The sequence below is a fragment of the Epinephelus moara genome, chromosome 10 (genome assembly GCF_006386435.1).
Source record: "Epinephelus moara isolate mb chromosome 10, YSFRI_EMoa_1.0, whole genome shotgun sequence".
NCBI lineage: Eukaryota > Metazoa > Chordata > Actinopteri > Perciformes > Serranidae > Epinephelus > Epinephelus moara.
Window position 1 is genome coordinate 33,239,454 of NC_065515.1, and position 122,615 is coordinate 33,362,068.

At 40.6% G+C, this 122,615-nt stretch overlaps 6 protein-coding genes and 1 long non-coding RNA gene across 12 annotated transcripts in view; 6 read left to right on the plus strand and 1 right to left on the minus strand.

Annotated features, from left to right (window-relative positions):
* slc5a5 (solute carrier family 5 member 5) overlaps positions 1-14,406 on the plus strand; it is a 19,998-nt gene extending 5,592 nt beyond the window's left edge. The window contains exons 5-17 of the mRNA XM_050055676.1: positions 185-252; positions 827-981; positions 2,039-2,179; positions 5,513-5,642; positions 6,079-6,167; positions 8,180-8,292; positions 8,579-8,649; positions 8,797-8,883; positions 10,115-10,317; positions 10,556-10,653; positions 11,580-11,665; positions 12,028-12,120; positions 12,370-14,406. Coding sequence (XP_049911633.1) covers positions 185-252; positions 827-981; positions 2,039-2,179; positions 5,513-5,642; positions 6,079-6,167; positions 8,180-8,292; positions 8,579-8,649; positions 8,797-8,883; positions 10,115-10,317; positions 10,556-10,653; positions 11,580-11,665; positions 12,028-12,120; positions 12,370-12,495 — 1,460 coding nt within the window. The 3' untranslated portion in view covers positions 12,496-14,406. The remainder of the gene's footprint in view (positions 1-184; positions 253-826; positions 982-2,038; positions 2,180-5,512; positions 5,643-6,078; positions 6,168-8,179; positions 8,293-8,578; positions 8,650-8,796; positions 8,884-10,114; positions 10,318-10,555; positions 10,654-11,579; positions 11,666-12,027; positions 12,121-12,369) is intronic.
* Positions 14,407-19,095: 4,689 nt separating this feature from the next.
* On the plus strand, positions 19,096-24,559 carry cluap1 (clusterin associated protein 1). 3 transcript variants are annotated; one of them, XM_050055679.1, is made up of 14 exons: positions 19,096-19,185; positions 19,663-19,730; positions 19,831-19,942; positions 20,131-20,215; positions 20,320-20,499; positions 20,966-21,061; positions 21,248-21,331; positions 21,438-21,571; positions 21,791-21,932; positions 22,739-22,814; positions 22,924-23,034; positions 23,207-23,256; positions 23,542-23,601; positions 24,273-24,559. In XM_050055679.1, the coding sequence occupies exons 2-14, from the start codon at positions 19,709-19,711 to the stop codon at positions 24,447-24,449; spliced, it is 1,329 nt and encodes a 442-aa protein (XP_049911636.1). In that variant the 5' UTR covers positions 19,096-19,185; positions 19,663-19,708; the 3' UTR covers positions 24,450-24,559. The 3 variants fall into 3 exon arrangements, with proteins under 3 accessions (XP_049911636.1, XP_049911639.1, XP_049911637.1); XM_050055682.1 differs by lacking the exon at positions 23,542-23,601; XM_050055680.1 differs by lacking the exon at positions 19,096-19,185 and having other exon boundaries at positions 19,668-19,740.
* A 1,709-nt stretch (positions 24,560-26,268) lies between these two features.
* ccdc124 (coiled-coil domain containing 124) lies at positions 26,269-29,519 on the plus strand. Its single transcript, XM_050055691.1, has 5 exons — positions 26,269-26,376; positions 26,988-27,165; positions 28,192-28,408; positions 28,691-28,796; positions 28,943-29,519. The coding sequence occupies exons 2-5, from the start codon at positions 27,007-27,009 to the stop codon at positions 29,145-29,147; spliced, it is 687 nt and encodes a 228-aa protein (XP_049911648.1). The 5' UTR covers positions 26,269-26,376; positions 26,988-27,006; the 3' UTR covers positions 29,148-29,519.
* Positions 29,520-29,654: 135 nt separating this feature from the next.
* kcnn1b (potassium intermediate/small conductance calcium-activated channel, subfamily N, member 1b) lies at positions 29,655-44,912 on the plus strand. Of its 2 annotated transcripts, XM_050055669.1 has the most exons (10): positions 29,655-32,077; positions 33,431-34,564; positions 34,683-35,120; positions 35,385-35,480; positions 36,877-37,295; positions 39,163-39,304; positions 40,106-40,216; positions 40,522-40,649; positions 40,789-40,858; positions 43,064-44,912. In XM_050055669.1, exons 2-10 carry the CDS (start codon positions 33,446-33,448, stop codon positions 43,349-43,351), a joined length of 2,811 nt encoding a protein of 936 aa, XP_049911626.1. In that variant the 5' UTR covers positions 29,655-32,077; positions 33,431-33,445; the 3' UTR covers positions 43,352-44,912. The 2 variants fall into 2 exon arrangements, with proteins under 2 accessions (XP_049911626.1, XP_049911627.1); XM_050055670.1 differs by lacking the exon at positions 40,106-40,216 and having other exon boundaries at positions 29,655-34,564.
* LOC126397149 (uncharacterized) lies at positions 37,223-43,195 on the minus strand. The gene is made up of 3 exons (XR_007570618.1): positions 42,988-43,195; positions 39,193-39,286; positions 37,223-37,339 (listed from the first exon to the last, which is right to left on the minus strand). It is a non-coding gene; the product is annotated as an uncharacterized LOC126397149 (long non-coding RNA).
* Positions 44,913-46,210: 1,298 nt separating the features above from the next.
* On the plus strand, positions 46,211-63,141 carry uhrf1 (ubiquitin-like with PHD and ring finger domains 1). Its single transcript, XM_050055671.1, has 17 exons — positions 46,211-46,363; positions 49,948-50,110; positions 50,233-50,496; positions 51,245-51,399; positions 53,449-53,664; positions 54,148-54,263; positions 54,437-54,623; positions 54,760-54,883; positions 55,186-55,293; positions 55,431-55,535; positions 55,651-55,757; positions 55,869-56,031; positions 56,185-56,322; positions 58,766-58,868; positions 59,091-59,239; positions 59,876-59,974; positions 61,168-63,141. The coding sequence occupies exons 1-17, from the start codon at positions 46,218-46,220 to the stop codon at positions 61,312-61,314; spliced, it is 2,490 nt and encodes an 829-aa protein (XP_049911628.1). The 5' UTR covers positions 46,211-46,217; the 3' UTR covers positions 61,315-63,141.
* A 556-nt stretch (positions 63,142-63,697) lies between these two features.
* kdm4b (lysine (K)-specific demethylase 4B) lies at positions 63,698-121,496 on the plus strand. Of its 3 annotated transcripts, none has more exons than XM_050055649.1 (22): positions 63,698-63,852; positions 71,810-72,240; positions 72,384-72,559; positions 74,240-74,354; positions 74,761-74,954; positions 86,524-86,573; positions 92,754-92,857; positions 94,811-94,948; positions 103,602-103,798; positions 103,898-104,145; positions 104,993-105,243; positions 105,672-105,828; positions 107,124-107,284; positions 107,558-107,753; positions 109,503-109,579; positions 109,869-109,924; positions 110,310-110,418; positions 114,807-114,995; positions 115,474-115,650; positions 116,179-116,298; positions 117,977-118,069; positions 119,393-121,496. In XM_050055649.1, the coding sequence occupies exons 2-22, from the start codon at positions 71,836-71,838 to the stop codon at positions 119,834-119,836; spliced, it is 3,657 nt and encodes a 1,218-aa protein (XP_049911606.1). In that variant the 5' UTR covers positions 63,698-63,852; positions 71,810-71,835; the 3' UTR covers positions 119,837-121,496. The 3 variants fall into 3 exon arrangements, with proteins under 3 accessions (XP_049911606.1, XP_049911608.1, XP_049911607.1); XM_050055651.1 differs by having other exon boundaries at positions 104,993-105,228; XM_050055650.1 differs by having other exon boundaries at positions 63,699-63,852; positions 104,996-105,243.
* The last annotated feature ends 1,119 nt before the right edge of the window (positions 121,497-122,615 follow it).

Sequence of the window (122,615 nt, forward strand, 5' to 3'; positions counted from 1 at the left end):
CTGCTGTAGAGAGTACTTGCAGAACTTTAAAACTCAGTGTGTTTAATTTTTTTAACACATTTTAAAATCAAAATCATTGAGAGTCATCACAGTTTGGTGAACGCTTTTTAAACACTAATAATGACAAGTAAAAGGAAGGTGGTAAATTAAACACTGATCATTAACACCGATGATGTTTTTTCAGCAACTGGTCTCAACATGTGGGTGTCTCTGTTTTCTACTGGGATCATTTGTACCCTGTACACCACACTGGTAAGGATTTCCTTACATCTCATCAAATCGGCATGGCACATTGAGTCAGTCTTAAACAGGCCGGACTGGTTTCTGTTGATTTTTTAAGGTGCATCCAGAATGCGAATTGAAAGAAGTCCAATCCTTTTAGAAAAGGCTACACATTTGCAGTAATGTCGTCACTCTAGCTATTAAAGATTTAGCATTGTATGTCAGCAGTTTGGTCAATGTTACTGCGTCCTCTTAGCAGTGCCACAGTTAGAGGAGGCAGTTAAATTTTTATACATCTGTTGTTTTGGAGGCATTGGTTCCTAGAGCTGGTTTTGTGTAAGATATCAATATGTTTCATCTGAAGTGCTTGTTGGATGAACCCCCTTCCAATTTTATGAACTTTTCAAAAACACTAAGACAAGCATGCCCTCTTTAATTGGTGAGCATGAAAAACTAGTCTCTCTCAAGTTTGTAACACCCACTGAAACTGGTGGAATAGCATAAGTGAAGAACACACCTTACCTTTCATTTGTTTTTATTGAAGAAGTCACAGATGTTGTGGTATGTTTTCCTGCCTGTCTCTTCCATCGTCTGTCTGTAACAGGGTGGCATGAAAGCTGTGATCTGGACTGATGTGTTCCAGATCATTGTCATGTTTGCGGGCTTTGTTGCCATTTACATCTATGGCACAGTTCTTGTTGGTGGCCCCGCAGTGGTACTGGAGATCGCCAAAAACGGATCACGTATTAATTTTGATGAGTAAAAATGCTTTTTTTTCTCCTTTCACTTCAACACATAAATGACTGGATAACTCCACATTAGTGCACAATGAAATGCTCACACACTAAAATCTTGTCACAGTCCTATTATAGTTCCTTTGCAGTAGTATCAAGAAACCTTTTGATGATGATGCATCAATTGAAAGTTCTAGGGTGATATTAAAAAAATACAACTTGTATTGTATTGTATTACTTACTTTCTTAGTTTTTTCCTTCATTTTGGCAAACAAACAAACAAAACAAAACAAAAAAATAGAAAATAAAAAACTATACAGTTAGGCACAAAAGCACATTCCTTACCTGGGTAACACAAGTTTGACCAAAACAGTCTTAATTCCTGGTCCACTTTCCAGCTTTTTCTTGAGCTTTCATCCCAACCGAATCACCACGCTAAATGTTGATACTTTACATTTTTACATTATTATGTTGTGGATATGATGAAACTTAACATTTTAACAATGCTGTGATTAACTTGTGGTTAAGTTTAGGGACAAAAACCCCTTGGTTATGGTTAGAAAAATATGTTTTGGCCTAAATTATTCACTTCTAGTTGTGCTATCTTGGCAGGAAATGCCAAGATAGTAAAAAACAACCGCTTTTCACGGCACTCTGCCGGGAGGAAACACAGCGATGTTTGGTTATGTTGTTTGCTGGTCTCAGACAGTTGTCAGAAGAAGTTTGCAGTTTGGCAGGCATTTTGCCTACTAATTTAGAAATGTTGATATAATACATATGAAAAAAATTAATAAACTGCCAACATTTTCATCTGGCAGTTGGGCTGTTCAGCCACGTCTCATTGTTTGCTCAGTTGTCATTACTGGACCTTTGCATGGAACTTCAGTCATGTGATATCAGGTGGTTGTATATGGGATGAAATTGTAAATTGTAAATGAAGTCTTTGCATCCATGAGGAAGCTAGTAAGTGGACCTAAAGAAAAGATGTTTTTGTCAACTATACTTAAAGTCCAGTCATTAAAATGGAAAGAGGCTGTAAAAAGTGGAGCGTCACTGATTTCTTCAATATTGTTTTTCACCAGTTTTAGTGTTGACCCACGGCAGCGCTATACTTTCTGGAGCCTGACTGTTGGGGGTGCATTGGTGTGGCTGTCAATGTACGGGGTAAACCAAGCTCAAGTCCAGCGCTACATCTCCTGCAGAACAGAAAGAGATGCCCAGTGGTGAGTGGGGACCTGTTTGTCATTCACATAAAGATCTATTGTATCGAGTATTTAAAACAGTTATTTGAATTGAATTTGGGTTGAGTTCATGGACTGTAGAAACACAGCAATGTAGCGTCTGTGAGGTCACCTGCAGGTTTCTAAAGAGACATTTTCAGGCTTGGTGTCAGAACAGGAAAATAAACAGTGCACAACAGGCTAAGACACTAATCAAGCAAACACAGCCTAAAACAAATACATCAATAACTAAACATGCTGTGCAAGTGTATTTTTGGTATTAGCATTTTTCACTTTCACACTTTCACAAAACGACATCCACTTCATCAAACATTGTGTGTTGTATCCCTGTTCAGTCTGAGAATTCTTCTGCTGCACCTTTTTGTGCTGACTCCAACTTTGTCTCAATGGACATCCCTATTCAAGTACTAACGAGAGACATGGACATAGATTGTCCTGGTCAATACAGAGACAGTTAAATCATGATTCTTGTTGTGTGTGTTATGTTCATTCTTGTGAGGACACATCTACCTGATCAATCAACTGGCTACTTTCTATTCTCCCTGAACCCTGGGTATGCAATCAACAGAGCAGCAACTCTGGAGCTGGTAGAGATTCAGTGACTGATTGGAATTTAAAAGTTGGATGGATAGTCATGACATTTTGTGCAGACATTCATGGTCCCCAGAGTACGAATACTACTGACTTTGGTGATCCTGGCTTTTTCTCTAGCTCACTGGCACCCCCAGAATTTTTTTCACAGGGGTGGCCAGATGGAGCCGCTCAAAAGCCATAACTGAATTTCAGGATTTAGATTATGCTTTTGTAGTATAGCTATAGGCTAGTTGAAAACTATGCCAATGTGAAACCTAAGGAATAGCATCTTCTTTGGTTTCTTATTTCAAAGTTATTATTGATTGAATTATCTAATGCATGGACTAATATTAGGACAGTTAACATTTTAAGTTCCACAACATTCCTGTTGTAATGTGTGATGTATCTATACATGTTAGGCAATTCATTGTTCCTCAAAGGCTGGTGGTCTTTTCCTTTGAAAGACAAATATACAGCTTTCATTTGAAGTACACTGATTGTAAAGAACAAAACATTTACTTTTAACAAGCCTTCTCGAGTTTAGGGGATACTCATGGGTACCCATTGAGCCTATTTGCATTTAGATATCTTAAGTTGGGAGTTCAAGTGACCCTTAGCCTAGGGCAGATTTAGGGCCCATTACGAATACCCCCCCTTAGCCCTACCCCTTGGCCCTACCCCTACATTTGCGAGGGGTAGGGGTGTCCCAATTCCTTTTTGCGTGTAGGGGTCGGGGGCATAACGAGGAGTAGTGGGTATGAAACTAGCCCTTCAGAGCGAGGGATTTCAGATGCTGACTTGCCAGCGAGGGGTAGAGGTCGCCATGGCTACCACTGAGCAAGAGACGGGGAAAAAGTTCATACATAGCTAATGTTACCGTCATCAAGTTGCTTGTTAGCTAGCTAGCTAGCTCGCACTAGCTGGCGTCTGTCATCTGTCCTGTTCTGCAAAATTATTGGATTTTTTACATTACGATAACATGCCAGCTAGTATAACTATGCTGCCTCGTATTGTTAGCTGGTTAGCTAGCTATCTAGCTAGCAGAAGTCCCCTGTCGTCTGTCGTTCGTCAAACGAAGCATGATGAATAATGCAAACGCAATCGGTAAGATGAACTCAACTGGAGACTCCATTGTAGATGCTGATTGGAAATGTAGATGGCTCGCAGCTTCCTGTTTAAAATAGTTACGTATGCGTGAACGTAACCAACGCAGTGACGTAGTGAGTGGTGTCCCAATTCCTAGGGAAAAAATTCAACCCCTACCCCTCGTTGCTTCATTTCGAGGGCCAAGGGGTAGTGGGCAAGGGCTAGGGGTAGGGCCAAGGGCTAAGGGGTAGTGGACAAGGGGGGAGTTTGGGATTGGGCCTTATGCGTCAGCTCGATGCAGAACCTACGCCATAGCATACGCATGTGGCCTATGCCGTTGTGAGCATTTATACTTGTGCCTGGTTTGTCTGTGTCACTCTGCAATTACACCTCCAAACCACCATTTGGCTGCGGCACACACATTACACGCGGCACAATAGCAACAATTTCAAACGCAAGTACACAAATGGGCTTAATTATAACTTGCAGGATTCACAGACAAAGCTTGTTTTTTTTTTTTGTTTTTTTTTGCTGGACACGTTTTTCCCCACAAATACAACGTGCTAATGTTATTTGTACGAGCCTATGGCATTTTACATTGTATCAGTTAGCTTAGCAGCTAGTGTATATTTCCTCTACTCATATGATGCCAGTGACAACAGCAACATTTAACCAAGGTAACGGCACAAAGTTCGGCTCCATAACTGCTCACAAGGTTCACTGACAAAACAACTGTCTTATACTAAACACATTTTCCAAACAAATGTAAAATGCTAACATTATTAGCACAAGCTTCACAGAGCAGCTAGCATGGCCACAGTCACTGGCCACATTACATTGTCTCTGATACATCCTTTTATTCTAGCCTTTGCCCTCAAGTTTCGATGTCTTAGCAAATATTAGTTTAGTCCGATGTTATGCTATGGACCCACCATTAATCGATGGTGCTGTTGACAATTAGGCTAATATTAATGCTAAAACAGCTTCAGGTGAGGACTAATGTGATGTCAAGAAGTTGACATATTCAAACATGCATTATAGCCACAGTGACAGGTCTAGACAACACCCTTTCTTAGAATAACAGTGAGAGTCATGTTCTTTTAATCCCCAGTGTGTTTGGATAGAAGGTGGAAAAATAATAGCCGATTTGCAGAGCAGTTTCATTATTTACCAAGGCGTCTACATACCAGCAAGTTGTTTGTTTTAGGTCGACATAATTTTGTGAAGTGAAATGTAATAGTTTCGTTCCTTGTGAAACAAGAGTTGTATTCAATAGGCTGTTTATATTGTCAGATAGCCCATTGTTTCTTTGCAATTAGTCATCAGGCATTTGATATCTTATTTTTAGTAGGTATACTTCCTGAAATTTCCATGACGATATTCCCCTGTAAGATAAAAATATCTTGTTGAAGCTGACAACTTTTCATGTTGACAGTCAAGCCTTTACTTTACATGAAGAATGACGTTAAAAGATACCACAGCCCTTTAGATTTCACCACAGTGCTCGAAATTAAAGTTTTTTAATCCCAGAAGCATGATCAGGCAAACCTGAAGGTGTATTTTTCCCACACTCTCACAGAAGTAAGTCAATAGTGGAAATGCAGAATTCCAACAATAAACCGGGGTCACTACAATCATGTTTGCTTTTGATTGCAGGGCGCTGTTTGTGAATCAAGTGGGTCTGTGCCTCATTGTGAGCAGTGCAGCAACCTGCGGCATCGTCATGTTTGCTTATTACATCAGCTGTGATCCACTGAAGTCTGGGAGGATTTCTGCCCCAGATCTGGTACACAAGACACTCATATTGATCCATGACCAGAAAATGATGCTCTGGAGGGTTCATATTATACCGAGGTTTCAAAATCTGCACCTCTAAGATTTTCTTTGCCAAATGCTCCTTCCACCCTCCATATTTTAAATTATAAAGTTTGGCTTGGCTACATAATGTAAAACTTAAAACCTCAAATATTTGCTTTAGCTGTTTACCACCCTGGTGCTTTGATGTGATAAAGGTCAAACAGTGCTGAAAGTCAAAGTGTGTTTTATAGATTGTAAAAAGGATAAAAAAAGTTACCTATTATTGGCTGGTGACTCAACACAATGAGAAAATAATTCATTTACCAAATGAATTTGGTTTTATTTGATGAAGAACAATTGGAAAAGTATATTTTTCTAACACAGATATTTACTTTGTCACCATTTCCCCCTATCGTCTGATGAAGTACATGCCATACTTCGTGTTGGACATATTCAAAAACCACCCTGGATTTCCAGGTCTTTTCCTTGCCTGTGCATACAGCGGGACTCTGAGGTATTCAAACTTGGTTTCTGTAAACGAAGCTTATTACAGGCCTTCTCCTAACATGGGAACCAGTTGTGGAAAGTAACTAAGTACATTTATTTGAGTACTGCACAGTACTGTATTTCATTTTTAGGTACTTGTATTGTAATATTCTGCCGTTTTATACTTCAGTACATTTTAGAGGAAAATACTTTTTACTCAATTACAAGTAAAAACCTTCTTTCTTATTTGCTGAAATTGTCACTATATTCACATGCACTAAATGAGACACATTATCTGTGAAAAAAAATCTTATTGGACATTTCTTGCCTCAAATGTTTCAGAGACACATTTTAGTGTACTGTTTAGCTGTAAAGTGAGAAAGTTTGTGACCTGGCCATCATGTTGGCTACAGTAAAATGGGAGTACCAAGCACCGCCCACCAGCCGGACGAACAGTACACTAAAACATGTTTCAGAGAACCTTTGTAGCAACAAATATGCAATACAGTAAGAAAATCTTGATTCATATTTGATCAACGCTGCCTAGTTTGACGGTTTGACCGCAGTTCACGGAGCGATTGACATGACTGACAGCTGCATTAGAGACTACTCAGCTGTGTTAGAGCCTGTATCCACATAGTGTGTTTTGTCTCAGTGCTAGTGTCTTTCTTTAATTGTTCTCTATGAGGAGAGAGCATATGCAGTGGCTTAGACAAAAAGTGCTGCGTCTTTTTGCAGAGTGCTCTGCTTTTTTAGTGCAGCCGCCCCAAGCATTTTGGGTTGAAAACTTTTTAGAAAGGAGCTAGTGATGTTGCCAATATTTAAAGAAAAGTTTGTGGATGTAGTACTTCTCAGGCAAGCACAACCAGCCGGAGCCCACAGGAATGATGCTCCATGATGCTTTTTTTTTCTCCAAACGAGGATTAGAATATATTGAGTTCGCATAATCTGGTTGAAATTAATATATATATTTTTAAACATTTGAAGATCCACTCATTACTAAAAGTGTATGCCATCCAAACAGACAGAAAAAAACAACTAAGGTAATGGTCAAACTTGTCACATTGAAATTTAAGGTGTGCTGATGGTTTCACGTCGTCAAGTCATGCATTGAGTAACATTACAAGTAAATGTTCCACCTTAAAAGTTGCCGGTTACAAAAACAGACACAATTTGTCCCTGATCAGAGTGACCGTCCTCTATCGACCAATCAACGGACTGCAGTGTTCACAGCTCCACCTTTTAGTACCAGATCTGTGTGCTAGGTACCCCAACAGAGGGGTGACCGAAAATAGGGACGGTACGGAACGGTTCCATTGGTACCATCCACAACTTTTCACAGTGGAAACGGAAAAAAAGCTGAACCGAACTGAAACGTACCGTATTGCTTGATGGAAACAGGGCATATGTGGACCCTCAGAGACTCCTGGGCCTGGCTGGTTGTTGCTGCTGATTCTAGTGAATACCATTAGAGGCAGTAGGAGGGGAGGATTCATGTCTCTCCTGTACTTCTTTCAAAATATTTAGACAGTTTCAGCAAATATGACACAAGGTTATCTTCATTAAAGTCACCACCTGTAGCTTTAAGTACTTCTTTCTGCTGATAGTTGTTTACTTTCCCTCAGTATGATTTTAAATGAATGACTCTTACCTGTGATAGAGGATGTTTTTGTTGTATTACTTAAGTAAACAATATGAGTACTTTTCCTACCACTGCAGGGAACTAATTCAGCCTATTAAAGCCTTAGTGTGTTAGGTTTTGAATTTTTTACATTTGGCGGTCTCTTGTGGTTCTACCAAAATACTGTGGCTCTCATAGGTACAGGATCACAAGTTCATTTACTAAGATAAATACATTTCTAGAATTTTTAAAGTAAAACGTTGTGTAGTTTTATGATAGTAACAAACCTTAAAGACACACATTTGAGCACTCTGCCCTTCTTTTGTATCTGTGATTATCACAAGAAAGAGTATTAGTATGTAAGCACTGTCGGTGAGCAGCTGATGTAGTATAACTTGTGCCCACGTTTTTTTTCACAGTACGGCCTCCACAAGTATCAATGCAATGGCTGCAGTAACCATGGAGGATCTGCTGCGACCTCACCTGCGCCACTTGACCCAGAAGAAACTGATCCTCATTTCCAAAGGACTGTGTAGGTTGATTCTCACCACGAACGTCCACATAATGAGTTGTTCTATACTCTTGTATGTATTCTTAAAAATCTCTTTTGTTTTACACAGAAACATTAAGAAAACTTGATTTTCACTGGCACCACCTTTCACATTTTGGAGTAGAAATCATGTTTTATCATCATTTCCTCATATTTCTCATTGACTCAGTAGTAAATGATACCACCTCCTGTTGTTATATTTTGGAGCCAAGTTGAATGCAAACATAACATTTTGCACAGCCACAATTTATTCTCTTGTCTCTCTTAGCATTCTTGTACGGAGTCGGCTGTATCACCGTAGCTGCTTTGTCCGCCTTCCTGGACTGGGGTGTTCTTCAGGTATAGCTTCCGTCATCTACCCTGAATCCATTGTAAAAATGTAACATGAACACAATGTACAGAGATATACGTTGCATTTAATGTCATAAAATCTCAGTGGTGCGTTTGGTGGTTTTTTCCAGAAATGCCTTTGTCTTGTCTACTCAGGGATCGTTCACAGTCATGGGTGTGGTCAGCGGTCCATTACTGGGCGTATTCATTTTGGGGATGTTTGTCCCAGCAGCAAACAGGCTGGTGAGTGGCTTGATTTGTCCGGTGTTATAGACTGCAGTTCATTTCTTGCTTTTCTTATTCAGGGAAACTGGAATAAGAGAAAATCCCTGGGTGTGGTAAAAATTATTCAAATTATGTACAGATCAAAAAAATCAACTATTACCTGTAGTATCCAAAAATGAGAGACAGTTTACATGATTTGTAAATAACATGTTATAACATATTAAGATAACATGTTATGTTGCATTTAAACTAATCCAGTATCTAAAACAATCAGGAATTAATGTCAGCTATTGTAAGAAAAAAAAAAAAATTCAAACGCTTGGCCACTGGTCAGTGTCACATTCCTTTCTTAAGGAGTTTGTTTCTTGTCTTTGTGGCTTAAGAAGCGCTAAAACAATGTATGCTGGTAGCCATGTTGTAGCCACATCATAAATGTAAGTAAGTGGACTTAGCAGAACAGTAGAAGAGATGTGGCGTCTTGTTTAGTTTCATTTAAAATAAAGCTCTTACAGAGAGAATCACAAAAGATTTAACTGATTTTATTTTATTTCAAACAGACAAAGAAAATTAAAATTAAGAATATAAGTAGGAAAACAAAACCATAATACCCAGCAGACATATTCAGTTAACAACATAAGTATTTCATGTCCGAAAAGGAGCAGGAGGAAATGAATAATTATTAAGTCCTCCTACCACTTTTTTATTTATTTATTTATTTATTTTACCATCAATAAACTTAATATAAATGTAAATATTCACACTTTCTGCCTCAGTGTTAACCATACACACCTCAACTAGATCAAACAAAAATTTAACATTCAAGACAAAACAAGAACAGATCAATCTGAATACACACACACACACACACACACACACACACACACATACATACATACACCTTTCTCTCTGCAGCTGTATGTTGTTACACAACCAGACCGTTTTTATGGAAATCAGTCCATCAGTCAGTCATCAGCAACAAGTAATTTTATGACAGCTTTCACTGACGTTAGGTGTTACTGATTTACAGTGCAAAGCAGTGAACTGAACTACATGTAATTAAACTAGCAGTTTAACTGTAAAATGTCTCATGTTGAACATTTCTTTACAGTGCTTTAAGAGCTAAGATTTTGCTTCTTTTGGAGCCCTGTCACCCAACGAAGGAACACAGACGAAGACCGGCTCTGTGTCGCCTCACGTTTGCCTCAAGTTCCCTAACATCTGCCATTAAAAGCTGTACTTGTTCTTTCAGGGGGCGTTCGCGGGAATATCAGTGGGCTTCTGTGTCTCTCTGTGGCTGGCTGTTGGTTCAACTCTTTACCCACCCAGTGAGGAGATCATGGGTGTCCTGCCCAGCTACGCAGGCGAGTGTGGAGCCAGCAACGTCACCCTGAACAGCACCCACCACCAGGACCAACACTCCATCTCCACCCGGCTTCACCCTTATGACCAGGGGTCAGTGAGTTCACCAAGGCCTGCACTGATACACAACTGTTTTTTCTCAGGTGGTTTACATTTGTTAAAGATGAAGCAATTTATTAGAAATAATACAAGTAAAAATAAGATAAGATGACTACATTCCTAAATGGATGTGGTGTGTCAGATGGTGTAAGTCCTGACATAGAACTATGTACTTCACATGCTACAGCATTACAACTGAAAAATATTTTAAAACTTTTTTTTATAATCACAGAGGCCTGCTTAACTTCTACTACATGTCCTACCTCTACTTCGGTGCCATGGCGACTAGTTCGGTCGTGCTAGTGGGGCTGATAGTGAGCTACGCAACAGGTAAGAAGATAAAAAAAGACACAAGTGAAAACTGCTGACACACGATGACACAGCAGTCAGAGCTACTGTTTTAATTAAAGCCAATAAACTACACTGAGCTGCCTGTATTCTCCACATAGTAACTTTCACCCAGTGCAATCTGACATAACCGCCGTGCAATAAAAGCTCATAATGTTCCATTTTTGATGATACAGTACAGAGAGGTGTGAACTTTGCCGTCATTTCATGCCTCTATGTCAGTGACAGCCGTGTCAAGAAGGCATTTTGTTATATGGATATCCATCCCAAGAATTTGGCACAAATGTCCACTTAGACTCAAGGATGAACTGATTAGATTTTGGCGGTGAAAGGTCACTGTGACCTTGCAAAACATGTTTTTGGCCATAACTTAAGAATTCATACTCTTATTTTGACAAAATTCACACAAATGTCTAAAATGATGAAAGGTCAACTTCAAAGGTCAACTTCACTGTGACATCGTAATGTTTGGTTAGAAGATGTGTGTCTACTGTCATGGCTACAGCTTTGTCTTATATCCTGCTCCCCTGGTGGCCCATAAGGTCATTAGTTTTGCTGATTTTGAGTTTCAGATGATTGTAGTTGCACCATGGCACGAAGCTCTCCATCATTCCTCTGTACTCTGCACTTTGTAAAAATAGTCTCGAAGTGAAGACAGTATGTGTCTCGCTGGAAATTATCCACTGGAATCATACATGTCAATATTGCAATGCCAAAAAATACACCTTTTATTAAAGTCCTTCAAAGTCTTCACTACATGTATTATATGAGTCCGATCAAAAATGGATGAAAACTGCAACCTGACCACAAAGCAGTAATTCTAGCTGCTTGTTAATCGTGGCGTCGTTAATCGTTAATCTCATTACATTACATTGAAAACTGAATAAATTCTGTTGTTTCTCTCAAAGGACCAACAAAGAGGAGTCAGATCAAAGAGGGTTTGTTATGGTGGGATCTGAAGAAAAAGCACGTGGAGGTCCCATCAGAGCGCAGAGTAAGTATTACAGTGTATCATGAGCTTATTACTTTGTTAGCCGTCGTTTTATCTGAGGTGGCGGAATAAAAGAATGGGGATAGGAAGTGAGGAAATAGAAGAGAATGAATAAAACCTTGTAAAGATTTCTGTGCATTATGTATTGTCTTGGGCTGGGTAACACTCTGGTTCACATTTCATGTTTTCACCGGAGACTCCAGATTTGATTTTGTTCCAGAAAGTTGTATACATACATTTTGTAAATAATTTAACAAAATGAATCCCTGTTAAGCCTAAAACTACTTTATTATTATTACTAGTCATATTGGACTGACACTGCATGTACAAGTGTGAATGTGTTGGCTGTCTGTGTTTGTTTTAAGACTGGAACAATGTCCAGGATGTGTCCCTGCCTTCTGCACAATACATGCGGGGATATGCTGAAGCTACCTGTGAGCCTACATAGCAATAACCAGGTAAAAAAAATGATTCAATAAGTTATTGCTTAACAAAATAACTTAAACACAGTTATGGCAGATAAGGTGGATAAGATGTGTAGCATCACAGCTCCACAACTTGTAGAAGGCTTTGCTTGACAACTGCTACAGTCGTTTAAAAATCAATATCATGTTCAAGGAGTGTGCGCCTGAGTTTTATTGCTCAGTGTGTGTGTTTGTATAATCTTGGTGTCCATCAGTTTTTGTTTCTTATTGTTTTGAAACCAGAATCTTGGAGACAAGGCGACACATAATCCACAGCTTGTGCCTTTGACGGATCTGCAGAAAGAAGACGCAAATGAAAAAGAAGGACCAGCAGATGTTGGGAATATTAAATCACCACTCAGAGTTTAGGAATTGGAAACGTAACTTTTTTATACTGTACCAATTAGCAATAATGGCTGTGGCATTTCCTCTCTATGGGCAATGAGAATTTTTCATATTTGTGTATTTTTCTTTGTTTGGAGATACATGTAGGTAGAAGAAAAACAATTTTTTTTTTTTTTTTTTTTTTAAAACCTCCTTAAAATGTGTTTGGATAATGAAGGGATTTATTGTTGTGCCAGTAAATGTATAGCTTGTAATCAAATACTCTCAGGTGTTATTTGAATTCCTTTAATGTTGAAAGGCTCTGTCGTCAGGTCATTAATTCTGGTATGTCCCATATCTGTAGCAATGCACACCTGCACTTCGACCAGTGTTAGTGGACGTGTGACAGGCGGCCTGAGGTTAACTGTGTGTGTGTGCAGTAATGGTAATTCAGCTCTTGTTTCATTTTCAAGGTTATGTTTATACATTATGTTACCCACAGCACCTGGCCAGCTAAGGAAGAGTCTTTTTTTAGTTTTATTTTTTATACAGAAAGTGATATGACTCTCAGTAGTTTCATGTACAACTCCTATAAATAGAAGATCTCCTTGTGTCTCTTTTTACATAAATATGAACTGCAGAAAACACTGTAATGCTATAAGAACCATTTTCAGCCACAATAGATATTTAAAAAAAAAGAGTTCATAGGTCATTACTCATCCAGTCTACACACAGCCATCATTTTCTTTAGCCTCTTTCACACAAAGTTAATGGTAAATTATTGAGATAATCTTTTACGCAACACTGTTTTTAACATTCACACATGCACTGCATTTAGCTTTTCACACATCCCATGGCAATGCTGGAATAAATGATGCAAGGGACACTCATTTAATGGATGCCGGCTGACAAAACAGGAAGAGAAGACGGGCAAGGCTGGATGTACTTTGTATACACTTATTATTATGCTTATTAATTCCTTATAATTGTCTGGAACATGGCAGGTGAGGAGCTGTTTTTATCTGGTACCAATGTTCTTGTAGTGTATTTAATATTCAACAAGTTTGGATACAAGTAATGCGAACAAATCTTGGATTTTTAATCATCAGCTGAGTGTTGTGATTGGTTTAATTGCTCCTCATGAATGCATTTTTGGTCTGACAGACGTCACCTTTTACATGCTTGTCCCTGCAGTGTTACTGACGAAAAGGATGTGACGTCCTCTGTTGGGAATAGTTTGTTGAAATTACTTTGTGGATAAAAGATGTTTCCTTTAGCTTGATTCCAATTGCTACTGTTCACTGTCTGGCAAGCCACTGCTTAGCTCCAGCATCAATGGAAGAACATTAAAGCATCACAGTTTTCCTCCTACAAATAAAAAGGATTCATAAGCAATAAAATACACTGTGCTATCTTCAATAAACTAACCTGACTTTATGGCTCTTCTCCACTTGAGCTACTGTTTTGCAATGATTTAGCACTTAACCCGTATTTTCTGCTTGTTGCCACAGTTGTCTCTGTTCAGAAAAAGTCACACAGTTCGGCTTTAACTAATGCACATTCCTCAGCACAATGCCAGTGGTATTAGAAGTTTTCAACACCTATACTACAGTATAGGCCTATGATTGATGTACACCTTTTGTAACAACTAAAAATAAAACTTATTCAAGTTTTTCTGTGACCATGTATCAAGACCCCAGTGTGCTGGAAATTGTCTCATGCGAGGAATACACTGAGTCATGAAGCATTTCCTGTGAGTGTCTGGTAAGGTAGTGGTGGCTACTGAGAGAATGATAGCCAGTCGAAACTTCACTGTCTGACCTTCAAAGGCCTGTGGAGGCTTCATGGACACTTTCACAGGTAGACGACTCATCAGGATGACTGATAAGTGTTAGTTCAGGTTAGTTATCAGTGGGGGAGGTTACAGTTTTTGTGAATTTGTAATGCATGCCACAATACTTTAATTTAGGTCACAAATGTCCTGGTTTTATAAACAAGATCCTGTTTTTAAGATATAAATTCCAGTTTGCAGCATAAAGTGGGGACCGATCATGTATATTTAGGCTACTTGGTGATTTAACTCTATATGACAATTGCTTCATGGATCCTTCTGCGTCATTTACGCTCCAATGTCATTTAATTAAGCCTTTATGTTAAGTTTTTAGGTTTTTTCCCCCATGTATATGTGGTACCTTATAGATTTTAACGGGACAGTTCACCCCAAGATCAAAAATGCATGTTTCCTCTTATGTCTAGTGCTATTTAACAGTCTAGATAGTTGCCAAGTTTTGGAGATATCGGCCATAAAGATGTCTGCCTTGTCTCCAATATAATGGACCTAGATGGCACTCGGCTTGTGGTGCTCAAAGCAGCAAAAAAAAAACTTCAAAAAACTTCACAGCGATGTCTGTTTCCAGAGATCATGACCCAGTTACTGAAGATAATCCACAGGCATTGTTGTGAGCAGTTTCATATAGGAACTATTTCCTTTCTACCGAACTACACTCGCCAGTTGTACAACTGCACAAAAGGAAGCGTGCATCTACTCATGAATGAGAGAGGTAAACATCCCTTGCATCCTCCTCAGTTGGGCTGTAATGTTATAGTTCAGTGATGCTCGGTAAGTTAGCAGTAAGACAAGGCAAGTTTATTTACATAGCACATTTCATTAACAAAAGTGCTCTTCATAAAATACCAAAAGCATCAGTAGATGCACGCTTCCTTCTGCGCAGTGGTGGCTGTAGTTTGGTAGAAAGAAAATAGTTCCTAGATGAAACTGCTCACAACAAGGCCTGTGGATTATCTTTAGTAACCTGGTCCTGATTTCTGGAAAGAGACATTGCTGTTGAGTTTTTCAAATGTATTTTTTTGGGTGCTTTGAGCACCACAAGGTGAATGCAAATGAGTTGTGTTATTTTCAAGAGAAGGCAGACATCTCTACAGCCAATACCTCAAAGACTCGACAACTCACACTGAAACAATCTAGATGGATAAACTGCTCAACAGGTATGAAGGAAAATGTATATTTTTAATTTTGGGATGAACTAAGCTAAATTTTGAGCTAGGGATTTTTAGGTGAATAGGAGCAAATATACAGTAGGGGATGTACTGGGTACATCAAATTGAAATAGGTGAAGACTATTAGACTGCTATTAATATATAGCTTTTTCTTGTGGTTTTATGAGTATGTTATCGACAATTTGATTTAGTAACCATTTACTTTAAACATTGTACTTATTTTATCTGTTTTGTCTCTTTCCTTTTAGAGTTGTGATAGCTAGACTCTTTCAGACGATGAAAAGATGGTCACAAATTTAGAGATCATAACTTACTTAATTTATGTTAAAAGGTTATGACCACTGATTTTTTTTAAAAAAATAGGATTTAAAACAGTATATTTAACCTAGTGGTACTTTATATACAAGTTTATTTACTTCATCTTGTGTAGGAAAATAGACATACTTTTACTAGAGTAGTACAGTGTCTTTTTTTTTAGCACTCCTGTATTCAGTTTTCATTTCAAGTCCCACAATAATTAGAACTGATAATAAAACACTGTGTGGTAATATCCAGCTATTAATGTGGATATTGTTTAGGTGTATACTGACACCTACTGATGACTGAATGTCACTTCAGAATTCAGACCTACACACATGGCTGCCACAGATCCATTATGGCTGCCAGATACATGTTAACTAATGAGTACAAAAGCACTTCATATAGCATGTTGGTCATTTATTGCATTTTCTTAATCTTTCACCCATTCTCACTATACAAAAGTAAGCATAACATTTCCAGACACTCCATCCTCCAGAATAAATTGGTAGGCCTAACTGAGAGTCTTTCTTTACTGTTGTGGGATTGTGCTTCCGTGCACGTTGGTCCTGAATCCCTCAACCACCTCCATGTTGCTGCTGCTCGTCTTCAGCCCGCTGCTTCACCACTCATCCGCGGCCCTGTTAGAGTCCTCGTCCGCTACAGCACAGTCCAGGCGCTGAACACCGGGAAGCGCCAGGTCCCTTTCGTTAAGCTTCTCCAGAAACGAGGAGAGCAGCCTTTTGTTTAAATGGTCCGTCAGGGTCCTTTCCTCTTCGACCCGCTCCTTGGCGACATTTCCATCCGACTCCGCTTCTTCCGCCTCGGTGTCCGCGCTGAGCTGCGGAGGGGCCGACCGGTGGTTCAAGGGCAAGCCGTTCGACTGCTCGTCCTCCCCGGGCTGCTGCTCCGTCCAGCTCCCGGCGTCCGCCCCGGATTCCGTCTCCATCCGTGATATTAAAGTGGTCTGCAGGGCGGCATTCTCCAGCTCTTTGAGGCGTTTGCTGTGGAGGCCGCAGGCAGGAGGTTCATTTCCAGTCGCGTTGTTGTTGTTGTGAGGTGGCTCACCAGTTTGCTCCATCATGCTCTGCGTCAGTAGTGCAGCCCACAGATATGAAAGGCTTCTGCGGCGCAGACTGAGAAGTGTCGCCTCCCTGTGGCCACTGGTATTACTGCAGCATGCACACTGCAGCTCTAGGCCAGAGGAAGACAGTGGTTGGAAAGTATTCAGTGAAGATGTATGGTCTGACTGATGTCAGAACAGTTTGTTCGCCATTGTAAATGCCAGACTTGGATTGGTCAACTACATCATGAGTGCTATACTGTAGGCAACTGGCCTTGCTTGCATTTCTTGACGACGTTTCGCCTCTCATCCAAGAGGCTTCTTCAGTTCTAAATGACTTGTATGGAGTTGCAGGCTTTAAACCCTGTGGACCCTTGCAGAGTCGTTGGGGTCACATGTGAGTTGTTGACCCACCTGGCCATCATGTGAGTCGTTAGGGTCAGGTGGGGCCAGATGTGAATGGGTGTGAAGTCGTCTAGGGGGGGGATCCCAAGACTGCATTGTAGGTGGATGATGAGTGGTGTCATAGGCCACGTCCTCTGTTTAACGTTGGTCGTTCCAGTTTGACGTAGATGGCTTCTTTTATGCCTCTTTCAAACCATCCTTCTTCCCTGGCCAAGATGTGGACATTGCTGTCCTCAAAGGAATGTCCCTTCTCCTTTAGATGCAAGCGGACAGCTGAGTCTTGACCTCTCCTGTGCTGTGCCATGCGCTTGTGGAGTGGTTGTTTTGTTTCCCCAAATGTACAAATCTGTGCATTCCTGGCTGCACTGAACTGCATACACTACACTACTCTGCTCATGCCTGTGCCTGGGTGTTTTGTCCTTGGGGTGGACAAGTTTCTGTCTCAGTGTGTTACTAGGTTAAAAGATGTGACTCCAACCACTCTGCAAGGGTCCACAGACAGGGTTTAAAGCCTGCAACTCTGTACCAGTCATTTAGAACCGAAGAAGCTTCTTGGATGAGAGGCGAAACGTCTCAAGAAACGCAAGCAAGTCCAGTTTTTTTTTAAAATTTATTTAGAGGACAGTGCACATTAATGAACATTGCTGTAAATGTGCTGCTGTTAGCCAAAGGCTAATTTTCAACTGCAGTCCTCCGGTATGATGTTAAAAAGACCTCAGGCAGTTGCCTACAATATAGCACTTATGACTACCATGACCTTGATGACTGAGAATCTTCACTGACATTGGTCAACTACAATTTTCTCCATGTATGTAACCCCTTAAAAGTTACACCACTATAATCCTACAATTTCAAATATATGTTTCAGATGTAAGGACAGTATGCTACACTGCACATGGCACTGCATGAAAGTTACATTTTGCTAGCCTATGGTTTATGTGACACACTCACTAAAATTATGGACACACCCATTCCATTAGATCTAATATAGATTAGATATAATATGATATGTATTATTCTGAGTTGTGACCATTCTGCACAATTTCTCCAGTACTTAAAAGTAGAAGTACTCATTATACAGCTGACTGAGTGACTAATATAAATGTAGCCTATTTGTAAGTATAAAAGAACCTTCAAATGAAACAACTAAACTACAAGTACATCAAACTTAAGCACAGTACTTGATACTAAATGTACTAATACTAAATCATACTAAATGTATGTAGTCATCCTCCAACACTGTCTATATTATTATTATTGATACTAATATTAATAATAATAATAATAATAATAATAATAATAATAATAATGTTATTTTATTTATTTATTTATTCAACCCATATTTAACCAGGCTTTGAGACTGACAATCTATTTTGCAAGAGAGACCTGGCCAAGACATCAGCATGCAAAAAAAAAGTTACAGCCAATTAACAACATAATAAAAGAACATAAAGGATATACAGATGAACATTATTACAATTAAATACGCCTTTTAATGCTTGGGGAAATCATTTAAGTCATATATCCAAATCATTATCAGATGTTACATTCAGTGTTCCTGATGCACTGTATTAAAAAAGGTTTTAGTTCGGTTTTTAAGTGTATTTTTATTAGTTTTAGGAAATAGTATTATTGTTTTTATTATCTCCCCTTTTTTGGGAATAATACCTTCTTATTTTTTTTGTTTTTATCATGTCCTGCTAGTTTTTATATATGTTATACTTTATTATTTTATTTGATATTTTATGTTTGTTATGTATGATGTATCTTAAGCACACTGAGTTTACGCTTGTCGTATGAAATGTACTATATAAATAAAGTTGACTTGAGTTAAAAAGATCCGCGCTAGTCTTTTTGACTGCATAGAGCTTCCGTAGGACAAGACTGTGTTTCCATAGAGACCATCTATGGTGGAGGCGAACGAGCACCTAGCTCAGCCACAACAACGACAGGTAAAGAAACATTATCAGGCCTGTAAACACGATGTGCTACGTTTGGTAGCAGCGAATCAGATGGTTAGAAAAATAATATCTTGTCGCAGGTTGAACTGCCGTTAATAACCGGAAACACCAAGCGTTAGCGTTAGCTTCTTGCTAACTAGCTAAGCACTGCCACAAACTAGCTAGGCTAATGAACTCTGCTAACGCAATAGTTATCATTTAATATTGATAATCCAATAAGCGTAAAATCATTAAAGACTCTGTCATATTTTTAGTTTCCACACGCCTAAAATGGTGATGGAGGTTAGGATTTATAGTATAGTCAAGTCAAATGTATTCAAATAACGGTATGCCCAAATCATATTTATTTCTCAGAGGACTTTACAGTCTGGTCAACATAATTTCAAGCGCCTTTTCTGTAAACAAACTGATGCGCAGAGTTAAGTAGTTTGGTTGTCTATAAATACATCCTGTCTCCTTTGCTGCCAGAGGAGGAACCAGAACATCCTCTGCTGCTCAGTGCTGGCAGGTCAAAATGTCCTTCAGAGACTTAAGAAGTAAGTGACTGTATGTGATTAACATTATATGACTTAACCAAAAGTCGGTGTTTTGTGTCTATATATGTGTTGGTAATTTGAGTTGCATTTCATTTGACAGATTTCACAGAAATGATGAGGGCCTTGGGCTATCCTCGGTTGATATCTATGGAGAACTTCAGAACACCAAACTTCTCTTTAGTGGCAGAAATCCTAATATGGCTCGTAAAGAGGTATGCTCAAGATCACAAATGACACATGCTTCATGCTTAAAGAATATTTACAAACTCTGGGAGCATTATAACCTCTGCCTACCAAAACTATTTATTGACATCATGTGCAGTATGCGATGGAGGATACTGCAACATAATTTTCTCTTTGCCTTTTGCTCCCTATCCCTCTCTTCCTCCATTACATGTAGATACGAGCCTCAGATGGATATTCCTACTGATGTAGATACAGAATCAGACAGAATATTCTTCATCAAGGCCGTGGCCCAGTTTATGGTGACCTAATCTCTTAAATTGATACAGAATATACATGTTACTCCTGGCCATTGAAGGCCTGCTGTTATTCAGTCCATCCTAACCAATGTTTCACTCGGTTGTAGGCAACTAAGGCACACATCAAGTTGAACACCAAACGTCTCTACCAAGCCGATGGTTACGCAGTGAAAGAGATGCTGAAAATCACGTCAGTGCTGTACAGCGCTATGAAGACCAAGCAGATGGCCCTGGGAGACCGAACGGAGGAGGACAACAACAAGTTCAAGTTTGACTTAGGCTCACGGGTGAGATGCAAGTTTTATACTGAGAAATGTTAGTCATTTCTACACTTAATAACTAAGATATCCGCTCCAAGATGTTTGAGTGGGAAAAAAAATCCATTGAGTGACATTTAAGTGTTGGAAACTAAGACAGATAAAATGAAGCAGTGCCATATATTGTGCAATTTAGCAGATGTGAATGTGCCCTGCATTTAGATTTGTTGCATTACTTAACTTGACTGTAAGTCTGACTCACTTGCATGTTGAATCTCAGATAATGGTGAATGCAATATGTTTGACTTAACATCCCATGATATTTAATATCTTTGTATCTTTTCCTTTTTATAAAACTTTTATATAATTAGATGTTTTGCAGATGTCTATTCCTTCTCCTGTTTGCTCCTTCCTTTCTTTTAAATCTATCTTTTCTCAGACTGGAAGTACAAAAAAAAACTGTTGCTGATTAGGTCTCACTCTGTCTTCACTTTAGATTTCAGATCTTAAAACAGCTCGACAGCTGGCGTCTGAGGTCACAGCTAAAGGAGCATCTCTGTATGATTTACTGGGAAAAGAAGTGGACTTAAGGGTGAGGGAAAACACACATTAACAGACAGACAGACATGCACATTGGTTTCGATTTTCCTTAATCTTGAGTGCTCATAATCCTTGAAGGTGAAAAAAAATCTCTGCATACACTAGATCCAGATTAGACAGAATGTTTTACTGTTTGAAGGTGATCACTCTGCTGTCTTTGCTTTCAATATCCCCACAGGAAATGAGAACTGCTGCCATTGCCAGACCTCTGGAGATCAATGAGACTGAAAAGGCCCTGAGAGCTGCCATCAAGGAGGTTTTGGTATGTATTCATCCTGGCGATCCTCATTTTCAAAAGTCCCACAGGACTTGTTTTTATCTGTGAAATGCCTCTGAATCTGCCACCATGTCTTTGTGTTCACTTGAAGGAAAGTGTGGAGAAGACCAAAGACATGCTGAGTAACGTTGTTTCGGATGAAACCAGTCTGGACGCTAAGATAGAAAAGAAGAAGCAGGAGCTGGAGAGGAATCGGAAAAGGCTCCAGACACTGCAGAGTGTCAGGTCAGTTCACAACCTGACAGGTAACAGACAGGCTAAATGACAGGAATGGTTCCCCAGTGCTCGAGTAAATTAAAACAAAGCACAGGGTGAATGAGAGGGACCTTCATTTTGAGTTAAATTACTTGCTCAGAACTTTTTGTCTTTGACTTACACTGAGTCTTTAAGCAAAACTGACCCTTTTCTAAATGCTTATCTTTTTGTTCCTCTCTCATTTTTTAGGCCAGCCTTCATGGATGAATATGAAAAGATTGAGGAAGATCTACAGAAGCAATATGAAACCTTTGTGGAGAAGTTCAGGAACCTCTGCTTCCTAGAGTCTCAGCTGGATGAATACCATAGACTGGAACAAGAGAGATTTGAGGTGTGTGTATATGAAACATAGCTTTTTTAAATGTCTTTTACACATACCTCCTACGGATCTGTTGTATAAAATGCTGCATTGATGTGTTCTTCGGATGGTCCCGTTTCCCAAGTTGAGAAGTCGTTCTGCTGATTTTGTTCATGAGCCTTAAGTCGTAATGTGGAAACAACATGGAAGATGTGTTGTATTTGATTGCTTAGAGCATTTAAGCAACATGTTTACGTATTACAAAGTAATAAAGTGTTGTCCCAGACTGCAACAGTACATCCCTAAAACTACTAAAAAATTGCTTATCTTGACTGCTTATAAACTTTTCTAACTAATCTAGGTCACTCTACATGGACAGCAACTAATGGTTACAACCTCATATATTAAAAGTTTATTACCATCAGCTGAACATTTACTTTCTCTGCCGTGTTCAGGCTCTAGGACGTCAACTTGACAACTTGTGCCAAAATCTTTGCAGACTTTTTGAGTTGTTCCGACTTAAGGGGAACATTCACGTGCATTTGCCACAGTTATACTACCACACTAAGGCATCTCTAGACATTCAGTACACACCCAACAAACCACATGAGCATAATTGAAAGGAGAGTAACCTCTTGTAAGAGTTCGACACAAGGGATAAATGAGAGTCCTTCCTTTCTGTGTAAAAATATAATTTGCTGGCCTGTGATGGTGGTTAGTAAGACAATACTGTTACCAAACATAAATGGGAGTAACTCACACTCTGACTGCAGTGGGTAGAGGAGAATACGCTCTTCATGCTGGCTATAATGTTCCTTGTTCTTTTCTTTCCACTGCAGGAGGCTGAAAACACAATGAGGATGATGCAGAATGTATTGAGGGAGGAGGAGGAGAGGGATCTGACGAGGAGTTCTTGTGAGACAACCAATCACATGCTGTGAAAGCAAAGCAATAGTCACATACTGTAATCTCAACCCCCTTTCATGATCTCACACGCTTGTTTTACGAAATATGTTTCCTGCAGTGAAAGATGAGGATTCTGACATGGATGTTCCAGAGGACGAAGGTTCAGACAGCGACATGGAAGAGTGTCGACCCTCTAAGCCACGGCCCACACGGAACGGCATCATGGCAGGTACACAGACGAGGGATAAAATTGGTTCATTATAGATAAAATGATCTCCTCAGTTACTTTCTATGATTCTGATTGGTTTTATATCTGTGGTTCTCACAAATAAATGTTTAACCCAATAAAAATTAGCATTGAATTTCACATAAATTGAGCGTTGCCTTTTTTTGCACGACAGGAAGAGGAGCTCGATTTATCGGGAACATGCAGGGTGGTGATAGTGATGAGGTTAGTACTGTCATAGCTACATCAATTTAAAATTATTTCCTTTAAGCATCTCTTCATTTTGTGTGTTACAATTCGGATTAAAGACTTTTTTTTGCTGATTTTGCTTCCAGTGGCCTCAGATGGTGCTCTGTGTGCTTTCTCTCACCACAGAATAACATCATGCTCTTTACTTTTTTGTCATTTACAGCTGTAGTATCCCATGCACCAGTTCTGATCAGTTTCACCAGTTTCACACCCCTTTGGGTTTCCATTTTGTACTCTTACCTTTCACTTGCATTTCAAAAGCCCCCTTTAGCTGCTTCCAGAAGGTCATTGCCTCGTGCCAAAAAACAACGGAAAGGAAAGGTTTGTGCAGGACCAGGATCTAGTTCACTCTCTGTTCCTAAGTGTATTTAAAGGAAAAATCCATTCTTAAATTCTCTGACAGAGTCGAGGTTTGTCTCCCAGTCCAAGGAACGGGACCTCATCATTTGCACAGCATAGCCTGTATCAGTGTTTGTACAAGTAACAAAGTGAAGGAGATGTACATCCACGTTTTGGCACACTGTCTAACTCTCAGAGAACATTTACTGTTTTTTAAATCACACTACTACTGAAGTACATAGGTAATATAAACCTCACCACCTGTGTTAGTGTTGCTGAGAGGTATGGAAAGAGGAAGACAGCGTTGAAGTGAAGTGTATAGAATGGATTTTTCCTTTAAATTAGGTATATGGTTTTACTGGTCCCCATAGTGATCCGGCTCAAGGTGAACATGTCCCTGTTAAATCAGCTCTGTACTGGACTTGTTTTCATAACAGCCAAAGAGGTGATTCAGTGGTTAGATCTGTCTGATTGAAGTGTTTGTGAGACATTAGCTGGTTCAGTGTTTAGTTAGAATGATAACATGTCCATCCCTGTTGTAGTTTAACATCGTGTGTTAAATAATTGTCCATGAATCATGTTACTGGACTCTGCAAACTGAGCTTTTTGTAATTGTGTAGTTATTACGTGTCTCTGCTCGCCTGCTGTTTCAGAGTGAAGACAGTGAGATCGATGTGGATGAGGACGATGAGGAAGACGATGAAGGCGAGGAGGAGGAGAGCAAGGATTTGGAGGATGACAGTCTGGAGGGCCCAGTGTCCAGGGGAGCTCACCCTTCCAAGGGAGGCATGAGACAGCCTCTGCTGGAGGAGAGCGACAATGACTTCTAAATGAATACAGACGAGCTCATGATGTTGTTTTTACATAATAAAGAATTCATATAGTTCCTATTTTTAATATCTGTACACTGTTTACCTTAATAAAATATTAATGTAATGTTTCTTCCGTGTCTGACAGCAGTATGAAATGTTACTGTGCTATGAGTCATTCAGTCATATATTAAGGCTGAGTATTTAGTATTATATGCAATTTTATAGTTCATACCAGTAGTGGAGGAAATATTTAGATCTTTTATTTAAGTAAAAGTACTAACACCACACTGTAAACATACTCTGTTACAAGTAAAAGTCCTGAATTTAAAATGTTACTCAAGTAAGCAAATAAGTATAATCATGTACTTCAAGTATAAAGTGTAAAAAAAATACCCAATCCAGAAAAATCTAAGAATAAAAGCCAAACAGAAGAGAAACCTAAAAAATATTTAAAATGACTTAATATGACTTAAATGTTTATTAAAAATAGTTGCTAACTGATTTATTGACCAGTTGTTTCCACTGTACTTGTATTAACTGTCGGGTAGTTTAATTTATAACAAAACATACTTCATAAACTTATGTTTTTTATGCAAATATTTTCATTTGTAAAATAACTAGTAACTAAAGCTTTCAGACAAATGTAGTAGAGTAAAAAGTGCAATATCTCCCTCTGAAATGTAGCTCAAATTTGTTCTTACGTACAGTACTTGAGTAAATGCACTTAGTTACATTCTACTACTGGTTTATACACCCCATTTTAGAGGACAACACCATACTTTAAAATCTGTTGTAACCTTAAGATAAATACTGCTTTGTTGGATTTTTACATTTGTATCTAAACGAGATATTTTCTTTGATACTTAAGAAAAAAAAATACATTTGAAATGGAAAAACATGAAGAAACTTATAAGACACTTCAGTTTCAATTTGGAAGATTTGAAGCAATATCTGTTCTTAATAGTAGAACATAAGGTTCATTAAACTGGTTTTCTGTGAAATCAAGGGACTGTTCTTTGTTTATCAGGGGGATGTAAGTTTTTTTTGTTTTTATCTTGACCCTCCCAGAAGCTACAAATATTTTGTCTTGAGACCCTGAATGACTGGGGAAGATGCATGACCCTCCCTCTACAGTTCATTTTTTGCAAAATTTAAATAAGGTAAGGAGGACAAAGTGATTAGGGTGAAACATCACTAATTTAAACTTAGGTTATGATTTTTTTTCCTGGCAGAAGCATTTATTGCACATGATATGTTTATGGACTGTCTGAAATTTGAAAATCCAATGATAATTTCTGTTTTTAAACAGTTTCTGGATATGACAAATGGCATTATTTTAGCAATTTTAAAGAAAACATACCTTTAAAACCTGCTGGCAGGTTTTAAAAGGTATTTAAAATAGGATATTTAGAATAAATTTCAAATACAACCATTTAAAGATGTATATCCCTCCGCTAAGCCAAAAATGAAAAACATAAGTCCCTCCCCAGTCATTTGACATGCCTCCCTCGTTTTGCACCACCCCTCCCTCATGATAAATAAGGAACAGTCCCTAATCAACTTAATCATTTAGGACAATGAGGCAAAATGTATTCACAAATAGGAAGATGGATTTTAAATGCATGTTCACAATTTTCTGTAGGATAGATACACTTGAAAACTAAGAAGTATTTATCCAAAAGATATAGTTGAGTTAAAAGCCTATTTGTTATTATTTATTCTATTTTATTTTAACTTTAGTATGAAACCAACAGTACGTGAAATACCTGCTACTTTTAAATATGCGATAAAAGTACACATGAAAGATTTCATCCGGTCTTGTAACCATAGGAGACCCACGTCATCAGTGTGCGCGGTGGTTCCACGGAGGAGGTGGCAGACAGATGCCTCTTCGAAACAACACTCAACAGTCGTTTGCTTACGACCTGTTTTCCCTCTCATACTGGTATGAAACCATAGTTTTGCTTTGTGTGTTGTGCTTATTATCATCTTAGCTAAATGTAGGTTAAATTAAAATAAGGAATGACCGACTCGTTAACGAGCAATCCAGTCTTGTTTATCAGACTAGCATCAGCTAGCTGTAGCTAACTAGCTAACGTTACACTGACAAGCAAAACTGCAGCCGTTTGTTTAACTTAGAGGCTTCAGTTATGGCGCAGTTAACCTCCTTATCTGCCAACAACTGATTTTTGTGTTTGCTAATCCACATTTTATAAGTAATGCTTAATTATGGTAGCCACCTAATAAGGATAACAGTCTTCTGTTACTTTATTTACAGGTTACATGATATTAATTAAGAAAACGTTTGATACTTTCTCATCTAACGCTGCTGCTGAGCATTACTTACAATGTTAAACAATCATAGCTTGAACAATACTTAGGTGATAAACACCAACAGGGAATGCCATCACCACCTTGACATAAGTACACATTTAGGTAGGGTTTTGAGTCATTGTAGGTATAACTGGTTATATCAGTGTTTAGCTTTAGCCTTGAAAACTCTCCTGTCAGTCAGACTCTTCTGAATGATCCCATGTTCTCTGTCTCTTGTCTCAGCTGAAAAGCAGCTGTTGGGATGCCAAAGAAGTTCCAGGGCGAGAACTCCAAGGCGGCCACAGCCAGAGCCCGCAAGGCCGAGGCCAAGGCAGTGGCAGACGCCATGAAGAAGCAGCAGGAAGAGGATGCTCTGTGGCAGGAAACCGACAAACATGTACTCAAAAAAGAGCAGAGAAAGGTGAGATGCCTCTTCACTGTGATGCTCAATACTGGGGGAAGTTACAGTTGTGCTGCTGCTAAATTTGACTTAACTGGTTTGCTGTTTCTTTTGCTTTTTTGTGGATGATGTGTGTACAGTCATTTTACTTTAAGTTGAAATAATAAAAACATGAACAAAAAAGGGAAATAAATACATATAAGCTCATGCTGGCAGAGCTGTTATTTATTTTTTACTCAGTGTTTTTATCTGGATAGGAACCTTGCTTGTAGCCTCTTATTACACACACTTACACACACACACACACACACACACACACACACACACACACACACACACACACAGGTCCAAAGTCTAGATGGGATTAAAAGTTAATTATCCCTAGTGGGACATGTTGTATAGGCAAGTAGTCACAGAACAAACAACAATGAGAATGGAGCAGCTGAGGGAGACATACCATAATCAGCATAAAAGTTAACTTTACGTCTTATCAATTACACACAGAAGTTAATTGACCACAGCAGACAGTCTTATGGAGACTCGATAGGGGAACTATTCTAGCATTTCTTTGGTACCGACTGCTGTAAGTATTTGATTGCACCATACTTTTTCCTTTGTGACACCAAGGAAATATCGGTGAAGCTTGTTGTTGCAGTGATTGCATTTGTCATGATATATCTAATGGTCAAACTTATTTAAACCAACATTATTACATTTTTAAAGGGATACTCTGCTGATTTTCAACCAGCTTTGTATAATAACAGTGTGGGTAGTATGTGTAAATGTACTGTGACAAACTTCCCTCCATCTAACAAGTGCCTACATCTCCCTTTCTTCACCCACCAGCAGTAACGTTTATTGGTCAGGTGTGGCGCAGTGCATTCTGGTCGTTGTAGGCCATAGCCCTTTGTCTTGTGTACTTGTTTCTGGTCATGTAGCAGCAATTTCAAAAGTATCTCTGTATTTCTACTGCATAGACCTTCTAGTTTTATTAAAAAGCCATCTTTCCACACAAAAATCTGACAAGACTGTTTTTTTCTTTTGCAGGATGACAAGGAGAAGAAGAGGCTTGAGCTCCTTGAGAGGAAAAAGGAAAACCAACGACTTCTGGATGAGGAGAGCTCGGGCATAAAAGGCAAATCTCAGAGGGAGGCTGGACCTGGGGGAAAAGTGACTCGTGCCCAGATCGAGGAGGTGCTTCAGAACGAGCTACAGCAGCAGCAGCAGCAGCAGCAGCAGCAGCAGCAACAGCTCAAGCCAAAAGGTAAATTTCAGGTTAAAGGTGACGACACAAGTGTCAAAATAAAGATGACTCATGAGTGTAGATACAATCCAGCAGCATTGGCTGTTTTTGGGATCAAACAAGACATTTGAGGATGTTGTCCTAGGCTCTGGGAAACACTGATCAGCATTTTTCACCATTTTCTGACCAAAGAACTAATTGATTGATTGAAAAAAAATTGACAGATTAATTTACAATGACAATAATAATTACGTGCAGCCACAGAGCAAACCAGTTACCATCAAATAAAATTTCTTCTCACAGAAAAGAGCCACCTGGAGACTCCACTGGAGGAAAACGTGAACAGAATTATCCCTGAGGAAGGAACCGTGGAAGCCAGAACAATAGAAGATGCCATCGCGGTGCTCAGGTACCATCTGTACTGTGTGTGACATCCGATTGTCCCTGTGATTACTCTGATATTGATCTGAATTAAGTTTCTTAGCCTAATGAAACAGCGCTGATGATATGTGGATGTCACCAATTCCTCATTACATCCACTCTTCCTGTTTCCAGCACCGGACCTGAGGACGTGGACCATCACCCGGAGCGGAGGATGAAAGCAGCGTTCGCTGCCTACGAGGAGGCCAACATGCCTCGCCTAAAAAACGAGAACCCCAACATGAGGCTGTCGCAGCTGAAGCAACAGTTGAAGAAGGAGTGGATGAAGTCGCCAGAGAACCCCCTGAACCAACGCTTTGCCGCGTACAATACGAAGTGATCGCACTCTTCCCCCCCGCAACTCCATTTAAAAACTGTCTGCCTGTGCACACGGGAGACTTCCATTGAAAAAAATTAAATAATTTCATTTAAAAACGAGAAAAGTTGCTGATGAGAGCTTCACGACTTCCCGCCCAGAAACGATCTCTCCAGTGCCACATGACTCAGCTTGGTTGTTCCATTCACTAGCAAGGAGAAGCTCATTTTCCCCAACAAGGTCACGAGCGATCACGATGTCTGTGCACGTGGCCTCTAATGTGGCACTTAAGCGTCTAATGAATTTAATTACATGATTTTTTTCTAGCACATCTGGGTAGGTGGGAAGCCAGATGTTTTGAGAGTAACTTATTAAAGTTCACCACTCGATCATCAACATGTCTTTTTGCTTTTAAATGTGAGACGTCTCCTTCTTTGACGTTAGGGGGCACATAAATCAAGTCACACACTGAAGTCAAGCATTTTTGCCTCCTGCTGCTGTCATGTGTTGGTTCCTCCCAAAAGATGATGGAGTTCAAACTTAAGTGGATACAGTTTTCAAGTCCAGGGTAAAGAACGCTCACCATTCACCAGCTGAAATGGTACTTTAAAACTTGAAAATAACTTTTTTTCTCCTGTTCCTTTAGTTACTTTGACAATTGACTAACCAGTTTCATCAAAGGAGCCATTTGTTTGCTTTAATAGCCGAACAGTTGGCATTGAATATTGAAGTCACTGTTGCTAGAGGATTAAGAGTCTTGCCCTAAATATAAACACATGCAAAGTGGGTTTTATACCAGGATATCTTCACTGGGTGTTCTAGGCATACGACAACAATGCTAAACCCTTTCACATTTATTTTATCATATGGTTGGAATGGTTACACAGATAAATTGTACTTGTGGAGGTTAACTGCTCCGTTCAATGCAGCAAATGTAAAACGTGAATTAATTGAATCGTTACTCCTGACTGTACTCAAGCTCGAGCATTTGCTTTTGGTAGGATTCTTTCACAGGCCATTCAGCCTTGTGAATGTCTGATATAATAGTTGGCCTCCAATATCCCTCCGGTATCTTAAAGTGTCATTGTCAGGGGAGTTTGCTGAGCGCAGACTTGGTTACATAGTTTCTATTAAAACCCAAATGTGATACATCTTTCAACACCAGAGTGAGAAGTTAACATCAAATCTTGTCATAGGCCTGGTATAACTGTCACTTCATTGCCTTATTTCTCAGCTACAGAGAGAGAACACTACTTCAGCCATGTTTACGAGGTGACAGATGCTCTGTAATATTTCATCATTACAGAAAAGCCTTTACACAACAGATACGGCTCTGTAAAGTCAACAAAATTATTAAGATGTTTTTTTCTCATCCTAACCATCTCCACGCGTCAAACTGTAGCTGAATTTGGCCTCTCTTATCTTCTCGAGCAGACCTTTTGGCCTTTTGCCAGCAGCGACTACAAGGTCCTATTATCCTATCCTAGCACCAAGGTTATGATCCAAACACACAGAGCTGTATTGGTTTTGTGTTTTAAGTTGGACTCATGCTGCAGTGTGCATGGATGCAACAATCCCTTTTTTAAAACAAGTCACATGCTCTGATATTTGGAAGAACTGCACTGGTAATCTAAACAAAATGTGAATCCAGATAACTGCAACAACAAAGTTTAAATTAGGGATCTACTTCCTGTTTTTTTTTTTCACATCCTGACTTTCAGAATTATAGCATTTTGATTTAACACAACTGTGGTAGTAGTTCTAACTATTAAATTAGTTTTGCAGTCATTTATTTAGCCAGCAACGGCGTCCAGTGCTGCCGTCTGTCACAAAGGTTTTCTCCAGCACAGCAACATTCACATACTGAGCTGCTGAGGCAGCACGCTGTCGGCTTTGTAGGTTTGTCTGATGCCAGGTGGAGAGACAGAAAGCAGGAATAGAAAGTGAGCTTTGGCAGCCTTAAATGTTAGTAACATATAGGTAAAACAAGATCAACTATTTAAAATATCTGCAGCGTTTTTTGGGAAATGGGGTTGGCTCTTCCACGGGTTTGAAAATAAAGGGAAATATACAGTGTGAGTGTTGCCATTTATAGAGATTTTAAATGCATAGGGAATGCAAAAATAGTTTTTGGGCCGATATTCAAGAAAAGCAAATTACATTTCTGGGAATACTTTGTTTTTTAAATTGCATGTACTTCACATTAAGAGGCATCAGGCCGAAATGACAACAACAACAAAGTACTTGGTTGAAAGAAAAAAAAACACTCCTGCTGACTGAATCTAGATTTTAAACATGTGGGGGGGCTTTTAAACAGGAGTATTTCTTTAATATTCAAAGTATTATCAGAAAGTTGTTGTTGTTAGATTTGTAAGAAGACATCTGAGGAGACTCGATCCATTCAGAACCAGATTTAAAAACAGGCCACTTTTGTCCAGCCAGGCTGTTGTGGCGGAGGAGATAAGAGCCTGTGTGAAGGCCTTTGAACCACAGAGCTTCAATGACAACTTCGGCTGACCTTTTGTTTTCCTTTCTGCATTGAAAGCAACCGGTCCCCTTTCCCCCCCCCATAGCAACCAATCAGTCCACTCCCAATTTATTGGGATTTCTTTGAGCTTGTGCGTGTGATGTTCCGCCCTAAACACTCTGGTCTGATGTTACAGGTTTTTGTTTCTCTGCACACTCCCACTCCCTGTCCATTTGCATGGCAACCCTTTACCAGGCCAGCTGCTGCTGCCCTTTTCTTTCTTCATGTTGAATCCTAATCATTACTTTCAAAGGAGAGCGTCTCCAAAGCTCCTTTATCAAGTGTTTGTACTGGGAGGAGGCAAGCCGCTGTCCAGCACCCACTCAGGCTGCTCCTCTTCTTAACTCTCTGTTCTGCAAGCCGTGCGCATTTCCTATTAGTAACCTGCTTCTTCAAGTTTGGAGAAGATAACATATGGAAGAAGAAGGTAAGGAACACCAGTATAGTGGGGATTTGTTCATATATTATTTTCATTTATGAAGAAAACATTATTAAAACAGTTTTTAAGGGGTTAACTTTTGACATTTGAAGGGTTAAAGTCTAAATTGAGACAGCCGCAATTTAAATTTAATTAGGTTTGCACTCTTAGAAAATGATTAGCACCCATGGAAAATGATGCGTAACTTGCAAAGCACATTAAGATCAACTAGCTCACAGTCAAATGCTGTTATCTTTGAGTGTTTATATTTACTCTGGGATTTATTTTCTCAAGCTAATTTATGACTGAACACAAAGATGCTGTTGGCTCACTTTTTTTTTTAATTTTCAGGATGTTTTTTTTTTATCTACCCACTGTTTTACCCATGACAATTTAAGCTTTTCAGCTGAGCTTTAGGAGTTAAAAATTTAGCATAAAGCCTGTGGTGCATCATGTTTGTTATGTACGTCACACCAGGATGACATGTTTTATGAAAATAAAAGGATAAATCAGCACTTTTCTATAAAAAAAAACGACAATTTTGTGGGTTTCAGTGATTCAGTTATGATCACTGACTAGAGGTCTTAGTTTCTGAACCTTTTTCACTGCTCTGTTTTATCACAGTAAAAAACAAAAGCAGATTACATTGAATTGCATCCACTTTTTAAACCTTTGTAGATAAAAATTTATGACTTAATTATTCTAATCTATTGATTTCTCTCCCCCCAAATAGTTAAATATTGTGTGAAATTGGCATAATTCTCTGAGCTTTTCCGATTTCTTTGTCCAGTAAACTAACAGAGGAGGGGGGTCACAGCTGCCTTTGACAGAGTGTTTCATATTCACAACCAGCTGAACACACAATTTGAGATTTTAACAAACCGCTGCTTTTACAACATGACAAGGTTTTTGCCTTGAACAGATACTCTATGTCACTGTGTTAAATAACGACTGTTTAAGGATTAAGCTTTTTCCCAGACTATTTAACACTGAGCGAAGGCCATTACTAAGGCAAAAGAGACAAAAGTCAGAGATAAAAATGCTCCTCCAGATAGTGAGAATATTTTATTTTTAAAGCAGAATAACATTTGTTTCTATGTGAGGACTATGTTTAACTTCAGAGTTAAGAAAATTTGTTCACACTTTTTTGTATGTTTCTATTCTGCTTGGGTCATTTGAGGATCTGAAAGTTCATGCTTTATACCTTCTGCTCTTTCATGGGCTGTGTATGAAGCAAAAAAGGAGCAAAACTACGAAAACAATGTGCATACCATTCAGCTGTAACATCCTGAATTCAAATATATTTCAGGATCGTTATCGTAAGCCATCCTCTTTCTTAAATGATCTGTGATCTCATTTCAGCTCTGCACTGATGCCATGAGGTTGATTCTGGTCAAACCCACCAACGCAACGCGACGTCTTGACTCAACAGGTGAGGTCTTCCATGATGGGGACCATGAGCATTGTACCTCAGGAGGTCCATCCTCAAAAACTCCAGAGGGCATGCGGGATCGATACTCGGGTGCCTCCGTGGAAGCGTCTTCTTCCCCGCAGGAGATGAGTCTCTGCTGTGTTTCATCTTCGCCCCATGAAAGATCTAATGGAATCAGCCCACCGAGAGATTCAGCCCAGATGTCGCCACTGAAAACCCAAAACCTAAACTTATCACATTTGAGTGACCAGGACTGGCTGTTGCTTTGTGGCCAGGTTAGCAGCGTGGGAGATGAATCACCCTCAGCGGAAAGAGCAGGAACCAGCGTGGGACATCCAAACCCCAGTGACAGATGTGGTTGTTCCTGTCCTGATGCACACCAACATCCAGAGGCTTCTACTTTTCATCAGGGCCCAGTCCAGCAAGGCTGCCTCTCCAGGGTTTCAAACAGGAGAAGCCTTTCATCTTCACCACACACCCAGCCTTTCTCCCAGTGCACCCAAGCTCCAACCCCTTGCCAGGTTTTACCACAGCAAACAAACCAAAGGAATCTTTTGAAACCTGCAACAAACCATCCACAGGATAATTTCACGCTCCAGCGCGGTGACCAAGACGGTCGAAAGGAGTTACTGCAGCAGCAGCAGCCCTGCAATCATTTTAAACTTAAAGACAGCAGCAACGCAACTTTATTCAACATTCCCCTGACCTCCATCGAGTGTGCTGAGACAAATCAGAAGCTCCACCAACACCCTCAGCCTGCCGTCACCGCAAACCTCAACTGGAGAGAGCTCTTTGGCAACGAACCACTGTTAGTTCAGCAACGTCAAAGGAAAGACTCTCAGTGCTCGATGAGTGGTGATCAGAGCTGCAAGTCATCTGGAGATCCCTCCATTGTCCTCAAGTGCCGTCATCTCCCGTACAAGCCTTTGACCAGCACTCCGCGGGTGCAGAGATCGTCTACGCCAGCCAGTAACAAAAGTGTCCAGTCCTTCTCCACCAGCCAGTATAGCTCACTTGAGAACCAGGATCTAGTGGAGGAGAGAGCTAGACAGCGGCAAAGTCAGGTACATGGATTTTCTTTAAATGGTGTAGCTTCCTGACCTGGTGTGGGAGGTAATTCCCCCCTAATTTATTTTGCTAAAATGGCAGCATTGTAACTGAACTTCTTACTTTCTTTTGCAGACCAACTCTCAACACCTCAGTAGATCAAGACTCTCCCTCCTTAAACACACTCCTCCACCATCCTCCACCTTCCAGTCTGGTGGCACAGTCAATGGGGATGCAGTGCGACCGCTGAGCAGCCAGGGCACTCTTAGATCCAGTCTTGCAGATCTCCCCTCAGGCCAACAGCCTCTTCAGCTTCTCCACAGTGCCATCCTGGAGGATGCCTTCTCTAAAGTCATCAGAGAAGATTCCAGTAAAGCCAACAGCGAGAACCTGACCAGAGAGGAAGGCAGCGTACCACAGAAGAAGACCAAGGACATTAGCTACCGGCTGGGTCAGAGAAAAGTGCTCTTTGGGAAGCGTAAACAGTTGAGCGACTATGCGTTGGTCTGTGGGATGTTTGGCATCATCGTCATGGTGATTGAGACGGAGCTGTCGAGGGGGTTTTATGGCAAGGTACTCTAGTCCTTTTGAGTCTGACTTTATTCATGGAGTGTAACAGATATACACAAAAGTGCACTGTAGAGCAGGAAAAAGTTTCATGGACTGTTCACACTTTAAGGGCCACATAAGTAACTTTATTAAAAAATAAGAGCCTTAGTAACAACTTCCTTAACTTTTAGGACAGACATATCCTCATTTATTTGTTTTGGTCAGTCAGTATGTCTTCACAATGGGCCACAATCATCATGTTCATGTTTCTTCCTCCATTATTTACAGGAATCTATATATTCATATGTACTGAAAGGCCTGATCAGCCTCTCGACTGCTATTCTTCTTGGACTCATTGTGATGTACCATGCAAGGGAGATCCAGGTGTGTGGATAAATTAAGATGTCTTCATTTATACGTTTTAGTTCCCTTGGTAAATCTAATTATCATAATTGAGAATGCAATATTTAAGTTAGCACTCTTACTGGGAAAGAAAACTTGCCAAGTCAACTATGTGGTTCATCTGATTTGTGGCACATCATCCTGGCGCTCAAAAGTCGTCAGGAAATTGTTTTATTTTTACAAAATATTGTTTCACAGTATACAGTGGATGATCTATTGGCTCAGTTAGGTGAAATGCCAAACATGCCAAAAAGGGGCAATCAACACTTAAAGGAGCAATGTGTAGAATTTAGGAGGATTTAGTGGCATCTAGTGGTGAGGACTGCATATTGCAACCAGCTGAAACTTCTCCCGGTTTGAATTTCTTTAGCAGTCATTGTTCAGGAGGTTTTTACCAGAGCCGAATTATCCACAGATGTCTCTTACTCTCCAAAACAAACAGACCAGGTGATTAAACTGATAAAAATGCCGAAGTAGTTTTGGGGTTACAAATCGCTGTTTCTCTGATATTGTTCAGCTCGTTGGAGATCCAGACATTTGGGAGGTTTTTAGCAGGAGCTGAATTATCCACAGAATTTTCTTCCTCTCCATAACAAATGGATTCGGCAATTTAAATTGATAAAAACACTGAGTAAAGCAGTTTTACAATAAAAAAATAAATCCATATTTTTCCAACACTCGTTGCAGAGAGGCTGCTAACTACGTTGGCTGATGCGAAAACATGAATGACCCATTCGAGAGCCAGTGTTTGGTTTCTCTGTTCTGGGATACTGTAGAAACATGGCGGTGCAACATGGCGATCTCCATGGACAAGCTCCCTATGTAGATATAAACGGCTCATTCTAAGGCAACGAAAACACAATTCTTATTTTATCCACTAAAGAAAACATACTTATTTTATATTCCATTTTTGCCAAAAGAGCCCCCTAAATCCTACACACTGGACCTTTAACTTGTCACTTCACCACTTAGTCCAGTAGGTCAATGGAATATAACATTACATGTTTGCCTTGCATGTCCTTGTCCATGGAGTACGCCATGCTGCACTGCCTTGTTTCCACAGTAGCTCAGAATGGACAAATCAAACACTGGCTCTAGAGAAGGCCTTTAGTGTTTTAACATTACCTGAAGGCCAATGCAGGTTCCCCCACACACTTAGAACCGCTGGGGTGAGGGAAGGGGCATTCAGTTGGTTGCAATCTGCAACCTCACCACTAGATGCCACCTCTAAATCCTACACACTGCTCGTTTAATAATACGTTAAATTAAAACAGTCCAAACAAATGCTGTGTGTTTATCATTAATATTTCTCTGCTTTTGTGGTTAGTTGGGTCATTTAATATGCAAAGTTCCTCACGCTAAATTCTCCTCTCTGCAGCTCTTCATGGTGGACAACGGAGCGGACGACTGGAGGATAGCTATGACCTTTGAGCGGATTTTCTTCGTTGCGTTCGAGCTGCTCATCTGTGCCATCCACCCAATCCCTGGCCAGTATGTGTTCACCTGGACGGCTCGACTGGCCTTCAGCTACACAGCATCAGTGGCGGATGCTGATGTTGACATCATCCTCTCTGTGCCCATGTTCCTGCGCCTCTACCTGATTGGTCGGGTCATGCTGCTCCACAGTAAGCTGTTCACGGACGCCTCCTCCCGCAGCATCGGGGCGCTCAACAAGATCAGCTTTGACACTCGTTTTGTCATGAAGACTCTGATGACCATCTGCCCCGGCACGGTCCTGCTGGTCTTCAGCGTGTCCTGCTGGATCATCGCAGCGTGGACTGTGCGCGTATGTGAGAGGTATTAACTCAAAACTTTTGAATCTCTCACTCTTCCTTTTCTTCCTGTAGTAAACAATAATGGTGGAATGTAACTAAGTACATTTACTCAAGTACAATTTTGAGTTACTTGTACTTTACTTTAGTATTGAGTATTTCCATTTCTGCTTCTTAATACTTCTACTGCACTTCAACTTATCTTTAGGTACTAGATACTTTTTAGATTCAGATTAATAACGAAAAAAGTAATCAACAAATACACAATTTCAATACCCATCAGCTATGGTCTGACAACAATATCAGATTATACAGAGCTTAACAAATACATGATGATATTATTATAATGAGATATTATTATGTAAGACTTAAGTGATCCACAGGAGGAAATTCACAAGCTACCCTGCCCTATATAAACTAATATTCTGTGTGTAGAATATAATTTTTTTACCAGCTGTAATATTAAAGTTATGTACACATTGATGCATCAATTAAACAATAATCATAATCCAATAATATAATTTAAATTATATATAAATATGCTATCTGCATAATGAGTTCTTATGTTGATGCTAATGCTTTTGTACAAGTCTTTTACTTGTAACAGAGTATTTCTGCACTGTGGTATTACTACTTTTGCTCAAAATATACTTTATGTACTACCATTTGAATGTCAGTTACTTGATTACTTCGATTAATTTGTGAAGAAAATGCCTCCACGGTGAACAGAGAATCCAAAAAAAGGCCAACATTCTTTGTGAATTTAAGTCATTGGGGACCACATTTAAAGCTTTACTGTGCAGGATTCTCAGTCGCTGTTTGTAATCATGCTCGCCAGGGCAAGTAAAACTAAAAGCCAACCCCAGATTCACTATCGTTTCCTGTTTCACTTCGCTAAATATGCGTTTTTTCGGTGCTGTGTCTCTTAGATACCTGAGCACTGTGGGGGTACCGGCCTATAAACGTCCCAAACACAGAAAATAAGAATAAATTAAGAAAATACAGGCAGGGGGGCAGAGTCTCTGCAGAAAAATACACCACCACACACCTACATTGGGTCCTAAGTGATAATTAAGAAGGATTATTTCAGTGTGGTCTGTACATTGTTTTGAGGAAAATCCTGCATACTATGTCTTTAACAACAGCAAAAGTATACCAAAACACCTGTTTACAATCTCTCACACAACTTGTGCAGTATAATCTAAATCTTTATCCAGACATATGCTCACTTCTGCCCAGACACATGCATTGTACCTAAAAGATTATGATAATAAAAACAAAAAAACTCTGCCTTCAAGTAGTGCACTCTGTGTGTTCCTACTTGCTCCCCTTGAGCAGAGTTCAAAAGGATGCATGTGCACAGGCGTGCTACTCAGCCTTCCATGAGACTGTTTATACTTATGTGTTTAAAGTAGTTAGGTTTTAGCGATAATGCATGTGTTTGGGGAGCACTGAGCTCACGAGTGGATAAATGAGACTTGTATTATACTGCACAAGTTGTGCGAGAGTTTGTGAACCGATGTTTTGAAATAGTTTTGCTGGTCCCTGTTTACTTCAATTCATTAAGAATGTTTGCCTTTTTTGGATTCTCCGCTCTTTGTGAAGGCATTAGTAAAAAACAAAGAATTCAAGGTAATGCGGGGTGATTCACTGACGTAGAAATGGTCACTTTACAGGTGCAGTATTTCTTTAAGTAAAGATCTAAGCACTAGTAACCAACTACATTACTTTAGTATCACAGGTTTGTGTGTTTCCATGTTGTTCAAATGATGAATATCATTTTGAAAAAACAAAATCTGTGCTAGTCTAACTGTAAAAACATTTTCCTTAGCATATCTCAACAAACACACATTGTCTCTCAGCCTTTACGTCCAGGTGCCATGTCTCTACAGGTATCACGATGCACAGGAGGTGACCAGTACCTTCCTTGGAGCAATGTGGCTGATCTCCATCACCTTCCTGTCCATCGGCTACGGCGACATGGTCCCTCACACCTACTGTGGGAAGGGGGTTTGCCTGCTGACAGGAATCATGGTGAGATTTGTACAGACACAGTACAACCAGACTCAGCATTCCCACTATAGCCAAGTTACATACTGCCATATGGCAACACTTATTTGTCCTTAAATTTTATAGTAAACCTCATAATTTGATAAACTTATAAAGCAATATACACGTAACTAGGCATGCACAATATTGGATTTTTGTCGATATCTCTGCTGATATTACGACATTGCTGCTAAAATATATGCTGATATTTTCCAACTCATTTTTGCTGATTGCCAATGAGGATACATGCACATATATTTTTCCACCTAAATGCAGAGAATATGAAATCTCTCCTGTAGCGAAATTAACATATCATTAATCCCACTCTTATTATTAATAATGACCTTAGGTTAAATATAACCTGACCCATTCGGACAAATTAAAGTTGCATAATTTAGTCGTCATCTTATTGATCTGTCAACCCAGCAAGGATTTGTTCTGTCTGGCAGTTAAAGATATTTAATTTTTAAGGCTTTTTGCTGCTGATAACGATGACATAAATATATTATCCTGCATCCCTACACTTAACAATACTTTTCTTAATATGCAATACATTATTACATGACTGAATGTGTTTACATGGGTTTGCTGTATTTTTAATACACTTTACCTAAAACCTCTCTATTATACATGATTATTGTAGTTGCAAAGTTTCCTTCATTTCTGCTTGTATAACAACTTTTATAATAATGTCACTTAAATACCAGTATAGTGCGGACTGTAAAATTGGTAAGGCTGTAGATGATAGTAATGTTCTGAGCCACTAACCACTGCTCTTCTCCTCAGGGAGCGGGCTGTACAGCCTTAGTGGTCGCCGTTGTTGCACGAAAGTCAGAACTCACCCGAGCTGAGAAGCACGTTCATAACTTCATGATGGATACTCAGCTGTATAAAAAGGTCTCATATGCACATAGGCATGCACATTTGTTGTACACAATCATTACTATTCACAGTAAAAGTGTCTGAACACGACTACAATAATTACTTTATTGACCAACTTGGGTCAGTTTATGTTTTGTTTGATTTATGTCTCAAAGAGTTTGCAGAGGAACCTAATCAGCAACATGATATGATACAGTACACCAGCAAAATAAAATAAAGAAAACGGAATAAAAAGCTCATGATACAAACATTACTTAATGTAAATGTTCATTACATTCCTATACTGCTGTTTCATCTGCATGATATTCTATCCCTGCCAGGTAAAAAACACAGCAGCGAATGTGTTGAGGGAGACGTGGCTCATCTACAAAAACACCAAGCTGGTCAAAAAGATCGACCGTGCCAGAGTGCGCCACCATCAGCGCAAATTCCTGCAAGCCATCCACCAGTAGGTATTAAATATGTCATCACCACAGAGTGCAGAGTTTAGACAACAGAGGGGTCTCCAGTAGTTATCAAGACACACTGAACTCTGCATTTATTTCACTTGGTACAAACTTGACATTGCTTCTGATTTTTGATTTCAGACTGCGAACAGTCAAAATGGAGCAAAGGAAACTCACCGATCAGGCCAACACAGTCGCTGACCTTGCCAAGGTTTGTAAAAGCTGCACCTTTCATAAAATTTGCAGATCATCAAAAAATCAAACCCTCCTCAGAAAAAGTGTTTTCTCATTGTTACATCACTTGGATGTTAAAGGTATGTTCAGTGTTACACTAGAAGGCTGTTTTCATATTCCCCTGCTGATGGGAGAATGTGTCTCTGTGCTCTGTTCAACTGAAATCTGAGTTGAACATGTGTGTGCATGGTGGGATTTTCTGATATCACAACTAAGTCAATCATGGTCCAGTATGCAACTCACAGAAGCGTGGGAACTTGTAACCTCCTGTGCTCATATACTGAAAATGGATTTTGCAGTAATTTAGAGAACATCGCTTGTTTCACTGAATGTGATGACATGCACAAGTTTATGAAACAACATTGGTTCTTTTTTCAAAATCAAAAACATAATTCAACAGTGATTCAGCCTTGGTTTATGACGTTAATACAACAGGGAATATAATGTACATTAGAATGCAAGCTAGGAGGTTATTCATATTTCCTGTATACATCCCAGTTTCTTTCAGAGTATTCCAGCTCGCATTTCCAGGTTGCTAATTAATGGAATATAGTGCTTCAATGCTCAAACACATAAACGGGATACTTCAAAAACACATTCATTTACGGGTTATTCCTGTCCATGTTAACGCACTCAATGAAAGTTGTCTTTTGTAGAATTTGAATACTGTTTATCTTTTCTTGCAGAAAACAAACATACAAACAAAAAAAGTCACTTATTATTCAAAACATGTGGTCTGTAGGGGATCTTTAAGTTCCATAGAAATTAAAATACCTCACCTTGTTAGCGCATTATGTCTTATTGCCTTTTAACCTCTATCGTAAACACACAACCACAAAACATTATTTTTGTATATTTTTAGATCAAATCCCCATTACTTTATGTCCTGGAAAACTGTTTATCTTTAGCAGTTACTCTCTACTGCCGTGGTTCCCAACTGGTCCAGTCACAGGGTCCAGATTTCTCCTTAGTCATTAGTTCAGGGTCCACACAGTTTAATATGTTCAGTATCATACTTTCGTTTGGCCATGTCATGGAGCTAGTTTACTGTCTCAGTTAAGTAGCTGTCCGTTATTCATTCACTGTAGAGTGTGGATGCCCGACCCGAGCATGATGGGACCCGCTGGGCTGGGTTCGGATAACAAATCAGATATTTTGCTCGGGTTTGGCGCACTTGGGGCGGCAGTAGCTCAGTCCTTCGGGACTTGGGTTGGGAACCGGAGGGTCGCCTGTTCGAGTCCCCGTCCGGCTGGAGAGGTGCCAGTTCACCTCCTGGGCACTGCCGAGGTGCCCTTGAGCAAGGCACTGAACCCCCCCAACCGCTCGGGGCGCCTGACCAAAGGGCAGCCCCCTCACTCTGACATCTCTCCACTTTGTGCATGTATAGGTCCAGTTTGTGCATGTGTGTGTCTTTCAGACCTGTGTGTAATTGACAAGCAAGAGTGAAAACATTGAATTGAAATGGAGCACGCTAGACAAAACTTGCTATCAGAAAAGTTTAAAATTGCCGAAACCGGTGTGTAATATGTGTGAGTGTAGTGTGTGAGTGAGATTGCGTAAAAGGTTAGGCCACAGCGTGTCTATTAACTCTGCTCCAAACTACGTCAGGTAACAAACTGCGTGGGGCTCAGGTCGGGTTCAGACTTAAAAATCAGACAGTCTGTCGGGGTCGGGCCGGGCTTGGTTGTAACTGTCTCAGATCTGGGTCGGGTGCAGTCAGGAAAATGTGACCCGAGCCGCGCTCTAACTCATTGTACAGCAGGAAACGTCACTTGTGGTCCATTCAGAATGTACCCGTGACTTATGTTTGGACCATGACCCACCTGTTTGGAACCACTGCTCTACTATATTAACATGCTTAGCAACACGTTTTTTTTGCAGTCCGTTTGAGGATACTGTGGACCATTCACTTAATTTCACATATGGAATGGGCCCACAGCTTTACTACTGTAAATACACCATATTAAGTAGAACTTCATTAAACCTTTATACAAAAGTTGTAGTATTTTTAGCAACCAGCAGATAAAATGGCAACTTTTTCCGCATTTATAATCTGTATGTAAAACTATATCCTAATGTGGGAGAGAGGTTCCCCGCGCCACTTACCCTGCTGTCTCTTCAAATGCACCACAACATGCTGTAAAGTCAGATGTATGAACTGTGCTCCCCTGTTGGTTTCCAGACTCAGAACATGATGTATGATCTGGTGTTGGAGCTGCAGCATCGCAGCGAGGAGCTGGACAGGAGGATCGCAGCTCTGGAAGAGAAACTGGACTCCATCCTTCTCAGCGTGCAGTCGCTGCCCGTTGTGCTTTCTCAAGCAATAACAAAGCTGCAAAAGGATTTCCTGGACGACTTGGCCTGTCGTGTCCACTTCCTGTCATCCTCCCTGAGCTCTGAGTGCTGTTCGGTCCCTGCCAGGCAGCTCTGTCAAGGACCCGCCACACCAGAGACACCGTACAGCTCATAGGCCTCACTCAGTGGTTTTCCTTTTAGTCTGTGACCTTTTTTTTTCACACTGGGAAGGATTTTCTCAACATGCACACTTTTTTAAAAAGTTTTGCTCTGCTACACATTCATACAGTTACACACATTCACCCCTGGGAGTTACAGCTTCCGCTCCAGGGAGAAGGGAAGTCCCTCAGTCTTGGAGGGGAAGGGAAAAGCATTACTCCTTCATTTCCTCTTCTCAAAGTTTCACACATAACCCAGCAGCTGGGTTTTCAGATACAAACACCCAAACATCAGTCCATAGAGCCTATTTTTATCTCACTCCAGAGATCCATATTACTGTCATGGTGAATAAAATCCATGATTAGTACAGTGTATCTTCTACAGCCTAACAGAGTTCACTCCTAAGCAATTAAATGAATAAGGGATTCCTAATTTTTTTGAGCTCAAAGACCTCATCTTGTTAAGCCTGTCTTGTTTTTGCTCACCAGTCCACTATGTTGCTGTATTTATTTCTGAAAAATCTAACATTATGGAACTGGAAAAAGTTCTTTGTTTACTAATTATTAATGATCATCTCAGGGGTGGGCTCGTCGTTGCTGCCTAACTGGCAGTGAAGATGATGAAGGCTGTGCTCCCATACATCCAAGAGTTGTTGTTTTTCCTCTTCCATCAGGTCCCCCATTAGAGAAGGGTGGTTAGGCATAGACAGGGAAGACTTTCTGATGTTTACCAATTGCTTCAAAGCAATAACGGTCTGGTGCCAGCTGAGATTTCAGAGCTGTTAAAGGCTTGTGAGAAGTGTGGTCTCAGATGGTCAGACCAAACTGTTATGATTGTGCTAAATGCCAGACTAAAGCCTAAAGGGGAAGAAACGTTGCACTGAGGGAGCCTAGACTTTAGAACATCGCATTTATTTAACGTGGCGATTGTTTCAGAGCCACCTGAATGCTCTTGTTCATTTTCTTCACTCACATCCTTGTTTTTCTTATTGTTTGTATGGTGATTTGCTGCTTCTTGCAACGTTTTCCTGTGTAGCAGTATCCTATTAAAGGCCCAGTGTGTAAGATTTAGTGGCATCATAGCAGTGAAGTTGCATAACTGAAACGTCTCCTGTGTGCCAACTGTGTTTGAGAACTATGCTGGCTGACACACAAACACAAATGGCTCTATCTAGAGCCAACGTTTGATTTGTCCGTTCTGGGCTACTGTTGAAACATGACATACTCCGTGGAAGAGGACCTGCTCCATATGTAGATATGAATTGTTCATTCAAAGGCAACAGAAGCAATGATTCTTAGTTTACAGAGATTTTAAACTGACTTAAATATATTTGTGAATATCATATACCATTTTTGCCAGTAGATGCCTCTAAATCCACACTGGACCTTTAAGTTGTACACATAAAAATCTTAAGAAATGTGCCATAGAAATAAAGTTTAGTTATATTTAATGAATTGTGAATATTATTTACTTCCTTTGTTTCACTGGCCTTACACAACATTAATACGGTGTATTGTTTGCTATATTTAAAAAGTTTTAACTTTTGTAGTTTTTTTTAAAGACAGTCACTAATAAAGACCCCCCCCCCCCCCCCCCCCCCCCAAAAATGTCATAGGTCTTTTTGTGTTTGGCTTGGCAGGACTTGTGAGTAAGGCCACTTCTCTTGGAAAGTAGGCTAACATTACACAAAATAAATTGTTTATAACAGAGAGATCTAAGTGTTAAGAAATTAATTTGTTAGGTTAAAAAAAGCTGTGTCTCAGGAGATCAGATGGCTGTGACAATTGTGCACCAACAGCAAATTGACAAGTTTGAATTGATATTTTTCCTGGTTGCAGAATTTGAACTTCACCTGTGGGCCAAGCGTCTAGGAGAACTATGGTGGCTGACGTGAAAACATGAAAACAAGAATAGCCCTCTCTGTAGCCAGTGTTTAATTTGTCTGTTCTGGGCTACTGTACAACAAATGGACCTGCTCCACATGTAGATATAAACGTCTTATTCTAAGGGAATGAAAACACAACGCTTCTTATCTTATCTGAGCATAAACTAATAGAAACATGAATATTGTATACTATTCCTGCCAATAGGGGCCACTAAATCACACACACACTGGACCTTTAAGTTAATAGTGACACAATAGAATGACAGGAAACACTGGAAGACCAGACTTGAGCTGGGGATGCTGTGGTCACATGCATTAGTGGTACACCCCTTCCACAAGTTCACCATATAACCTAGTACAGTACTCACTAAGCAAATAGAAACAGAGATAGGCTGTATCAGAAGCACATGACACATGCAGCGTGTTGCACTGTGTGGATGTAGTATTTTCCGAGCCAACACACACCCACACGCAGTTTCTCCCATTCACCCAAATACAGATCCTCTCTCACACATCCTACACCTGCTTCTTATTTCCACTGCTCTAGTTTGAAATGAGTTGGCCTCATTCACTTTTCAGCTCCCGCCAAACTGAACCGGAGGTAATTGCACATAATTAATTAACAGCATCATGAATGAATCAATCGAGGGGCTCCACGTTAAAGTTTATCATATTTAGACGGTCAGTTTAAAGCGGAAGCTCGCTGCGGAGCCAAACAACGAAGCAGTCACGCTTCAGACATGATAAACAGCTCTACCAGCGGGATTGTTTACCAGAGCCACCATCTGTCTTTTCAGGTTGCCGGTTTACTCGGGCGCTTCGTAATCTCGCGATAAATGTCGAGGTAATGGCGAGCTGCACCCACGAGAATGTCGTTTCGCGCGCTGAAGCTAAGCTCCAGTCACATTCCAGATTGACAGCTCTGCCAGCCAATAGAATCGAGTTGCTTAGAGGAAGCCAGCCAATGGCGAAGCTGAGTTTTTAGAGCAGGCGGGGTATGAAAGTCTTGAAGAATAACTCATTGATCAATCTCCAACAAGGCAAGAGTTGGTCGTGCAAACCGTACACAAAAGTTATTTGCGGAAAACGTGCGCGTTACTCCGTTAACGTCAATTTCTTGGTTTCACTTGGACGAACAAACAGGTAAAGCGGTTTTTTTCTCATGTTGTGATAACTTTTAAAATTGTGCTCATTGATATGTTCACTCAGAAGCTAGCTCACTATGGTTAGCTAACTTGACTTTAGTCCAGCCTCGTTTCTGTTTGGCTAAGCTCACCAAGTTCCCCAGCCAGCTAAATGTTAAACTCAAAATAATTGAAATAATAAGTTACCGGGACTGTTTTCATGCTGCTGAATGTACTCTGACTCCTAATTGCTAAGATTCAGTTACCAGTTGAGAGCTCTAACAATAAGTTGTAACGTGGGTTGCTTTATGCATTGATGGGTGGTGATGAACTTGACTACCACGAGCTGTTATCTTGTGGTGTTTATCTGTAGTAAAGCCACACAATGTGTAACACATGGCATTATTAAAACTAGCTTTGCCCCCTAACTGCTTCCCATGAAGCAACAACAAACACGCTAACCTCAAACAACATGCTTATTTTCCTCTTTTTCCGTGTTGGCTCTTGATGAATTAGCTCGTGTTTTTCGTCTGTATTTTGAATTAAATGAATGGTTTTGGTGAAACCGTGCGTTGAAGGTGGTAGCAAGGAGTTTGTTTTCGATGTTACCACTCGTGTTTTGTTCACTGGTGTTGGTTTATTTCGAGCCAGCAGAGCGAACAACACCTCAGCTGAGACCGTAAAAGTAAAAGACAAGCAGCCGTCGAGCCCGCAGCTCACCGCTCAGTAGGAACAAAGCACGGTCTGTGTGGAGAAATGAGTTGTTTATTATTGTGAAAATCGCCTACAAACTGCATATGATGTAGTATTTCGGTGTGTTTTATTGTCAGAGACCGAAGGCACATTGTTTGCTAGCGCTCCCTCCCGTCCGGATGTGCCTGCTTTTAAAAGAACTGGGAGTGGCCTACAGCTCAGTTTCCCGCACTGTATTTAAATCAGCTTGTTCCCTCCCTTTCTGATATTCTGTTGAAGTGACAGCCCAGTGCTGACAGCAGCACAATACACCCACCAAGGACTGGCATAATCTAACTATTGCTGCTGAGAAACTTGTAAATCATCCTTTTAAAAATAATTTCATTTAGACCAAAAAGAATGCACCATTTCAGTGAATGGATTAACTTAATTCATGCACAGAATGCAACACAAAGTGCTTTACAGTTCAGCAGCAGGTAGATGCGGCAAAAAGGTAAATTTAAACTATTAGACAACACTCATGCAATGAGAAATGAGAGAAAATCACACAATATTAAATCAGACTACTGCTAGTTATAGGCAATATTGAAAATGTATGTTTTGAGCTGTCATGTCAACCACCAAGTCTAATAATAATACTAAACTTTATTTATATAGCACATTTCATACAAGAGATGCAGCACAAATTGCTTTACAATAAAAGCATTATAAGCACTGAGGGCTTCGCATAAAAATAGACATAACGGACATTAATCAGGCAAGGCAATTCAATATAAAATGACATTCAAAACAATGAAAACATGGATTAATTGATTCATACAGTCATAGAGTTGTAAAACTACAAATCATAAAATCAAGTATGATTTTTTAAAAGTGCTGTGGCAGCGTGAAGCGTAAACAGAAAGTAAAAGCGTAAAAGGAAAGAGTTTCAGACCTGCAGGAAAGTCAGAGCGAGTTAAAAGCTAAGGTCAACGGATATGTTTTAGCTTTCTTTTATATAGAAGAATATTTAGGAAGCTAGCTTCCCTCATATCTGTAGGTAGTGCGTTCCATAGATTTGGGGTGTAACTGACAAAGGCTGCATCCCCCAGTATTAAAAGGCAGGGTGTTGTAATCTTCTCTGGATCATCTCCAAAGTTTTTGGTCATGACTTAGAAAGTAGAAACAGTTAAAAAAACAATCGTGGAGGATCTCAGGGTTCATGTAGGGACATGCTATGAGAGAGAGTGAAGCCATTAAGTGCTTTTTTGAAGATATTTTTTGCCTTTAATTGATAGGATAGTGAAGTGAGAAAGGGGGAGAGAGAGAGGGAGAGACATGCAGCAAAGGGCCACAGGCTGGAGTCGAGCCCGGGCTGCTGCGGCAACAGCCTTGTACATGGGGCGCTTCCTCTACCACTAAACCACCGACGCCCCAGCCATTAAGTGCTTTTAAGAAGTAAAAAGACTTTAAAATCTATTCTAAATGATTGAGTTTGCAGGAACTTTATGCTTTCACAATGTCTACAAAGTGCTTTCAATAAGCAACAAACCAGAGTGTTAAAGTGCTGGATTTGTGTGGATTGAAAGCTTAAGGGTGGAGGGAAAGACTTACTTAAAATTTGGCCAGCTCAGTGTGGACATGGGCTAAATAGTCACAGTTGCGCGTTCAGAATCAGCAAATCTTTATTGACCATAACAAGGAAATGTGTGTATGAAATGGCTCACAAGAAAACAAAAACCACAACACATAGTAAGGTACAAAGAAATATAATAGTGCATCAAGCATGCAAGTATATTCATAGCACGTATTTATATGCAAATACATGCTGTGGAATTTGGTTAAAATTGAGAACAACAGTAGTCATTGAATAGAGGAATATTAATACACACAAACAGCACTTGGTAACTTTTTAAAAAATGTTTTATATTTGCTGAAACTGTCCAAATATTCAACCAGCGCTAAATGAGACAGATTGTGAAAAAAAATCCTCTGCTGACTATTGCCTTGAGGCATTTCTAATAACCCTACTGCATGCGAACGAAAACATCCAGTCAGAGCCAAGGAGTCTCGGCTCTCAATTAAGTATCCGGAAGTGCGGTCAAACTGTTAAACTAGCCAGTGCTTATCAAATATGAATCAAGATTCTTTTACTGCTTTGCCCATTCTGTGCCTTTTAAATGCTTCCAGAAATGTATCATGGTGTCCTGTTAAGCTGTAAAATTTTTAAATTTTTTGACCCGTCCGCCATGTTGGATGCAGTTAAAATGGAGTGCAGCTGCGTTAGCAATTCCTCTGCTCTGATTGGTTGCTGTCGTGAGGCAGTCTGATTTTGGCACATCCGTTTAGAGGCAGTAGGAAGAGGAGGAGGTGCATCTTTTTTTCCCACAGACTATTTGTCTCATGCACGTCTTTCAGAATATAGTGTCAGTTTCTACAAATAGGACACAAAATTACTTTCATAAAAAATGTTAACTGTAGCTTCAATTAATGCAGTGAGCAGAGGAAACCAATGCTCATTTATTTGCAAAACAAACTGACCTTTAAAAACCTCTTCATTACAGTGTTGCCTCTAGAGGAAAATGTTAAAAACAAAATTTAGGATTGATGCACAGACCAAATCATATTTTATCAGACAAGGCCATAGTGGCGTTCATTGGGCTTGATCTACATGTTTTATTTCAGGTATTACTTTGGTTTAAAATGTTTTTTTGCAGTGGAAACAGATGCAAACAAACACAAATGAATAGCAAACGATGCCCATGCAAGTGATAGAAATTTACCAAAACTGGCTCGCTTCTGATCACTGTGCTGGAGTTGAAGGTGTAAACAATCAGTCAATCCATCAAACAAGACTGATTACAGTATCTAGTGAAGTAATTGCAATGATTATTATTGCTATAACGGATCATGGTGTGGCTGTTGACACAGGGCAGCTGCAATGTGGATTCAAGTTCGCACAATGGATGGGAAGGAAACCCACCGGGTGGATTCCCTGTCCAAACTCACCAAGGTGGATGAGCTGCGTCTCAAAATCAGCGAGATCTTCAAGGTGGAGCCAGAGAGGCAGAGGCTGTTCTACCGCGGCAAGCAGGTGAGGCAGCATGGTTAAAATTTTGCTCAGAGACGTGTCTTTGATGATGTTTATGGGGGTATTTGTGTCCTAGTAAGTTATTAAAACTTCCTTAAAATTCATGTATTTCTGTCTTTCATCAGATGGAGGATGGCCATACTATATTCGACTACAACGTGGGTCTTAACGACATAGTGCAGCTGCTTGTTAGGCAGAAGATGCAGCCCATCAATGTCGTCAAAAGCAAGGACAAAGAAGCCGAGCTCTCGGACTCCGATTCTGGTTGTGGCTCAACCCAGAGCGAGTCTGACAAGAGCTCAACTCACGGTGAGGTAGAGGGTCAGACCGCCGGCACCTCTGCCCAGACGACCCCAGAGCTCATCGACCCAGGGTTTGGATTTTACAAGGTACGTGTTTAAAGCTGGTAGTTGGGATTAAATTGGATGTTTATACTGAAAGTCTTCACAAGTTATTTCTGCCTTGTGGGGAGGTGGAAATCGATTATTTCTGTAGGGATAAGTGGTTAAAAGCTGTGGTGTATGACCTGCATTTAGCTGTGGTTAGAGGAAGTCATCAAGCGTGTTCAACTAATACGTTGACCCAATTGGATCAATCACCACTGTTGATTTAATGGAGCTGGACTGCAACGTGGATATTTCTTCTACTTTTTTACATGTTTCATTTTGGGGTGATTGGAATACATTCTTTTTTTCTTGCTGCCTCTAACAACAGCTGTTGGCCAGTGACACCTCCTGATAATTGTGTTCATCTCAATAAAATGCATGTTTCTCAACATGAAATCATGCTGACAGTTGTGTGGGCCACTTTCTATAAGAGGGAGGGTGTAAATAAATGGGAATGCTGCAGGGGGCACTGGCCACCCTCCACTATAAGCAGGAGACATTCACCAATATGAAAACTTCAGCTTCTAGTATATTTCTTCAGAGCTGCATGTCGGATGGTCGAATAGCTTCAGAAACCCCTCCCATACATTTTAAAATGCTGACTAGCAGGCTTTGAATCTTGTTTTTTTGAACATTCACATGATGCATTTTTTAAGTTATTACTTGTTGCGCTGAAAACAATCGCTACAGTTTTTAAAATGTCTCTGCTCTGAATATCTGGCTAACCTTTTCTTTTCTGTGTGTCTTTAAGATCAATGAGCTGGTTGATGCAAGGGATTTGAACATGGGGGCGTGGTTTGAGGCCCAGATTGTGAATGTTACGAAGACAGAAAAGACGCCTAAAGAAGAGGGTGCTGAGGCGCAGCCCGCGGGGGAGGAGATACTGTACCATGTTAAATATGAAGAGTAAGAATCCTTTTCTATTACGCATGCTTATCACTGTTTTTTCCCCCAAAGACATGTGTTGAGCCCAACTAACACCACTCTGTGAGCTATCTTTGTATTAACATAAAAGTTTTGTTAATAGGCAGCCACCTGCAATGTAGATGTTATTTTATAGTTGTAGAAGGAGAAACAAATTGCTGTTTAAAGCACACAACTGATAGAAGCAGTAGAATTGACGATAAATGGCGGTGGGATTATGTTGACTATCTGTAAAGTACAGGAAGGAGATGGAGCACTATAATACACTATATTTTTAAAATCAAAAGTATTAAACAAACGGTGAACCAAAGACAATCGCTCATCAAAGATGATTTCAGAAATGTCCAGGTCTGGATAAGTATGGAAAAAAATTGCATTTCCAGACTACTGGTATTGCCCCAATTCTGTTTTCTAAAATATTAAAGGCAGAATTTCTAAAAAGTGAATTAATCTTATAAGTGGAGTGTTGTTCATGGGGCTTAGAGCAGGCAGGCAACGCAGTATGTAAGAGTGCAGGCCAAGGCGAGCTTGATGTTGTCAAAAGCAAAGAAAGAAGTATGGCATGGGACTGAATGCCCGCTCCTATGCAGAGCCGCCTCTATGCCTGTATGTCAGAGTCTGCAAAGCAGCTCTGGACCAAATCTGTTGATCCGTGAGCAGATTAGTTTAAAAGAAAATTAGGAAATTTGTTTCAAATGCATGTATACATAGCACCACAAATAACCAAATATTAAACTTAACATTTAATTTTAATGACTGAACATTTGAATTATGCAGTAATTTAATGATCAGAAAAGTAAACAGTATCTTATCTGTGCAAGGAAACCATACCTTTATGCTGCGTTCATGGGGAATCAGGCAGACGGAACAGTCAAATGACAGGACAGTAAAATGAAACATGCATGTTGATGTGTTGCGATGGTGTTGCCATATTGTTTACAAAGAATTTAATAAAATACATGAAATAGTTTTTTTTTTTTTTTTTAACATAATTTTTCTAGTAATGTCCAGTGATTATCCAGACCTCATGTGTTTACCTTGTGTGACGGTGCTATGTAACTTCCGGTTTTAAATTCCGCCTTGAAGGACGGCAAAAGTTAAAATATTTTAGCTTTAAATGGCAGTGCTGTTCACAGTTACTGTTGTTGGCCTCATTCAATTTACCCGTCCTGCTCTCCTTCACTAAAATGACGTCTTCTGTGATTCAGACAGTGAGTGATATTTTTTGTTCAATATGTGAACTTCATAGTCTGTCAGAGCTGCAGTGATGGAAAGTCAATGTATTTGATATTCAACCTTTAAGTGGTAAAATAATGTCAGTTCCAGATAGTCCAATGCAGATGAGATATCTTTTACATAAAGACATCATAACTACATTAATCTGGTCTGGAGGTCCCCATGTTGACTGCAGAGGCAGTGTTAAGTCCAAGGGTAGTTAGTCTGCTGTAGTACTAATCTTTCTCAGTGAGACATGACACTTTACAATGAAACGGTTTTCTCTCCTGTCATAAAATGTGTAAATATTTGAAGAAAGACATTGCTGGATAGAAGCACAGTAGATTTGAAGGCACGACACTAATTTAAACCATCCAACCCTATCACCAGTTAGTCAACATAACGTGTGCTTTTATTGGCTAATTGAAATAAAGTGCTGTTAATCTACGACTGCTGTAAAATGGATCACTTCCTGCTGCAGCTTCACCTCAAGGGCATCTGACAGATCCTCATGAAATGGCACAGTTTCAAATTAAGAGAATTGGATGATTTGAAAGACAATGGCATTGCAATGTAAATCCTTGTGAGAAAGGAATTAACATTGAACTAAAAATTTAAGTTTGGAGGAGTTTGCAGTACTAACAGCTGATGCATTCAACAATTGTTGTACCTGTGCTGCACCAGTAGACAATCCTCACCATTTAAACATACTTTTATACATTCAGCTACACTCCGCACTGTGAAGGAAGCACCTGTGGTGGTGTGTGGCTTGCCCCCAAACTGCAAACTGATGTGATATCACATTTACCATCCCAGCTACCCAGAAAACGGAGTGATTCAGTTACTGGCCAAGGATGTTCGTCCGCGAGCCCGTACAGTGTACCAGTGGCACCAGCTGGAGCCACAAATGGTCGTTATGGTCAACTACAATCCAGATGACCCCAAGGAGCGTGGCTACTGGTATGATGCTGAGATCCAGAGGAAGAGGGAGACACGCACCGTGCGAGAGATCTACGCCAAGATTATCCTCGGGTAAGGACTGCCATAAGTCAAATATTTTTTTAAACAAGTGGCAGGTGATCATCTTGTGGTCCCATTTTTATCTATATATTAAAGTTGTTGGGTTTTGGGAAGCCACAGAAGCAGGTGGGAAGAGGTTTCCTGCTGTGCTATCAGAGTAGATTTCATATCATAGTAATTTGTGTTGGTAATGCTCTAAGAGATTTGGGTATTAATCCCTATGTGGATATGGATCTCATTACCACCTTGAGAAAAAGAATTGCATTTGGCTCCTGATAATCGTTTGATAGCAGAAAAAGTGTATCGACATATTTTTGTATATATTACACGCACACAGCTGTGTTTGTCTGCAGGTTTTCATTGTCCCTGCTAGGTTTCATGTGTTCGCTGTTCTAAACTTTCCAAGTGTTTCATATGAAATATTATAAGCGGGAGAATGTACTACTTTATTTCTACCATGACAGACACTCTGACAGTTTGTGTCTTTGCTTACAGTGATGCTGGTGACTCTCTTAATGACTGCCGGATCATGTTCCTGACTGAAATCTACAAAATCGAGGAGCCTGGTTCCCTGGGTGACGCCCCGGCTGGATCTGAGAGTCCACTAAAAAGTAGGTTTAAAAATATTCTTCTCAGATATATTCTATATTTCAGAATTCTGTGCCTGTAAATGTAGTCATTGTGAAAAAAAAAATGTGGCGTGTGAATCATCCATGTGAACAGTTGATGTTAATTGGTACAGATGAAACTCGCCCCACCTCACTGAAATGTCTGTATTCTCCAGGGTCAAATGGACCTGAATGCAAGCACTGTAAGGACGATCCCAAGAAAAACTGTCAGTGGTGTAACTGCCATATCTGCGGCATCAAGCAGGATCCTGACAAACAGCTGCTGTGCGATGAATGTGACATGGCCTATCACACTTACTGCCTGAACCCTCCACTCACCTCCATCCCTGACGACGAGGACTGGTCAGTAGGATCATGTGCAGAACTCAACAATCCATTGAATCGCACAGATACCATGACATCTCTGTAACATGGAGTCGTAACTTGAGTTATTGATACATTGTGCTATAATTGACCTCTGCATGTCATACTGTCTCAGGTATTGCCCAGGTTGCCGTAATGACGCCAGTGAGGTTGTGTTGGCTGGAGAGAAGCTGAAGGAGAGCAAGAAGAAAGCCAAGATGGCGTCTGCCAGCTCCTCCAGCCAGAGGGACTGGGGCAAGGTGAGTGCTGCTGATACAGACAGCAATTATTATTCAGATTTTGATCATTTTTAGACATTTAAAATTATGGTTTTGATATGTCACTAGTTAGGGTTGTTATCACAGTTGAAATGAACAACAATTAACATTTTATACCAACTGATTTGTCAAAAATATTGGCACTGGTGACAGTACGTACAGTATGTTGTGAGAAATAAGAATACAGATGACATGCTCAGTGTCCTGTAGAAAAATAGCTGTGTTACTATACTTGGTGATTAACACCAAAGTTTTCAAATATAAATTACTCCTCCCCCCTCCAGGGAATGGCTTGCGTTGGTCGAACCAAGCAGTGCACCATCGTCCCGTCCAACCACTACGGCCCAATCCCCAGCATCCCTGTTGGCTCCCTGTGGAAGTTCAGAGTGCAGGTCAGCCCACGCAACTCAAGAGTTTAATTAATGCTGTTGAACTGTTGCAACATATGTTGATTATAAAAAGTACTATGGTTTTTTTGTGCTTTGTCCCACTGGTCTCCAATAATGTTGAATTTCTTTGGCTTATCTAGGTTAGTGAATCTGGCGTCCACAGGCCTCATGTAGCTGGCATTCATGGCAGGAGCAACGATGGTGCCTACTCTCTGGTCCTGGCAGGAGGATATGAGGATGACGTGGTATGCTGTTTTTCTTTTTTCCCCTTTTGTCTTCAGTCCCTTTATTTATAATATTTTAAGTAATGTTATCAGACAGGGTGTGTCATTTTAATATTTGATGTGTCTTGCATTGTAGGATGATGGTAATGAGTTCACTTACACTGGGTCTGGAGGGCGAGATCTTTCTGGAAACAAGAGGACCGCTGAGCAGTCGTGTGATCAGACACTTACCCACATGAACAGGTATGACGCTAATGGCCCTAACACATTATAACTTGCTCTAAATTTTTGAATTGTTACTTTTTGCTTCATTTTATTTTGCACGTACAAATTACTTTCTCTGGTTCTCACCAGGGCGCTGGCTCTAAACTGCAACGTGCCTGTCAATGACAAAAATGGAGCTGAGGCCAAGAACTGGAAAGAAGGCAAACCCGTTAGAGTTGTGCGCAGCTGCAAAGGTCGCAAGCACAGTAAATACTCCCCTGAGGAAGGAAACAGATATGATGGGATATATAAGGTAAGGACAAGTTTCTGTATGTCCTGTTGTGAGGTGTGACAATGAACTCATCAAGTCCAGTAAGCCAGCAACTACTGCTTATTTGAATAACTCGTGTGTGACTTGAAGCATCTATCAGTAGTTTTACTTGACTTTGTCATTGATTTCCTTCAGGTGGTGAAGTACTGGCCAGCCAAAGGCAAGTCTGGCTTCTTGGTCTGGCGTTATCTGCTCAAGCGTGATGATGATGAGCCAGCACCGTGGACCAGAGACGGCAAGGAACGCATCAAGAAGCTTGGTCTCACCATGCAGGTAGAGATTATCACTCAGACTACTTCACATCAAGAGGGTTTTTCTATACAAAAAGTCCCAGTTCTTAGGACTGCAGTGGTGTTGAGGCCCAGACACATCAAACAGACATCAAAGAACTAGTTGCGTGGGAGTGGAGTGTTGTGTCGCCTTATGTCAACTGTCTCTCGGTCAAAAAGTTGCACCTAAACATACTGCAAAGAAGAAATGTGAGAAGAAATAACTCTGGACAGTAGCAGGCGGCAGTAGTCTGTATTCATCATACAAAAAGGGAAACATGAAGTCTGACAGGATGTATTCAAGACACTAGCCAGTTAGCACGTGAACACAACCTTGGGGGTACTCCAGAAAGCGGGTTATGTGAAAACTCAGTGTAAGTTAACCCTGAGATGAGGGAAACTCTGAGTTATCCGTTCCAGAAAGAGAGGTAACTGAAACTCTGAGTCAGTCACAGTCACAGTAACAGACTCTGTGAACATAACCTGATCGCTGACAGGTTTTCTTCAATAAACCCTGAGTTTTTCTCTGTCTCCTCCCTCTTACACGCTGTTTAATTTCCTCATTCATTCAGTCCATGTCAAAGCTTGTATCAAAGCGCATTCATTAGCGGAGATTTACCGTCTGTCACAGTGTAAATCCTGCTGGATATTAGTTTGTTACTCAGGACTGTCTTAAGTTACTGAATTTATACACATCAATCATTTCTTTGGACATCAGTTTTTGTCTTTACATTCAAATATTACACAGCGAGAATTCATCCTCAGCTCAGAATCAAACCTCTGTCCTTTTTATATTAATTATTTTTTACAACACTGTGCACAAGGATCAGACTGTCAGTCTGTTAGAGCAGCTCCCAAATGTTTATTGCGCACATGTGTAGGTCTAATTATTTAAATTTTAAAAATCGGTATGAAGCTTTAGACACGTAGTATTCATGACTAATGATCTCTATCACTGATGTCATTGGTCGCACTGATGGAACATAATTCCTATAGCCTAATATTGGGGATTACATGTTCATATTTCTGAGTGAGCAATGGTGCAGCATTTCACAGTCTTTAAATTTACTACATTTGTAGCTGAAATAAAGTCACTGAATGCTGTTGAGTCAAGATACAAATAGATGTCCAACATTTTAAAATCTACTGTATTTTAACCTCAACGTCTTTTTAAGTGCAAATCACCAAACATATTATTACTGGGTCAGACTGTGAGTTTACAGTCATGTCTTTATGTCTTTGATCTATAGCCTAGCCTATATGTTTTAAATCTTCCTATGTTTCAGTTGCTGCCTCCTGTGTTTTTCCCCATCAGATTAAATATGAACAAATATATTTTTATATATTATTAATATAATGTAATGTATCTACAGCCTGATACACAGTCAGATTCCACCACTTTATCTTCATTAAGGAAATGTAAGTCTGATAAATGATGAATAAACGGACAACACTGAATAAAACGTTTTTATTAACTTTATGGTTAACTTATTTACACTTTCCTCACTCTGACTCAGGCTCTTCTTTTAAAGATAAACGTGCACCGTCTGCTACACATGCATTAATATCTCTACATCCACTGGATTAAAATGCAGGCGCTGAGTCGGAGCTCCATTGATGATGGCTTTTTATTGTCGGCTTAACTCAGAGTGAACATACTCAGAGTTGACTGAACTAACTCAAATCAGCTGTTCTGGAACCGGTAACTCAGAGTTTCCCATCTCAGGGTAAATCAACTCAGAGTTCGGGGTTAGACTCAGAGTTTGCTGAACCTCCTACCTGGAATACCCCTCTGATGTTGAAAGAACAAAGGATATTTACCGTGTGCCAGTGCACAGTAACCCACACCATTATGAATTGTGTCTGCCAAGAGCTCAGTGGCTGAAAAAAATAATTTTGCCTCACAAGTTTGCTTCGATCTCACTCCCTCTTGACTTTTGTCATTTGTTTGCTTTCCTCGCTTCTGTTTCTCTTCTTGTTCACAGAGTTAAACTGCCAAACAGAGTAATTTTAGTCACTGATGGGCTCCGCTGGGTCCGACGCAGATTAAACACGCTGAATCGTCTGAAAAACAGGCAATTAGGGCCAACGGTGCAGGACACCCAGCCAAAACTAGAGCAACAGATGCTCACCAATGGCCCAACATTGACCAATGGCCAACTGTCTGCTTGGTGTGTCAGGGTCCCTAAGATGGGGTCAGAGCCTGGATTAAAATGTTTCAATGAAGATGTGTAACAAATGCTTAAACTCGCATTCTAGCATGCTAATGTTAGCATGTTTTGTCACCATTACATTAAACACTTACAGTCATTATAGCATGTTAAAGTACGAGCAGGTGCATATTTAATTGTTGCATAGTAAATGTTAAGATGCAGACATTAGCTTTGCTTTGAGCTGATTGGTAGCGATAGCGTAACTTCAATTAAATGGTCTCAATGTTGTTTCAGTATCCTGCTGGCTATCAGAAAGAGAAAGAGAACAAAAATGAAGTGGAGGAGGAGGCGGCAACACCCAACAAGTCAAAGAGGAAGAGAAAATCTCAGGCCAGTGGTAAGTTCTCTGTGTGTATGTGGGTGTGAGTTTTTTTTGTTGTTGTTGTTTTTTAACCTTTCTCCCGTATTCAACTGCTGTGAATCACCCCTGAACTGTGTGTTGGGTTGTTGTGGTGTACTGTATCACTGACGGGAGATTGAATTGTTTGTTTCTGTGTAGAAACTCAAGTATAATCTGCCACCAACTCTGTAGTGAAATTAAAATGTTTCTTTCCGCCAGAATCCCCCAAGACCCCACCAGCAAAGACTCCCAAGAAAATAAAGGTAGAAGTGTACAAGCTCACCCAGGAGCAGAAAGGTCTCATCAAGAGTGATGCACCAAACAAGAAGCTGTGGGATGAAGCCATGGAGTCACTGTCACTTGGACCGGTAAGCATGGCCGTGTATTTGGTGATGTCACCAGCCGGGTTTCTAAATGATTAAGCTAATGTTTTGGAGAAAGTGTGGCTCTGTTTGTTATGCATGTGAATGAGAGCAACAAAGCGGTAAATCGAGCTTAAATTTCGAAACCACTTTAACACCTTCATTCAGTGAGCCTGAAGCAGTAGTGCTTTTTGGTGATTAATTAATGGCACAATCACATTGGTGTGATTAAATTAAAAAAGCTAAGTTTGTCCAACACCCTATACCTTGGAAGCTCTATTGACAAGAAGTATGTACCTACAGTGGATTTATTTCCTAACTTAAAATGCCCTCTATGAATGAAAAGTTTGGTTTGTGTGACTTGGATCTTTGTCAGTGCTGCATTTTTCTGTGGCTTCGTGAAACCACAGTGTGAACCAGTTATCGCTACATGGGTGTTGAGTTCAGGCACAACAGAAGCTTGTTGGTGTACATTTTTGCACGTGATGACCTTTAGGTGCCTAAAAAGCCTCTTGCACATATGAAAAACAGAAGTCTGAGTAAAAAAAAAAACAACTAACGAGACCTGCTTTAAACCTCCTTCTCTGAATAGTGATACGACTGTGTGTAATCTCTTCTCACACGTTTGATTTGTTTCTGCAGAAATTCTTGAACAAAGTCGAAGAAGTTTTCCTCTGCATTTGCTGCCAAGAAGTGGTCTATATGCCCATAACCACAGAGTGCCAACACAATGTCTGCAGGGTAAGAAACTATCTTAATCACAAACTTTGGGATCCAGAGTGACAGCTTGATTGCAGGTGCAAAAAGAGCAGTAAACAAGACTCCATGAACACACTGTTGTTCACCAAAATAGATGAGCTTTCAGTAGGGATGTTGTTACCGTAACACAGTACAGTTACTGATCAACACATTCGACTATTTTTGTTTCCGGAAAAAAAGATGGAGAGTAACATCCATCCAACACTGCCAACCAGCAAGTTTTAAGAAAACAAAATGTAAAAGGCCTTTACTTTTAGTCCGGTGCTCCAGTGACTCAGTGAGCTTTAGTGCTGCATTTTAGAGAGGGTCACACTTCACTGCTTGGTTTGGGTGGGAGCTACCTAGCGGTGCTGCTCATTCTGCAATTACTGCTGTTAATACTGTCCTAGTGGCGGTACTGCAAACGTACAGGCCACCCTCCAGTGTTCCCCCAGGTAGCCCTGGTGAGTAACTGCTTAATTTTAAGCTGCAAACGCCCTTTAGCAAGGTTAACTTTGTTAGCACCACTAGCCACACTGTCACTGCTAACTGCGCAAACAAATCTGCAGCCAGTGGAGGTTTGCGGTTAAAAATAGAGCCACTTACTCACTGGGGGGAGACTGCAGGCGCAGCTGCTAACTTGTTTCCACCAAACCTGGTTGGTGCACAGTGCAGGAAACTGAAGAGTAGCAAAGTTAGCCTGTAGAACAAAATGCGTAACCGGTCAAAAATATTGTCAGCGGCTAACTGTTGACATCCCTAGCTTTTGGCTTACACATGCACATCTTTGAAATTCAGGGAGCAGGAAAAACATTGGAAAATCATTCTTTTTAAATATGACTTGATTGTATGCAGTTACTCAATCATACCTCTTTAACAGATGAAGGAGGTTTTTGATAAACGATATGACCTAAAACATTAAATTATTTCATTGTGTTGCAGGAGTGTTGGGGTTAGAATGGTTATCTTAAACATCAGGGTAGCTGTAGTAGCTTTTGATCTTCTGACACATCCCAACCTTACATCGACCCTGTGACAGAAATGTTTCTGAAACTGTCATATAGCATTCTAACTTAACGCTATCTTAAATTTACAAATTGATATCTAACAGAACATGAGTGACCTGTTACACAGTGACATGTTGATTTTAAAAAGTAGTAGTTCCTGAAATTGAAAGTTGTTTCTTTTTACCTCAGGAATGCCTGCAGCGGTCCTTCAAAGCAGACGTGTACACCTGCCCGGCCTGCAGGCACGACCTGGGCAAAAACTACTCCATGACCGTCAACAAATCCCTGCAAGATATTCTAAATCAGTTTTTCCCAGGGTACAGCAGCGGGCGATGATCATTGGCTCTGTCTGCTCAGCCCTCGAGGAAACGCGATGTAAACTGTAAGGGGAATTTTCAGTAGAGGCAATAAAGAATCAGTTTCTCTTAATATATTTTTATGATTTATAAAACTACAATTTTTGTGGACTTCAATGCTGCCATTTTTCACCTTGGATCTGCCATGACGTGTAGTTAAAGATAAATTGAAAATTCCTTTTTGTAATTGTACCATTACTCCGTTAATACTTTACACCGTGATTTTACTCCCAGCGTTTTCATTTTGTACCATTAACTAATGCTAATGTTATCCATATTGTTAAATGTTTGTTACCTTTAACTAAATCCCTCCATTTTTAGCACTCCTTAAGAGAATGTTGAGTCAAAAGTGGTTTAGCCATTTGCCCAAGTTGTTTGGAGGTTATTTTGTACGAGGCTTTTATTAGAATCCGGATCGTATCTGGTGTGCCGTTAGTTTGGCTGTGGTTAGTCATCATTTTGGTGCAATTTTTTAACATCTGTCAATGTTGGGGGAGTTAACTGTCTGACCATCATCTGACCTGGAAGGCTCCGTTATGTGACTCCTGTAGCTCTGTACTTGTCTTTACTTTAATTTTTAAATACCTGGTTTAGGGTTCAGTTGACCAACTAGATAAAAGTAGACAAACCATCAACATAGTCAGGGTTTGAAATATGCACCAGCCACCGGCCAAATGCTGGTAAAATATGCAAGTGGCTGCCAGAAACAAACAATAGTGGCCAGTAGATTCTGGAATCCATCAGCCACAGTTGCAGGTGGACATAAACTGCATAATATAATCTTGACAGGCTTCCAAATGTGACGCTTTGCGTTTGTGCTGACTTGGATCAGATGATTTCAATTGCAGTAACATGACAAGTGATCAGAGCTCCATAACATGTAGATGCGACCCTGAGATACAAGCACAAACTGAACCACTTACATTTTTTTGGTTTGTTTTTCTGCTGGACAGTCTGAGAGGAAGTGTCGTGTCAGGGAATGGTGTCATCAAATGTGGTTGGACAGTTTGTGTATTGGTTCCTTAAATATTGTCATACCCTAATGTTATATTTGTATGTGAAGCTTGTGAGATTTGGTTTAAAAGTTACTATGAATTTGATACAACCAGCTAAACATTATAGATTCTTAAGCCCATTATATACTGCGGTGAAGATTTGAATTTCCCCAGTTCACTTTTAATAAAGTCCAAAGAAACGAAACTACTTAACCAAGAGTGTAATGTAGGTCTCCCATATATCTAGCTCTTTAGACTTTGCCCTCACTCAAACCTAATTAAGTCTAGAAACCTTATTTGTATTTTTTGCTAAAATTAAAATTTGTACTTTTTCATCTTTTATAATCTATTACTGCCATCTGTGGGGGGGGGAGGGGGGGGGGGTGTGTATGTTGTTCAGTCAGATTTTTGTGTCTCCTGTGGTCACTTGTTCTACCTGACCACACTGAAATAAACAGAAAATGCTTGCATTAAGATGAAATGTTAAATTTCACACACTGCTCCTGAAATTTGATACTGAATCCGCTATCTGAGTTTGTTATCGACTACTTCATACCGTTGCCTTTGTCATTGATGAATATTTGGTGTTGACATAACCAGCAGTGTGTGACAGTGTCCATCCACATGCCAGCACTTTGAGTTTTGATGGAGAGACAAAGATTTGCATAGACTGGGAAATGTATATTTTCTGAAATTGTATAATTTTTAGTTCATTTTAGTTTTGATATGTAGTTTTAGAATGGCTTGCACAAGTTTGGTGCAAAAAATTGTCAATACATTTTCAGTGTTATTCAATAAAAAGTGAAAATGAGTGATTTTGCTCTGTTTATTTATTATATATTTATTTTTGGGAGGGGGGCTTTGTATTGATTAAAATTGACTTGTAATCTTGAAGGTTTTTATCACCTTGAATGAACTGGTAGAGCCTTTAGCTCTTACAAGGATAACAAGGTTTACAGTGATGCATTTTAAGTAATTTAAGCTGTATTCTTATTAAAGGTAGAAAGACACTTAAACACCAAGGTTCAGAGAAACTAGATGGGAGGGAACTTTGACCAAAAGAACATGGAGTTCAGGGTTTTGGGACAAACTCTTAGCCTACAAGGGTCATACAAATACAGGTTAAACAAAGCGTTTATTTGCAGTGAGGGTATTTTATTTTTCTCACGGTCAACGAAGCATGGAAGCCTTTGCTTATGGCGACCCGGCAGTGTCGACTACGTGCGTGACGTGCACATACGAGCAAGGAGGAGGGGCAGGAGTAAGTGTCAGTTCTCATTGGTTGACATGTATGTCAATAACAGAATGAGCCAATCACATTATCAGGCTTCTGAATTAGGAGTTCTGTCATCCGGATGATACAACCAATCGCAATGCGTAGTTTCTGAGGTGGGCGTGACCCCGTAATAGCCTCAGCTAGCTAACCCCTAACGCTAGAGGAAAATCCATCCAAGGAATTTTTACAAAACGAAACCAAATCGATTAAAATAAAACACGGAGAGGACTATACTTCGCTGCAGGAGGTAATATTCATCAAATGGTATTAATTTTATCAAATCACGAAGGCTTTATTCTCGTGTAATGGTGCTGTGTAGCGTCAGCCGTCGCGGTGTTTTGTTTTTTCTAAATGCAGATATGGAAGTAGCTACCCTAGCTAGAAGCTAGCGTTAGCTAAAAATACATAAACGTCAGGACACGGTGAAGAGTGGTTAAATATAAGGGTTGTATTTGCGCACATGCACAAGTTAAGTACACTGCATTGAAGGTTAATGCGATTTCCACATGTAACTCATTTTGAAGCGCTTCGGCAACGTTTTTTTGTTCGCTGCTTTCTCAAGATAATGCTAACATGTAATGTTAGTTGTGCAGAGCCATCGTCGCCCTTAGCAGCAGCAGCAGCAGCAGCAGCCTGTAACTGCCTTTACCTGTTAACAAATTACACACCGTCGTCTTACCCTCTTCGAGTCGGAGATAATGAATTCACTTACAGGGGGAAATACTGTTTATGAGTAACGTTATTAGCATGGCAGCTCTCAGTAAAGGGGGCAGTATGCTGCAATATTAAGACAAGTTTCGGGCCCAGATAGGGTTAAAGGGGCTGTGTAGGCCCCTTTTTGTTGTGGTTAGACAGCTGGGGGTCATGTGGCCTGTCGTGATCCATTGAATGGGTCAGTCCCGGTTAAAAAGAAGGCCCATGCTTATGAGACAGCGTTAAAAAATTGGGATGAGTAAGTATTAATTGTGAAAATGAAACATGTAGTAAATTGTCGGGTTATGAGCAGCCAGTTATCTGTATCATCTGCCTTTATCAGTCACTGTGCAGGAAAGCTTGCTGTGTTGAAGATTTATTTATAAATACTATATGTTTAATTCATCAAAGATATCTATCTTGCTTGAGGCCAATGTCGTTTCAAGCTCACGCCATGTTTCCGGGTGTATTGGGTGTTTTTGCTTGATGCAAATGACTTGTTGAATTGTCTTTATTTGCCTTGCTTGTAGCATGAACTGGTGTGTGAGGTTGGGCACGAGAAGCTGCACGTAGTCCATTTTTATGGCTGTAATTATGTGCTGTTTTGTGTGTGTATGTTTGATTTGAGGTCAGAAATACTATATGGCACTATCCAAACTATTTTATTACTTTTTTTTAATTTTAAATTCTGTTTTGGCATGGTAAACCTAAAGTCAAAAGCTTTTAATAAATGTATTTGTCATAATATATTATCAAATGTGATGAAACACTAAAAGTGGCATGTTTCTTGCAGTTGGGGACAGTCAGTGAGAAAATGTTTTTGTTATTTGTGCATGGCACAAATGTGGTTTACAGGGTCTGTGCATTCATTTTCAAACAGATAACTTAATTGTATGCCAGTGCTTGTTTGGTGATGGGAAAATTTCTGTCAAATGTCTTTAATTTGCTCATCTTAATTAAGCTCTACATGCACGTCCGGAGTACATATCTTACACAGTCAGCAGTCATTGTATTTTTTAATCTGGTATGTCAAGTTTTTTTTCTATCCTGAGCAGAAACCAGAAAACAGAGCCTGCAGCAGGCTAAGTTGGGATTTTTTATAGACTAATTTTTGATTTCATGAAATAGAATGGAAGCCAGATGAGGACCCTAGTATCTATGTGTCATACGAAAAAAGAAAATATCTCGGCAATATTGATCTCAGAGGAGAAATTGTGATTTATTGCAGATGCTCCGATGTAAAGAACAGAGAATTATAAAAAGTAATAATAAGAGTATGAAATAGAAATATGTAAATATAAAGCAATTAAATAAAATGGCAATGAAATTGTGCATTAAAAATAAAAATAAAATGTGTATTGTGCAACAGTGTTTCACACAAGTACTCAAGATATTAAAACTATTTAAATAAAATATATATTCAGAAAGAACAAAAATAGTTTGAGGATCGCACACAGATATGTCCGTCAGCAGATAAAACTTTTTTATCTGCTGACGGACATATCTGTGTGTGATCCTCAAACTATTTTTGTTCTTTCTGAGTATATATTTGGACTACGCACCAGGAGGGTCAGAGCGCAGTGGTAACTTTGAACGATAATAAAATATATATTGTCACTGTGCTGAGGCTGTAAGTGTGAAGAAATAACTACAGTACACATAGAATAAAACAAATACAATAAGAGTGAACATAAGAAATATGTATGCATTGTGTGTTGAATAAATATAGACATTCAAGAGGTGAATCACGTCAAATGTTTCCATACAGGGTAGGCAGAGAAACAACCTGCTGATTCTGGTGTCAAACAGAGAACCACAGGTGTTAAAATGGATCACCTTATTTATTGCAGTTAGCCTAATTGTTAAGTCTACAAACGGTCAGAAGGTAGCAGGGTGGGGTCAGTGTAAAAATGTTCAAACCGGTTTGATATTAAAGGCGCTGTATGTAAGAATATGGCCAAAACGGTTACTGCACTCAAATTCAAAATACTGCCGCGAGTCGTGTCCGCCCCCCCGTCCCCTACAGTTTCTTGGTTGCTGGACAGCGGCACGCTGGAGACTGATTTGTTTGCCCACGGGCGGCTGCCGTGGCAGGGCTGCGTTGCCGCGTCCTTGATCTTCGGTTTTCCAGCGGACCGTTTGAGCAAGTCCGGCTTCTCTGCTGCTAACGCTGCTGCCGGGATACAGCTGAGGAGGCGCCGGCTGCTAATGCTATGTACCGGGACATTGCTAATGCTGCTTGCCGTGCTGCTGTAGCTCAGTCGTAACTGTAACTGATGCTGAGACTCTACTGACTGTGTGACTGGTAGACGGCGGTGGGTGGCGCAACAGGCCAAAACACAAATTCAAAACATAAACATGATTTGCAGACCGTAAAAATGTTTTTTAAATGTGAATATTCTGGCTGTACTATTGTTGTCGGTGAGATCAGTATGTTATATGAACATTATTCCTGAGTCTCTGTGACATATTAGGAGGATTTTACGACTTTGCTTTAGATTTCTTACATATAGCTCCGTTAAGTCTAATGGCAGACTGGTATACCATATTTTACCACTAAGGTATTGCATGTGACTGAGCAACTCCTCCCACAATACTGTGTCCCAACAGTAAGCAAGCGTCTGACTATCACATCACTTAACATCAGACCTCTGTCCACACTGAATCCATTATATATACGCACTTCATTACATCATGTAGACAAACCAGCTAAATATCTACTTTGCAATCAGGATCATACTGGAGACGTAACCGCTTAAAGAATGGGTGATTAGCCTACTTGCTGATTTGTGTGTTTGTAGCGTTATATTTTAAACAAAAAACACACGAGCATTAAGCATTTTGGTATTTACTGGAAATGACAAACAATATAGCCAACAGCAGGTAGCCTTAGCCTAGGTTGTTATTAGTGATGGTCATTTACTTTACCAGAAACGTACAGCTCTCTGACGTTCTCCACCCGTTCTCGTTATTTCACTGGGCGTGACTGGAATAAACAGAAACGGGGCATCCATCTGACAAAAGTTCAGCTCTGAGCGGTGCACAGTGTTGCCCATGGTAAGTTGGGACATCTGTTTCATTGACTACAAGTCCAAAATGCTGTCATATTGGTGCAAGTTTAAGTTTTCTTGAGAGACTAAGGTTACATTCAGAAATAGTCTTTTCAAGTGCTGCAGCACAATGTGGCACAAACTGAACCGTTCGTAAATTCAGAGCGCTTCAGAAATGTACCAATCAGTTATTCAGAGCACCACACTTTGGGAGCAGCAGAAGGTACTCTGGGCACCCTGTTTAGGGAGACAGAGCAGTGAATGTGTGATTAACTTAACTGTTTGTTAATTCATGTAGAAATGGAAAACAGCTCTGTTATCTCTAGAGCAGCAGAATGGTTTTACGAACACACCTTTCCTCTGAGGTGTCTGCTCTGGTCACCCCCAAAAATACATGAACCTTCTAGTAAACAAACATAACGTGTGCTGCTGGTCCTCCCTCCCACCTCTACTGAAACTTGATCTTCATGGTGGTGGTTTGCATAAATTCAAACCGTTGTTAGTTCTCACACCACACTGGACTGGCAAAACAGGAAATCAACCCAAGATTAGAGTGTAGTGTAAACACCTGTCACAAGTTCCCAGAGCCCAGTGTATCAAGTTAATCACATCAACAGACCAAAATCCAAAGATTTTCAGTTTGCTTTAATGAAAAATCGAGGAATTTTTTTTTTGTTAGAATAAAAGATCGACCAACCAATTGTTATAGCTCTAGATTTATGCCCGAGAGAAGTCTGCGCTTTACAGGTAGCTCTCACAGGTGTCCTTGGAGCTGCTGGGGTTTGCTGTACCTGGGGTTGCTGGTTTGTCAAACACAAGCCTCAGGGCAGCTCTAGTCTGTGTAAACTCTCATTTACACAGTAAGCAAGCACAAGTTGCCAGTAGTATCAATATTAGGATTAGGGGTGGACATGTTCTGTAAAACAAAGTTAAGTAAAAGCCCCCCTGCTAAAAGAGTGAGATAAAGGGAGAGATTCTGTGGGTGACAGAGAGAAGGAGAGGGGGAGAGCAGCAGTTACAAGTGAGGTGAGAGAAAACAATTTGTTAGCTGTTTGCTTAAATGAAAAAATGAAAAAAAAAAACCCAAATAGGCCTACCTACAAAACAATGCCATTAAAATATTCAAGCATACATCAGTCACGCAGCAGTAAACCAGAGAGAATGGCGGTTTGTCTGTATTTTTTTTAAACTACTAACTACCTGTTAGTAGTTTATTAACTAGGAGTTAATTTGGCTAAGCTTAACTTTCTCTATTTTTAATGGCTAAGGGGCTGTACATGTGCCGCATCTTTAACTGCCTGGGAAATGCGAGGTTGGGCACTGGGCGCTACTTCTGCGACTTTTTTGAGCCAGCCTTCAAGAGCGTGGTGGTAGGTTGCGTCTAAGGTTGCTAAGTAACCTTAACAAGCACCATATCATAGCCTATTCACCTGCAGAGCTGATCTTCCTCCAGGTGCCAGTGGACAGATAAAAAAGCTCTTGCAGCCCTGCACCAAAATAATCAACTTTTCCATATTTATTACAGACTAGGGCTGCAACAATTAGTCGATTAATCAATGACTAATCGACTATTGAAATAGTCGGTGACTATTTTAGTAGTCGACTAATCGGTTTGAGTCATTTTTCATAGAAAAGTACTATAAAAGTACCCCAAAATACTCTTATTGAAGTGAATACGAAACAAGATATTAGATGACATAATTTTGGGGTTTGGGAGAGACAGACTGACATTTTTCAACATTTTAACACATTATTCGATAGAACGATTAGTCGACTAATTGAAGAAATAATCGACAGATTTGTCGAAAATGAAAATAATCGTTAGTTGCAGCCCTATTACAGACTGAAATTTATAGAAGGAAAAGATATCTGTCATCTGTTACTGGTTGTTCTTTGTCACATGACATACGATTAGAGTTGTACCGATACCGATACCAGTATCGGAAATGCCTCTGATACTGCCTAAAATGCGGTATCGGGTATCGGCGAGTACAGCCTATGACCAATCCGATACCACGTAATGCCTCACGTCATTACGCATATGCACGCTGCAGGCAAACGAAATGGAAATGGAGCGGAATTTAAAAAGCATTCTACTGTAGCCTTTAAAATGTCTTTTTTTACCAAATTGTGTGGCTGCACTTTAACCTGTGTCTTGATCTGTGTCAACACTGGATAATAATACTAAAAAAAGTTTTATGGCATTCATTCTACTATTATGTATTCATTTCTTAATATTTTACATAGAGTGTTAGGAGTTGAGACATACAACAATCATATCCCATCCATTTTTATTTTACGCGCTGGTATCGGATCAGTACTCAGTATTGGCAGATACCTAAGGTTCAGGGATTGGAATCGGTATCGGGAAGGAAAAAGTGGTATCAGTACATCTCTACATATGATGCACGCTTTATCTTAGCGCACAGCCGTTGTGTCCTTAAAAATAGGTGCTCGGGAACTGTGTCACTCTGGTATTTGAGCGCGCCTGCCATACGGCAACCTTGACAATGAATTTGAGGGCGCAAAAAAATGTGGCATGTGTACAGCCCCTAAGTCCAGTTCTTAGAATCCGCCCTCTCCACAGAGTTGACTAGAAACGTGTAGACTAGAGTGTTTCGAGTTCACAATTCTGTTTGAATATCAAGCAAAAAAAAGTTTGGGGACTTGAGGACAAAAAAATAGTTGGAGCTAACCATCCTATGATTATTGGTATTGTATAACAATAATTCATAATACAAAAACATAACAATATGCATTAGTAAAAGTTAAATGCAGCTTGAAGCAACAGGTGCATTTACACCTCTTCGACATATGACAAAAATGTTTCTGGTGCAATCAGATATTAAGGATAGACCGATACATCGGCCGGCTGATATATCGGGCTGATATTTGAGTTTTTTTACTTGTATCAGCATCGGCCGATACGCGCGTGGGTTCGCGGATTTATTTTTCCCTGGCATGATTTACAGACAGGCATCCACGGGCAGCTCTGTGTTGCCGGAAGACCCTGCAGCGCACATGCAGCGAATCCTACTGTGTACAGTAGTTGTTGTTTTATTTATGCTTCAGCTCAAATATTTGTTTATTTTATAAAGACATTACTGGAAGATTTAAGAGCACTGAACTCTTTTTTTATTTGAATGTATAATAATAATAATAATATTGTACCTGTTCTACCTCAACTTTCCATCTTGTTTTAGTATTTTTTACTGTTCAATAAATGTTTCTTATTTTAAACTTGAGACCTGTAATATTTGTTATCATTGTGTCATTTTTTTGACGTAAATTGAGGGAGCAAAAGCAGTATCGGCCCCAAATATCGGCTCAAGAAAATCGGCAGTCCATAATCGGTCATCCTCTAAGGGTGATGGAAAAAAATCGGTATCGGCATCGGCCCTAAAAAATCCATATCGGTCTATCCCTATCAGATATCTTTATGGCCCAAACGCATCAAAGTGATAATTGATGCGCCTGATTTTGACTCATGTCCACTGATGCTCCTATGATGCACTGTGGGCTTAGATTTGTAATGCAGACACCACAGAACCAGTAGTATTTAAGGAAAAAGTCGCTATTAAGGGAAATTTTTGTATATTACAGATACCCTCCATTAATTTTCTATAGCCTACATCACAAGTTGAGTAGCCTATAATGTAACACAAGGCATAAATACACTCAAATTACAATGAGGACTCATAATGCCCTGCCTAGTATTAGACTAACTTAATTTATATCCACACTGATGCGTAGCCCTGCCAACATACTGGTTTTGCCTGGGTTTTAAGAGAGTAGCTGAGTGAGGAAAAATTACAATGTTGGGCAATATTGAAAAGACACCTCGATTTAGAGCAGTCTCAAGGGCAGGGTCTATCTTCTCTATATTGCCATTGTTACTCCTCATTGGTTCCAGCGCAGTGGACAACAGTTGGTTGACAGCATCGGTGTTATTCCTGACTGTGGTGCTGACTGGCTAATCTGTAGTGCCTTAGGGGCGCTCATTAGTCGTGTTTTTATTTCAACATAGAAATAGCTGTTCTATGTACCAATGTTGAGCGAATCAGTAAACTCGAACTCAGTGGTGGGAGTGGGAGTGTTCCAAGGTCTGGACCTAGGCAAATATCTTTATTATTTTTTAGTAATTGCTGTTCTATATAATATATATATTATATTCAGTTGTCAGTTAAAGGAAAAGTGAAGAATTTTTGGGTGGATTTGTATGAGGTACTTATCCATAGTCAGTGTATTACCAACAGCTATTGGTGTAGCTATTGGAAGCACAGATGGAAATTTAAGGTTTCATTTCTCACAGTAGTTTTTTACCTCCCTAATTTAACTGTAAGGGGTATGTATTCTTTGACATGTATAGTGTATAATGTATGTTTGCAAAAAGGTGCTGGCAGTTTGAAAGTAACTGAAATAGACTAAATATGTCCTCATTGCCAATGCTCTCCCCTCCAGGTTTACCTGCAACCCTTAAAAGACCCATGGCTACCGACATGCCCATCGACACGGTGCCAGCTCCTCGGCCTGCCCCAGCCTCGCCCCCTGACCCTGCCCCGGCCTCTAATCCTGCTCTCAGCCCCAGTGCAGCACAAGACCAGACTGCCACCCAGGAGCCGGCAAATGGTGAAATCATAGGCCCAACAGCAACTTCTTCTGAAAATGATGCTGCTCCAGATCTTTCCCCGGCTCTGCCCACAAACCCAGATGTGGCCCCAGACGTTGCCCCAAAGGTTGAGCAACCTCCGGCCCCTCTGCCGCCAGCCAGCGCCAATAACCCCAGCTGTAAAATCATGACCTTCCACCCCACCATGGAGGAGTTCAAGGACTTCGCTAAATACATCGTCTACATGGAGAGTCAAGGAGCTCACCGTGCTGGCCTGGCAAAGGTGAGGACAAACTATTCAACTAAGATTCAGATGGGCTGTTGAGTGTTAAGAATAAGTTGCATGTGGCTGCAGGTCATTGTGAAACCCTCAAGATCAATGTCAACTTTCTGAATGTAAATATAAACGCTAACAATCTTCACCAGGTGATTCCCCCAGAGGGCTGGAAGCCGCGAAGGTCCTATGACACCATTGAAGACATGGTGATTCCAGCTCCCATCATGCAGGTGGTGACCGGACAGTCGGGTCTCTTCACCCAGTACAACATCCAGAAGAAGTCCATGACTGTGAGCGAGTACCGCAAGCTCGCCAACAGTAAAAAGTAAGTTGGTTCCCAGTCCAGAGACCTTATGTGGTTGCTCTTTTATATTTGGAGACATTGTCATCATGGGCTCTATCTTACACCTGGCGCAAAGTGGCTATGCTGTGGAAGTAGCAGGGTAGTAGGGTACGTAGGTCTTAAAATTAGGTGTGGCGTATTGCTATTTTGAGGCACCAGAAAGCAATTGCACCATTGACCAATGAAAACCTGGTCGAAAGACATGGTATTTAAAGGGCGCGTTATTGAGATTGTAAGATGCGCTTACATAGGCGGGCTCCCAAAACACTGTGCTTGTTACACACACAGGGATACGCGGATAGGTTGCGTGTGTAATAATACATCATTAATGAGGGAAATATTTATTACATTATTTAAAATGTGAATTTAGCAGAGAGCAGAACTTCAGTGCCGCTTTCTGCTGCAGACTTTCCATTAAGAGAGAAGCTGTGCATCTGTACGACAAGCAGTATAACTTCATTGATTATTTCAGAAGCTAAATGTTTAGTTGTTTCCTCTGTCTAGTTTATAACTAGAACTGTGTAGCATTTAGTTTTGCTGCTTGAATGTCCCACAATATTTGCTGCAGTGACATGACTTCTCTTCTTAAATTACTCTCAGCAGAAAAGTCTGCCATGTATATAAATAGCAGTGCATCAGGTGCAGGTGCTGGTACTTGCTTTTAAAGGCAATAGTATATTAAAATTTGATTGGTTAAACACGCCTATGATTAATTAAGAGCCTAAATAGAACCCGCTTGACCTCTGTGCCTTATTTTGCACCCACACTATGCACAGCTGAACTAGCAAAAGAGGCTGGACATGCCCTAAATGCACTTTCGCCATGCACTTTACACCATAAGCTATAGATTATTTAAATAGTGCCCCATGTTTTTAAAAGGGATAGAGCCTGATGATGAGAGGCTTCCACATGACTTTTTTCCTCCAAGCAGTGTTGTTGTAGATTCATGTTCTCACACGTTGTTCACTTTAAAGAACACTGGTTTATCAAGAATGCTGTGAAAATAAAAAAGGAATAGCTTGTACCACTTATCCAAACAGTCATGCAAATGGTTAACCAACATCCCCAACAGTGATTGATCTATGATGAGCATGACACTCCTCAAGCACGTAACAAATGGTTTGTTTTCTGCTTGAATTGTAACTGAGTGATGCCAACACTTGGTACCTTTTACACAGTTGTATATAGCTGCTGCTGAGATAAATAATTCACCTTTGGAAAATGGTGTTGTCTTAAAGGAGATTTTTTTTGGATTCTTTTTCTGTTGATCAGTGTTAAAAACAATTTTAATCTGCTGATTAGAAGTTAAAAACCAACACAACATGAAAAAGATTAACAGAAAGGAACAAGTACTTTGTATAGTCTTGTTGCTGTAGGTCTGTTGTGGTGTCTTTTCTGCCCTCTAGTGGTCAGAAATGCTTAAATTAAATTGAATAAAGAAGATAGTAAAACCATATCTATATTTACTGAGGATTTAGCAAAGGAATGGGCATGTAAAACACTAATAATAGTCAATATGTTGCATATGATAACACTGATATTTTCCACTTTTGCTATTAAGACTGACTGCTCATAGTGCTGGATGCTTATCAAAATGAAGGTTCAGCTGAAGGGCCATCACCCCACTCACCGCTCACATTATGACTCCTGTGCTGTTTTCAGGTACTGCACACCTCGGCACAAAGACTTTGACGACCTAGAGAGGAAGTACTGGAAGAACCTGACATTTGTGTCACCCATTTATGGTGCCGATGTCAGTGGTTCCATCTATGATGAGGTGAGGGTTGTGTGTGTTCCCAAGAAGTGTGTGAGTGCTTGGGCTGCTTTTTCTAACCCTGCTTATTTTGCTTGGTAGAGTTATTAGTCAGGACTATTATTCAGTGATTTGAGGACAAAAAAAAGACTTTTGGCACTATGTGCCAGTAGTTCAACTATTTTTAATGACAGCGTATGTTCTTAATATGAGAAAGCTAGTTTTAAGATTGTGTTTCATGATTTGTTCTCTGCATTAAAAAAGTTTTACCATGGTGACCAGATATGAGGTCAGGGAGCCAGCAGTTACATTTTTGTTTGAGTACAGCACCATCAGGTGGTCACAAATAGACTTAGAGAACCACTGTGAGTGTGGTGTGCTAACAGTTCTGTACATGCTAATCTAAAAAAAGCCTTTTGTCTCTGTTCAGGACATTCAAGAGTGGAACATCGGCCATCTCAATACGCTGCTGGATATGGTGGAGCAGGAGTGTGGCATTGTCATCGAGGGTGTCAACACTCCCTACCTGTACTTTGGCATGTGGAAGACCACATTTGCTTGGCACACTGAGGACATGGACCTCTACAGCATCAACTACCTGCACTTTGGACAGCCAAAGTCCTGGTCAGTGGCTTATTTTTTATTATCATATAACTCAAATTATACAACATAATGGAGGTTATACTTTAGATGTCAGCAGCAGAGTTCTGCCACAATTTCATGCTGCATAGATAACTCAGTTGAGGCCTCAGCACATCTAAAGCCACCTTTGTCTGTGCTCTGATTTGGCTTTTTAGGCTTATTTCTGATTACTGATTGAATCTAATCACTGATTATCTGTGTGTGACTCATCGCAAAGCAGACATTTTTACATCAGTTTTACAAAAGTAGTGCCACTGTAGGCTTGGTTACAGACTCCAACCGGTTTTATGATTGCAAAAACCACAAAACTGGTTGGATGGGAAGCTGTGTGACAAACAGCAGCTGACAGTGTTGGCTTGCACTGTGGGCACACCAACAGCAGGAAGACGCTGCCTGCCTGATAGTATCTAAACTCCTACGGTGGTTAACGGCACCATCTAAAGACCATGTGGAACCTAGCAGGAACATAATCTGCCTGTGTGGTGCAGATAGAGCAGCCTGATAAGTCAGGCAGAGAAAACAGTGTCTGAGTGAAGGTTGTTTATTTGCTTTATGTATTTGAAGTTTTACATGGTTTAATTTTAAGAACTGCAGGCAGAGTTATTTGTAATTAATACCAGCTTATTATGACTGGTTGGTCCAATGAGTCAGAGCTGTTACTTAGTGTTTTAATAAATCTATTCACTGTTGGATCCAGAAAATGTCAGGTAATCGTCAAAACAGCCTTTTAACAGATTACTAGAGTCTACGGTATGGTCTTCAAATATCGTGTTTTACCCGACTGAGAGTCCAAAACCCAGAAAGCTAAGGTTTACAGTGGTAGAAGACTGAAGAAGCTAGCAAATATTTGTGTTGGAGAAGCTGGAATCTAAGAGTGTCGGTATTTTTGTTTGAAATGGCTCTAAATATGCGGTCTGTTATCAAAATTAGGTTTGGGCTGTATCTATTTTTGCCTTCCTTAATACCTTCCTGAAATTTTCCGGGGGTATAAGGTGTATGACAGTGTTTGTGTGCAGCACTATCCCCCATCAAAGTTGCTAGTCCAAGTGGAAGCTTCTGTCCCTGCAGCACATGTTCTTTCTATTTCACTGCTGTTTGATCTGCTCTGAAGTATACATGAGCGGTCTTTTACCCATTTGTCTTAGTGAAGCAGTCCAAAGCGCTCATGACAGACCGGGGCTAGAACGTGGGAAGGTTTTATTGGGTGTTAAACATCAAAACTTAAGGCCAACTACATCATTCATAGTTTTTGGATTCTTGTTTTTTTCAGGAGCAGCAAGCTTTAGATACTACTCAGTCTCTGCTGTAGACTGTAATGCTGTTTATTAGTGTTACTTTGAGCACACCACTGAGGTTTCCCACTGATTGTTTCACCATCCGAGGGCTCCTTATTTGGTAATAAACGTTTGAGATATTTGATCGTGCTTGACATTCTTTTGTTTTCAAATTGGGTTTTGACCTTTAGATACAAACACTTTATGGATAATGCTAGAATTCAGTTTTGTTTGTCATCTCGTCTTTCATCATTTCCAGCTGGTATTTCTAAGAAGTGTTTAGAAATGTTTTCCCTTTTGTTTTCACATCAAGTCACTATGATTTGTCCTCGGATTCTTCAAGAATTGCAATTTGTGCGTCTCTGGGGACTGTTGAACAAAAGAAAAACATCATAACCTGATTTTCCCAGGTGTTGTAAAATTAGAGGTTTGATCCAAACTCCACACTTGTGAATGCGCAAAAAGTTTGCCGAACCATTTGTAGCTGCTGTAAGGGTATCGATAGGGATTTGAGCTATTTTGCTCACTTGCTTTCTATTCTGTGCATCATTATTATATTTCCCTCTGTTTCTGTCACTCACCCCTGGAGGTCCTTGGTACCTGCAGAAAATGTTCTTTTCCTTTCCCGCCTCTTGATTTTCTCTTGTGTGTGTTTGTTTTTTCCTTTCTTTACCTCCACGTTGTTTTCTATCTGTGGCACTGCGGGTGGTGAGCAGAGCCAACCCAGCCCTGGAGCATTTAGAAATACAGTATTACCTGTGTGTGTGTGTGTGTGTGTGTGTGTGTGTGTGTGTGTGTGTGTGTGTGTGTCTTTTTGCACTCTCACCTGTCTTCCTTTTTGTCACAGTATGCTTCCCCTCCACCTTTCTCCCTCTCCTGTCGGCTTCCTGGAGTGGTGCTCAGTATATGTGTGTTAGCAGTTCCCCCTCTCCGAGATGTTGATGATCTCATTAAAATCATCTATCTGTCTCGTTTTCACACCTCTCACTGAGAGCGGGAAGGTATCATTACAACTTAACTATCAACGTATACGTGTGTGTGGGTGTGTGTACATAAAAATGACATTCATCAAGCTGTGATTTCCAATCTGGTGTTCAACAGGCTTACAGAGCACAGTGCAGGTTTATGCCTGCACTCTTCTTCAGACGTTTAAGAAAGCTTCTGCACACTTTTCTACTGCAGATTTCACATTTGTCTTTTGTAGCAAACTTCTTGAACAAGAGCTGAATGAATTAAATGCAAGAAATTTTTCAGAGGCCTTGTGGAACATCAGTTGTGATAGCATGTGTTCAAAGACACTGTCGGTGTGTTACGCAGAAAACAGGTGCAGACATTTGGACATTCGTTAAGGCCACCAGTGCAGTGTGTGCTTCCCTTAAAGGTCCAGTGTTTATGATTTAGGGGTATATGTTGGCAGAAATTTAATATAATATAATATAATATAATATATTAAGAGTTCTCTTTAGTGTATAATCACCTGAAAATAAGAGTCATCGTGTTTCATTACCTTAGAATTAAGGGTGAGTTTGTGTACAAAAATCTCTAAACGTTTAGAGTGGGTAATTTTTTTCGTGTAAACATGTACACGGGTTTCACCGTTGGGCAGCGCTGTTGCATTATACCAGTAAAACCCCAGTTATCGGAATACCAACCGAACGGGCCATTTAACGGTTACAGGCCGCCACTCTGAAATATCGCCATTTCGACGGTCCGCCATTCCGAATTCTGGTCCCTGAGTCCTGACATTAAGCTATGGTGAGCCTGTAGAAGCCGTATTTTCCAAGCATGTCAGCGATTTTCACCGGGGACGCACGTGAGTAATTCAGGCTGACATTACCTGTTTTTCAGCGAACTCCTCTGGTAATTTTATTAAAACGCATGGCATATAGGTCCACAGTAACTTAATATTACTATTATTATTATTATTATTATTATTATTATTATTATTATTATTGTTGTTGTGTCTTACAAGAGTGGGCTACAATGAGTACCGGCCATCAAATCACAGCATCCGCGGTGAGAGGACACGGAATTGTGTGCGCTTTTACGCACACAGGTCTAGGCGATCATGGATATTTGATGTGGGAAAGATGTAGCCAGATGTATTACCTGTTTTTAAGCGGCACCGAGATACGTGGCTCGTCCGTCTGTCCGTAGCATGAGTCATGTGCGCCACTTCACCACTGACCAGTGCGTAAAAGCGCAAACAATTCCGTGTCCTCTCACCACAGATGCTGTGATGTGATGGCCCGGTACTAGAGAGACCCCCTTAACGAACGCGCCGTTTTAATAGAACGGAGCACGTAAGCTACTGACCTGTTGTCAAACCCGGTCTCACACCATTTCTTGTCATATTCACAGTCTATCACAGTTAATCAAGAATTAGTATCACCCTGTTCCCCCTTAAAAAAAACGTTTTTCGTGTACTAATTTTTCATAACCATTTATGATCTCAACACGTGTGAGAGACAACACTGGTCTGAAAGGTCAGAAAAACCGGTAAGAGTCCGCTCATGTTAAATCTGTTGTCCTAGGCACTCCTTTTAAAAGCTCTGAAAGGTGAATACCCGACAGATTTCAGGCTTATCTATTATGGTTATATGTGATGAAGATCACTATAAAGGAGAAGCAGTTGGATGGCAGGTGACCAGACTGTAAGAAAACACAAAGGTTACAACTGCACTGACCGTGTGACTCCCAAGAGTTATTTCAGTCTCTAGAAGGGCAAAATTAATCGATGCATTAGAATATTTTCACAACTACATGATTCTCACAGAGACGAGGGGAACCTTACAGGATAAACAAAACTGTTAACTGTCAAATAGTCCAGTAGGCTCATGAATTTAATTGTTAATATTGAAAGAGATTTATGAGGGAACTCCAACCTTTTCAGGGTTCCCCCATATGAGCCACGACTGGCAAAAGGAGTAGTGGAAGCCAGGGTGGACGAGTATATACACATAAGCACGGCCCGAGTCAGTATCTCCTTCTAAACAGAACAAAAGTGAAAGAAAGAAATTTCATATCTGATAATCTACCTGAGAAGATACCCAGCGGACTGACTTTGACCACTGATGGACTGGCTGTGTTCTTTAAAGGTGTTTGAGTCGTCTACGTGTGGAATTGTTGTGTGTGTGTGAGTGTGTGCAGCTGACGGATGCATGAAACCGCACACTTGCCAAGCTTGATGCAGCTTCCAGCAGTGCCTTAACCCTTTCCTATCAAGTCTCTGATAGTTCAGTTGCTGTGTTTTAGCTGTTAAACTGTGTTTGAATGCATGTTTAAAAACTTGTTAAGTCAAAACGTATAAAGTTGTGCTACACAAAGATGCCTGTGCCTTAAATATTTGCTATCCAGTTCAACTGAAAAAGGGATAAATTGTATAAAGTATTGATGTTCTGGGCGTGAAATAGGGATAAAGTCTAAGTGTGAGAGTGGTTTAAGTCTCACTCTGTCCCAATTTGATTCAATTATAGTGGTTGTGGTGAGCATATAGATATGGACTGTTCAAGTGAGCTGTGTTAAGCTGAATGTCATTGCACACTGAGTTTGTGAGTGTGTGTGAAAAGTGTGATGCAGTTAGAAATTACAAGTAGTGAGTGTGGTTGCTTGGGCGTGGCACAACTCTAATACAGCATAAAGAATTGTTCCCCTCACTGACTAGTATACGAATGAAGGTATGAGAGGAAAGACCCCGCAGGCCATTAGGGGGGTGGAGTCAATCCTCCTCCCCTTAGTACACAAACACAGACGGTTATTTTTAGAACAGCAGCTCTCTCGGCCCCCCTTCCCTTCGCGCTCGCAAGTCTAGAGCAGAACTGTAAGCTTTTTTATTTTTTCAAAGTTGGAAAATTAAAGGTGCAATAGGCAAAAATTGTAAATATGTTTTTTTTTCTTCATCTAAACATTAAAATTGCTTGCTCTGACCATATCTAATTTCAATTTCAATTTCAATTTATTTATTTAAAAAGGGACAGTGCATATTAATGAACATATACATGTAAATATGCCAGATTATAGCCGTAGGCTAGTTTCCATCTTTAGTCCCTTGGCAGGTTGATATTACATCAGGTAAAATAGAGAAAGAGAAAAAAGAAAAGAAACAAAACATATACAATACAAGTACACAGAACATTCAGTGGTAGGTGACCATTCGAGCTAGTGTGCAACGGAGGAAAGTGCTGACCATAAAGTGCTGGTGCATGTAAATAAAGTGCTGTTGCATAGATAAAATATATATTGCGCAGATTTAAATAAATACAAATCTAAATTGCACGATGCCCTTATAAAGTGCTAGTGCATATTAGATAGAGTGCTGCTGCATAACAGAAAATTAACCAGTACTAAATGAAGATTGCACATTGCCCTACTACATATTACTAATAAATGGTACAGTTATAAACATATAACTATAACTCTAATAAACATATAAGCAAAGTGTCGATGAATATATCACCAGTAGCTATTGTCAGCTGCAAACATCACAAACATCTAAAGGACATTCAACTCTCCGAAAAATCAGCTAAACAGACCAAAGGGTTCGACCCGGCGGGGCCAAAAGAAGGCACATTTGATGTGTGAGGATATGGAGCTTTGCATAAAAGACAGCAAACTAAAAACCAAACCCAAAAACAGTCGGAAGAAAAACGAATTAGAACTCAAAATCACAAACTCATTCAAAGAAGGCGGCCAGTGTTACAGAAAGAACATTCGAGAAGATCTTGTCGATTTAAAAAAGAGCAAACACGTGAGCGTACATAAAAATACCACACAAATGAATGTGTCAGACGCTGCCAGACTTTACCCATCCACATGTGGGACAATTCACATCAATGACAATTGTGAAATTAAAAATAATGAGTTGTTCCAAGTCCAACCAATGGTTATGAATCCAAAGACCAACAATTGTTAAATGTCAGGGACAACACACAAAATGTAGGGGGATCTCCATTATCCCCTGTTGTCCTCTCCATGTCTGCTGCTCCCCTGGCACGTCCCACACCCTCCACTTCTCAGACAGGTCAGACGGATCAGCCTGGGCCCACATCTAAGGAGAGATTGTTTTGCCAGTATGGCTTTTTAAAGCTAATATCTGCCCACGCTGAGTCTGCAGTTTGCCAACACATTAATGCATATTAACTTTTTTGCTTCTGAACTTGCTTTCTTCCTCTTTATACGTCCACTTATTTTTCCCCATACCATCATCCCTGTTAATACTAATTTACTTTTCCATGGATGGATGCACACCATTCATTTCTGTGCGTTTCCTTTTTCCTCTCTTTTTCTTTTAATTCTCTCGCTTGGTTTTGTTCTCTCTCTGTCACTCTCTCTCAGTGCTCGCCGAGCCTTCCCACCCTCATTTTTCTAAAATTGAATCATTTTCACTTTTACACTTGTGTGTGGTGGGGTAATTACAGGCTGTTAAACAGAGCATGCTCCCTTAAAACACACTCACACACATACACACACACGCACACTCTTCCTCTCATAGTGCAGCCGTTTGTGAAATTAAGTCCATTCCCCCTGCAACTCTGCTCCCATCAAAGTCAGACCCCACCATAACGACTACTACTGCTACACACATACACACTCGGGCGGGTGTGTAAAAGATCTCAGCCTTAGCAGTCTGTCACTTTCTCCTTGTCTTTATACCTCCATCATTCTTTTTCTCTTTATTTTCATTGCTGAAACCCTCTCAATCACCCCTCTCCCCCAACACACACCAGCAGATCTCCTGTCAGATAAAAGATTAGCCTCAGAGCATGTGAGGAGAAGGTAGGGAAAGACTGACGAAAGAGAATTGAAAGGGATATTTTGAAGTGTACCCCAGCTGCAACTTCCCGGGAAGGCAGGAGTTTATTATGAATCCATCAGTCCTCAACCTCCTCTGTAGTCCAAAGGTTTTGAACCGTTCCTCGCTTGCAATTTTTTTTTCTTTGTCCCAGAGGAGAGAGATGGAGAGCTGAAGATCTGCATATCGCATTAGTTGGAGTTTAACTGTTGGGGTGATTGGTAGGGTGTTCTAGGCTTTAACTCAGTGCACCTTTTACAGGTTGCATGGGTGTTACTTTTAATAGAAGTTACAAATACGCTGCAAGAGTGTCTGAGACATGTGAAAGAAACAAGAGATGTCAAGTGTGTTTGCTCCAGTATTTGCTAGGGCATAAAATACAGGAAATACTGGAAGTGAACTTTCACTGAATACTAAATACTTTATTGTAAATAATAACTTTCAAACCATAATTACAGGCAGCAGAGTCAGAAAAATCATCCAGTCAGTTGTAATTTGGAGTCTTGGTTATCTGGATGTCTAACAGGAAACTGACAGAAATTAAAACTCTCAGCATAACTACACAAGTGTCAACAAACCAGTGGCAAAGTAGCTGCAAAAGCACTTTTTCTGGCAGTTACGCTTAAATAAAATCTAAAATCAATGTGCAATTTTTTCTTTTTTTTCTGTTTTCACTTGTTAACGAACTGCTCCAAATATGTGACACAGCAAAAGTGGCTAATTTAGGCTATTTTTCTCACTTGTCTTAGCGTTAGCAGTGGAGGTATCTGACCTGGAATATTGTGTGAACAGTCCTGAGTTGGAATAACAGATACAGTATAATGCTGGTATTATTTGCTCACAGTATGATTGAATAAATCATGTACTGCTAGCTCTTTACTTCCCAGCTTCTGCCACAGCAGAGGATGGCAGTGTGCCATCCTGCCTACGAAGCATTAAAACAAACCCCCTTGCTTGTGTGATCAGGCAGACATGTGAGCTCAGTACTTGAATTTCTCTTCAGGTATTTGTGAGGACGGTTGTGGCAGACTGGAGTTGCATGCATTTGTCCTAGTAAAGTTTAAATAAGAGACACTTGCTTGTCACTATTTTAGTGCAGCAGTAATTATAGTTCCTCTTAACGCATGTGGATATGAAGTAGAAACTAAATAAGAAGATTGCACATTTAGCATGTCAGTCGAAGTGTACAGCATGCTGTCGTGACAGCTTAATTCCACCTGCCAGCCATGCTGTCCCACCGCAGATAAATTCTACTCCACCTCAGATAGGTGGAAAAGTTCAACCCTTCAATTGCTGTGTGTTGTTTTTATTTGTGTGTTTCTCTCTCTCTGCTGCCGGAGTGACAGACGTGTTGCTGCCATGGCAACCGTGGCCTTAGGAGGGAGTGAACAGGAGGAGACACGCTGATCGGCTGATTTGTTTAGTTCGATGCTGGGATGGAAGGGATCATCTGAGGGATGTTCTCCGCTCTGAAATAGATGCACATTTACACAAAAAACTCTGCAACGTGATCCTCCCCGAGGACACAGACGCCTTTAAAGGAATACTCAGACATTTTAGGAAATGTACTTATTTGCTGTCTTACCGAGAGTGAGATGAGAGGATCAATATTAATTTCATCTTCAAAACAGAGGGATATCCCTGACGTGTTTAGCCTAGCTAAGCACTGTAACACACATTACTGAACACCCACCTTGCTTAATCTCCCTGGTATGACTCCCAACAGAACTGCAGGTCTGACATCACAATGATGAGTGCAGTGTGATTTTTACTCTATTCATCAAGTTGTAAAGTGTGTTTTGAGCCACGTAGATATAATATAGACACATGTTATAATGCACGCAAGTCCTCACAGTGCACAGTATATCACACAAAAATGCTTTGTGACATTTTTTCAGTAACACAACAGCAGAAAGGTTCAAGTATTAGCAGTAGACAGTAGAAAAAGACGGATGCAGGAATGTTTGTGTAGTGTAGTTGTTGGCCATTTAGAAGCTGCTAAGGTACTGGTACGGTTTTAAAAACATGGACACAGTAATCCATGTGGACACAGAGTGCTTTATCTGCTCATATTGGCACACACAAAAAAGACTGTTGCATCATTATATTGTGTGGTTGGAACTGTGGTTTATTAAAACCAAAACCCAAAGCTAGACTTAAATTAATGCAGTGTTTTTTCGTTAACAGTGAAGTGAGACGACAATGGTCAGAAGCTGTCGTATTGTCTATTGTCTTAATTACAGCTGTGACCTGATAACCTGGTTCATAACTGTTGTTAGCCATCATGAATTATCTTCTAAGAGCAAAATGCACAAATAAAAAAAAAATATATTAACATGTAGATAATAATTATGAACTTACATGTTCATAAAACCAGGACAAAGTTACAGAAGGTAGTTAACTGCATATTTATTCACTAAAATAGGCCAGTTACAACTCTGAGGTTATAACCTAAATTTCAGTACATTTGTTTTTTGTCAGATGTCACTTGCTTGCTCCCAAATGGCATGACAGACTTTGGTCACGAGCCGCTGATATGGGATACTTGTGTAAATCCAGGCTGGAATAATAAGCATTGGAGGAGGCTGCACCTCTCTGAAGCTCCAAGCTTTCGTCTACAGATGGCAGTGTGGCACCGTGTCTTGGCACCTCTGACTGAATTTGACTTTGTCTCTTACTTTCTTTGTGTTGATTATTTTTCTCACTCTCCCCCCTCTCTCCGTCCTATGCTCCTGCTCATTCTTTTTATGTCTCCCCTTAAGTGTTGTTGCTCCTCCTCATCTCTCCATCTTTGTTCCTTTCTTTTTCATTTTCTGCTTCTCTTTCTCCCGTTGTTTGAGACATCCATACGGCTGTTGAGGCTTGAGTAAGGAGGGAGAAATGTAGGCACCCCACCCACCCCACCACCACCATAGTTCATTGCCTCAGATCTCTGGAGGTTTAAGCAACCCAGAGGAAATAATTGCAGTAATAAAGAGCGTTGTAATAACTTCACAAATGAACAGATCAGATCTGAGCTTAGCTGGCTCCCTCCCACTCTGTTTTACAAATAAACTTGCTTTCTAAATGTAGCATCTGACATTTAATGTAATTGTACTTTACAGTGCCTACCTTATGTATTAACAGTACAAAGACTTTGATCCCTTGGTGATTTTAGTATCTTCCTTTACCCGCTGTGGAGCAACTCAGAAGCAGTGCCACAGGGCTTCTGTATATGAACAGTAATAAAAACAGAAGCAATGTCACAGTAGGAACACCGCTTAAATATGATAAAACACAAAAAGAAAGGGTCTTAATTGCTAATGTGCACGGATTACAGAGTTTTAAAACAGCGGTAATGGATGACGACAAAGTAGAGTGGATCAAGACAGTCTAACAGATCAAAACAACATGGCAGCAAACTGAAAACCACCATCCCCCAAACACTGATAAGAATAATGGTTGGTTTTCATGATGTATGCATGTGTAAAACAGAAGGGGAGGGAGGGGCGGCGAGGTGTACGTCATGGGTAATTTCATTTCTTAAAACGGTGAGTGCTGAGGGCAGTGAAATAAGCCAGCACTCCCAAAACAGTAATTTCTCCTGGTCCTGCCCTTCACCAGCCATTTAATCTTTTTTCTCCACTCTCCCTTTCTCCCCTTCTTCTCCCCTTCAAATTTAACTTTTTTTTAGTATCTCGACAAAGCTGTTATCTAGGGCAGTATTAAGTGATTGATGCTATTGTGTAAGCTTTAATTATTATATTTAGTTCACTCAAAGCAGGTGTTATGTGTCTGGCCATTTGTGAAAATGTGATCGTTGGAGGGATTTGCAGTCCATGTGTTTTTGCCCCAAACAGGCGATGTACAACTGTGCCGATGTTAAGTGTGGCTAGCTAGCAACATATACATGACCATGGGCCTGTCCCAATACTCACACTTCCCCTACAAATACCCACTTGCACTTGGTTGTGCGTGTTCACGTTTAGGCTAGTGGTGTCCCAAAACAGAGTTGAGGTAGTGGAAGTGGTTTCCAACACTTAAAACCTGCCGTAGATTCCAAGGGAGCCCCGACCCGCACTTTCAATGAATTGGAAGATGAAATTTCCCAGAACACCTTGCAAAGTCAGCAACTTCGGCAGCTGTTGGAAAACAATTTGTTACTGTACGATCAGAATGTAGGCTATACAAACAGCAGATGGTTGGACTAGCGGAAACTCATCAGCAACTCAGTTGAACACAGCGTCAAAAATATTTAAACAAACTGACTTACCCGAACAAAATCAATCAGAACTAGAAGACGTCGTAGGCGCCTCCTGTTCTCAGCATTTCTTCTCCGATGATTCGTCAGACGGAAAAGAATAAACATAGCATTGTCATTTTACTTCAGGTGTGGTACTTGTTTAAGATGTTGCTTTCAATTTCAAAATTTGTCCTGCTTAGACGACGGCCTTTCTTTTGCCAACCTTTCAATAAACTGAGTACTGTTTTTCCCCTCTGTCTGCAGGTATGCTGTCCCACCTGAGCACGGCAAGAGGCTGGAGAGGCTGGCACAAGGTGAGGCCTCAATGATGCTTTGAGTTAAAGTCCATTATTTTTTGTCTCTTGTACCCCTCTCATCCCCTGCCTTGGCTTTGTAAGTAAAGGAAAAGGTGCTTTAGACGGTCCAACACACATCATGAAATCTTGCACATGCTTCACACATAGCACACACTCAATACAATGATCACTTGTGTTGTGTTTATAGTGTTTTTAGATTTTAAATCTCTATGAGATCTTTTTTCTGGTTATTATATACATATATATGTGTATATATATATATATATATATATATATATATATATATATATATATGTGGTTGTACCTTGTAAAGTAGCACTTCTCAGCTACATCCTGCCCCATTCTTCTTAAGCACAACATGCACAACACTGTTAGTACCCCTTTACTACTCTCAATAAACAACATTTCGGCAGTTTGTTGTGTGGTGGCGGGCACAGTGGTCTTCACGCTGAACACTGTGGAACATGCTGCGGGCCACATATTGAAAAATCTTTTGCATGTATTCAGCAGGTGAGAAACTTTGATTTCCACTTTCTCACCACACACAAAAACATTGATTTCTGTGTCACCTGGCTGTGCCAAAATGGAGCCTGAGAAAGAAGAGCAGCTTGAAGCACTTAGTGGGTGCAGTCACTTGTTCTGAAAAGATCAGGAGGGCTGCTGGATTTGGAAGAGAGGCTGGTTTAAGTGAAGGCGCAGCATCGACTGTGTCTTCTGCAGAATGAGTTGGAGGGAACCTACAAATCCTGTACAAGGACGTCCAGTCAGTCCAGACTATGCATTGGTTGATGGTTCATGGCGCTGAGGAGCACCACTGGCTGTTGCTGCTTGCTATGTTGTCTTTGAAAGTGTCACATCTCAAGAGTAATGTACATAGTTTTAATTAGTGTGCATCTCTAATTTAATCTAAGTTATACCATGAAAAAAAAACTTTGTATATACTCAAACCCAGGAAATCCCTCTCAATCATCACTTATGACCCACTGGACTTGTGTGGTGGTGTATTTACCTGCAGAGACACTGCCCTCTGCCTGTATCTTCCTGTTTTCTTTTTCTTATTTTGCTGTGGTCGAGACGTTTCTAGGAAGCTCTGAAAATCGCAGACACAGCCCAGAAAAAACAGAAATATTGCCAGGCGATATGCCACACTGACAAAGCTAGTTCCAAAATGAGAAATTTGCTTTGTTCTTTCAGCATCGGATTGTGTTGGTAGTGTGCTAACTGGCGTCAAGACGGTCTTCCACGTTTGCTTTTTGTATGACGATTGCACACTACCGTTGTCTGATGATGTGGAGAGTTATTTCCTCTCATAAAGGCGCAGAATCTATGTGCTGTAGTCTTTGTGGTGTGTTCATGTACAACTTTTTTGGCCCAGACACAGGTGATGCAAGGTGACACAACAGTCAGCTTTCATTGCCAATAGTTCAGTTTGATGTGTCTTGGCCTTAAAATGGTAGTTGCCAGTTGACTGCACAGCGATACTTGCAGTTTATCAGGGTGTAAACTAACTTTAATTTCAATTTGATAATACATTACGTGTTATTGGATCATTGCTTAGACTAGCATACTCGCCGAAACCTGATTCAGCATTCTGGGCAGTATCGGAAGCTTTCCGGAAACTGGTATTAGTATAGGAAGAACCCACGCTGTTAGCTTAGTTAGCTAAAGTATTGGCTTTTCCATTACAACAAATGTTACGTTCCTACAATAGTAGCTTGCAGTGAGTGTACGTACAGGCAGCGTAGGGAGGAGGGGCAAAGTTTGAATGTTGTGTTGACAAACAGTAACTTTCAACATTACATGCTAGTGTTGCACGGTATACCGGTACTAAAATAGTACCGCGGTACTAGAGTATTTCAAACGGTACTATACTGCATTTGGAAAATACCGGTACTTTGAAATTGATTCNCTTTTCCTTAAGAAAAGTACCGAAGAGTATCGAAAAGTATAGAAATTCATATTGGTATTGGTACCGAAACAAAGATTTTGGTATCGCATATTGGTATTGGTACCGAAACAAAGATTTTGGTATCGTGACAACACTATTACATGCTTTGCTGAATGCTATTGCCATCCACTCCTCTCTCTGTGAAATAGGATTTCTCCTTGCGCCTCTCCCTTTTTATTCCCACCACTCATGTTCTCCTCCTCCTCCTATCCCCTGTTTTGATCAATGAGGATTAACTTGTGTATTGCAAGTTGCTCAGAGTGAGGTATAAGATGTGGGGATGATGATGGAGTCACCCCAATCCAAACTACATTAAATAGACATGCCGTTTGTCCTTGTTGTGAGGAGCTGAGAACAAATCAATAATCCCCAATGCAGCCCCTGTCACTTGCTATCCCTCTTTTGTACCGGAGTGGCTGGAATATGTAACACACAATATGTGATTTGTGACAGACAAGCTCAAAGGAGTCTCTTCAAAGGAAAACAAAACTGTCCAGGTGATATTAAACACATGATTTACAGTGTAATTTATGTTAAAACATGCTGGTTAGATGATCAAAGATTTGACTATATGCATATGTAACTACATCATAGTCACTCAAGACTGTGGCGTAAACTGACAGCCACTTACCATGTTCCTGATTACATCTGTGTTATGCTAAATCTTGTTCATGAACACATGAGAAAGCTCCATTTCCTTCCACCAAGCCCCCTAATCAGTGTCTGATTCACGTTTCAGTTAAACACCTGGTGAAAAACCTACAAAATTCAGTTCTAAAAAGAACTAACGCCTTGGAGAAAATAGACCAATTTCACATCGAACATGAATAACAGTAATACTGGCTCCTTTCTATTTAGTTGTTTCGGTTCCAAAGCCCTTATGTTGTTCTCGTTGACTTACTGGCCCCCCTTAATGGAATGGAGCCACAGTTAGTGTTATTACCTCCACTTGTTCTTTTCCTACGATGGAAAGTCAAATGTTTACCGTGAGAAGGGCCCATTATGTTGACAATTTAAGTCACAGTACACAAAAAAAGCCTTTGCTGATAAAGAATCACTGAACAGTTGTTGTTAAATGGCCATAAATATCAGAGTGCTGTGCGCTGACCGCAAGCAGATTTTAACTTTCAGTCATGCATTGTTTGTCAGATGCAATGATGCCGCTCTGAAGTGCCCTGTTTATCCTTTCAGTGTTGTTTGAGTGTTGCAATTTAGCACATCATTGAGAGTGGTGAGTCTTCCCAAACTGACTGAGACAAGCATTTCACATTATTTTAATCTCATCAGATGAATACTTCTGAATCTGAACCTCTGGTAATGGTAGCAGATAGCTTGAGTCAGTGAAACTAAAGTTTCCTCAGTGGCCAAATTACAAAACTAGATCAAAGATGAAATTTGTTTAACTCTATATAATGCTTCTGTTATATTAATAGGAAGTTTCAGTGAGTTGAAAGCTGAACCTGAATAGATACAAAAGGATTATGATTTTATAGCGAATTCAAAACTAGATTCACAGATATCAAACCCCAACTTTAAAACGCACACTGTAGACATTTCTTATCACTCTTCATGTGGGCATTGAGCTCTCAGTCACAGTCAGATTGCAGCCTTCTCTCTGTTCTCATCTAAGCAGCTGGCAGTGGGAGGAAAGCAATGCCAACGTTATTTAACAAGCACCCACTGACCTATCAAAACCATCGTCAGCACAGGTAGCCAACTGTTTACGAGGTCCTTAAAAGGCTGTTATGAGCGTAGTAGGAATGCCTAATGGGGCTGGGACAATGGTCTTGTTACTTGAAAACTCCTCTCCAAACATTTGACACGGCGACAGCCGTTGCTCTTATCGCCCCTCATCTCCGCATTATTTCAGTCATGGCTTCAGACTTTTTTGGGTGGGGAGGGTGCAGGGTTAGAGGCAGGAACTTAATTTTCAAACTCAAAAGGACAGAATGAAGCCTTTAAGTTAATATTACCCCGCAGAGAGCTCAGAGAGCCAGCTGCATTTTAATGGGGATTAATACCCGGGCTCTGTCGGCACATTATTCACCTTTATCAGCTCCAACAAGCAGGCAGGCGAAGAGAGAATAGAAGCCCTCTCTCCCTCTCTTGCTTTGTAGGGTGGAACAGAGGCTGAAACAATGCAGTGAAAATGAAGGATGAAATGGGTGCCGATTATACTGTCAGTCACATTAAAGTTTAACTGGGTGGAGGCTTGGATGGACCCCCCTTTGAGGCACTGGCGGGTACAGACAGTAAAGAGCGGGAGAGTGAGCGATGGAGGAGAAATTCTTTCTTTTGATTATGCTGAGGCCGTCTGAGTCTCTCTGTCTCCAAGAGCAAAAGTGAGCCTTTGTTTTAGAGAGAGAGTTGGTGCTTTGAAAACCCAAAATGTCAGACGGGGATATTATGATCTCAAAGCAATCTGTGTTTTTAAGGAAGTAGGTTGGTTGTTTTGTAACATAAAATGTAACACTGCTAAGAGTTAGCAGCTATGCAAGTGTGCTGGTGCTTATATATTTGTAGTAATAGTAGTTGCAGTCACACATTATGTTGTTTGACTGATTTTGTAAAGATGCAGATGTTTATTTAAGAGTGACCTTGGGGGCACAGACATCAACATTTAAAGCGAATCAGTTTAAAAGCTCATTATATTGTTTTGGGATTAATTCTAACACAGTAAACAAATGAGACCATGGTTTAGACAATTGGTAGCCCCTGTCCTCCAATCTTGTTAATGCTTCTTAAAGTAAATACCACAATATCTATACACACAACTGTCTGCCTTTGCAAAGCACATCTTCTTCAGGCAAAGGTTTTCTCTTTGGTCGTACTGAATGGGATAAAGATTTTTGTAATTGACAGCACCCAGTCCCTGTTTTGTGCTGTAGTCTTTCTTTGCACCATAATGCAATCCAGCAGACATCCCCTGAAATCCAACCTGGAGGCACACAAACAATGCATTGACATGCACTGCAGTAATGTGATTATTCCACACTTTGGGCAATAAATTAATTCACGCCCATGTCAATGGGGAAACCGGATTTCCCTTTCCAGGTTGTGGGATTAACAATAATATAGTAAACACAGCTTCATTTCTGCTGCAGAAATCTATTTAGTTGGCAACGCTTATCTGGCATTCTTAAAATATTTACCTACCAACTAAGCTCTCTTCCAAAACTCATGAAAAACTCTTAAAGCAGCATCCTATCATCAAACAATTCTCTGATATCTTACAGCAGAAACACTTGGAACATAACAAATTCAAATAAATGTATGAATACTCCAATACTGAGATGAATAGCCACATATACAGTAAAAATGAAGGCAGTGTACATTTCTGATTACTGATCAAACGGCAGGTGAACTGAGGTTTTTAAATGTAATCAAGAGTGATCATCAAGTGCAACACATTTAAACATGCATATATGGTTTGCATATAGATATAATGGTGTGCATATAAATGTATGAAATCCAAGTTACAGTCAAGACGCTGACTGTCTAAAGGTCCAAGATCATAATACTACACTGATGAGCAGTTTGTCTGAGTCGGGCTATATCAGAGTAAGGTTCAAATATTGTGGCAGTGCTGGTCATGCATTTAAAATGTCTTGCTTGAATCCTATACCAGGAACCACATTTTTCTAAGCATATCATTTGTGCTTTGTAGCTTTTGACAGCAGAATTGGTGGAATAATACTTCGTAACAATCTATCCGAGCAAATCATTGATCAATGTTCAGCAGTAAATAATATGCCTGCAGTTTGCAGTCGATACATCAATTATCACACATATCTAACGCTGCATTTATTGTCTTTTCAACTGCCGTGTCATCTGAAGTTTTCCTTTGATTAACACTCACCTGCGCCAGCTGACAGGCAGTGACCACAGGGCTGTGGGACCAGGGAATGGTTATGATTATTAATGCTTTCTGGAGCAACTGCTGCAGAGGGTTTAGCTCTTAACTGAAAAGTTAACCCCAAATTATTGAACATTCCCCCATAATTCTGATGAACACTCACTAGCTATATTCTGTCATTAGACGGTACCCCACACAGACACCAAAGATCATTTTAAAACCATCCTTATTGATTGATTTGATTTGAGGCATCTTAATCAGCAATATTTGCTGGCAATCATGTCATGCATTACAACATGTATTTGAAAATGTGCTGCCATGTCTTTCCTGGATTGTCAGTAAAATACCCCATGTTTGCTGTCTCCCCCTGCAGGCTTCTTCCCTGGCAGCTCTCAAGGTTGTGACGCCTTCCTTCGCCACAAGATGACGCTGATATCTCCTTCCATCCTGAAGAAATACGGCATTCCTTTTGACAGGGTGATTGCCAACTTCATGTTGCATGACATATAAGGGCATTATGGCCAACATGAGAAATAAACAAAGTTAATTATGTTCTGAGTATAGGGGGCAATGACAGTCCTGCTTACTGACATATCCTCAGTTGCATAGATGTGGCAAAGACATTGATATTAAAATAATAAGGGAGCTTGAATTATATAACGTTAGAAGAAGGAACTAAAGTTATGTATCCTTACTGCCTGGTCTCTGATAACATTTGTGTGTCTTGCGTAAGAAGAGGTGGGCTTATTTTGAGTGACGAATGACAACGCAAGGGAAGTGAGTGGCTCAGCTTTGACGCAACCATCACAACTGCTCCAGGCTGCACTAATGATACAGTATGAGTAATGATCTTCTGTGGTGTCTGTCCCAGGAAACTGATTGGCATTCTTTCCGTTTTTGATCTATTCAGTAGGCAATATAAATCTTCACGGTGTAAAATTAATGGAAGATTGAAGGAAAAAGAAAAAACGTCACAGAGCAGGCATAGAAAGTTCTCCATTGTCAGAAGAGGGCCCCCACCCCCACCCCATTTATGTCTCCACTCCCCCCTCAGGACGTCATTATCACAGCGAACATGTTACTTGTTACACACCTACAGTACCTCTCGATTCATGTGTAAAAATAAAACCGTCGTCTTGCGTTTTTGCAAGAGCAATAAAGGGATGTTTGATATCTGAACCACTGCCTTTAGTTGAGGAAGTTTGTCTCCCACTCGCAGCCTCTACCCCTGTTTCTCCCCTCACGCCTGTCACCTTGCCTGGCTTGATGTGTCTCTTGAATGCCTGGATCCAGGCTTCACAAAGGAGTTGCGATCCGCAGCCAGACATGTAGGGCTTAAGTTTTGGGGCAACGCATTAAAAAAGAATGTGCTTAACTTGTCCTCACATTTTTAAACATTTCTCAGAATAACACTGAGCTCATGGGAAGACACTCAACCCTTGGAGCAGCAGTCATGTTAGGCTGAATTAATTTTGCTCGCAAGACAGAAAAGTTTAGAGAAAAGTTGTTGCTGAGGAGTTGAAAATGTAGCAAATGTGAGACTCACGAGTGGTAATAGAATATATGTTAGAATTTAATTAGATAGTACTTAACAATCAGAAAATAGGAGTCACAGTACTGATTGTGTAAATTAAAGACAATACATCACAAATAAGGTTAAAGCAAAAGGTGTAGCATACACATACAACTTAGAATTTCAGCACTTAGACATGTGAAACAGGAATAAGTGACAACATTTCCACATGCACAATGGCCACTTTGTAAAGCCAAGGGTGGGAAGTACAGCTGTTAAAAGAAGTGTTACTTTTAATAATAGTTTCCTAAAAGTAAAACGACTTGAAGGATGAAATGGGTGCTGAAAATGGGGAAATAGGTGCCGATTATACTGTCAGTAAACAATCTAAAACTTTAAAAACCTCTAAGTATTCAGTGCAAATTATTTCCATATGATTTTTGCTAGTAAAAAAATCTTAACAAAATCTTAAAATATTAAATGAAATTGAATTAAATTAAATGAGATTAAATTAAATTAAATTTAAGAAATATTAATTAAAGGATATCAAACATGCCAAGAAATTACAGTATTTATAATGACCGAACAAAACTTGAGAAAACGAGCGCTGTCTCCCAAACTAATTAAAAAGAAGCTTTTAATAGTGTCCTTGATGAGAGACCTAATTAGTTTTTATTTAGCCTGCTAGTTTATGAGATGCATAGTTGTCTTCATTGGACTTGACGCTTCAGTGGACTAAGTGCAGCCAGGGATTTTCTTTATCTTTAGACAAATTTGATGGGGACTCAGCTGGAATTAGATTTTCAAAATAGGGTTGGCAATGCAAGCAATGTCTTTGTCATTTATTTTGAACACAAAAGATAAGATTTATAACATGTTTAGAATTTAATCTAATTTTGTTTTCTCTGTATGAACAGATAACTCAGAATGAAGGGGAGTTCATGGTCACCTTTCCTTATGGCTACCATGCTGGCTTCAACCATGGCTTCAACTGCGCAGAGTCCACAAACTTTGCCACCCTGCGCTGGGTGGACTACGGGAAAATGGCAACCCAGGTAAGATAACAGTGCTAAATTCCACTGGACAACTAAAAGAAAGTCTCAGAGATGATTGGAAATTGCACATTTTTGTCTATTTAAATCTTGAAGTGAGAACATATGTAAACCTCCACCGATATCATCACCATCACACAAACACCCTGTAGGCAAATGTAGAGACTCCACATGAAGAGGTTTGATCCGATGTGTGATTCAGCAGCAACTTTGCAGCCTTCCCGCTTTGGCTGTTTGATTCTCTGAAGGAATGAAGTAATAGATCATATCGAAATATAAAAGCAGCGTCTGGTTCTTTGCTGCACACCATCTGTTACCGACACTAACCGTACCCTCGCATCCTTCCATTGACGCAAGCTGCCTCCTTGCCTGTGGGCTGCTGAGCATGAAATTGACAGGGCATGGGTTGGTTGTGGACGGGAGCCCGACTACAATGTCCTCTGGAAAAACCTCCCCTCTTGTCTCTTTTCTATACATCCACTTCATTTTCCTGTTCAGTTCCCCCTCTCTTTGCTCATGTGTGAGTGCTCACATGTGTGTGTATGTGTGTGTGTCCCTCTACCCAGCTTTCTCTCTACTTGGCTGCATGTCAGATTTATGAGGTGCCAGTTTTCAGAACTACATCCCCCTCCCCTCTCCCTCTTTCTCATTTTCGGCCTTCCTACTTTACCCATGTGGCCACTTGTAATTTAAGAACCAGTAGTCCAGGCTCCAGCAGTCTTCCCTCCACCCAGCCCAGTGCTCAAGGGAGCATCCCTGCTACACTTGTCTCAGTGCGATAAAGAAGAGTGGTCCACTCTACACTGCTAATCCGAGTCGAGAAATCGACAGCGCAGCACCACACACAGTCAGAGGAATATGAAAGAGAACAGCTCGGCCAATGAGACAGGCTCTTTCTGCCAGTCCACCTCTTTCTCTTCGTCTTTCACACAGACATTTTTATTCTCCTGGGGCGGTGTGGTAGCATAGTGGTTATAGAGATTGTCCCCTAACTAGAGCTGCTTAAATTCAGTCCCAACAGCAGTAGTGCTGTATGTCCTCGAGCAGGACCTTGAGCACATTCAGGCTCCCTCACTCATGAATCATTCTGAGTAAGAAGGTAGGCTCAACTCCTCTTCAGTGGCTGTCAAAAATGGCACATGACCTGTGAAATTACTCTCCCTGCCTTTATCGTGTTCTTCTCAGCCTCATTAATAAGTGGGCCCTTTAAAGTAACATAAATGTCTTGAGTCCCTTGGAATTATTTTTTTGGCAGTAACCAAAGCCCTTTTCTTGACTACCACACAAAAAACTAATAGTGAAAAACAAATCACACTAAATTATCTGGTTTTGGCTCGCTTTGGCCCTCCTGTATGTGCTCATTAGCTGAAGGCGGCAACATTTGCCAACTCAGCAACTTAAAGTGACTTATTTTGGCAGTGGTTTTACTTCTCAAGAGTGCAGTTAGAACAGTTACTACACACACATCCAATAGTTTATTGGTCGGTAGAAAATGTCAGTATACTGACTGGGGTTAGTTACCAAATTTTTGATTCTTTTTAACTCCAAATGCAGATCATGGACACACAAACTGGACCACCTGTTTTCAAGGCCTTGAAAGTCAAGTTTTTAAGTACAACTCAGTTCTTAAATGAGACCATGTCAGTTTTGAAAGAAGAAATAACACCTTATTCTTACACAGCAAAATTTTTTAGTAATAAAATGTAACCATGGCCAGTTCAGTACACTCAGTGCTACTCTCTGTTTTATCATTTACCATTATGCTGTTTTGTAATTTGTGTAATTGTCAGTGTCAGTCATTAATCTTTGACCATCGAGAATACTTTTGACCAGTTACACATATTGGTCTATAGGTTAATTTTACTACTTTTCAGTTAACTGCACTGCGCACCGCCTGGGTCAGGTGGTAGCTAGCTAGCAGCATATTTATTCACCAATTACCACTAGTAACGCCATCCTGACCCAACACTGTTGCACTGAAATGTAATGCCACCCTCTGGTCTCCCTCTCGTTGCCCCAGTGAGTATGTGAAACAATTTTGAGCTGCAAACCCCCTTTAGCATCGTTGACTAGGTCCATGTTATCACTGTTAGCTCTTTTAGCATAGTTAATAGTGTCAGCACGGCTAGTGGTGCAACGTATGTTTGCTAACAATGCTAAAGGGATATTGTGGTTCAAAATGAAGCTGCTTGCTCACTGGGGCTTCCTGGGGCGAGACCAGAGGGTGGCACAATGTCTCAGCAGCAGTGCCGTCCCTTTTGGCACTACCAGCGATTATCGTGTGGCACTGCTAGCTAGCTACCACCTGACCTGAGTGGTGTGCATAGCAGAGCAGCCAAGGCTATTGTTAGCTTACCAGCCGAGACCAGAGGGTTTGGGATCGGGCACTATATTTTCGCATGTTAATGCAGCTAGCCGGCTATCTGTCAGTAAAGCTAACAGAAAATGAAATATAAGTTAAGATATTTGCATCACATATTACAATTTCACCTCTTCTAAACGGATAGCGCTTCAAAATGCAGCACTGAAGCTTACTGAGACAATGGAGTGCCAGACTTAAAGGAAAGATCTCTTGCATTTCACATCACTTAGCTTTTTTTTCCTTAAGAATAACCAGTTAGTTACCGATTAATGGGCGTCAGCCTATGAGAAGCAAAAGTAACTGAAACCAAATGACACTCCTAGTGCTCATATATAGAGTCTTAAATACTCTGCATTTTCAGTGAGAGATTAGAAAGTAACCTCTGCCAGTTTTATTTGAGTAGTTTGTTATTTATATACAGTAGTTTTATATAGCTCGCCCATGCCATCCACTTGCTTGGCAACAATGAAATCTCTCATTCTCTCTCGGTCTTTCCAACTCCCCCCCGTCTTTCTCTCTCTGTCTTAAGCTCAAGCAGTCATCTGTTAACTCGTTTGGCTGTCTCCCCTCCCTCTCCCGCCCTCTCCCCACTGAGCCTTATTCTGTCAGCACCAAACAGGACAGTGAACGATGGGGCTCAGGATCGAATTTGTCACCGTTTGGGGGCTGCCAGCACACGACAGAGAGGAGGAGAGAGTGAGCTCGGGCGTGCTTCATGTCTCAGTCTTCTTAAATACAAGCTCCCCAACTGCTGACCCATCTGTCTGACTTACCAAGCGAACACACACCTGCGGTCAAAGCAGGCGTACTGTCAGCACTCCTTGCGTGCTGTGTGTGCACCTACTTATACTTCTATTATTTCGGACATTGCAGTCTTAATTAACCTTCTCTTCAGCCTTACTGAATATGCATTAGGTATCAGCCATTTCAGGATTTCGGGGTTCGGCATCTAAGATAACTTCAAACAGACATGCTGCAGGGATCAGATTATAAAATCAAAATATCATACCAGGCATCATTACAACATTCATCCACATGACATCACATTCACAATAGATACCAGACACTAAAGTCCCCTGTTTAATCTGAACAAAAACTTGTACTTGAGTTTGAACTCTTTTGGTGTGGTGTGACATCCAGTGCTGAGAAAAGGTTAAACCAGTTTGTTAGAAATAACCCTTACCATAGAAATCAATAAGAAAGCCAATGCACTAACAGCCACACAGAGTTACATACTGCACATACAATGGCTTTTGGCAAGTTAGCGAGAAAACAGCTCAGCAATGAGCCCACTGAAGATGGCAAAAAGGACCATACACATTATTTCTGAAAATAGTTATGTCTGCCGCACCATCATGTTGCTGAATGTTAACAGTTTCTGTGTTCCGGGTCTGTAGTATTCTCAATGAAAGCCTCTTTGCGTTCGTTTGGTGCTCAGTCACACTTTGCTGCTGTTCCCCCAGGCTTCCACTGTGATTTTTTCTGTCTGGGAGAGGAGCAGAAATCATCCTCCCAGTTCCCAGACTAAATCACATCACTTTTTCATCTCGAAAGTGAATTGCGGAGGACTCACTCCGTCTTTTTTATATCTGTTTGCAGGCTTGTCTTGTTTTGGCAGACCTGAAACATGCTGTGATTGGACATACTGAATTTGTATTAGACTTTGTTTATGTGCAGCCTATGTCCACGATAACCAATAAACGAAATGCGGTCTTTTAGTTGTGCGGTAGGCGTACTGCATTATTAAAAGGATAAAACAGGATGATTGGTTTTGTAGCAAACACTGCACAGAGCCCAGGACAAAATGTGTCCACAGAAACGAGCTCTGTTCAATATTTCACCAGCAAACTAGTTTTTTTATATATATATAATTGATGAAGACGATGAAAATATGATCTGATACTTCAGTTTCGAGGCAAGCTATGTAATACCCAGCCCACCCTTCACTGCCATTAGAGGGCAGCCATATTGTAATGAAGGACAGAGACTTCTGGCCACACAGTGAGATCAGTGGGCAGTGTTTCATCACAGATGAAATATTACTGACATTTACAACACAAAGCTTGGTGCAACATAAACATAAACCTGACAGATGCAGCAATACAGTGCTGTATATACTGTTTGTTATGCACACAGTTTCTACAGTTGTGAAAGCCATACACCACTTGCTAATTAACATTTCTCCATTGCTAAATGTTTATTTACATCTCCCCCATTCTGTTCAGTATATTAAGCAGCTGTTGTTGAACGGGGGTGTATATTAGGAGATAAAGAAGAGTAAGAAATCAGTGGGAGGGTGGGAAAAATGATCCCGAGATACATTTAATGATCAGACACAAACAACTAAGGCCTCAGAGAAGTTTTTTGTCTTATTTCACAGTAGCATTTAACAGCATGAGCAGCAGAATGATTTACAGCCCTGCTGTGTAGAATATTCTGCATTTTGCATCTTACCTATTTATTTACCAGTTACTCTTAATTCTTAGTGTCATCCTTCTGTTTATTTGTGTCCCCATAAGTGACAGTGCGACCAAAGCAAACATGAAGAATTTTGAGTGATCAGATTTTCCCCGCTACTGTTGGTCAGGTCAGGCAGGTCAGGCCAAAACTCTGTCTTGTTATTAGTACTTGGCACATCCACTGTGTCCAGTGATCCATAGAGAGTCCCCAGGCTCTAGGTTTTCTGTGGCTCCAACAATTTAGCTTCATTAGGAGCCCAAGTATACTTCAGGGCTCATTGACTGCCCGCCTCAAGGCGAGTTTTTGTTTTCCCAGATCTTGTGCATCTCCAAATCTGTTCCCCTCTTCTAATTAAGTTTTTATATGATAATAAAGTGTAACTCATCCTCAAGCCCTTGACGATGGCAACAATCTCCATAACCTCTTAATAGTTTCATAAAAATAAAATGAGGCTATGCTTTTACAAATGAAAATAGCACAATTTGCCAGATACAATCAGTGCAAGAGCAATGTTTATCTTGTGTTGATTTGCGTTTGTAGTTTCCTGGCATGTTGCTGTTTCCGCTAAAGGTTTCATGATGGTAACAATCAGCTGTAACCGTTCTCCCTTGCCCCCTTCTGCCCTCCCACTTTCCACTCCAACACCCTCCACTTGACATCATATTTTAATGTTTCTGTCTGTCAAGTGGTGTCTAGATGAGATGTAGGCTGGATATTGTTTTGCTGGGGAGGGTGAGCCGCTATGTTTCCAGTAATTGAACATAAGGTTCTCAGTACAGCTCAGGAAATAATAGGGCCAGAATGTAATACAGCAAGCAAGGCACAAAAGAAAATATTTTCATCTCTCTCTCTCTCACCCTCAACCCCCCCTCAGTTTGTTTCATCTTTTGTTTACTTCATTCCCAAACTTCTTTCTGCTGTACTTGCCATTATATTCAGCACTGTGGTTTCATTTTACAGCTCCCACCTTCTCTAGTCAGCAGAATGATTCATTGACCCGTTATGAAGGTTTGCTGAGGCACCTTGAGGTGTGAGTGGTTATAGGCTGCAGCTATCACTCTCATTTACCTCTGAACTATCTGCACAGTGGCACATTTACCATCAGAACAGTGCCACATTTACCAAAGTCTTATTACCTGCCATATTTTACTCACAACCATATTTTAGCTTGATGTAAATTTACAACCCCATGGGACACCAATTATTGGCCACTTCACTGTGCGCTTATGGCCTCACAAAGATGGAGATAGGAGTGTCGTATCATCCAAACCTTTCCATCCCAGTTACTATGTGTCTACATAAGTTGCCCTCATCAGCTGTTTGCTTTAAATGAGACCAGATGAAGCAGTCAAAACTAAGCACATAATGCTGACTCAATGCTAAATTGTGGTGAAAACACCAAGAATACAACCATAGACTGTACAAAAAAATGACATGGCAGCTGTTTAAAAGTGATACCCAAGCCTTTCGAGTTTAGGTCAAAAACCCCACCCTCATTCATGTTAGCAGATGGAACATGGACCAAACTAAAGGATCAAAGTACACGCCAAATAATTTTTTCCTAAAGATGGTTTCTGACATTTTAGGTAGTTCTCATTGCACTGATGTATTTTCTGATGTTTGTTTTTCTGATAAGTTTGGTTTTTAATTAGTTATTTTATGCTATAAAACAGGGGGATTGAGGTCATGAGTGACAGCTAGGCGTGCTCGCGATCAATGACCCTGCTTGTGATTGTTCGGACGTGTGTATGGGTTAAACTCAATTCCGCAGAGGTTGGTACTGCGCTAGTCTGAGTGGGCGGAAGTTCGCTTCATAGATCAGCCTCTCATTGGGCGGAACGAGCCACCCGCTGAAGTCCCACCCTACCACCTTCGGTTGTGTAGCAGTTTTCAGAGTCCCCTCACAACTTGTTGTGAGTTGTGTCACATAGTCGACAAACGTCCTTTACTAACTTTTGCGGTGTTTGATCTTGCGGGGATGTAGCCATTTTTCTGCCATGGTTCGCGTCCTGTAGGCGATATTTTTGTGGGCGTGTTACACCAAATCCTGTTTCCCCCTGGCAATATTTTTGCAAGTGCACCGTTGCTGTGGCACCGCCAAGAACGATTGTGATTGGTTGAAAGAAATAAAAAACGCTGGGGAGTTTTTTTTTCTCCAATCTTAAAGTGAGAGTCAGCGCAGCCAGACCTTTCTTTTCTTGAGAAAGGTCTGGTGAGCAAGACTAGTACTGCGCAGACTCTGGCTCCAAATATCGTCACAAGCACAAGATGGCAGCAAGTGTATCTGGAATTTTTGTCTTAATTTTTGTACAGTGGAGACACATTGTCCATCTTTAAATACAGTCTATGACTACAACAGCTGCACAACTGTTGTTATGGTTACAGGAGTTGTCCTAGGCTCAGATTAGCCAACTGTCCAGAATATATTTACTTGTTTTTATTTGCAGTGTTGTTGTCTCTCCACACTGCAGTAATATTACATACAATATTACTAAAAAATAACCATCATTTGTAAAAAGGATTGTTAATCCAGTGCGCTGGCTGCATGAATGTAGCCTTGGTAATGTATCTTCCTCCATACTGCGTCTCTAATTAGGATGAAACCAAGTTTTGTTGGGTGTATCATAATTAATACGCTTTGCACACATTGCATTTCAAATGCAGAATTGGTGCATATAGATCATGTTTACTTCTTACATGCACGGAGTAAAGACACGTTCTTGGCAGAGTGCATAAAAGACTTGCCATACATATGAATTAATGATGTAATAATTGTAAAACATGCAAATTCTTAATGTAATTTTAAGTTCAAGACTCATGTCTCTGTGAAGTGTTATTTCTGCTGCGATGCTGTTCTTAACCATCCTCTTCCACTCTTTATTTTTGTCTATATCAGTTTTTCACAGACGGTTAACAAGGTTAACGGTTTTCAAAGTGTGGTCCTCACCGCTCACTCATTATTAATCCTGTGATGCTCCAGTAAATCATTGCCTAATAATTTGCTAAACAACCCTTAGTTGATCCGAATGTACTGGTGTCATTATTATTCAAATATTCAATTTGGTACAATTTTCTCTTGTTCTATGATCCTGTCAAGCGGCACGCAGGGTAAGATAGAGGAAAATAATTTCTTCTCTACTCACCGAGTGTTCACCTCTGTTGGGATCCTGCCGACAGTGCCAAACTTTTTGTGGAAGTTTTCCTCTTAATAAAATGAATAAAAATGAATAAACAGAGAGCATCTGTCTTTTCTGAGTTTTATTGCAATACAGAGTTCACATTTGCAAAGGCTGGCAAAGATACTGAAAGAAGTTCAGAGGAAGGTACTTGTACAGACAGGTGTGCGTCAATAACATCCCTAGCTCTCCTCTTAGCAGGTGACTTTTAATAAACACATTGTTTCGTCTCAACATTCACAGCCTTATGTGTAGACTGTGTCTTTTGCTGCGTATGTTTACTGGGAACCAAGAGAGGTAGGTTGAATCCAACGACTTGGTTCTGATAGGGTGGTTAAACACTTGCACAGGGGAACAGAGAAATGCTGCTCCTTTGACTCTTTATCAGAATCCTAAGTGGGCAAGTTTAAAAGGTTAAAAATGCCAATACCGTTACCTCCTTTTTTTGATCACCCACTGCAGATTTTGTTAGACAGAAATCTGTAAAGTGTAACTACAAGTAGCACCTGCTCCATGTGCAGACAGACGCCAGTGTTCTGCCACTGTAGAGGAGTAGGCGTGTTTGTTTACAGTGGAACATAGACTTTGCTTCATGCCTTACCTGCAGCTATTCTCTGCTCTGAAGTCACCTCTTCCATATCCACTTGTTTTTCTCCAGTGTACCTGTCGTAAAGACATGGTGAAGATCTCCATGGACGTGTTTGTGCGCTGCCTGCAGCCTGACCGCTACGAGCTGTGGAAGCAGGGCAAAGACATCACAGTGCTGGACCACCTCAAGGCCACTGTGCTCAGCAGCCCCGAACTAGAGCAGTGGAGGGAGCATCGTGTAAACCACCGAGCGAACGTCCTGCGAAGGTAAGTGATAAAACTTTCGCTTCCTCTGCTCTCGAATGGATGCAATTTATATGTAGTATATGAATTTTGTTATTTATCTGTTTTTGGGCCACACACCAGGGCCATGCAGAAGATGAAACAGGTTCGTCGACTGAAACTGGAGGAGGTGAAGGTGCTGGCGCAGGAAGGCATTGAGCTGAATGCTGCCGAGTACCAGCGTCAGGTGGAGGAGCGCGAGGCCCAGCGGAGGCAGGAGAGAGAGGAGCGTCTAGCCAAAGAGGCCATGATGACCCTGGAGGCCATGGAGCGTGAGGAGCAGGAGGCCGCAGAGGCCGCTGCTAGAGCAGCAGAGAACCCAGCTGTAGAGGGTGAGGATGATATGAGCAGTAAGAGACTGCAGTTTGTTTGTGTAAACACATGAAACAGGTAGTTGCTTTATTTTGAATTAGAGGTGTCACCGCAGACTTTCTTGAACGTTCTGCAGCTGCAGCATCAAATATGGGTAACTCAACTCAATTTAACACTTGAGATGGAGCCCTACATCATCAAAACTCATCATGTCTCAGCTCAGCCCCCAACCCAGTAATAATCCCAGTACCTTACATTTTCACCCTCCTCTATATTTTGATTAGCAGTCACTACTGTTAAAGGGATTGTTGTGTTAAAATGCTCATGTGCTTGTAGCTGTCAAAACATAGCGAAGTATACGCACAAGAGTGACTGTAGAGATATTGTAATGATAGGGGTAATGATAAAAGCCTGGAGACGTATTAGGCTTCTCTCTGTGTCTCTGTGTGTCTGTAAGTGACAATTAGACACCTCCCAGTGTCTGTGTAAAAGTATCCAATTTGCATATCAACTGCATGACAACTGTTGCCAGGTGAAGACTGTGAGTGTGTTAAGGCGGGTGAGCAGAGATCGAGGAGGAGAGAGTGTTATGACACCCAGGAAAAGGGGGAAAGGGAGTGCTGTAGCCCTTGTTCTGACCTTGCTGATAAGCATGCACCGGTTTGTAACGAAGAATGATATTCAAGTATGAGCTGCAGTGAAAGCAATTTTTCATATTCTCATGTGTGTCTTCCTTGAGTGTACATGGAGGCTCTTGTTTGCAAGCAATAAATAATCCTTTGGAGTATTTAATTGCTTTAAATGTCTGTTTTCCAGGACAGCCATCGCTAGTGGTCTGATTTTTTTTTCTTAATTTCTTTGTGTCAGCAGAAGAACCCGAGGCCAAACCGCAGAACCCGACGGAGGATACTGAGAAAAAGAAGCAGAAAAAGCAAAAGAAGATGTCAAATAGCAACAACTCCATCACCGGGTTTGAGGCAGCATTCGAGCAGTTTGCTACATCCGGCATTAAGAATTCAAAGAACACCACGATCAGTCACCCAGAGGTGGGGAACCCTCTGACTCCGAGACAGAGTGACATCCCAGCAGACAACAAGCTGGATGTGAGTGCCACCCAGGTTAGATTGTTCAGCTTTAAGGCAATTAGATTTGTCCATTGACTTGTAACTAAGTGTCCAGCATGGCATCACATCTTTATTAATCTCAAGCTACAGTTGTTGGTATTTACCGCTGATCTGAAAGAGTTTAACCCTTCAATTCAGATTTTTTTTCTGCCAGAGTTGCAGGTAAAGCCTGTTCATTTAGCAAAGCAAAAATACACATATTAAATCCACATGAATATCTTTCATTGATGATTAATGTGATATTGCATAACAAATTAGCCTACATGTAGAAAAAAATGTATAACACATTTATATGACAAAAAATTTACAAAACAACTTTTGAATATATTGAAATAATTTATTTATTTGCTGCTGCATATAGAAATGTTAAAAACACTTCATAATAAAATAAGACAATATGAAACAATCTTGTGTTTCATCAGGCATGCTACTCCAAGGTGAAGATGCCAAAAGAGGTGAAGATACCAAAAGAGGTGAAGAAGCCAAAGGAGGTGAAAAAGAGCCGCCGTCACCCCCTCAGCAAGCCGCCCATGCGCTCCCCTCTGTCCATCCTCAAGCAAGACCCCACCAGCGACAAAGGTGCGTGGCTTTGTGTCTGTCATTGCACACTTTTCTAACCTCGAGTGTATTTTATTGTGAATGATGTAGTCTTTGTAGAAGTCTTCTGTTAAATGGGTGTCACACTTCTTTAATGAGTTGCAAAACCACTTAAAAGAATTTGATAACTCTGGAAGTCAGTTGAGAAATACACCGTGAGGTGCTGTTTGATTTCTCCTTGAAATGAATAAAGGTATGGTAGAACAAGTGAATTATAGGAGAATAATAGTTGCCATGAAAACAGGTACATTTAAAGATGGAGATTATTCACGCAGATTTACCAAAAACATGACTTGCAAGAAACCTTTGTCAGTTGACCCCTGAACTGACCATTATTCAACTCTCGCCCAGGGCTGAACTGGCCATCTGGCATACCGGGCACTTTCTCTGTGGGCTGAGGAGGCTTTTGGGCCGACACAACAGTCCTCTTTTTGTTGTTTTTTTTGTCTGGGCCAAAATGCCAGGGTGATTTTTTTTTTTGTCCCAGCACTGTTATCGCCATCCTTCTTTTTCCCTCCGTCCCCCTCATTATTCATCCCACTCATTGTCCTCTCCATCACGCTACTTAAAATGAAGAAGACACCATTTTTGTTTTGATTATCGATCTGGGGAAAGAAAAACAAACAGGACTAAAGCTCCCTGTGGGGATAATGAAATCAAGACTGCAAGGCATCTTTTCCCTCCCCTCCCTTCCTGTCTTTTTTCTTTTCATTTTCTGACTGACACTTATTGATCCAGGGATCATGACTTCCAATTACCTGCTTTCAAAGTCACTTTAAGTCGGCAGCAGGGCACCTGACTCAGGGCTTGTCCTTCAGAAGGGTGGATGGGAAACAAGGAGAAAGAGAGAGCTGGTCGAGGAAGAAAAGAGAGAGTTAAATGGCGAGCTTGTGAAGAGTTCTTCCTGCCTTCTGTCCAGGTTTAACAAACGGTCTGGATCAGTAGCTTCAGGGGCTTCACTGCGAAATTGATTCCAGGCCCACAACAGCGAGTTGTTGATGCCTGTGCTATTTGTGTTCATCAGCCAATTATATCAGTAGTGGTGTTGTTATTGTCTGGAACAGAAAGTGCTATTTGTGTCTCTTGGCAAGGGCTCCCTTCTTAAAAAACATCCTTGTGCTTTTCCAAAAATGCTTCACATGCATTCCAGACAAAAATAAAATCATCACCAATAATGAATCTTCCATCATCTCTTCAGTGTGTGCAACTTACTTCTGGTTGTAGATGTCTACTTGTGGAGCAGCACACCTTTAATGCATTTTATTTTTAACCCACAGAGCTGTCATCCCCCATGCCGCTGGACAGCGACATGAAGAAGCAGGAGCACCTGTGGCAGAATCACTCCCCCAACTTCCTGGCGGAGAAGGCCTTTAATGCTGCAGTGGCAGCACTCCAACCACACTGCGCGATCTGTTCACTCTTCTGTCCCTATACAAAGGTACAGACACACTGCAGCAGAGGCACACGTGTCAGTGAAGGAGTAAAGGCAGTGATAGTCGTAGCTGCTCCAAAAATCAGTAGTTCAGTAGCAGTAGCAGTAGTTTAGATGTAGCTGTAGTAGTGGGAGGACTGTGACAGTATAGGTAACTCTCACAGCTACAAATTACAACAATTGTGAACCATAAAAGCAAAGAAATTTTGATCCTCACTTCATCCCAGCCATAGATACGACCCACTAACTGTGCCATCTTCTCTCCTCTGGCCTCTCCAGGCACACAAAGATGTTATTCTTGCAAAGGACAACCAGCGCACCTCCCTTCCCCGTCTGACTCGTCCCCTGGTCCCAGAGATGTGTTTCAGCATTGGTGCAGGCAACACCGAGCCTCCGCCCACCAACTATCACATCGGAGAGGACGGAACCAGTCCTCTGCTCTGCTGTTCATCTTGCCACATGCAGGTTCATGCCAGTAAGTATAAAACCTTCACTCCCGTAAGAAAAGGATGCTGGCTGTGTTTGAGGAACACTGGAACCAAATGTAGTTTGTTCAGCCTGGTTTGCAGTGGAGTAATAACTCCTGGGGACAGCTGTACCAGCTAAAAGGGCTTTTCCCTGCAAATCTAAATTTTTTTCAGATGAGCAGTAAAAAAAAAAAAATCTGAGCACAACAGATACGCTCTTAATGAAAAGTCAACACTCTTGCAGCTGCAGGAAGCTTTTTTAAATCTAAGCTATTAAGGGGAGGCTGCAGCTGCAAACATACAATAAAAACAAACAATTGTAAGGCTTAACTATGTAGTTAACATTGCAAGATGCATAAGCAGGCAGTATATCTAATGTCTTTTGCTTAACAATATGAACAATATGAAGTGGATTTAAAAAAAGAGGAATTGATATTTCCTTTCTGTTTATTGTTGTGGAAAAGTTCTGTTTGATTCAGTTCAACTGGGAGACTCTCAGCTGTGGGCACACTGCAGTGTTTGATTTATAGCACTCTTGGTCTCAGCCAGCTACAAGCCCATACATGGACTGACAAGCTGTACCGACAGAATCTACTGGGCGTTTTGCTACTCCTCTTCACTTTCTTTTATCCCCAGACCCCTGAGAATAGTGTTGGAAAAATAGGAAGCACAGAACTGGTCAATCCCCCTGTTGCCACGCTCAGCGAGGCTTCCTAGTTTAACTCTCCTTGACTCGGGTTAAACTAGCTAAGAGGCTGCTCATGCAACGCAAAGGCCTCTCTGAAGGCAGCACACCATGAACGTCCCCAGCTCTTATTTACTCTGCTTTCCACACTTAACAATTTTTCACAGAGGAAGTCGACTTTTAAGGGAGTATGGTTTCTGTCAAAGCAAAGTGGGAGAGGATGGGCAGCTTGTTAACTCTGTGTATGAGTGAATGAGCTCTGTGCGAGTTGGTTCCACTTCCAGTTGTCAAGTGTTAGCGTCCGTTATCTAGACTAAACAAAAAAACAACAACATGTTTTTAAAAATATATATCTATTAATTTAGTGGCAAATGTTAAAAAATAGTTATATATCATATATATATAATATTAGAGCAATGCTTTTTTAAATGTCGGCACATGTGGATGTGTTGTGTCAGGCAGCACATACAGTCGGATAAATTACAGCATGGACATGTACTCAGTCAGTAACACACACACACACACACACACACACACACACACACACACCAACTCTCCTGGGTTCTTATTATCCCTAAAGCTGGAGTGCACCTTCAAAAAGGCCAGTTCATTAGTCATCCAGGGATAAGCTGAACTCAGCTGGGGAAGCAGCGCTGCTATTGATAAGAGGACATGAAGCAGAAAGAACTCCTGTCAGAAACCCCCAGCTCTGCGCTCTATTTTTTTGCTCTTCATTGTTTTGAAGTGGACATTCAACTAAAAATCATTCAGACCTGTCTAGGTGTGACATGAACGTACAAGCCTTTTGGTCCAGAAGCTCAAATTGGAGATGGTGACGAGGAGTTACATAGAAAACGGTTAACGAGCAGGTTTGGTGTCAAGCGCGTAGCAATTATAAAAATTTAGAAGCACTCACTAGATATTGAGTTAATGCTAGAGCTTGACTCCAGTTGCCATGGAGCCCAGTCTTACCTAAAATAAATGCACTTCATCTAAAAGGTGCTTTGGAAACATTAAATGCTAAATGTTATAGGAAAGATATGTGAAACCATAAATCTCTCCTCTCTTATAGGCTGTTACGGTGTAAAGCCAGACGCTGTGAGGGATTCCTGGATGTGCTCCAGGTGTGCAGCAGGAGCCTGGATAGTGGTGAGTAGCAGCAATAATTTATGCAAAAAAACAATGACACACATCTAAAAGAACAGTTTGATCTTCTCCAGGAGTATTAGTATCAGAATTGGACAAGAATCTGAACATATAGGTTTCTCAGAGTTAAAATCTGCTGTCATAAAGATTTGATCAAGTTCACCAGCACCTATGACAAAAGACAAACCAAGGTATTGTTCAGGAAAAGACTGAATTGGCCGCGATCTGAGAGCACAGAAGATCTATGTGACCGTGTCTTCTGTCTTGTGCTCATTTGCATTCTGTTTTTCAGGAGTGTTGTCTCTGTAACTTGCGGGGAGGAGCTTTGAAGATCACCACAGACAACAGGTTAGCTGCATAAGCTTTGGTATTCTTGTTGCAGTTTTTTTTGCATGTGGAAAAACACTCACAATAACAAAAATATTATTTAAATTTCAGTGGCTTTCCATTTCCAGAAGATTTCTCTGATATAGTTCGAGTTATCCTTAAAATATTCCATACGTAGGACACGATTGTAAAATATGATATCCACAAATTTTCTAACAAATCTACCTCTGCAGTCTGTTTTTGGAACGGACTTTGTAAATCAAGCGCAGAAAATACAGAATGCAGAGTTGACAATATTTGACCACCACATTCAGTGAAGTTCTCTGCCTTGTATTTCTAGCAGTGCAGCTTCTGTGGGATCTTCAAAAGCCTGAAGTTTTTATGGTCTCTCTTTCTCTCTGTAAAGGTGGGTCCACGTCATCTGTGCCATCGCTGTGGCCGAAGCTCGCTTCGTCAACGCCATGGAGAGGGAGCCAGTGGACGTCACTGCCGTTCCAGATACACGTAAGAATCTGGTAAGCTCAGACAGCGACAAAGTATATTAGTCTCTCTCATTGTGTGGTGTGATGTGACAGCATTTAATCCCAGTCACAATCTTCCTCTTAGGTGAGCAGCAGTTGTCTTTACTTGATTAATATAAGTTTAATACAACACAAATCTGATATCATGCTTGTATGCATGGACACAGGCCTCCCAAAAACTTAAGTACCATCACATTCGCCCGGCTTTATACATCATACAGAATCAAGTATAATCGCACCACCAGGGAGGAGGCAAAACAATGTTGTGTAACTCTCTGTCCAGACTGTTGACCACATAAATCAATAACATCATCAAGGTCTTCATCTTTTCTCAACCTCCAGATACCCAGAGCCTCCCCACATAAAGCATACTAAGTGAGAACGACTCTTTGGCCTCTCAAAATATCAGACTGTGGAAACATTGCACAAATCACGCATACGATGCAGTCATCCTTCATGCCTAAGAAATTTCTACCACACTGACTTACTCACTGCAGAGGTTTCATTTCTTTTGTCTTGTCTCAGCTTTATGGAATTCTCTCTTTCTCTCACTCATACGGTCTTTTCCCGCATTTAAGCGAATTCCTGTCTTTTCTGCTCACTGCCTCTGTATCTGTCACTCTCTCCGTTACCCTCCCTCCCTCCCACGGTTGATGGATAGATTGTGTTTTTGGGAGCCGTGGAGAACATGGGGTAAAACATATGTGCTGAGGGGAATGGCTGAATAATCAGCTGTCATTTCTCACTGCGCCAAATGAACTGCATCGATCCCGTGGGCAGGAGGCAATTTCCCCATTGCTGCCGCGCCTTTGAACACAACCCGTCCCCTCCCTTTCTTCTTTTTCTGCACCCCTCCCTCCCAGTCTCTGCTCTTTCACCATTCACATGATCCCACTTCACAGACACCGGCAGTGCTTGCTGGTGCATTATCACAAATCTACAAATAATGTCACCCCTCCCTTCTCTCTGAATAATCTATCAAAGACAATCTGGGTGACATTTGCATCCGAGTGCTGTCAAAGCAGGTTTCCTCCCGTCTCTTCTTAAAAGGCCATGAGAAGAAGCTCTGCGGTCTAATGATTCGGATGACTGGGCTGATCAAATGTGAATACGCACCCTTGGAAACCAGTTAATATTGCACCGTGTTCAGCAATCTGTGTTTTCCCTCCATCTTTGAACATTTAGTTTTCAGGGACAGAGAGATTTCACACCGGCAGCTTTTGTCTCAGTTGTTTCAGAATTCCTCAGCCACAGTAACACTGCATTCCTCAAAAATGTACCTCCCCCAAAGGTAGTGTTGCATCTTGCGCCTGGAGGCACTGCGATTTCTGTTCTTGCAAGAAAACAGCCTCAAGCTTGGAAAAGCAAGCCGCTTAAATAAATCATCATACAATCTTTAAAACTGTTTTCCACCAACCATTCCAGGTCCATTCTCCTGTCACATACAGCAACACACAAGCCAACACACTGACAATGATTTTATCAGTTGTCATAATAGCTATTGCTCTAATTATGGAGTTTGTTTTTTTGTATTGATGCTACCAGGGGACAGGGCCAAAGTCAGACCTTTTAAAATTCTACTGATGGAAATGTATGAAAAAAGCTGACAATAAATGAGGTCGTTGTTGGTTTGCTGTGCCCTCACGGCAAGAGGGTTCAAGGTTCGAAACTGCTGGTCAGCTGTGGTCCTTCTATGTGGAGTTTGTTTGTCTTTGGGTACTCCAGCTTCCTCCCACAGTCCAAAGACATGCAGGTTAATTGGTGACTTTAAATTGCTCGTAGGTATAATTGTGAGCGTGAATGGTTGTCTGTCTCTATGTGTCAGCCCTGTGATAGTCTGGTGACCTGTCCAGGGTGTATTCCACCTCTTGCCCAATGCCACCTGGGATAGGCTCCAGCCTCCCTGCAACCCATAAGAGGATAAGGGACATACAGCTAATGTGTCTCACAGCTAGACTTACCCATGCTGCTCTTGGTGTCATGTCACTGCCTGCCTGTGTTTTCAGGAGTGGGAAAAGTATCCCAGCCGGTGAAAACTATAAAACCATACCAGCCTGTGAAGTATCACACAGCACAGCCCCCGTTAAGAGCTGTTTTTCCTACACCACTACAAAAATGAAGTATTGACACTTTAATAAAGAATTTTTATTTTTTATTGATCGGCCATGCACTGTGCTACAGCTGCTCGCTGTGTCATTTGTCAAAAGGAGGAGGACGGAGAAGGAAGGATAAGAGGGAAAGAGAGGGAGTGTTGAGACACAGAGTGGCGATGATAGATAATCACAATAAAACAAGTACACAGAGAGATTCCAGTCACATAAGATGAGGCAGCTGAGGCATCTGTTAAAGCTGGTCGGAGTAAAAGGTCGAGTCTGTGTGTTCAACCAAAGTATGTTGTAATGAGTTAAACATATACAGCATAATTCCACTTTCCTTCTACCCATTTTATTTCCTGGCAGGTGATTTCTTTATAGATAATTGTTTTCATTAGGATTTTGAAAGGAGATAATATTTCTGAAACACACCCACCCTGGTGTATCGAGAAGATAACTCAGTTTGACAGGCTGGTTTCTTCACATGCTGCCCTTCTCTTTCCCTGTCCCTTGTTCTCTCTGTTACAGCCAAATTGAGGAACAAGTACAGGATGGGGAAAGAAAGCAGAGACAAAGGGGGGTAAACATGGAGGGTTGAAGGCTTTGAATTAAATTGAAAATGAAGAATGAATGTTGTGGGGTTGCGTGTGGCACATGTCAAGGTGTCTCAGTGGAAAGTAGACCAGGTTCCCGGCCAAAGGCGAAGATTTGGTTGGCTGGTGGTAATTTCACACTCAGGATGTGGGGATGGAATGAAGGGATTTGAAAAGGAAAGTGCTTCAAGGGGGGAATAGCAAATTCCTTGTATGATTTTGCAAGAGTAGGAGTTGAGCAAGTGATGCAAGACACCAAAAAAGGATGCAGTGGGAAAAAAAAAAAGAAAAAAAAAATGTTTTGAATGTCATAGTGACGGTTCAGGCAGCTGTTATTAACAAGTTGTTCTTAAAGAAAGTGATGACATTTTTCTGTGGAGGCTGGAAGAGAATCTCACCACGCTGTTGACACTGATGACTGCACAAGCATGCCTTGCGCTACGCTGAAAACATCCATTATATTTTTAATGAGTAGAAACCTGTTAGAGTACCAGACAGAATCAAAGATGTAAGAGAGGAGAAAATGGTTACGCAATTGATTCCTCCGCCGTCACTGTTTCACGAGATGCCCCACAATTCCTGCAATTTGAGTACTTGCTGGAGTGAAAGATTGAAATGGTTTTTGTGGATAAATTATACGGAGGTCAGGTACTAACTTTCTTTATAAAGAATATTCATTGTCAATTTGATGCTGATTGTGTGCAGACTTCTGACAATTCATCATCACTTTAACTTTTTTAAGCTTCTCGTGGTTCTTATGAATATTAGAACAGCCTCAGTAGGACTTGTTATTCTTGTCACGAAAGCCCCAACATGATCTCCACCTTAGCAGCAGCAAATTCACCCAAACACAAGACTGAAATATGTGCTTTGGAGGAGGATCTGTAATTGTGAACACCAGTGTTAACCCATCTACCAGTACCTTTGTGTTTTTCCTTTGGCACAGGCTAAACGTTTACATTCAGTCATTAAAAGAAACCGGACGTTGCTTATATTGTGCAACAGTGTGAACAGTAACACCAGTGTAACACTCCTGTGATCCTTAAATGTCTATGAAAGACTGCACTTGTAAAAATAAGTGAAGAATTAGTCTCCGACCTGGATCACGAAATTGAGCATAGCGTTAGTTCAGGCAGGACACAATGTCAAGCTCAGCTCACATCCCAGCTACACCAGTTGATGTCAAACAGCCCAGCAAACTGATGGAGCAGCTGTTTGATTGGAGGGAGTCAGCTGATAGATCACATGATTTCTTTCTTTGCAACCAATGGACGAATCTCATTCAGGGCACCCTATTTAAACTGCTCTGGACTGCCTACTGTTGCTGCTTCCTCTATAAGCCACTTTGCAACCCGCCTCCACCCCAGCTCCTCCTTTTCATGTTGTGTCTGATTTAGTGTTATTTCTATTGGTCATTGATGCTGCTCTGTTCTGTTCCTGGGAGTCCTTGCTGCTGCTCTCTCTGCCTTAGGCCTTCCATGTAGGCACATGGAAGGGCAGAGAGGTTTGCTCTCTCGACCTTATGCTTTCCATGTAGGCGTGTAGAAGACACTTTCTGCGTAGGCCCAAGGAAAGGCAGAGAGGCCCCAGAACAGAGCCATACTGCCAAATATTAAACTGCAAATGGAGATAAAGTTTTCTTTGACTAAAGCGTTCCTGACTGAACTCAAGTATTTGGTTTCTGTTTTTATTGTAGAAGTGTGTGTTCTGCCATGGCAAGACTGCCAATCAGAACCGCGGTGCCTGCATCCAGTGCTCATATGAGAACTGTGCCACCTCCTTTCACGTCACCTGCGCCCAAATCGCTGGAGTAGCCATGACGCCTGCAGACTGGCCCTACGTGGTGTCCGTCACCTGCCACAAGCATAAAAGGGTACCTCAGAAGGTAAGTGCAAAGAGTCAGCTGAAATAATCAGCTAACATAACAAAAAGTAAAGTAGAGAGTGACTGGTTTGACTCGATACACCATTCTTGAACTTTGTGATAGTAAAGATGGATAACAGGCATCTGACCATAGAAAACAATTACTCAGGAACCACACAAAGTACATAAAGAGCATGATTTTAATGTATTTCAGAGCCCCTCCCCACACGAACATGTATTGCTTTACGACTAAAATCCTATTAGCATCACTCTTGTTTTATGTTAATGCAAGCTTGTCTCTCTTCTTATTCAGGTTTTAGTCATTTGAGGTTTCCACACTGACTTCCAATGAATGAAAAGTTAACCTTTTAGTTCTTCTCTCAAGAGAGACGACTTTCTGTACGACTGCTGATTGCAATATTTGCTGGATGAGCACACACAAAGTGTTGTGAGATTTGATCCTGTCTTAACCTCAAATTATCTGTTTTGTCTCCCTCCAGCCTCGGACAGCCCCCAAAGGCCCGCAGCCTCTGATTCTGGGCCAGAGGGTGATTGGTCGCAACAGTGATGGCTGGTACTACCACTGCACCATCATTGGCATGGCAACGCAGACGTTCTACGAAGTCAACTTTGACGACGGCTCATACTGTGACAACCTGCACCCAGAAAACATACTTGTGAGTGCTTTTACAGCTCAGATACTCACCTGTGTACAATTTATAGAGATACCTCGAACAAAGTTAAAGCCACAAGGAAATATCCTAGCAACTGTGACATAATTTTTTACATAACTGTAATAATTAAATCCTCAGAGGATTAAGTTGAACTGAAAAATAATATGCAAGAACTGTTCCGAGGAGTCTAATATTGTAAAATAACAAAACTTAAAAGCAGTTCCAATCGTGTAAAGGTGAAAGGTCTTCCAACTTAATTGAGCAACTGGGAAAAGCCTGCCATCACATCTTTTTTACTCAAAGTTCTTTATTCTGCATGTTGAGTCTGTCTGTGCGCTGCCTCAGGACAAGCTCTTCTAATACTCTTTGTAAATCAGGGGTTCATCAGTGTTTCGTAAAATGACGCACGCAGATCTCTCAATTGTCATTTTCTGCCATTCTCCTCTCCGTCTCCTTCACATACTCTGTTATTCTCCATCTTCTTCCTCTTTGTCTACATCCTGTTTCTCTTCCTCCCTCCTCCTCATTCAGAGTCATGACTGCCTGCATACCGGTCCTCCTGAGGTGGGGGAGTTGATTGTGGTCAGTACGCCCGAGGGACAGGTCGTCAACGCTTCGTTTGTCAGACAGCACACCCACAAGTTCTACCAGGTGAGGAAAAACACAACTACTAGATATTAGTGTCACTCACTTACAGTCAAACCTGCTTAAAATGTGTGGTCAAAACTCCACAGTCAACAAGATCAAAACTAGAACTAGAAAATCAGATCTGTGGCTGTCACTTCATTGGAAAAAATCTCAGTATAGATTTGTGAATCACATAATTAATAGGCAAATGTAAAGGAATAGAAAACAATCACATTCCTGAAAACCTGTTGTTCAAAGGTCTTAAAGCAGTGTTTCCAGTTCCCAGCTGCAGAGTGTGTAAATGTATTAACTTTCCACTTTAAAAATCATCTCTAAATACCGTTCTACTAAGACGGGGTACAGAAAAACCTATTAGGCGAGTACCCTGTGAGCAGCGGCATCAAGTACATACTTTATCTGATGCTCTTCTGCAGAGCGACCTGAAGTGATTGAACCTGTGAACTTTTGGTAACAGGCTGCTCTGAATAGCTCCTCTGCCACCCTCTGGTTTGGTTTCCCCAATCTGGTATTTATCAATGTGTGAAAAGCTTGGCTGCCCTTGTAGATTATAGCTGAGCATTTTGATACAGTGTGGCATTAAAACATAAAGTGGAGGGATTTAGCATCACTGGTGCATGGTGGGGAATTTATGGAGCAAATATGCAAAATGTTTACAAAGTGGAAAACGCAGAATTGAAAAAGATGATTCTGGGACTGGCATCTGGGGAGGCCATCTTGAAAGTCACTTACATACATAGATGCAGGAATGCATTAGCAGATGAGCTGAAGTGAGGTTGTTTATCCTGTATGCGTGACCCTGGTTTTGTGTGCACGTCTGGAAGTGTTTTTACTGACACGTGCACACACACACAGAGCAGGGGTAGTCTTTATGGAGGCTGCGTCATATCCCAAACATCAGCTGCTGAATCCTGTCTGGCTCATGCAGTCTCTGTGTGTAGAAACATCAGTTAAGTATTTAAATGTGTAAAATATTGCACCAGTTTTCTAGAGTTTTTTTTTCCATTAACAGGTGAGCTTACAAGGACACATTTATTCAGTTTCTCAATCTTGCTTCCCCAGATGGCATATCTGTTATGCACCACACACTTACTTCTTGTGTCTGTTTTTCCAATGAGTTCCTCTTCAGAAAGTAAATCAGTGTCACATCTTCCCCCGCTCTCCTCATGTCCCCATGTAGCCCGCTGGCTGCAGCACTGAGAGTCCTGTTAAAGATGAGGAGAGCTGTTGTAACGAATTAAAAACAAGCCTCTAGCCGGTCACCGTGTCAGAGCTACAACCCTGACCTTGTCTTTTTTTTTTCCCCTTAACGTTGATGAGATGCTCTCGTCCAGTTGGTGATCAGCTTCAGGGTTCAATGCGACGGTCAAGGACATTTTGGTGGTTGTTGATGGAACCTTTTTTTATGGTTGAGATCCCATCTGTAACTTTCTGGGTAGAAAGTTGTACTTTTGCTCACTAAGCCACCCGGCTACTCTTTTCTTCACTACCCACGGATGTCTTCCTCTGCGATGTGAACAGTAGTTTCCTGCTGATGAAGCATTTAGTAATTGTTATTGGTTGAGTTTATTGAGACAGTATGTTTTTACTCTCTTGCACATGTGCCCAACTGTGCTCTTTACTCACTGGAGAAAAACCAGTTGGAAATGTTTGTTTCTCAGTGTTTCATCATATCTTCCCCCAGGTTGAGTTTCTGGATCAGAGTCAGCTGATACTAAAACACTCAGAGATCCATCAGCTGGACCTGGAACTGCCCAAGAGAGTCCGAGCCAGACTGGTGAGTATTGCTCTCTACTGTGCTCACACACCACACACAGGGCGCTCTGTCTTATTTTTATTAAGAGGAAGACACTTCAGTTTGGCAGATATTTGGATCGGATGACACATTAGATTTCAGAATTATTTGCAGAATCAAATGATAAGAAAGGGCGGCCCCAACAGTAGCTTGTATTGTTCAATAAAAGGACACGAAAGTAGTTGCAGATAAAGCAACTATTTATTCAAGCAAACAGCCAACGCTTTGCAGCCCACAGAGGATAAAGGCTTGTTTGTGGGCCAAAATGTGTAGGTTGTTAGTTTTAATAAATATCTGTTGTATCTGGTAAGAAAAGTGTGCAGATACACTAAAATGCCAACAAAGCTTTCCATGAATATTTGTCTCAGAAGTAGGCTGAGGTGACTTTTTAAATCCTAATCAATTGTGAAGACACTGCACACAGCACATTAAACTTATTAAATAAAGTAATATTAATGATAAAAACACACTGGGAAATTATTTAGATGCCCAAATATTATTATTTCCAGCTTAAGTATTTTGGCTGTGTCTGAAATCACTTTGTCACTCACTACTACATATATCATGGACACTTAATAGTGAACAGTAAATTGAGATTTTGGACACTAAAAATCATTTTTGCATTTTCACTGACAGATGTAGAGATACACAACCTTAATTTTGTCATCTATAAAATCTAGAGCACTGCATTGTGGGATTACAAGCAGAAAGTAATGTACTACTTGTGTAACTGCCACTTGTAAACTAGTGCACTGCTCCTCCCATGGACACCAGGGGTTTTACAATACATGTATTCGCAGTGAACTGTTCAGTACGAGGCTCTCAGTTCAGTACTCACACACACACATACACCGTTCACACACAGTGGGTGAATGAATACTGATGCTAAGCGCTCTAATGTCAGTAGTAACATCGTCTTTAAACAGTAAGGAAGAGGTTATGTTATGGATGGCTCCAGTGTGTCCTTGAGATCGCTTTTCAGCTCACCCAAAATGTCCAGAACCCCTTACCTCCTTCTTAAGTGTTGCCCAAGGGACCGATAACAATATCTGGTCTGCAGATCTGAGAGTGCAAGCAGGAGTGTAGGGGTAAGAAGGTCATTCATGTACAATGGGGCAAGGCCACTCAATGATCTGAATACAAGCAAAAAAAAATTAAAATCAATTCTAAACACCACAGGTAACCAGTGTAGTGTACTATACAAAATGAATAGATTAAACAAGAATTGCATTTTCAAGACACAGTTAGAAACTCCTGACGATCCTCATGTGTACTCTGCCTAAGTCTGTACTTGTCTGTTTTCAGGCCATACCTGTCCCACAGGAAGAGGTTTCCTCAGCAGATGAAGCTCAAGCAGCCAAACGTCGCTGTCTGCCCTCAGGCTCAGCCGCACCTGCTGAAACCCCCATGGAGACAACCGACACAGCCGCCTGCCCCCTAACTACAGCCCCGGTAGCAGCACCAGCAGCAGAACATCACAGTATTAATACACTGCCGACCTCACAACCCCTATCCCAGTCCACTACGACCACACACGATGCCCCCGCCCCAACCAATGGTATTAAGATGGAGGCAGAGAGCCCGATGGACACGAGCGTCGCCCTCACTGACGCTCTAACGGAGTCAACCCTGGCCTCGGACCCCACGCCTACTCCGCAGACCCCTTTTTCAGTCGACGTTTCCTACATGGAGACCCTCCTCAATTCACATTTCCCTCAGGACAATAGCCCCAACGCAGCCCTGTATTAAAAACCAACTCCACTATATTATTACTTGGCCAATGGAGGCTGAGCCAATAGGAAGTAAGCTAATGGAGGTGGATTCTACTGAGTGCTGTGTTAATGGACAAAAACATTTCCTCCACCGGCTCTGAGAGCTCACTGCGGAGCAGGAAAAGACACACAAGCACTCTTTTAATGCATGTTACTTTTTCTATTTTTGAGTTAATGTATTTGCTGTGGTGCTTTGGCTTGCTCTGAAGCAGCAGCTAAGGAAGGCTTTTTTATTTTTAACATTATTATTATTTGTTGTTTTTTAGACCTTTTGGGGTTTTTCTGTTTTTGGTCAGCTGCTGTGCTTTCCTCCTCCATCTTAATATGAATACATCTCTGGGTGGTATCAACTCCATACCTCGTTGCATTAATAAAATAACAGCACACTCCCATTATCTTTTGTACAGGAAGCTAATTACTATGACAGCCTCTCAGCATTGAGGCCCCAGATGGACTTCACCTCTTTTTTTTTCCTTTTTTCTAATTCAGATAACCAGCAACAAAATATCTATTTTTCAATCCAGCCACTTGTGGCTTTGAAACTGTTTGGTGGAACTGAAGTGTCACATTATCCATCTACAGGATATTTTCCGTAAGGTGTTTTATTGTTGAACTGCAAGAGGTAAACGGGGGAAATGGGGTTAAAAAAAAATGTATCGTAGGGGGAACTCAGTATTTAAATGTGTTAGTCATATATTGAAAGAATTATTTGTAATAGAAGAAACATGTTGAATGCAAACACTAGTAGATTTGTCTGCAGGATGCATTGAATTTTTGTGAAGATGTGTCACGGTAGTTAACTGATGAGATGTATTGTCATTATAATTCAAACTGTCATTTGGCAGCTCCACTTTTCACACCCAAAACTGTCTCAGGGTTCCTACATGTGGAAAATAAATTTCATTTTAACATCAAAGTCTTCACACAGTTATGAGAGTACAGAACAGCCAGGCAAATATTCCTCAGTCACAATTGGCACTTGAATGCTTATATTGTCATATTTGCTCCTGTCAACAGTTTGTCCACTATGATGAGTGATAAATTTATTTACTGTCACCATTCTCCTATTATCACATGAACTGGCCAAATCATGAGGTCAGAGTCTGGAAAATGTCTGCTATTTGGAAAAAGTCAATTATGTATATGTAGGAACCCTAAAATCTGGAAATATTTTGTACCATTCTTGGTTTAAATTGTATGTATAAGTCAATATTGTATATTATTAATGTCTGTTTTTTCTATTACTGTATCCTTTCTATGTTCATTTTCAATTGAATTCACAAACTTGGCTGATCTAAAACAATAACTTTATTTTTGACAGATTTTCACAGGCCTATTGCTCAGTTTGTACTAGTACTTGTACATCTTTCGTTTTCTGGATATGGCAATTTTTGCTTCAGAGGTGCTACAGAGACATTAAACTACTGATGAACTGAGTTTCTCAACACTGTCACCATGTACATACCGCAGGCCTTGTGTATTGTGAATCACATTTGTAAATGTCCCGCATATACCTTTCTTTTCCATTTTTTCTGTCACCACAACTGAAATGTTGGGACACAAACGTGTTCCTGTATCCAAATGCTATCCATCAAAAAAAATCTTATTTCATAGGGATTAAAGTGGGTTGCTAGTCGCCAGCTCCTCTGTGTTGTGTCTGTTCAGTAGCCAAGAAATTCAAAAAGCAGTTTCATGGTCAAAATAATTGAACTAATGATGGAAGGGTAAAGAAAAAGTCTCTTCAGTATGTAGTAATATAAAAAAGCATATGTCATTAACAAAGACATAGTATAGTCTGACATTAAAAATGTAGTGAAAAAGTCATAGTATAGTATGTCATGAAAAATGTCATCAAAACATCATGGTACAGTATGGCATGAAAAATGTAGTAAAGTCATAGTATAATATGACATTAAAATGTCATCAAAAAGTCATAGTATAGTATGACATTAAAAATGTCATCAAAACGTCATAGTATAGTATGGCATTAAAAATGTCATCAAAAAGTCATAGTATAGTAAGGCATGAAAAATGTAGTGAAAAAGTCATAGTATAGTATGACATGAAAAATGTCATCAAAAAGTCATAGTATGGCATGAAAAATGTAGTGACATGGTCATAGTATGGTATGTCGCGAAAAATATCAAAAAGTCGTGGTATAGTATGGCATGAAAAATGTCATCAAAACGTCATAGTATAGTATGACATTAAAAATGTCATCAAAACGTCAAAGTATAGTATGGCATTAAAAATGTCATCAAAACGTCATAGTATAGTATGACATTAAAAATGTCATCAAAACGTCATAGTATAGTATGGCATGAAAAATGTCATCAAAACGTCATAGTATAGTATGACATTAAAAATGTCATCAAAAAGTCATAGTACAGTATGGCATGAAAAATGTAGTGAAAAAGCCGTAGCATAGTATGGCATGAAAAATGTTATCAAAACATCATAGTATAGTATGGCATGAAAAATATCAAAAAGTCATAGTATAATATCTCATGAAAAATGTCATCAAAAAGTCATAGTATAGTATGTCGTGAAACATCATCAAAAAGTCGTAGTATAGTATGGCATGAAAAATGTCGTGAAAAAGTCATAGTATAGTATGGCATGAAAAACATCAAAAAGTCATAGTATAGTATGGCATGAAAAATGGAGTGAAAAAGTCATAGTATAGTATGGCATGAAAAATGTCATCAAAACGTCATAGTAAAGTATGGCATGAAAAATGTAGTGAAAAAGTCATA

What these genes read in the sequence shown, in the direction of transcription:
- cluap1 (XM_050055679.1), top strand. Translation starts at nt 19,709, where the DNA reads ATGTCCTTCAGAGACTTAAGAA. An exon ending in AGGCCGTGGCCCAGTTTATG is followed by an intron (nt 20,216 to 20,319) that starts GTGACCTAATCT and finishes ACTCGGTTGTAG; the next exon opens with GCAACTAAGGCACACATCAA. An exon ending in GAAAAGAAGTGGACTTAAGG is followed by an intron (nt 21,062 to 21,247) that starts GTGAGGGAAAAC and finishes ATATCCCCACAG; the next exon opens with GAAATGAGAACTGCTGCCAT.
- kdm4b (XM_050055649.1), top strand. Translation starts at nt 71,836, where the DNA reads ATGGCTACCGACATGCCCATCGACACGGTGCCAGCTCCTCGGCCTGCC. An exon ending in AGACCCCACCAGCGACAAAG is followed by an intron (nt 105,829 to 107,123) that starts GTGCGTGGCTTT and finishes TTTAACCCACAG; the next exon opens with AGCTGTCATCCCCCATGCCG. An exon ending in TGCACCCAGAAAACATACTT is followed by an intron (nt 115,651 to 116,178) that starts GTGAGTGCTTTT and finishes CTCCTCATTCAG; the next exon opens with AGTCATGACTGCCTGCATAC.
- ccdc124 (XM_050055691.1), top strand. Translation starts at nt 27,007, where the DNA reads ATGCCAAAGAAGTTCCAGGGCGAGAACTCCAAGGCGGCCACAGCCAGA. An exon ending in TCAAAAAAGAGCAGAGAAAG is followed by an intron (nt 27,166 to 28,191) that starts GTGAGATGCCTC and finishes TTTCTTTTGCAG; the next exon opens with GATGACAAGGAGAAGAAGAG. An exon ending in GCAACAGCTCAAGCCAAAAG is followed by an intron (nt 28,409 to 28,690) that starts GTAAATTTCAGG and finishes TTCTTCTCACAG; the next exon opens with AAAAGAGCCACCTGGAGACT.
- kcnn1b (XM_050055669.1), top strand. Translation starts at nt 33,446, where the DNA reads ATGAGGTTGATTCTGGTCAAACCCACCAACGCAACGCGACGTCTTGAC. An exon ending in CGAGGGGGTTTTATGGCAAG is followed by an intron (nt 35,121 to 35,384) that starts GTACTCTAGTCC and finishes CATTATTTACAG; the next exon opens with GAATCTATATATTCATATGT. An exon ending in CAGTCGCTGACCTTGCCAAG is followed by an intron (nt 40,859 to 43,063) that starts GTTTGTAAAAGC and finishes GTTGGTTTCCAG; the next exon opens with ACTCAGAACATGATGTATGA.
- uhrf1 (XM_050055671.1), top strand. Translation starts at nt 46,218, where the DNA reads ATGAAAGTCTTGAAGAATAACTCATTGATCAATCTCCAACAAGGCAAG. An exon ending in CAGGGTTTGGATTTTACAAG is followed by an intron (nt 50,497 to 51,244) that starts GTACGTGTTTAA and finishes TGTGTCTTTAAG; the next exon opens with ATCAATGAGCTGGTTGATGC. An exon ending in GAGAAAATCTCAGGCCAGTG is followed by an intron (nt 58,869 to 59,090) that starts GTAAGTTCTCTG and finishes TCTTTCCGCCAG; the next exon opens with AATCCCCCAAGACCCCACCA.